At 37.1% G+C, this 144179-nt stretch overlaps 12 protein-coding genes and 1 non-coding gene across 17 annotated transcripts in view; 6 read left to right on the top strand and 7 right to left on the bottom strand.

Annotated features, from left to right (window-relative positions):
* Positions 1-7935: 7935 nt before the first annotated feature.
* Positions 7936-13086, bottom strand: LOC106709163. Its single transcript, XM_014500876.2, has one exon. The coding sequence runs from the start codon at positions 13084-13086 to the stop codon at positions 7936-7938; it is 5151 nt and encodes a 1716-aa protein (XP_014356362.2).
* A 10567-nt stretch (positions 13087-23653) lies between these two features.
* On the top strand, positions 23654-26419 carry LOC106709907 (pro-resilin). Its single transcript, XM_045679506.1, has 4 exons — positions 23654-23686; positions 23902-23995; positions 24302-24728; positions 24783-26419. Exons 1-4 carry the CDS (start codon positions 23654-23656, stop codon positions 25963-25965), a joined length of 1737 nt encoding a protein of 578 aa, XP_045535462.1. The 3' UTR covers positions 25966-26419.
* Positions 26420-28456: 2037 nt separating this feature from the next.
* On the bottom strand, positions 28457-38229 carry LOC106709934 (high-affinity choline transporter 1). 2 transcript variants are annotated; one of them, XM_045679234.1, is made up of 10 exons: positions 37601-38229; positions 37122-37313; positions 36463-36570; positions 35726-35881; positions 33591-33889; positions 33349-33478; positions 33019-33217; positions 32644-32778; positions 31173-31445; positions 28457-29143 (listed from the first exon to the last, which is right to left on the bottom strand). In XM_045679234.1, the coding sequence occupies exons 2-10, from the start codon at positions 37285-37287 to the stop codon at positions 28828-28830; spliced, it is 1782 nt and encodes a 593-aa protein (XP_045535190.1). In that variant the 5' UTR covers positions 37288-37313; positions 37601-38229; the 3' UTR covers positions 28457-28827. The 2 variants fall into 2 exon arrangements, with proteins under 2 accessions (XP_045535190.1, XP_014357348.2); XM_014501862.2 differs by having other exon boundaries at positions 28458-29143; positions 37122-37308.
* Positions 38230-38671: 442 nt separating this feature from the next.
* On the top strand, positions 38672-43302 carry LOC106709755. Its single transcript, XM_014501633.2, has 14 exons — positions 38672-38690; positions 39196-39319; positions 39586-39732; positions 40220-40395; positions 40475-40669; positions 40763-40975; positions 41083-41263; positions 41347-41560; positions 41736-41880; positions 42038-42163; positions 42240-42388; positions 42532-42769; positions 42892-43038; positions 43183-43302. Exons 1-14 carry the CDS (start codon positions 38679-38681, stop codon positions 43249-43251), a joined length of 2136 nt encoding a protein of 711 aa, XP_014357119.2. The 5' UTR covers positions 38672-38678; the 3' UTR covers positions 43252-43302.
* An 11050-nt stretch (positions 43303-54352) lies between these two features.
* On the bottom strand, positions 54353-61536 carry LOC106709863 (RNA-binding protein squid). Of its 2 annotated transcripts, XM_014501761.2 has the most exons (8): positions 61303-61536; positions 60257-60297; positions 59737-60011; positions 59406-59537; positions 58550-58817; positions 56666-56728; positions 55755-55867; positions 54353-54974 (listed from the first exon to the last, which is right to left on the bottom strand). In XM_014501761.2, exons 1-7 carry the CDS (start codon positions 61419-61421, stop codon positions 55797-55799), a joined length of 969 nt encoding a protein of 322 aa, XP_014357247.1. In that variant the 5' UTR covers positions 61422-61536; the 3' UTR covers positions 54353-54974; positions 55755-55796. The 2 variants fall into 2 exon arrangements, with proteins under 2 accessions (XP_014357247.1, XP_014357256.1); XM_014501770.2 differs by lacking the exon at positions 56666-56728 and having other exon boundaries at positions 61303-61535.
* Positions 60079-60148, bottom strand: LOC123721276. Its single transcript, XR_006756195.1, has one exon. It is a non-coding gene; the product is annotated as a small nucleolar RNA snR61/Z1/Z11 (small nucleolar RNA).
* Positions 61537-63819: 2283 nt separating the features above from the next.
* On the top strand, positions 63820-68506 carry LOC106709621 (ras GTPase-activating protein-binding protein 2). The gene is made up of 9 exons (XM_045679505.1): positions 63820-63937; positions 65792-65951; positions 66397-66538; positions 66623-66781; positions 66864-67167; positions 67301-67435; positions 67825-67890; positions 68001-68230; positions 68356-68506. The coding sequence occupies exons 2-9, from the start codon at positions 65854-65856 to the stop codon at positions 68494-68496; spliced, it is 1275 nt and encodes a 424-aa protein (XP_045535461.1). The 5' UTR covers positions 63820-63937; positions 65792-65853; the 3' UTR covers positions 68497-68506.
* A 4304-nt stretch (positions 68507-72810) lies between these two features.
* LOC106709895 (SPARC) lies at positions 72811-82599 on the top strand. The gene is made up of 9 exons (XM_045679204.1): positions 72811-72907; positions 79721-79795; positions 79879-80016; positions 80435-80516; positions 80602-80717; positions 80822-80968; positions 81074-81276; positions 81736-81883; positions 82120-82599. The coding sequence occupies exons 2-9, from the start codon at positions 79733-79735 to the stop codon at positions 82165-82167; spliced, it is 945 nt and encodes a 314-aa protein (XP_045535160.1). The 5' UTR covers positions 72811-72907; positions 79721-79732; the 3' UTR covers positions 82168-82599.
* Positions 82600-84524: 1925 nt separating this feature from the next.
* On the top strand, positions 84525-86924 carry LOC106709775 (histone H2A.V). Its single transcript, XM_014501656.2, has 5 exons — positions 84525-84654; positions 84798-84875; positions 85060-85173; positions 85775-85974; positions 86580-86924. Exons 1-4 carry the CDS (start codon positions 84652-84654, stop codon positions 85967-85969), a joined length of 390 nt encoding a protein of 129 aa, XP_014357142.1. The 5' UTR covers positions 84525-84651; the 3' UTR covers positions 85970-85974; positions 86580-86924.
* A 1173-nt stretch (positions 86925-88097) lies between these two features.
* On the top strand, positions 88098-95202 carry LOC106709876 (splicing factor 1). Of its 2 annotated transcripts, none has more exons than XM_014501791.2 (16): positions 88098-88474; positions 88634-88747; positions 88858-88990; positions 90004-90190; positions 90369-90515; positions 91505-91580; positions 92645-92797; positions 92984-93090; positions 93334-93500; positions 93632-93790; positions 93994-94119; positions 94210-94354; positions 94544-94636; positions 94720-94826; positions 94908-94965; positions 95058-95202. In XM_014501791.2, exons 1-16 carry the CDS (start codon positions 88275-88277, stop codon positions 95162-95164), a joined length of 2079 nt encoding a protein of 692 aa, XP_014357277.2. In that variant the 5' UTR covers positions 88098-88274; the 3' UTR covers positions 95165-95202. The 2 variants fall into 2 exon arrangements, with proteins under 2 accessions (XP_014357277.2, XP_014357269.2); XM_014501783.2 differs by having other exon boundaries at positions 89989-90190.
* A 2313-nt stretch (positions 95203-97515) lies between these two features.
* Positions 97516-108035, bottom strand: LOC106709611 (lysosome membrane protein 2). 2 transcript variants are annotated; one of them, XM_045679387.1, is made up of 12 exons: positions 107959-108035; positions 106404-106526; positions 101391-101484; positions 101079-101173; positions 100511-100674; positions 100100-100247; positions 99727-99927; positions 99415-99539; positions 98898-99166; positions 98526-98644; positions 98189-98314; positions 97516-98041 (listed from the first exon to the last, which is right to left on the bottom strand). In XM_045679387.1, the coding sequence occupies exons 3-12, from the start codon at positions 101434-101436 to the stop codon at positions 97796-97798; spliced, it is 1539 nt and encodes a 512-aa protein (XP_045535343.1). In that variant the 5' UTR covers positions 101437-101484; positions 106404-106526; positions 107959-108035; the 3' UTR covers positions 97516-97795. The 2 variants fall into 2 exon arrangements, with proteins under 2 accessions (XP_045535343.1, XP_045535344.1); XM_045679388.1 differs by lacking the exon at positions 106404-106526 and having other exon boundaries at positions 107959-108005.
* A 3601-nt stretch (positions 108036-111636) lies between these two features.
* LOC106709784 (synaptic vesicle 2-related protein-like) lies at positions 111637-124802 on the bottom strand. The gene is made up of 11 exons (XM_045679274.1): positions 124431-124802; positions 120575-120736; positions 119332-119494; positions 115821-115942; positions 115200-115435; positions 114856-115007; positions 114371-114530; positions 113999-114115; positions 113688-113854; positions 112874-113001; positions 111637-111692 (listed from the first exon to the last, which is right to left on the bottom strand). Exons 1-11 carry the CDS (start codon positions 124564-124566, stop codon positions 111649-111651), a joined length of 1587 nt encoding a protein of 528 aa, XP_045535230.1. The 5' UTR covers positions 124567-124802; the 3' UTR covers positions 111637-111648.
* A 2413-nt stretch (positions 124803-127215) lies between these two features.
* Positions 127216-144179, bottom strand: part of LOC106709600 (synaptic vesicle glycoprotein 2C) — a 20847-nt gene continuing 3883 nt past the window's right edge. The window contains exons 2-12 of the mRNA XM_045679266.1: positions 139254-139307; positions 131674-131835; positions 129849-129993; positions 129537-129676; positions 129096-129343; positions 128628-128830; positions 128293-128419; positions 128084-128216; positions 127811-127970; positions 127551-127678; positions 127216-127345 (exon numbers count right to left, since the gene is read on the bottom strand). Of these exons, the coding sequence (XP_045535222.1) occupies positions 127287-127345; positions 127551-127678; positions 127811-127970; positions 128084-128216; positions 128293-128419; positions 128628-128830; positions 129096-129343; positions 129537-129676; positions 129849-129993; positions 131674-131835; positions 139254-139307 (1559 nt within the window). The 3' untranslated portion in view covers positions 127216-127286. The remainder of the gene's footprint in view (positions 127346-127550; positions 127679-127810; positions 127971-128083; positions 128217-128292; positions 128420-128627; positions 128831-129095; positions 129344-129536; positions 129677-129848; positions 129994-131673; positions 131836-139253; positions 139308-144179) is intronic.

Genomic DNA, 144179 nt, shown 5'->3' with positions numbered 1-144179 from the left:
GTTCAATGCCACCGACTTACTCTAAATGTTCACACATTTGAACACACACACAGTATTTGAACATCTTAGTTGCATTCAACGTGTTAGGACATCATCATCATCAGCTCAATATACGTCGCCACTGAGGGGCTCGGAGCCTACCCCAAGTTAGGGATGACTAGGCCGTAGTCAACCACGCTGGCCTAGTGCGGGTTGGTTGACTTCACACATATCATTGAAGTTCTTCTAAGATATGTGCAAGTTGCATCAGATGCAGATAAATGTACATATGTAAATCTAAATTCTAAAAATACATTGGTACATGGCGGGATTTGAACCCAGGACCTGCAGATTGTAAGTCAAGTGTATAACGCCTGAGCCACCGACGCACCGTGTTAGAACATATTACGTTTCAGTTTCAGATTAAGCTAACAAAATTTTAATCGTTTTACATTCTTGTTTAAGGTCTAATCATATTATGCTAAAGTCCTGTAGTACTTAGCAACAAGGAAGCAAGTAGACGGTGAGCAATCGGCAGTACGGCTTACAGGTCACAGTGACAGGGCACAGGTTCGATCAGTATGCCGGTCACAGCGGACCTTGGCTACTCGTTTATTGTTGATGCGTGACCACGTAACATTCTGACGCGCAGAAACAGAGTTACAAGAATATGTATTATTACGAGACACTAGAAATCAATGTGATTGACATCAATTACTGTCAATATTTTGCCCTCAATTTGACATCAATTAGTGTATGAGCCTAATCTTAGTCGCCTTTTCCTTCCCACCCTTTTCTTACAAGGAAAGAATGGGAAGGAAAATTGGATTTGATAGAGGAAGAGATGCATAGGAAGGAGAAATATTTCTCTTTATATGCGTCTCCTCTTCCGTCGAATAAAGGTAGGTAACGCATCTGCAATTGCAGATGTCTAGTAGCTTCGTCATTTCGGCGATATCAGGTGGCCGCTTACTTGTTTTCCACCTTACAATACGAAAAAATAATTAAATATTATAATAACATTTATTAAGTGAATGTGTCCCGTTATAATTAAGTTTTGTAGTTGACGTCGAGTGCGGAAGTTGTTGCGATGGCGAAACACTATAACAATAAATGTCACTATATACAACTTTTAATTTGTCACAAGGAATGGACAAGTTTATCGATGACACTTACAAATATTTCACCATATAATATTTAAAAAAATAATAACTTTGTAAAACTGCGACAGTTTCCACAACAAGAGGTCAAATGTATTTGTCATGTCAGAGATATTTGACTCTTGAAAACATATAAAGCATTTAAAGTTACAAAAAATAAATTAAATTTATAAAATGTAGACATAATCAATCAAAATCAATGCGCATTTAAATTGTTTTAATTATTTTATTTAGTTGATATTATTGACACTTAGATTGTTCATATAACCATGTGTTGTAATGATGTACAAAGCAAGTAATTGGAGGCTCTATTCGTAATTTAAGGCATGAGTTTCGACAACGCTGCGGATAATCTCTAACGTCCGGCGGTCACAATGTCACATAGCACCTTTCTCTCCAGTTTCGCATCAATAGACGAGGCCGAATGACCCGCGACCTTTGCCTATTCAATTGCCAGATAAAGCAAAGATTAACGTATGAAAAAAACATCACACAAAGAAAATATACATAAACATGTCCTATAATCTGACAACATTTCATAACTTTAGAATTTTCAATGCTACGGAATGTAAATTAAAATTACAATAAATTTTGTGTAATAAAATTTCTGATATGTATCAACCATAATTAATTTTAACACTAAGTTATATATTTCCCATTATTTTATCACAAAGAGCTTATAGCTGTTGTCGTGAACCGTAAAAAAACAAGGCAATATTCTGTGACATTGTACGGCAACTGATGTATTATCAAATAGTTAAAGAAGACTGTTACAAATAAAATCACTTACACAACTTGCAATTTAGTTGCGATGAAAATAATAACGCATCTATTAACCTCAATGCAATCTACAAATGATTAAAGATGATGAGTGAAATAACTCAATTCATGTCACAAATGTGAGTTTTATGGTCCATTACAATTGGCAGACTAAACGTTGCAAGCTAAATGTCTCTTCGGCAGAATTAGCTTCTCAATTCACTCGTACCTCGCGCCTTTTTAGGCGTTCTACTTTTGTTTAATGCGACTGTTACGTTAGTTATAGGTTTCTAAATGCATTTTTAACCTCATTAACTACTAGCTGTCGCCCTCAACTCCGTTCTATGTGTTCTTCCAGACAATGCTCTACATGCCAAATTTTATCAAGTTCCGTTTAGCCGTTCAGGAGATACCTTCAAACAAACATCCATCCATCTAAACATCGACATTTGTAAAAGTATAGTAAGATAACAAAAAACCTCTTTTGCATAATTCATAAAATTTTTATTTTCTTTCCGAACACAACTTAGTTAAGTAAGTTATACTATGTAAACTGATATCGTACTATTTTCAAAGTATTTTCAGCATCAAATCCTGTGGGAAAGTTAGCATTTTATGTGAGGGCGCACGCAGATGGCCGTTATCTCACCGACAAATTGCCAGCTTGAGTGGCTGAGCCTCGTGGGGACCGGGGGCTAGGCACGGCGGTGGGGGCCGGGGGGGGGAGTGACGGATGGCTTTGAAACTGATAGTGTACAAATAAGTTTGAGATATACATGTAACAGAATGCAGAATAAAACTTTATTTCTTAAATATAGGTATATACATCAAATAAACGGTTACCTGGAAATATAAATTTTACAAGGAAAAATAGAATATCTTTTAAGATTTTTTAGAGTATTGGATAGTATCGCTTTCGATGTTAGGGAAAAATTTAATGGGTAAGCCAGTATACTTAGTGTGCAGCAGTGTACGAGGGCAGGCCACCAGGAGTATAATGTAGAGTCATGTGTCTGGTGTCCACTGAACGTATCATTGTTTCATCTTCAACTCATTATACTACACGTAAGTTTGGTTGCGTGTGACGTAACGTTCCACACAATACATTCTCTCAGTTTCCTTTAGCTATTTTTTTTATAGAAACTGATATCTTACGAAGAATGGCAATAAGCATGACTATCAGAAACGTTTAGTAAATCTTACTAATATTATAAATGCTAATGTTTAGATGAATGGATGGATGGATGTTTGAAGGTATCTCCGAAACGGTTCAACGGATCTTGATGAAACTTAGCAAAGATGTAGGAAATGTTCTGGAAGAACACATAGGCTGTTTTGGCATAGGCTGCTGTTTTTTTAATTCCGCGTGGACGGAGTCGCGGGCTAAAGCTAGTATAAATGTGTAGCAATTTCCTGCTAATACTTTTTGGAAAGAAAATTATGTTTTTTTTTTTGTAAATGCTATTTGACACAAATACATTTATAAATATGTATAAACACTTATTAACGAAGAAAAGAATTAAAAAGAATAACGAGGAAACATAATCAGACTTGTGTTCCGGTCCGTTAATGTTGACAATTACACACGGCGGTGGCGCTGACGTCGCGTCGGCGTTACACAATGTTACAACGTTACCCTTCAAATGTAATATGTTACGATCAATAAAATTAAGCTTTAGATTAACTAAACTGCCTCATTTTTAAAGAAGAAATATTAATTTTTAATGAAGTCTAGTAATTATGTTTTACTTTTTTTTATACACACAAAGAACACTTTTATTAACACTTTTATTAGGGCAAGAAAAAAACGACCGTAAAAATTTAGCCAAAACACTAAGGTTTAATTGCGCCGAACCCACGTGAGTGGAATAAGGCCAGGGATGATGATTTTTTTAAAACAGCATACAAGATGTCAGATTTGTCGGTTTTGGATAATCTGACCATTCCATTAATTTCTTTCTTTGTCCTTCATGTTTAATTCTAATCAGACCATTGTCCTATTTATAACAGAATTAATTCTAAAGATAGTACCCACATAGTTTTATGTAATCAATGACTTTAAAAGAAATGATCAGTACGTTTTATTGCAGTAAGCGTCTTTTAGAGTTGTCGGTATATCTTAAACGTACATTCGTAAGGTGGACACGGGGCGCGTGCAAGTTTCTCCGACATTAATAAAGTCCAATGAGTTCTCTAGGGGACGTGCTAAGTGATTAATGGAAATTGAAACTATTTCCTCCCCCGGGCACACGATACATTGTCTACTAAAACATAAATGACCGAATTTTTGGAAAGTAAAAAAAAACAGTTCCTCTAGTGTTGTAAATATTTCAACTTTAGATCATCGTGCATCGATAATCTTTTGCATGCATCCTTTGTTATTATTTGTCATCTGTTAGGGCACAGACTATAGATGCAGACACGCGGCATGATGTCAGACGTAGTACAGCGTGGTCTGCAGTATGCAAACTGTGAAGTAATAGACATTTTAATGTCTCCGTCATTACGACATTCACCATGCTACATGTGTAGTAGAGTTCAGCTAAAACTCTGTACAATGGACATGCATAATCTCTGCGTAACTCTCTAACCTAAGACAAATCTCTGTATAAAAAATATCGTCATCCCAGTCATTATCTATATAAATCTATCTAAAAGTGAGATAAGAATATGTTTAAAACGGAGATTTTGGTCTCAGAAATCGTCGGTCACTGTCATACTAAGATGTTAAGTGGTCCTCCTTAATGTAGATTTGTATCTGACTGATTAACTGTCACAATGCCTTTCAATTAACACTAGAAAATATTAACACAGTTTAGTATTAAATTGTGTAAATGTTAAAAGATAAGTGTGAAATGATGTACATAAGTAAATATCATATTGAAAATGTTAATATTGTAGGAAGGTTAGAGATTGTATTTAAATGTTACAAATTTGCAATTTGAATCGCTAAGAGTTTTGTAAACTTTTTTATAATTGTTTCTTAATTCGGACAATGTAATATACTTTTTATTTGGTCTAAGAATAAAAATAAACAAAGGATTTAATTTCATTAGGTTTGATTTTTTACTTTCTTGGTTATCAAGTTTAACTAGAGTTATCTAGGACAGAACTACTATTAGATAAGGACCCACTGTCATTTTAATACTTCAACTGTGACTCTCGTAACCTCAAATAACCGAAAAACTTTATAGAAGACATAAAATGTTCTCAACACACACTGCAATGTAGTCCAGATTACAAGACAAAGTTGTACGCTTTACACAACACAACACCAGGAACGGTGAGCGCTTTCGATCGCTGTAAGCTGCTTTGTGTCGACACCAGGCTTAGCTGTAGTGCACGGTGCCCTCCACCCGCCGTCCGTCGCTCGCTGTATTGTCATCCCGGATTACAAACACAGCGCAACGCATACACGCGGTTAAACATAACAGCTATAATAAGTTAAGTAGTTGAAACTAAACATGGGCACTACTTGTTGTAATAAATACATCGTTTCTTCGCTGCTTTGAAAAAATAAAACATTTTTTTATTATTTAAAAGTGATTCATAAAAAGACAAGATTGAGTGAAGAAGTCTACATAATTTTACTAAATCCCTTATATGTCGTTTACGCGTGTATTAAGAATTTAAAAGTTTCAGTTAAAAATGCAAGAATCAAGTTCCGTTTAGCCGTTCAGGAGATACCTTCAAACAAACATCCATCCATCTAAACATCGACATTTGTAAAAGTATAGTAAGATAACAAAAAACCTCTTTTGCATAATTCATAAAATTTTTATTTTCTTTCCGAACACAACTTAGTTAAGTAAGTTATACTATGTAAACTGATATCGTACTATTTTCAAAGTATTTTCAGCATCAAATCCTGTGGGAAAGTTAGCATTTTATGTGAGGGCGCACGCAGATGGCCGTTATCTCACCGACAAATTGCCAGCTTGAGTGGCTGAGCCTCGTGGGGACCGGGGGCTAGGCACGGCGGTGGGGGCCGGGGGGGGGAGTGACGGATGGCTTTGAAACTGATAGTGTACAAATAAGTTTGAGATATACATGTAACAGAATGCAGAATAAAACTTTATTTCTTAAATATAGGTATATACATCAAATAAACGGTTACCTGGAAATATAAATTTTACAAGGAAAAATAGAATATCTTTTAAGATTTTTTAGAGTATTGGATAGTATCGCTTTCGATGTTAGGGAAAAATTTAATGGGTAAGCCAGTATACTTAGTGTGCAGCAGTGTACGAGGGCAGGCCACCAGGAGTATAATGTAGAGTCATGTGTCTGGTGTCCACTGAACGTATCATTGTTTCATCTTCAACTCATTATACTACACGTAAGTTTGGTTGCGTGTGACGTAACGTTCCACACAATACATTCTCTCAGTTTCCTTTAGCTATTTTTTTTATAGAAACTGATATCTTACGAAGAATGGCAATAAGCATGACTATCAGAAACGTTTAGTAAATCTTACTAATATTATAAATGCTAATGTTTAGATGAATGGATGGATGGATGTTTGAAGGTATCTCCGAAACGGTTCAACGGATCTTGATGAAACTTAGCAAAGATGTAGGAAATGTTCTGGAAGAACACATAGGCTGTTTTGGCATAGGCTGCTGTTTTTTTAATTCCGCGTGGACGGAGTCGCGGGCTAAAGCTAGTATAAATGTGTAGCAATTTCCTGCTAATACTTTTTGGAAAGAAAATTATGTTTTTTTTTTTGTAAATGCTATTTGACACAAATACATTTATAAATATGTATAAACACTTATTAACGAAGAAAAGAATTAAAAAGAATAACGAGGAAACATAATCAGACTTGTGTTCCGGTCCGTTAATGTTGACAATTACACACGGCGGTGGCGCTGACGTCGCGTCGGCGGTACACAATGTTACAACGTTACCCTTCAAATGTAATATGTTACGATCAATAAAATTAAGCTTTAGATTAACTAAACTGCCTCATTTTTAAAGAAGAAATATTAATTTTTAATGAAGTCTAGTAATTATGTTTTACTTTTTTTTATACACACAAAGAACACTTTTATTAACACTTTTATTAGGGCAAGAAAAAAACGACCGTAAAAATTTAGCCAAAACACTAAGGTTTAATTGCGCCGAACCCACGTGAGTGGAATAAGGCCAGGGATGATGATTTTTTTAAAACAGCATACAAGATGTCAGATTTGTCGGTTTTGGATAATCTGACCATTCCATTAATTTCTTTCTTTGTCCTTCATGTTTAATTCTAATCAGACCATTGTCCTATTTATAACAGAATTAATTCTAAAGATAGTACCCACATAGTTTTATGTAATCAATGACTTTAAAAGAAATGATCAGTACGTTTTATTGCAGTAAGCGTCTTTTAGAGTTGTCGGTATATCTTAAACGTACATTCGTAAGGTGGACACGGGGCGCGTGCAAGTTTCTCCGACATTAATAAAGTCCAATGAGTTCTCTAGGGGACGTGCTAAGTGATTAATGGAAATTGAAACTATTTCCTCCCCCGGGCACACGATACATTGTCTACTAAAACATAAATGACCGAATTTTTGGAAAGTAAAAAAAAACAGTTCCTCTAGTGTTGTAAATATTTCAACTTTAGATCATCGTGCATCGATAATCTTTTGCATGCATCCTTTGTTATTATTTGTCATCTGTTAGGGCACAGACTATAGATGCAGACACGCGGCATGATGTCAGACGTAGTACAGCGTGGTCTGCAGTATGCAAACTGTGAAGTTGTTTAATTCGGAGAGCGGGACCACAAAAATAAAACTCTTGATAGAACTTCACTACTATATTTAAATTTTAATCTAAACATCTTATCAGTGACATTTTCAAATAAAACACCACCGTGATTTAAAAGATTAGTAACTCCATCTATTGATTAGCTTTAACATAAACCGCCCACCAAGGACACACTTTGTCCTTCATTTTATTATAACTAAACACCAAATTAAATAACACTAACTTAACATAAACAAAAATATAAACATTAAAGATAAACCGCCCACCATGCCACAAGCTATTTGGTCAGGACACAAACTTTACTCATTGGTCTTTTTTTTGTACCATTGATTGTCCTGATCGAAACTACTCTGGTGATATTATCTTTTCCAGTATATTTTTCTACTATAGTGCCTAGCTGCCACTTGGCTGGTGGTACGTTGTCATTTTTGATTAACACTACTTCGCCAAGTTCAGGTTCTTTACCTTTGTGATACCATTTGTATCTTTGGCTTATATTTGAAAGGTACTCCCGACTCCATCTTTTCCAAAAAATGGAGACCATTTTTTGTACCATTCTCCATCTATCAATTCCTACGACCTCACTTTGATCTTGATCTTGATCAGAAATGCTGATCAAGGGTTCGCCAACCAAAAAATGGCCGGGTGTCAATGGGAGTGGATCATTCGGATCACTACTAAGCACTGAAAGTGGCCGCGAGTTCAAACATGCTTCGATTTGAGTCAAAACCGTACTTAGCTCCTCAAATATCAGCGCACTGTCACCAATCGTTTTTCGTAAATGATTTTTAACACTACGCACGCCAGCCTCCCACAATCCACCAAAATTAGGTGCGTGTGGAGGGTTAAAATGCCAAGTAGTTGATTCTGATGTTAACAATTGGGCAATTTCTTCTGGCCAAGACCTTTGGGCCGCCTTAAGCATATCGAATAACAACTTATTTGATCCTACAAAGTTCGTGGCATTATCACTATATAGATCTTTGCAATGGCCTCTTCTAGCTATGAATCGTCTAAACGCAGCGATAAACCCTTTAGCAGTTAAATCCGAGACAACTTCAAGATGCACTGCGCGTGTGACCATACATACAAATAAACATATGTAGCCTTTGTACGCTTTAGATCCTCTTCCAGGTGAGAAACGAACATTTATAGGACCGGCGTAATCAACGCCCGATGATTTAAATGGTTTACTTGGCTTGAGTCTTACATCTGGAATTTGTCCCATCAATTGAGATCTGTTAGCGGACGAATATCTTCGACACTTGACACAGTTTCGATAATACTTCTTGACTTGAACTCGAGCATTGATGATGAAGTACGTATATCTAATGTAATTTAGCATAAGCTGTGGTCCGCCGTGGAGAGTCTTAAAATGAGCATCTTGAATAACCAACCACGTAAGATGATTCTTAGCAGGCAGTATGATTGGATGTTTTCTCTCATATGTAAGTTCAGATCTCTCCAATCTTCCACCGACTCTTAACGTCCCCTTAGAATCTAATATCGGACAAAGAGTATGTAATGTACTCCGTTTTAGAACACAACCACGTGATTTGATAGAATCGATCTCTTCTTTAAAAGATATAGCTTGTACTACACCCACCAATGTCAACAATGTGTCGTTCATCTCTTGAACTGATATGGAACCCGTATTTGTCATTTGATTACCTTGAGACGTTCTATAATGTGACCAACGTCTACAATATGATAAAACCCTAAGCATTCTTGTTAGAGATGAAAATCTTCCTATCAATCCTTCTGAATCATTTTCTTCCATTACATTCGCTAATAGACATATCTTCTTACTCGCTTTTTCTTCTAAACTTGTGTTCTTAAAAATTCCTTTACTGTATTTGATTTCTTTGTCACTTAACCACTTTGGACCTTTTTTCCATAGTTCTAAACCTATTAACTCCTTTGCTTTAATACCTTTCGATGCACAATCAGCAGGATTCTCTTCGGATGGTACATGTGACCACTGATTACTATCCATCTTCGTGAGTATCTCTGACACACGGTTGGCGACGAAAGTCTTCCATTTACTTGGATGACTGCTTAACCAAGCGATGACAACCGATGAGTCCGTCCACGCGTGTATATTCTCTTTTGGTACCTGTAACACCTGTGATACATCAGATAGAAGTTTGGCCAGTAATACGGCACCACATAGCTCCAGGCGGGGAATCGATACCTGCTTAACAGGCGCAACCTTTGTTCTGGAACGGAGAAGGTTGACAATTACCTCTCCTTGATGATCGATTACTCGCGCATACACAACTGCAGCATAAGCAATGTTGGAAGCGTCGCAGAAGCCTTGAAGCTCCAGTCGTTTGTTACTTATACTACTTCCAATCCACCGAGGAATGCGAAATTCTGCAAGTGTATAAAGATCTTGCCGATATGTGATCCATTCCTTCAGCATGTTTTCTGGCAGTTCTTGATCCCATTCGATTCCAGCCAGCCACAATTTCTGTATGAAAGCCTTGGCTGTGATGATTGTAGGAGCCACCCACCCTAACGGATCAAACAGCATTGCAATGTCCGAAAGCACCTTGCGTTTGGTAACCGGAGTAGATAATGGAGGTAACTTGACAACATATTCAAACCTGTCCTCACATCTATTCCAAGTCATTCCTAATATTTTTAGCGTTTCATCCAATTTGATAGGTATAGATTGGTTATCTGTCATTCCGTCTTGTCCAATGAGTTCCAACAATGTATTAGAATTACTACTCCACTTTTGAAATTGAAACCCTCCTAACTTCATAAGATTGCTCAACTCTTCAAAAATAATAATTGCTTCAGACTCCGTCTCACAACCTGTCATTAAGTCATCCATATACAGATCGTTTTTAGTGATTTCTGCTCCAATTGGATATAACAGTTTCTCATCTTCTGCAAGTTGATGTAATGCTTTTACTGCTAGATACGGTGCGCAATCTGTCCCAAATGTCAATGTTAACAACTGATAATGTTCAATTGATTCTGTCCTATTAGGTCTCCATAAAATCCGTTGATAATTCACATCTTCTTCATGAACACGAACCTGTCTATACATTTTGATCAGATCGGCTATAATAGCGATTCTGTGAATACGCCATCGTAACAGGAGATGTTGTAAATCTTGCTGTAACTTGGGCCCAACAAGAAGGTTGTCGTTGAGCGACACATCATTTACGCCTTTGCAGGAAGCATCAAATACTACACGGACCTTTGTCGTGTCTCTATCTTCTTTTACCACTGCATGATGTGGAAGGTATACAGCCTTGGGATTGTCGATGTCGTCTTTAGGAACAGGTTTCATGTGATTTAATGTCTTATATTCTTCTATAACTTTAGCATATTCTTCACTTAATTTTGGATTTCTGGCGAGTTTATTCTCTAAAGACATAAATCTGTTTTGTGCTATCTTCAGCATGTTACCATATTGACATTCTGGGTCAACCGAGTTGAAGGGTAGTCTGACGACGTATCTACCATCTTCATTTCTCGTTGTTGTCGAAGCAAAGATCTCTTCACATTTCTTCTCCTCTTCTGGCAATATCTTCTGATTTATTTCTGTTTCTTGCTCCAACTCCCAAAACCTTTTTAATAAATCCTCTGCTCGGATTTGTGTGTGCATACTTATGACTCTTTCTGATGAGCCTGATTCTGACATCTTTCCTGAAACAATCCAACCAAGAATTGTGTTCTGTGCGATTAATCTTCTTGTTGGATTCTTGATTACGTCGCCTTTTAAAATCTCACAGTAGACTTCAGCTCCGAGTAAAACGTCGATCTTACTCGGTGATAAATATGATGGGTCAGCTAGAGGTAACATTTCTAGCTCGAGCCAGTCAGGTGAATGAATAACCTTTGAAGGAAGCATAGTTGTTAGGGAACTTAATACATAAGCGTTAACTTTGATAGAATTGTAAGGAGGATGGCGTGATGTGATATGCAATGATACCATATATTTTACTCTAGTATGACCATCTCCCACTCCAGACACCAAACCATTGATTGGCTGGCGTTTGAGCCCTAACAACTGGACAGTTTCTTCCGTGATAAAAGACGCTTGCGACCCTTGATCAATAAGCGCTCTGATTACATGACTAACACCATTAACTGACATAGCCCTAACGATTGCGGTTGCTAATAATACTTCACAGGGTGATGATTGTTTCGCAAACGTTGATACGATAGTAGTGCTCTCCTTAGATTGAGTTTTTATATTTTCTGTGGTTTCCTGCGCTTTCTCCTTCTCTTGTTCTCGTTCTAGATGTAGTAAAGAGTGATGACGTCGGCCGCATCTACGACAGCTGGTTGATTGGTGACATTTATTTACAGAATGATTTGGTGCCAGACAGTTAAAACAAAGACCTTTTTCTTTGACAAGCTCCGATCTTTCTTTAGGTGTTAAGTTTGAAAACTTCTTGCATTGATATAAGTAATGTTCACTGTGGCACATCCCGCAACTTATTGTTTTCTTATTTTCTATTGCGTGAAATGTCTTTGCTTTCCAAGTCGTCGGCGTTTGTTTTACTCCTTCTAACATCTCCATTGTTCTATATCTTGTCTCCAAAAAGTCCTTTAGTTGGTTCCATGATGGTAGCTCATCCATACTAATCTGGCTTAAATGAAGTTCCCACTGCTTACGGCTTTCCTGATCTAACTTAGTAACAACAACATAGTTGATAATAGTATCCCACGATGTAATATCTATTTTCAAATTATTTAACGACTTCAGACAAGCTGATGTTGTATCCAATAATCGTTTGACAGCTGTAGATGACTCTGTGATAGTTTTTTGTGAAAACATTGTCTTTAGCACCTCATTCGTATTGAAGCGTCTATTATTATATCTTCGTGTTAACTGAAGCCAGGCTTCATGGTAGTTGGCTTCAGTGATTGTAAGATTTTTTAACACTTGTTCAGCTTCTCCACGAAGGCAGCTCTTAAGATAATGCATCTTCTGAACCGATGTTAGTTTTTCATTATTGTGGATTAATGATACAAACAAATCATGAAAAGACTGCCACTCCTCGTATCCAGACGTAAATGTCGGCAAATTTATTTGCGGTAGCCTTACATCACAACTGGGTGAACTTGCAATGACATTTGTGCTAGTGGCTGATGTTGATGACTGAGAGAAACTCTTTAAATCTTCCTTCATTTTCGAATGATAGTCTGTATATAATTCTTCCACTTGATCGTATAAGTCTTCCGTAAAATACTCCAATTTCGCTTGTTCACTTTTATCTATGCTTCTTGTAATATTGTCGTGATTATCTTGAAATTTTGCCCAATATGTTTTTAAAGATTCTAAACGTGTTTCAATGTACGATGAAGTTATTCGCGCCTTCGGAGACTTAGAATAGTTGTTGATTGCTTTCTTTATTAATTTTGATAGCTCTTCTTGATTACTAATAAGTGACTTTGCCATTTTTAATTTTTTTTTTTTTTTTTTAAGTTACAGTCAATTCTGAATTATTCTATGTATTTTATGTATGGCAAAATTCACAAACTATACGTAACACATGAAATTGTCCAAAGTCCAACACTTACTGCAACATATTCTAAGTCTATGACCACTCACGTGAAATAGTCCGGAGTCCAGATATAAACACACTGTTTTTCAGAGTCACAATCACTCACTGAAACTGTTTCTAAGCAACTGTTCACTTCACTGATCACAATTCACTTGGAACTAACTGAAGCACTGCACTGATTCACTCAATCGTCCCGGGTTTCGGCACCATGTTTAATTCGGAGAGCGGGACCACAAAAATAAAACTCTTGATAGAACTTCACTACTATATTTAAATTTTAATCTAAACATCTTATCAGTGACATTTTCAAATAAAACACCACCGTGATTTAAAAGATTAGTAACTCCATCTATTGATTAGCTTTAACAGAAGTAATAGACATTTTAATGTCTCCGTCATTACGACATTCACCATGCTACATGTGTAGTAGAGTTCAGCTAAAACTCTGTACAATGGACATGCATAATCTCTGCGTAACTCTCTAACCTAAGACAAATCTCTGTATAAAAAATATCGTCATCCCAGTCATTATCTATATAAATCTATCTAAAAGTGAGATAAGAATATGTTTAAAACGGAGATTTTGGTCTCAGAAATCGTCGGTCACTGTCATACTAAGATGTTAAGTGGTCCTCCTTAATGTAGATTTGTATCTGACTGATTAACTGTCACAATGCCTTTCAATTAACACTAGAAAATATTAACACAGTTTAGTATTAAATTGTGTAAATGTTAAAAGATAAGTGTGAAATGATGTACATAAGTAAATATCATATTGAAAATGTTAATATTGTAGGAAGGTTAGAGATTGTATTTAAATGTTACAAATTTGCAATTTGAATCGCTAAGAGTTTTGTAAACTTTTTTATAATTGTTTCTTAATTCGGACAATGTAATATACTTTTTATTTGGTCTAAGAATAAAAATAAACAAAGGATTTAATTTCATTAGGTTTGATTTTTTACTTTCTTGGTTATCAAGTTTAACTAGAGTTATCTAGGACAGAACTACTATTAGATAAGGACCCACTGTCATTTTAATACTTCAACTGTGACTCTCGTAACCTCAAATAACCGAAAAACTTTATAGAAGACATAAAATGTTCTCAACACACACTGCAATGTAGTCCAGATTACAAGACAAAGTTGTACGCTTTACACAACACAACACCAGGAACGGTGAGCGCTTTCGATCGCTGTAAGCTGCTTTGTGTCGACACCAGGCTTAGCTGTAGTGCACGGTGCCCTCCACCCGCCGTCCGTCGCTCGCTGTATTGTCATCCCGGATTACAAACACAGCGCAACGCATACACGCGGTTAAACATAACAGCTATAATAAGTTAAGTAGTTGAAACTAAACATGGGCACTACTTGTTGTAATAAATACATCGTTTCTTCGCTGCTTTGAAAAAATAAAACATTTTTTTATTATTTAAAAGTGATTCATAAAAAGACAAGATTGAGTGAAGAAGTCTACATAATTTTACTAAATCCCTTATATGTCGTTTACGCGTGTATTAAGAATTTAAAAGTTTCAGTTAAAAATGCAAGGATTTTTATACAATGTATAAACAAATTATTTCTTGGTAACTTCAGTATTTATTATAAATAATTGTGTTTCTATTTTTAAATAACCTAGTAATAGAGATGTAATGCGAGATGTGGTCACATATCAAATGCGTTTGGTATCGCGTAACAATGCGTGACACGCACAGTGGCCAGTGATAGTTAGTAGCAGCATTTCATTGCCATCTCAGTCAATGAAAATAAAAAGCAAGGGGACAATCCTAAGATTCATATTTAAACTTTGATTTCTGAGACCAAAACCTCTGCTTATAACATATCGTCATTCCTGTAATTTGACAAAACAGAGATGTTTAGATATGTTTTTAACGGAGATGTTTCAGAACCCCACGGTATAATTTCAAACTCAATTAAATTGATAATGTAATAATCTTAGTAAGATGAAACAATACCTTACTATTAAATAACTTATTTAATTAAAATCTTCTAGTTAATTAATTACGTTTACGGCGTTGTCTCGGTTAATATCATACTAATGTTCCTCGCTAATGAAAGAAATACAAACTTGTTATTACTAAATAATTCAACTATCAAATTAAATTAAAACAGATACAAATATATAAACAAATGTTTCTACAAATAATAAGATACATAGGAACTTAGACGTAATGATATAAAATTGAGGAGTCTGTCCCCGCAGCGGGCAGCGCGGCACACAACAAGACGCCATAAAACATTATGTCACATGTGAAAATCTTTCTCACTCATGGTGATACTTTGACATTCAACATAACAGTTTTACCATAATACAATCCTATCCAAGTACACTTTTGAGTAAATATTATTTCGCACGCACCTTTGTGCAATAAACACAAATCTAACATAATTATGTTTTGTGCAACACAAGATATTTCAGATATCATTATATTTAGGCAAGATGTGTTCGCGTTTACCTACTCCTTGTTGGGTTGCTAAATTAATCTTCTATTTTGTCTTTGTAATTTGACATAGTGTTAGGTCGGCAATATCGTGTGCGAATGCTTTCTGAGGGGCCACGAAAAAAGATATTAATCATTAATTAATAAAATCCATCAAGAGTTTAATAAAAAATATCTAAAATAAGTTAGAAATGCAAAGGCAAAAGGTCTTATAATAATCAAACCTTGACTCTAGGGTTTTCAAAAGGGTTTTCCAGCCAAACAAGTTTAATAACAGCTGGCCTACAAGCAAACATAGTAACTATTGTGTCGTAAACTTTAACCGAGAAAAATTCTACGAAAAATACTGAAATATTGAAGTTTTGCGCTGAGGATAAATAATCTACTCGCGACGTTACGAAAGTTTTACTCTCTTTTAGCATTTACAACAAATGCGGAAACCAAAAATGAACAATTAAACATTTTTAATACAAAGGGAAAACTTTACACAACCGCTTAATTGAAAAATAAAGTTGAAATGGAATCTAAAAGCAAATTGAAGTCTTAGAAGCTTTTCGGAATTGTATTACAACTTCGTAATCATTTAGATAGTGTCGCTTGTTTCACACTTTTTGAGGTTTAAACAGTCTTATTTGATATCAAACATAAATTAACAACAATTAAACATTCTATTCTGTTATATCACATGAGTTCTGTTTGTATGAACTCCAGCGTTTACGTAAATTTCGAAGTTTTTATTAATTCTTTGCCAATACAATTCGCTCCGAAAATAATGGGCTATTACAATTACGTGCTTCGTAAATTAGCCTCTTTTAATAGAATAACTAATGTACAATACAATAAAAAATTAAATAATGTATCTAAGATGTATGGAGATGGTGCGGGAGGGGGCGAGAGAAGGGGGGACATATATAGAGAAGATGTCAGCGGCTGTCGGCAGTGCGCCGGCGCAGACGCCGCTGTGACATTTTCCGCGCAAAGTTTGACAGTTTGTGTATTTACTCTGTGCGTATTTAAACACGATATACGGACTCTGTTTGATTTTTTGGTAAGTCTATGGTTTTTTGACTCATTATTAAGACGTAATTAAAAATATATTACAGTTACTGGCTTTAGTATTTAAATTAATTAATTATTCTGAACATTAAATTCAATTTCATTTATCTGAAAAAATTAAATAATGACATCGGTGAATATTATTTTTAATTAAATTCATTAATTCAATGTTTAACGGTTTTCTTTAATTTAATGTAATAATTTCTTACAGATCTAAGCCGAGAAAGATTTTCCGAGAAAAATGACTTTTATAAAGTTGCTGGTAAGTTTCCTAAGCATTTAATACCAAATATTTATATTTTATATACAGAATGAGACGCCGAGATTTTCCAGGAAAGCGTTTTTCTTACACATATTATCATAAAGTCTCTTATCATTTCAAGCATTTAATTTTGAACGTAAAGAAATAAACGTCTTACAATACTTTTCCTGCGCTTTTTGTTACCTGTTCCGCACATCGGTATCTCGAATTTTAGTCCAATGATAAAAAAATCAAATCTGCATCTGATCTGCAACAAAGTAGTCCTTTAAGAAAGATTCTATTACTAGATGTTTTATAACATATCTAGATTTTTTCAACGATTTATTAGAATTTTTTTATTTAATATTTTCAAATATATATTTTTTTCCCAAACGTGATAAAATAGGCTCTCTTTATATAGTTTTAGTGAGTAGTAGGAAAATGAAAGAAAAGACCGCAAGTAATTTTAGTATTAGTTCATAACTGCAAACTCAGTTTAGCATTCTGCAAAATGTAACTTGAAGATAGGTAACAAAAATACTTTTATAGTTATCTTGAGGATGCCAAAGATGCTGTTCAAGTCTAATATGTTTTGATGAAACCACCTTAATTTTTAGAATCTACGAGCTATTTTGGTTTTCACTTTATATTTAAATTTCCCAACACCTAATCTAAAATTATTAAGCATCAAACCTGAAAATAGTGAATTTTTCTTGCATACAATGGAAATGTCAATTTAAAAAATATTAGATAAAAGAAAAGCTTTCAGACAAGTTCAAAGCCAGACGTAGATATAAATAAAACGCACATGCATCGAACGTTTGAAAACGGGAGAATTCGCCGAATATGTCGTTATTGCACGTAGAAAATGCAAGCATTGTGCGCAGTATAAGGGTAACCAGAGCGGAGCGCACTCTGCGCCGGCGCCGACGCCGCGCGTCTTTATTTATCACTTATGCAACTTACATAACCGCAAATAACGAGCTTCGCATTATATTAACTAATACATCTTTTATACTCTGCTAAAACAACTCCAACAACAGTTGAAAACCTGACATTTGAAGATTTTGAACATTTACAAAATTCTTACCGTAGTAGTTATTAGAAATTTTAGAACTATGGCGTCTTTTTCGATCTAGCAATTTCTAGCTCCCTTTCTTGTTCCATTCTCTTTACCTCGTGATATGACACACCGTAGTAATGACACACATTAAATACGATTTTAAATTCTTATGATTAGGTACGATAATTTCCATACGCATACTTGTTTGTCCTATTGTTTCCATAAAATATTGTCCTAACCTCAAATCGTATACGTTGTCGTCTATATCTTGAGCTTAAAGCTTGTTCTCAGTCTCTAGTACTAACTTAGAGCATGAATGCAATAGATATTCTCTTATATACTGCATCGAGCGTGAAATATATTTGATGACATCATCTGAATACTAAATGTACAAGTTCTAGGTTACTCGCCTTTAGCTGACACCGCGCCGACGTGAGATGTGTCCTGAGTCTAGAAAGTCTGCGGAACTGGCCAACTGCCATGATTTGTAAATATTTGCACATTTAGCGACAATTTATATTCCAAAATCCGTTTTGTACGACACAATTGTCTTTAAAGTGCATTCAACGAAAAACTTACGTTAGTTTAAATAGTTGAAATTATAAAAAAAAACATAACAATATCGACTTCAGTTATATAAAATTTTAATGATTTTTTCATATATTGTGCCTTATGTATTTTATACCTAAATGCATTTTTTTAAACTAGATCTCAATAAGGTCAGCACACACTGATTACATTATTTCTGATCTATTAATGCTCTAGGTTGCTATTTGCCTTCAGCTTGTTTATTGCTTAACTTGCAAACAGATCATTTTAGAGGCGTCTGCAGCTTAGCAGCGTCAGCGTCAAAGCCTCTCTCTCCTCGTTAGTTCGACACAATGCAACTTGCGTCACAGCGCATCACAATGTGTTACGTCACACGCCAACCCGCCATAGCACGCGACGCGTGCACCATAAACATGCGCTATATGCTTTATGACCTGTGCTTTCTTCTCTTTGTCTACCAACACATTAATTTTTTAAATTAAAAAAAACAGTTTTAAATACAGTCGTTCATTACATAAACTAATTATTTTAAATTAAGCAGTTATTAGAAAAAATTATAAGAAGTATTTGATGCAATAAATAAATATTTGATTTCTTATGTTACTACGTAGCAGAATTCCATTGCCAAATAAGGTAAACATATGTCATAGAAAGTGAATATCTCACTACACTGTGAGCTGCGACCAGTAAAGGTTGAACAAACACACAGTACAAAATATGAGACACATCTCGTTATTGTAATAGTACTCAAAGATATAATATAGAGATAAATAGTGTACTTTATCATTTTAGTTTGCAAATTAGTTAAATAAAAATAGTCTAATTAAACGTGCATAGATAATATATATGAAAATCACAATTTTTTAATTAAATCTCAACCTTTCACCTTTTTAAGAATGCGCTAGATTTAGAGAAAAATACGGTGTTCCGTTTTATGATTTTCACTTAGCTGCAGTAAGTAGAAAGCGCTAAGAATGTCAAGGTCTCGGGATTTGTTTCCGCTAGTTGTGTAACTCTCACACAACACAGCACATCGCCGGCACGAAGACATACAGACACACTCTTATTACTTCATTATCATAATTGCCGAACTGTTGAAACTATTTAAGTATTTCTGTTTTTGCATTTCGCCTCTTAAATAATAATAGCGTAATAGTTTCGAGTATGTTACATACATATCTATGAATATTTAATATATATTTATGTAGCTATTTTAATATATTTCCGTATGTTTATAACGGGAAACATAAGTTATATGTTTCTGTATACATTTCTTAGGCCTTATTTACGTTTTGTGCAAATGAAAATTCTATAACTTACTTTACAATGTTCTATAGAGTTGTTAGTCGAGGCCAGTTCCCAAACATTTGCACAAGCGATTAAGATTACATCTAAACAAAGAGTTGTCCAGAATATCTAATGTCCTAGGTAATGCAGCGTGCGAACCCATCGACACCCATTCAATGAGAGTGATTTATGGCGCGAACCGATGTGCGCACAATGACATCGCCACGCACATTCGTTTTTCACAAACAATTAAAAGTGACATTTCAAACATGTGATAATTGTTAAAAAAAGGCAATAGAATCTGGCTTTTTCGGTAAAAAAAATATTTTCCTCATGTCTGATAACTATTTTTTGTAATTATTTCCTGTTGGTTCTCTTCTGGCCGACGAAACTATTTGCTTAGTTCCTACTTGACTAGTCAACAATGTCTTAAGTGTGTCGTCGTGTGAAATAAATCCGAGTTTTTATCACAAACAGTTCTTATATCAACGTAAATCATACGATATCTCCACAAAACAATCACAATCGCTTTTAATCAGAACTCTCTCAATATTTCCTACTACCGTTTTTATAATCTAAAATAAGAAAGAATAATTTCTGATCCAAAGCCACATTTTAAACACACGCTTCGGAGTAAAATACGTGGGGTTCGGTCCCAAATTAATGATGACATAACTTTTCATTTAATGAAAATATCACGTCGTAGTTCTGTCATCTATATAAGTAAAAGCTTTTAGGGCAACATAACTTCTCTTTAAACTTACAACGTAGGTTAAAATGTTTTGTTAGTTAAACTGTGAAGTAAAGTAAGTACAAAGAGAAGCTTTCCTCATAGGAAACGTTGGAGCGATAATCACTTAGCTCATTAAGTTTTTGCTGTATGTAGGAGAAACGACCTTTGCGATTACATCTAAATGTAACGCTTTCGAGTAAATAAATGAATATGAATTTGTACTTTATACAAGAGTTACAACGGATTGTCAACACACATTAGTAGAGAGTCGCAGTACAAGCTTCCTATAGAATCAAATCTAAGCTAAAGTTAAATGTTTAACTTCTGCATAAAACAGATTTAAGTCAAATATGCGAAGTGTTTCCCAACGTGATCCATTACTGCAATACATATGAGATGCGAAAATAATTGCACACGTGTTGAAGTATTAGAATTTGCACAATTTTCGGAACAATTGTGATTACGCAGTCCATTGTCAACGTCTGAAACACAGGTGCACGTCGACCGCGCAACTCTGAGTGAATTACCAGTTTATAACATTAAATGGACCTTATTTATCATATTGATCATTATATGTTTAGAATGTTAAACGTTATAACCTCACAATAAACAGCACGTGTGAATATGTTTCCTGAAGGGCCACGAGGAAGTGTCGGGTTGTGGTCGGCGCGCCGTGTCCCGACCTGACCTATGTATGTACTCACATGACATGTGATGAGTGAGAGAGTGTGACGCAAGACCTATCACGACTGTTACTCTAACGGAGAAGACAGTTGTAGATACATATAAATAGATGTTTACTTATTTTAGTCACGATTTTTTTTTTCTGTTCAAGTAGAGCTAAAAAATGACTATAGCTTCATAGTAATTGAAATGTAAATATAAAAGCAAGGGTACACAATACGACCTCCATACTTTGAGTTGTCCGAATGAGTGTTTTCCCGCGATTTAGATGACCGCGGGAAGCGAGCCGGCGCGACAGCATATTTAAATATGTTTTTAAGTCCTAGCGGCCGAGGCTACATTGTTCTTTAATGACCGCTGTGTTGCTCTGACATCGCCGCCGTCGCCGCTGACAACCCGACACTTTATATTGTTAGTTCTATATTAACTTCGATAACAAAAAATTGTTAGATTAATAAAATAACAACAATAGATAACATTTATCCGAATTAATCACTTTTTGGCCGCGGACGAGCAGATAACATTGCCACCTTCCCATCCCAGTCCGCAACCACTGGGCTTATGTACAAACCCTCGCAATAACAAAATAATATCAAAACAAATCGCTTCGCTTTGCTAATTACTCTGTACAAACAAGCTCAGAACAACACATCGCACGACGAGCGCTGAAATTAATTTTAAAATTAATTCATTAATTTTGTACAACGCCAAAGACTAATTAAATAATAATTAAATTGGTGTATACAACAAATAAATGTACGATTTTGAATATTCAATTTGCATACAACTCTGTGTTTTATCAATTTGCTCTATAATTGATTGACTAGTAACAGAACGGAACAAAGCAAACTTACTACCACAATGTACCAAAAAAAAACGAAATAGAAAGCGCGTGAGACCGACGAGAGATCACCGAGCTCGAGCGCGTGCGCATGCGTTAGTTAGTACCGCGATCACAGCGACAGTTTATCCTCGAGCAGATAAAGATCAAGTTTAGAGATTGTTGAAAGCGGTATGATTTGAATTCGGCTTGCGACCGCCGCGAAGGAAAACCTGATCACTGTACGTGATCCGTTTGTAAACACCTCGCATATTCACAAATAGTAATTTAATTTGTTGCCACAGGAATTGAAAATTTAGATCGCTCTCAAAGATGTTTTAAAAAGCGAAATTAAACAATGACTGTGTTACTCCAAAAATACTGTTACCGTTAATATAGATACCGTTTTTCAACTCTCTGTTTAACTTAGTAACAAGTGGTTGACCGTCGCTGATTGATATTATTGACATCAACGTGGTGATATCTTTATAACATAAATATGTATCATCACAATGCATTCAGTATAGTTAATTCAATAACCATGATTTGTAAAAAAAATCTGCGTCGCGCGCTAGTCACAGTATAAAGTGGTTGCCGTATGTTTAAGCTAAAATGTATTTGAAACAGTGTCAAATTTTTTTATAGTGAGGACTTAGGTTCTCTCTTGAAATAATAACTACCAACATGGTACACAAACTTTTGATGAGATCACAGCGCAGTTAAAATCTATACATTATATGAGACGCGCGGCATTAAAAAAAAACTTTATAAGTACCCTATGTGTTTTCCAGTCTATGTTCTACAACCGTGCCAAATTTCATCAAGATCCATTGAGCCGTTCTGGAAATACCTTCAAAGAAACATCCATCCATCCATCTAAACATTCGCATTTATAATATTAGTAAGTTTACAATCAAATACATTTCAAAGCAAACTGATCGTGTCACATCAAATATTCGATTAGAAAAATTATATAATACACATAAATAAACATCAAAAATGTAGAAATCTTAATAAAGAAAAAAATCTACTTGAATCTAAATTATATTTATATTAATAAACAACGTGCATCATGACTTCCCAGGTCCGCTTCCGCAGATCACACGCTGCTTGTATTTACAGTGGTAGCTGATGTAAACGGAAGATGGCACGAAACTATTGCTGTTTAGTTTACACAAACGATTTCCTTTCTTACATTTCCTCACAATTTGTTTTGTAAACTATATTTCAACTATATCGTGTGAATATTTCACGGTGAGGAAGTGACAATTAAAAACCAAAAACGTTTATAATAGCAAAAAATTTTTATATATTCTTCCTAACATATCATTATATTTTCTAGGAGCGATCTCCTTGATAAACCACTAACCATTAGTTTCTAAGACCAATATCTCTCTATAAAAGATATCGTCATCCCTGTCAAAACAGAGATAAAATAAAGTTTTAAGCGGAGATTTTGATCTCACAAACCCACGGTAAATCAATTTGTAATGGATACGATCAAATCATTTGTTTTGAAACTTTTCTCGTAGTTTCCCAAGTGATATATAATCTCATGTCGTCCCAGATGCCGCACGATTTTTGCACATCGTGTTCTCCCGTACCCGTGTGAATGTAACTCGCGGCTTGCGCAAAACACATTGCATGCAGTACTGCTACAGAATTATTCTAGTCAAAATGTTTACTGAATTAATGAAATAGACAATCTTTTCTTCGCGTAGGTACATTGTCTCATATTTTTTATTTGCTTGCATTATTATCATTTTACAGAAAATTTACTTTTGTAACCTATGCAATATTTTACAACATGTTTAGTTAAATATTTGCCTATTATGTTTGCAGTTGTTCGCTTTACTCCTGGCGGCTGCGGTGAGCTCCGGCGTGACTCGGAAACACTACAAGCGAGAAGGTTAGTACATCTTAATTACCTTTAACTATCTATTATCTACCGCAAGTGCGCCAATTGTTCATGACTTTATCTGGTAGTAAAATATTATTTTAGTTCTTATTGAAGTCTATTACTAGTTTAACGATGTCTTAAGTGAAAGTTGAGTAAAACAAAATAAGTGTAAGATTAAACGTAAGTGGTTGTGGTCATTACAACGTTTAGTATGATGCGAGTGTATTACTTGTTTATGAGCAGTAATTTCAATTAAAAAAGAAAATTCAATTCATATAATAAAAAATGTAAAAAAATACAATCGTTTGCCTTCAGCACCGCTGAGTTCATCATACCTACCGCCGTCAAGCAGCGGCGGCAGACCATCCTCTTCCTACGGCGCCCCTAGGCCTTCAAGCAGCTATGGGCCTCCCAAGCCATCTTCGAGCTACGGACCACCGAAGCCGTCGTCAAGTTATGGGCCACCTAGACCTTCCTCTAGCTACGGTGCACCATCGTCGAGCCACGGGGCTGCCAGGCCATCGTCGAGCTACGGTGCCCCGGCACCTAAACCCTCATCTAGTTACGGACCTCCATCGTCGAGTTACGGAGCTCCGGCACCCAAACCATCATCTAGTTACGGACCTCCATCTTCGAGTTACGGAGCTCCGGCACCTAAACCGTCATCTAGTTACGGAGCCCCGTCGTCGAGTTACGGCGCTCCCGCGCACAAACCGTCGTCGAGTTATGGAACTCCTTCGTCGAGTTATGGGGCACCTGCATCTAAGCCATCCTCTAGTTATGGCGCCCCGTCGTCAAGTTATGGTGCACCAGCGCCTTCCAGCTCATACGGTGCTCCATCGTCAAGTTACGGGGCTCCTTCGGCATCCTCACATGGCAGCTCAGCTCCATCGAGCTCGTACGGCGCTCCCTCATCCGGTTCTCAGGGCTTCTCTGTGCCATCCAGCTCATATGGTGCTCCTTCATCTAGTTACGGAGCCCCATCATCGAGTTCTCATTCAGCGCCATCGAGCTCCTACGGAGCGCCATCTTCTAGCTACGGAGCACCTTCTTCAGGATCTCACGGCAGTTCTGCTCCATCCAGTTCGTACGGTGCACCATCTTCTAGTTACGGAGCGCCATCTTCAGGATCTCACGGTGGATTTGCACCGTCAAGCTCGTACAGTCCTCCTTCTACGAGCTACGGCACCCCCGCCAAACCTCCGGCGACTAGCTATGGTGTACCCACAGGACCCTCGACAAGCTATGGTGCGCCAAAGCCTTCCAGTTCTTACGGCACTCCATCTAGCTCGTACGGCGCACCATCCAGCTCATTTGGCGCTCCTTCTGTTGGTCACGGCGGCGGCTTCAGCAGCAGCGGTGGCAGTGCCTTCGGAAGTAGTGGCTTCGGCGGCAGTAGTTTCGGCAACAGTGGCCCGTCCTCCAGCTACGGCGCCCCGTCCGTTTCGGCACCTTCTTCAAGCTATGGTCCTCCTTCCACTTCCTACGGCACTCCATCGAGCAGCTACAGTACTTCTAACTCCGGCCACTCTTCTGGAGGTCACGGCTCCGGCGGATACTCAACTAGTGGATCGGGCGGATTTTCCGCCAGCGGATCCAGTTCCGGTGGTCACTCTTCTAGCGGGCACGGATCCGGGGGCTATTCTTACAGCGGCGCCGGCGGATTCTCGTCGGACGGAGCTGGAAGTTATTCTTCCAGTGGTGCAGGTAGCTTCTCATCTGGCGGATCGGGCGGTTACGCCTCGTCTGGCGCGGGCAGCTACTCGGCGAGCGGCGCAGGTGGCTACTCGTCCGGCGGGGCTAGTGGTGGCTACGCTTCCGCGGGTTCCGGCGGTTACTCTTCGGGAGGTTCCTCGAACGGCGGCGGCTACAGTACTGGCGGGGCGGGCCACGGGGGCGCAACAGGCGGCGGATATTCCAGCGGCGTGCCGGCCACCATCAACCAAAGCTACGACTCTAACGGCGGTTACGTGTATTAAGCATACATTAAAGTATTTTTAAACTATAAAAGGAACAGTCAACTATTTATCATGTACTTTTGGACATAGATTGCCATTTAAAGCAATACATTTTTTAATACTAAGGCTTATTGAAACCTTACATATTAAAAGTGATATTTAAGCAGTATATGTGTAAGAGTACAACATCGTAAACAAGTATGATCATTGTTCAAGATAGATATGTTAACATGTAGCGCGGCCATGTTGCCACTGTGTGTGTGTATCCAGTGTCTCAGCCTCTCTGTAAGCCGCGCTCCTGACGCTATGCTTTAGTTTGTAGTGAAAAGTATTAATTTAATCATTACGAATAAAATGTACAAAATCTAGATTAAGTACGACGAAACTTTACATAAATATATGATTTGTAAATACATTTGTTTTTAATAACTCCATGGTGCTAACATCTTATATAAGCCGTCACGTTTTTGAATTCAGGTGCAATATTAATCCATAAAAAAATAAGGATAATATTTCGGGATTGCATGGTAAATAAATGCATTCAACATGCTATAAGTTTTATTTAGTTCGCAGAAGTGACTGCAGAATTCACAACATTACACAGGTTTACATTTCCAAATATTCAACAAGGACTAGGAATAGGTCAATATTAAGTATAACTACTAACTAACAGTGGACAGGTCGCTTCCCAATGACAGCGCCGTTACTCCTCGTACTCCTAACAATGAGGATCAATACATCTAGCATACATTAAAAATATAAGTATTATAGAACAGACTTGGCTTTTACAAAAATATTTTTTACAAATTTTATGTCTTCCTACATTGGTATACATTTTAAATATGTCTAGTCTTATAATGGAGATAATTTGATAATTTATATGAAGAAAATTAACAAACTAGAATAAAATCTTTCACAAAACTAAACCGCAGAAGTAGTAGTAGTGTTAGTAGCTATTATCTTCGTATAACGATAGGCAATGATATCGTCCCCCTCTCTACAGCTGGTCCATTAGGAAGCGACGTCTAAGAACAACAACGATGTCTAACTCTACACTTAGTTATATATCTGATATGTATTCGTTCCACACTATATTAATTTGATATGTATAAGTTACACATTTACATATAACTCGTACGTAGAAGCTTTGCCGATGACCTCATGACGTCAGGCGTTAAATTACGGTAATGAACAGACGAGCGCGGTGTTAGTTGGGGGAGTCATTTGCAAAGCTTCTGCTCGCGGCTAATATACATATATATATATATAGATAATAAATATATAAGTCACATTGATATGATATGTATCGTGGTTGTCTTAGCGACAGTAACAGGAAGGTGACTTATCACAAACATTGATAGACGTACTGCAAGATAGGTATGTAGACTCTAACATATATATAATAATAATATAGTTATCTATATTCCTATTCGTTAATAGCGATATAAATCTCTCATAAAAATAATTCAAAAGCTTGATTACATCGTTCAATAATGCCTTCATATAAAGAGATATAATGACAAACACTTTACAAATATGTTTAACGACGAAAGCGTACTCACACCGAGGGTCGGGTTGGTCGAGGGAAGGGCGAACACTTACATATACATTGATATTATTTTGAACACCGATACATTTAAACTACATTAAAACAGGCAATGGACGCTATCAGTGATCAATTCTTATCTCAACAAAATTCTAAATGATTTCGTAATAACCCTTTTTCATAACAGAAGTAGGCTATTATCATTTTACCTTTCATATGTTCATACTATCAGTTGTAAATACTTTCGTATTCTATCTTCCATAAATATCCAAGTTGAATTCACTCTCAGAATAGTGCTGAGAACTTGCTAATAATCACTGATAACATCCTAATGCCTGACAAGATCATAACCGTCCCTAAACTAGTCTGATGACAAGCGCAGACAAAAGATTTATAAACAACAACAAAACATCACATATAAATTCGTAATCGAAAGTGACCGCACTAACATCAAACTAAACTTGTGCAGAGCTTTATGTGTAGCAAATACAACAACCTCTCTATAATATATAAATATCAAAATATACGGAGCTAAATAATAAATTTTTCTAAATAGGTATTTTTCACCTAAATAATAATAGATGCTTTAGAAGCGTTTGTTTATTTTATACGTATATTATAATGTAGTAAGGAATGACTTTACTAAATTCTGATCGGAGTCGCGTCGTGTGATGTCTGTTACTGAAACTGTTTGTTCAGTGAATGTCTACTGAGTATGGTGTGACGTTCGTACCTGAACAGTGCGTTCAGTGACTGTCTGTGACTGCGCGTTCCGACTCACTAAGTTAATTGACTTAAATAAGGAATCCTCTTCAATATAAACAATTTTATAAATAATTACATCTCATCTACAATAATATTTATAAGTTCACATATTGATATGTATGAGTTTCATTATATAATAATTAATAATAACATCAAATCTTTTTTTTTTTAACTACAAAATAAGTTTCTCTTAAACACACAACAAATATAACACATTCATTATTAATACATCTATTGCTCCATCATTTTACTGCCTACAGTTCGTTAGAGATATATGATATGTTTAGAAACAACCATTTTGGTTTATTTAGTTTTGATTTATAACTTTAGCACACGAAAAGATCGCCTTTTGGAAGATATGAAAGATACATTTGTAAGTTTGAGCAGCGACATCGACACCAACGTTAGCAGGTACTACTTACGTACATTGAGGTCCTGGGCTTCGCGTACATAAACAATATGACCGTTTAAAAATATACTGTTTGTCGGTGCGCCTACTGGAGTGCAAATAGACAGAGCGGGGAGAGTCTTCGCCGTGTAGTCTATTCGTAGTAATAGATGCGGCGGTCGTCTCAGAAGGCCGTCTGTTTACCGAAGGGCTGGACGGGCGGGGGGGCGCTGCTGTTGCCGAAGAGGGGAGTGGGGCCGTCGTTGGGGTCGTCCAGGTCGTCGTCGGGTTCGAGGGCAGGGTTAACGCGACCAGAGCGCTCGTCGGGCCCGACCAGCGTGGATGCGGCGCCGTACAGCCGACCCGGCACGCCACCTAGTACCGACATCTGCTCGCCAGCCTCCGAGGGCTCGTCTACGCGCCGGATGTCCTCAGGGATGTTAACCACGCAGTTGAAGTAGTCAGACTCCGGACTCAGGTAGCCGCCGTTGAATAGGAATCTAAACCACATCATACCATCAATAATTAATACTTTTACATCGATTTGGAACTGTGTTTATTTCTCATATCCTATGTACTCCTACGTACATCTTACTAATATTATAAATGCGAATCTTTAACCAATCCATCGTAATCTTTGTTACTACGTATCTCCAGAACGGTTGAAGGAATTTCGATGAAATTCGGTACAGTTGTAGAACAAAGTCTGGAAGAACATACACTACTAATAAATTCCGCGCGGACGGATTCGCGTACGACAGCTTGTTTCAATTAAAATTAAGCAATGTTATAGTTGAACCACTTACATAGTGCAATATTAGAAATCGAAAGTGAATCTCAAATGTTATCTGCAATCTTGTGAGCAATTAGAATTTTAATGTGCGCGTCGCCGAAACAAAGAAATAACTTTAAAACTATATTTATGTTATGTAAGACCAAAGATTACACAATGACCAAGATTATGTTTTTCTTTGTTTGAAAAACCTTACAAAAGTACAAAAAAAACTACAACATAGAAATAAAGCTCCTATGACAAAATATTCCAAAAGCTTTTTTTAAAAGCTAAAAATAAGTTGAAGGCATTAGTGCCTCGTGAATAATTCTGCACTAATATATATAAAATGCGTCGCGTGATCAAATGTACCTATACACTATCGGGGAAATTGTCGTGACAAGAAACGAGAGACGCTGCAAATTTAAACAAATGCGCTAATTCGAACGCCGTTGTCAGTTTAACACCAAAAATATGGGCACAGAAATTAACTGAATATTCATTTATGCAACAAAGAATCGAGTTCAACGCGATATTTAACATAAATTGTAGTATCTAACGTACTGTAACGTATTGTATTTAAACTAAATTAAGACCAAAACTTTGTATAATTATCCAAAATTGATATACTTTTTGTTATTCATTACAACATTTTATGGACTAACAACCAAACAGTGATTGTAATTTCTCTAATTATTAGATCTAGGTTTGTTTTTAACTGATAATACTGTCCGAAATCTCGAAAAACACACCTAAGTATAAATTATTTTAACTAGTATAAGAGAAAGTGAGAGAACGTAGTATACAATTTAAAAATATAACGATGTAGGAGAGATGTACTTAGAGATAGAGGTGGCGCGAGATGAGATCAATACGAGATACAGGTCACACAGAGGTCGTCACTTTGTTACATATCAAATAATACAACATTTCTTCTTCTTTATATTTAAAAAAAATAGTTTTAAATTTCTATAGAAATCTTTATATATAAAAGAAAGTCGTGTTACACTATTTATAACTCAAGATAGGTGGAACTGATTTAGCTGAAAATTGATGGGGAGGTAGCTTAGAACTAGGAGAAGGGCATAGGAACTTTTTTATCTTGTGTGCATTTTTTTTATTCCACGCGGACGGAGTCGCGGGTAAAAGTAAGTTATTGATAAAATTGTAACTGTGAGAAAATAGATGCATTTACTTTTAGTATAATTATCAGAAATAAAAGAAAAATTAAGTAACTCAATGTGACGTTTTGAAAAGTTCCTTTGTACGCTTATTTTTATGAATTACTAGCTGTAGCCCGCAACTCCGTCCGCGCGGAATTAAATAAAACTTAATAAGTAGTCTATGTGTTCTTCCAGACTATGTTCTACATCTGTAACAAATTTCATCAAGATCCGTTCTGGAGATACCTTATAACAAAGAACCATCCATCAATCTAAACTTTCGTATTTATAATATTAGTAAGGTTCTTAGATAAGAAAATTAAATTGACAAAAGACAGTCGTGTTGTGCGACACGACACGATACGACAAGTGAGGAAATTAATTTGTTTGTGCCGCGGAAATGTTTGTTCCTTAATTTGCTATTCAAATCAATTGGACTCTACACTCTTTCAGCAAATTTCATTATCATATCAAAAAGGAATCCAGATTTTATTCATCATTTTAAAAGTATATTATTATTGTTATTTGTCGTCTTACTATTTAATGAATGGTTTTTCAGTGCTTATGAAATAAAGATAGTACAAATTGACTTACACTGACAGCCAGGAGATGAACGCGAGCGTGAAGAGCGAAAGTACCATGGCCATGGTGCGGAAGGGAAAGAGCTGCACCTCGTTGTCGGGGTCCCAACCAGGGTAATGGATGAGGGCGGGCAGGCCGAGCAGCTTCTCACCGCCCGACAGACGCACCAGCAGCGCCACAATGTAAGCCGCCAGAGAGCCATAAGTGTTACAGTGCCGTTTGAAATGCACCACCATCAGCAGCTGCGGGAACAGTATCACGTACACCAAGTCCGAACACATCGACCTGTCGACAAACAAACACACAGTTAGCATTCCGCGCTAGCTGCAAACAGCGATAATTGTTTCTCGTAACATGGTACGGGTACAGAAAGATATGTTAACCCTTCCAATGCTATGCCGTAATAATTAATTATAAAATAGAATGTCATTCTTCAGGTATTTTTAGACTAGTATTGCAATGAAGTTTTGCGTGTATAACGCAGGAGAAATTCAATCATTTAGCCGATGGATTTCCTATTAAATCATGCAAGCCACCTCCTCCAGTGCTCACACCAGTGCCGGACACCCCCTTTGCCCCTCACGCTCATTCCCCACACTCACACACCCCACATGTCACCTGGTCGGGTGGCGGGCGTGCACCGGGTGGGCGCTGGTTCATTTCATTCAGTCGCCTCGTATTTGCCTACGACTGTTTGATTAATTCACGTTGGTTTTTAATTTGAATTGTTGATTTCAGTTTGCCGAAGTAAACCTTTTACTTCTTTACGATATCGATAGAACCGATCCTTTGTCTATATTGGACAATTATATCACACATCTTTGTTCCACTTTTTGTCTTTTGCTTGCTGATAGTTTTGTCGATAGTCGTTTTCACGATCCAATAAATTATATACTTTTCAAGTGACCAACAAAATATTAATTTTCATGACTGTATTGAAAACCAATCTAAATAAAAATCATTTCTATACAGATAATCTCGAAATACCGATAGTCAATTCTCTTAATAAAGCGAGTCAAACAATATTATCGCAACTTATGATTTTATAACAACAATTTTATCATCAACAATGAGTCGTTTCAAGTAAATGTAACGATAATTCAGTCTAATTACTCTTTATATTTGTTATTAGATGAGAATAATCGAAGTTCCGCCGTCGGCGAGCTGCGGCAACTTTTAATTAATAATTATACTAACAAGTGGTGCTAATCCAAACTCTACAGTTTCACTCCAATAAGTAATATAACAATATCTTTAGATCAATACCTTTCACACAAAGACATACTTTATATTTAACATAGAATGAAGATAGCTGCAAATTTAATTTACTACAATGAAAAAACTTTAAAATAAGACGCGCTATATTCCAATGTAGGGTAGATACGCATCATGTGTACAGCGTTATCATTTGTGTTTAGTTTATTTTAAAATTTAACAACCATCAATTTCAATGGGAAGACAGTAGCGTATCTCCTGAACTCACCACAAGCCGTATATAGAAGGAATGGTGAGCGCCATCACAGTTGACAGTACGCCAACAATCAAGATGGAAACGCGCATCACCCAGATGATCTCCATCTCCGATGCGTTCTGTCTGAAGATCAACTTGTACACGTTCCTGAGCACACAAACATACTACGTTATTTACTAACTATTTTTACAATTATATTTAGGCAGGCAATGTTACTTAGTATTTCTTATCGTAATGGACAAAATAAGTACTAAACATACCTTTGTAAGGTAAATAGAATCTCATTTATTCATTGCGTAACAGTGATTATAAAATTTGTAAGATCGCAAGTCTCAGCTCCAGCACCTACAATCTTAATTCTTAAAATATTGAGGAATGTCAAGGCACCTGGCAAACATGGAAGAGGCGCTGAGCACGCTGGAGTCGGCGGAGGACATGACAGCGGCGGAGACGGCGCCCAGCCCGAAAAAGCTGACGAAGTCCGGCGTCAGGTGCTGCAGCACTAGCGGTAGGATCATCGACGTCTGGTCCGACGTTAGCTCGCCCTCCGGGGTCAGCTCGCCGTGGAAGTTCGTCTCGTTCCATGCTGATACAAAACGATTCATTTATAGTTCGCATCGGAGACAATAATGACGTCAATTTAATATTGATAAAATTTTTCAAACGTGAACGTATGAATACGTTTTAAGAGGTTAATAATGCTAAGTAAAGTGTTACCGGTGGCTTTGGCGATGGCACCGATGAGTACGGGTGGGATGGCCATAAAGATGCATCCGACGGCCGCCACGTAGGAGAGGATCTGCGCGCGTCCCGCCGTCTTGCTGCTTAGCACACGTTGGAAGTACACCTGGACACACAGACAAACAATGCAATACATACTAAATGTTAGTAATACTACAAATTATTGATGCTTCTATTGTTTAAAAATGATAAAATAAATAATTATAATGGTGTTTTACCTGCCACGGTATTCCTCCAAAGATGAGCAGGAGTCCATAGTCGGCATAGAACCAGTAGTAGTTGGGGTCGATGCTGCCGATCCAGTCGATCTCCATGGAGCCGAGTGGCTTGACGTGATCGTTAGCCCACGCGAACGGGATGCACATCCACAGCCCAATGAAAATGCAGAACAGCTGGATGACATCGGTGTAGGCCACCGAGTACAGCCCGCCGAACAACGTGTAGAAGACCGCCACGCACGCGCTGAAGATCACCGATGTGCGGTGGTCCATGTCGATAATCACGGCCAAAGTCGCGCCTGCGTGACAGAGATTGTGAAACAAACAGTGAAAAGACAGTACAAGACATTAAAGGAATCTTTTATTGACAATACAGGCCTTATGGATACATTACCCGTTTAGGAAGTTAGGGGTGGCAACACATCCCCTTCATTAAACACACGTCAAAGACACAAAGTTGTGTTACGTGTTATTAGAGAAGGAACCGCCGACGCCCCGAGTTGATTAAAACGATTACTCAGTTAAATTAAATTTTGAACGCGGTTTGTACATGAAGGTACGCTTTTACTTCTCAAACTTGCTGAGTCTTTAATATATCATTCAATAATTATTTTAGTAGTAAAAGAAGAATGAAGAAGACAATAAAAAAACATTCATTATTCATTTGTTCCGTCATTTCTAAATACGTGATTACAGACATTTATATAGTTGAAAATATTGAAAAAAAAAATCTCCCTATCAGTCATATTTTCTAAGCATGTAAGATAACACGAAATGTCTCGGGAGCGCAATTTACCTGGCAATATTGGTAAAGGTGAGTTGCCTCGTCGTGCGACTACATTTGCGACCCGGGGGACGACCCTAATTCTCACACGGATAGGGAGCGACCCCACTTTGTTTGCGTAAGAATTACAATTTTTTTTTTTGTTATCAAGAAACAAAACAAACGCTTGTATTAGCTTCAATAATATATATACATACGTCTGAATACATCGTATCTTATTTTCTGTACTATTTATTTTAACAAAAAGGTATCATCTTAAGTAATGCAAGTAACTATATCAAGAAAAATATTTTTTTCACTAATTCTTCTGAGATACATCCAATTTGCTAGAAGAATAGACACTTAGATATTGTTGAAAAGTTACAAGAAGCAATTCTATATACACATATATAAACTACTGGTTATATGTTCTTTATAGATTTGATGTTGAAGTTGGTACTGGGAAGGGCTGTGGCTGGCCGACCGCCAATTCACGTAGAGTGGATACGAACCTTTATGTCTCACGGGGTTTTTTTCAGACAAGTGAATTTTTGTCTTTTTTCCTATTTACATTTTTACATAAATGTTTTTTCTAATTCTCTTCTTAAAATATCGTCAATGAGAATATCAGTTTGTTTGTTATTCAATCGGTAGTAAACAAGCTGTAAAGTGGGGGGATTTTTGTTGTAAAATTAGGTATGCCATTCCCGCGGTCGTGTACTTTATAACTTGGGAAAATCTTTTTTCGGATCATTTTGTTGACTAAATTGTTTTTTATTGAAATAAATACTTTAGCTTTTGAAACAATTTTCTCTATAAATATCAGTTCGCTCGTTATGAATATTACATTAGTTTTTGTAAGCACCCCGCGACTATGAAACACAACCGATCCTAAACCCTTTGCATAATAAACGGCGTGAGTTCTAACCGACGACACCTACCCCGGTCGGTACTTACTAAAAGATTTAAATCTTTATTTCCTAATTCTAATATTAGGGCGCAGTTTCATTAGTAGTTAGCGCCCGCATGCATTGGGCAATAGTCCTAACTTTTCCTTACTAACGCATTGTACTCGTCAACTGAGTCGTTGGCCCGTAAGTGGGGACTCCCCGCATACTCTAAAACGAACGAGGATTCGACTAATGAAACTGGGCCCTTACATGTTACAAACGAGATCAATAAAAGAGAGTTATATTGAGTAATAATAATAATAATCATTACTGATAAAAGACATCTAATACTGAACTCATTCTTAAAGCACTACCGTAACGTATCCTTATCCATTTACTTCGCAAAACCTAGTACATGAGTCCATCTTGCCGGAGTCCTACTTACGCTGGTCATCAAGGTGTAACACAAACAATATTCTCACCGAGCGCCGCCAGGATGCCGGCCGCCCAGAAGACCTCCCCGCAGAGCGCTGGTAGGAAGAGCAGGCCTCCCATACGGCTGCCGAAAGAGTCCTGCAGGGGGTCCAGCATCGTCACATAGCCCTGCTTGCGCATCGGGTTCGCGAAGAATATGCCCCCTAACGACAACACGACAAAATTACAACGAGAGAACATAAGAACGGTACCTTCTTATACTTACTGTCTTATACTATATTTTGACGATTTTAAAGCATAGTATGCAATTTGCGCAAACTTGTGGCAGCTGCCTCATACGATAATCTGTACATTTACTTATCTTCTACATTATGCAATTGTTACTATACGAAATTTTTGCTAATTTTAGAAATCATTCTACAACCATTATTATTAAAAATGTTATTTAGTTAAATCAAATCAATGTAGTAGAGGAGCGAAAGTGGCGTGTTTGTTTCCGGAAATAGAAAAGTACCGCTCCGACAGTATTGATTCAGCAGTGGCTATACGAGTATGTGCGCTGGTCGGTTGTATTTTTACTAATATGATCACTTAAAACAGACTGCTTTTGAATCCCACAAGAAGATGGGTTCGTTATTTCTAACCCTAAACCCGATATATTAATGGCAGCTTATCCATTAGGTACTTACTACTAAATTCATCAAGTAAGTCCATACTTCTTCTTATGTATCAAAAACGCACTGGACTGATGAGTACTAGAACGAACAAACGGTAGAAAACTCACCGAAGACGAGTGAGAGAGCGTATCCGAAGGGCGCCTGGCACCAAACCAGCCCCGAGGTGTAGATGGCCTCCGCCGTGCCGTTGATGTATCCGCCGCCCACCCACGTCGCTGCACCGACCATACACACACATACGTGTACATATATTACTATATACCATCCTGAGAGCGTTCCGCAAATTCATAACGACTAAGGTAGTCTGTATTTTACGATATAAGCTGCTGCAAATAACAGTCCATAAGTGGACTTATTAGATGAACCTGCGTACTAGTATAGTAACGTATATTCTGTACTGCATAGATACTCATGATAAAAGAAGTTTCTTTTGTTATCGATTTGAGACAAAGAAAAGTAAGATTGCCTCAAAATAATCTTGAATATTTGATTTAGGACAGCGACAGCGCTCTGGCAATCGATAGCCGCGATTGTACTAAATATAAAATATTTGCGACTACTCATTTTGAAGCTGGTCAGTTTACATCTTTACCAAGACCAATCCACTATAATCTTCAATGCAACTTGGAAAAAATCTGAAATCTTATCCTATCGTCCAGAAGTAATAGTTGTACATCTATCAGACGACTTAAGTTTGTCCTATAGTTATTTGCATTCTGATTCGATTCTGCATAAAGACCTGCAACAGAAAGTCAAGTATACTGACCGGTCATGGTGAATATACCGACGAAAAGACCGATGGATCTGCCGGCCAGCATAACCTCCTCCTCGGAGTCGTTGCCCGGTGGCTTCTTGCGGCCCGCCCATATGCCCACCGCTAAGATCAGCACGTAGAACAGGATGATGGAGATCACCCCCGCGATGTTGATCATCTTGATTGCTTTGTGTGCGCCCTGCTCTACCACACAAACATATGCTATACGACTTACAATTACATTCTCAAATATAATGTTATCACAAAATCTAGCTTTTAGGAACCGTGTGTCAATAAATTCCATTGATAAAGACCAATTACATAAAAGGTCCTCATCCCGCCGTATTATCTTATCCTTACTGTCATTATACCTACACAAAGTAGTCTTTTATTCCGATAATTAGAGAAAGATTCCTACAAAAACAGACGCCATTCATATTCTACAGCATCTACATCTGTAATCTACATTAAAAAAAACTCCAGCAACGGACCTTTTGGTAAAAGTTCCTCTGGTTCTCAGGCTGCGGGGTCCGCGAGCTCAGCACCTCACAGCACGGTACACTTCAGGTCATAGGTTCCCCAAAACACTCTCATTCAAATCTCACGAGCACTGGTCATATGCACTCTATGCGCTCGAGGGGAGCGGACGGGCAGCGCTAAACGCGCAGCTGTCGCCCCATCGGAGTGACGTCTTCTGCGAAGGGCTGTTCCTGGTCCTGAAGCTTAGCCCGCACATGAGGTGCCAGCCGCCTACGTCCCGAGCCGCGTTACATAAGTCACGGAGGCACGTGCGCCCGACTGACAGCGGCCGGGCCTGGCTGCGCCGCCACCCGATCGATCCCCTGACGTCATTGGCCATCGCGCGCCCGCCCTGCGCATGCCCCGCGCCTCCTACCCGACCTGCGTCTCTGGCTCCCGGCTGCTTCTATTATGCTACCTATACATTGCTCTTTTACAGCTCACGCTAAAGCTCTCCAGTTGCAGAGAAAAAGATGCAAGTTATGAGGCAGGCGATCGAAACAAATTCTAAAAATGTTAACGTGGACCTCGTGAGAGAATGGTACGGTCTCGTTTTCCCATTGACAAATTGATTCAATACGAAGAAGCGAAGCAGCCTTGGAGTCACCATCGGAAACTCCGATCCCTGAATGTTACATTTTAGTTATTACATAAAAAATAATCTCTATGTCTTAAATTGTATTGAAATTAAATAAATGTATAATTATTGATTTCATACACTTATCTCAAGATATAAGATGCGCTTGTCCCTAATCACAAAAATTTCAGGTTGAGCGTAAAAGTGCCTATAGCACAATATTTATTATTACCAAATTAACCTAAACCTTCGAAATACAAACTTATAATTACATGTTTCAGCGGCCATCTTGATTTAACTGTCAACTTTATTGACTGTTAAAATGAAAACGTCAGCTCTTTTGAGCGTTGACATTTTGTTATATTAGAAATTTGTATCAAAATTTTACGCAAAAGTATATATTATTCATCTATTTTTATAATGATTTAAAATTGTGAAAATTCAAGAAGCGAGGAAAACAGAAAAAAATCAAAATGCATGATAAGGTTTGCACGACTATTTTATATACAAGTTACATTTATTTTATCGACATCGGAACACCATAAATATGGAGAGTAAGCAAAACTTAAATAATGAAGGATTCACCAAATATTGTAAACGGAGTCAACCGTGTGCATACAAAAAGAGTATACATTTAATTTAGCATCAGACACCCTTGTTTGCTTTTATGCACAGAATTAAAAAATTATCTAGGAATGATTAAGAAAGAGTTAAATCGTTATTTATTGTAAGTATATTATTAAGTAGACTACTGTTCGACCTCGACTTCGTAGTTCTAAAAAAGTAGGCTGCCGTGAAAATCTACCCAGCCTATTTGAATTCTAAGATTACCTGGTACAAAAACGGACTTGCGGAATGATAGACAAAAAATTGGTTTTTCGTTATAAGCATCGCAAATACATCGATTTCGAAATATTGTATTAATTGTTTAGATATTTAAATAGTTTATTTAAATAGTTGAGTTGAATTGATTATGTGTTTCTCCATCAGATCCTGCGGCTGGCGGATGTGTGGAAGACGTGCAACAAAATCCGCGCGGCCAGCTTCCGCGTCGGCCTTAACCTGTGGGACTGGTACCGCCCCCTCGACCCCGATGGCAACTGCTTGCTCTCAGGTGCACTGCTACTAAAACTGTAATGTACTTATCTCAGTACTCTTTTTAAGTGACCTCTATTTGGTACACTCGTCCTGAACTTACACTGAGCCGAGTATCCGCAACGGAAGACAACATACTATTATGTTAGATGTTTCTACATCCCGCCTCAGAGTTGTGCCAAATGCAAATACGTTAATGTTGGTGTGTGAAAGTTAACTTACTCTTATTAAGAAGATTTCAGTCTCCTAAATGTGTAACGAGAATTTATTTGTGTTGTCTGACAGAGTCAAAGTTCGTGTCGATCCTGGCAGGCCCGCTGCGACCGGTGGTGGGCCTGTCGGATGCAGAGATCTCGCAGCTGGCAGACTACTTCCGCGCGCAGGACGGCCGCGTGCACTACCACCAGCTCTGCCAGATCATACACGGCGAGGGTGAGCCCCGCCGCGCCTTCTGAATACCATATGATCTTGAACTGTCTGCATCACACTACAAAGTTGCCTTCGACCATAACTATAATAGTATAATACGCCTGTCATCTATATATATAAAAGAAAGTTGTGTTAGTTACACCATTTATAACTCAAGAACGGCTCAATCGATTTGACTGAAAATTGGTGGGCGGGTAGCTTAGAACCAGGAAAAGGACATAGGATAATTTTTAACCCATTTTCAATTTTTTATTCCGCGCGGACGGAGTCGCGGGTAAAAGCTAGTAGTTTATATATTATTGATTTTCATTTTCTGCTGCGGTTGTATGAGGAAACTAAATAAACTTGTTATATAATTAAGTTACTATGGCTTTTTTATACAAAACAAATAATTAATGATCTTTTCGCAGACCAAACGGAAAACGATAAAGAGTTCAAGAATATTTTTTTCCATAAAATTATATATGAAGCAAATTGAGTTGTGGTGTAGATGCAAGCGACCGCAGCCGCACGTCGGCGGACTGCATCTTGGAGGCGTGTCCGCCACCGCCGGAACCGCGCTGCCATACGCTGGACATGTGGCAGACGCGTCGACTGTGCTGCCTTCTCGCCACCATCGCCGCCCGAGATCTACCGCTCAGACCCTACTTCCAGGACTATGAACTTGTCAGTAATACGTGTCTATTTTAAAATAAGCGATTTGCTTCCCGTAGATAATGATTCTCTTTATAACGACCGTAAACAGGTGGCTAAAAATGACGGCCGCATCACGTTCGCTCACTTCGCTCGGATCCTGCACTTCGTGGGCGTGATCCTATCCCCCGAGGACTTCAACCTGATTGTGCGCCGGTTCATCAAGGACTCCTACACCATAGACTATGTCGAGTTTCTTAAAGCCGTCGAGGCCGTCAAGAAAGAAGGAATACAAGGATTGGGGCCGGTGATTTCTTTTTATCTATTTTATTTGTATTATGGAACATTGACGTTTTTAAATCGATATGAATAAATGAATATGGTTTTCATGTATGACCAGGCTTATCAGCACCCGGGAGCCGTGCTGGACACGACGTTGCCGAAGCTATCACGGCCGGAGGTGGAGGCGGGGCGACCGGGCTCGCTGCTGGGTACCGAGGTGTTCCACCCCGCGCTCCAGCCGCCGCGCCCCCCGCGCGCACTTCTAGACGTCATGCTCAGGGTGCAGGAGTTTGTGCTTCAGCGACGCATTAGGGTTTCTGAGTATTTTAGAGTTAGTATTTCCTTAATAATACATATTGATGTCTAATGAATACAACATTCAATATAATATAATTCTTTTGGGAAGCATTCGCACTTACCGCTATAATTTTTTGGCAGGATTACGATGCTCTGAATAGCGGCCGCATAATGCCGCAGCAGTTCCGGCGCGCTTTGGACGCAATGGGACTGGGCAGCGTGATATCAGAGCAAGAAGCCGCCTGTATCGTGCGCCACTACCTCGACCCTAACGACAAGGAGCGTGTCTGCTGGCGAACTTTCGAAGATGATTGCGATCAGGGTATGTGGTTCTTTTAGCCTAGTGGCCAGCTGGAATCTATGGCGTTTCTTGTAGTTACTAATTGGGCTTACTTCCTCGTCTAGTATTTACGGTGAAGGAACTGGAGAAGCACCCCGAGGTGGATCCCGGCGCCATGGCCGCCGTCATCGCCGAGCTTCCGGCGTCGGGCTCGGCGGCGGAGAAGCACCAGCTGACGGACGAGGACCTGGATCAAGCCGAAGCAGCACTGTTGCGCATCAGAGCTGCTTGCAAGGAGAGAAGTATCGACTTAAGGCCTATTTTCGGTGACTATGACAAGTAAGTTTGTGAAGTATTTTTTTCAAGACTCATCCCTTAATTGTCAACCTTGTTTTAGATTTCTATTTTTTCTTTTCGTTCAATATGTTTTGTTGTCTATTTAAAAATATAACTTATGACACGTTAACGTTCTCTGAGCCTAGTCACTCATTGTACCTATATATTATGTCGTAAGGCTGCGTTGCGGGCATGTGTCACGCAGCGTGGTGCGCAGCGCGCTGTCGCGAGGCGGCGTGCTGCCGGCGCCGGCGCACATGCGCGCCCTCGAGGCGCGCTACCTGGACGACTGCGGTTTCAACTTCATCGCCCTACTCAATGACGTACGTTTTACGCCTATCTTTTATCCCTAAACTAGATATTGCAAATTCAATACCAAAAGTAAGACTCGAGAATATTACAATGTATGTATGTATAAAGTTTTCTAATAAAGATGATAGCGCTGAAAAACTGGTAGATGATGAAAATGATATGCTTCAGCTGGAGGAGCGGCCGGTGGAGAGCGCGACGGCGGCGCGCGCACTTCCCGCGGTGGGCACGCCGCACGCCGCACATGACCCCGCTCAGACCGACATCGTACAGATACTCGCCAAGATCAAGGGCAGGGTATGTCGCTAAATTATTACTGATATTGACATAGACATCAAGAAAAAATACTTTATATGCGCAATACGATGCGCAGATGGTACGAGAAGGTCTTCGGCCGCGCGACTACCTGCGGCAGTTCGACAAGCACAACGAGCTGGTGATCCCGCGGCCGGACTTCTACCGCGGCATGGCCTCCGCCGGCTTCGTGCTCACGCCGTTGGAGATGGACACCGTTATGGACGTGTGAGTACAAACATTTTACAACTATCACCGCTGTATTGATGTATAGTTTTTAAATGTAACGATATAACGTGCCATGTTTCGGAATGAATTTGAGCAAAGCTGCGTTAAGTTTTGATGTTTTAAAACGATGAGGGTGGTTGCAGGTTCTGCGCACCGACGCGGCGACGTTACATCGACTACGACCGCTTCTGCCGCACGGTGGGCGAGGCCCTGGCGCAGGAGGGATTAGAGCGCGCTCCGCTGCTGCAGCCGGTGCCCCACGCGCCACCGCCGCCCACCAACAACTTCCTCAACTTCGAGGAGCGCAGTATCGTTTCCAAGGCGCTCGACAAGCTCTCCAAGCACCACGACCAAGTGTCGAACATATTCGAAATCTTCAAGGTATCGTCTTATATTCGTTTTAAAGATTTGTTGCCGAAAAAGTAGACGATACTAGCAGAATAGTCGTAATGTACACTGAGTTAATGGTATCGAGCGGCATGACATAAGAGATGTTGTGGCAGGATGCGGACCGCGAGCAATGCGGTAGCGTGCCGCCGGTGGCGGTGCAGCGCGCGCTCAGCCGACGCGGCGTGCTGGCGCTGCTCTCGGCGCGCGAGCTGCAGCTAATCTGCAAGTGCTTCGGCTACCGGCGTGGCTGTGGCGACGAGGTCTGACCTTCGCACTCATATACATGGCGTTATACTCACGCACACACATCTATACCTATATATAAAAGAAAGTCGTGCTAGTTAAAGCTAGTATATATATGTAACCAACAGGCCGATATGTCAATAATCCCCTTTGGTGTGCAGGTGGACTACCGTGCGCTGTGCACAGCGCTAGAGCTGGTGCACGCCACCACGCGCGCGCAACCCTGCTGACAGCCCCGCTGATAGGCCATGTCTACCGTCCATTGTTAATGTGATTACAAAATTTAAACTACACAGATATTTTTTTTTGCTAATAAAAAAAAAAAAAGTTCGTCTGTAGAAAAGAAGACAGTTTTTACCCTGGATCTTTTTCGTTTATTAAATATTGTTGTATGTACTTACATAAAAATACAAAAACTTCCACTAAAAATACCGCAAAAATTGGTCCAGCTGTTTCAAAAATTACCCGGAACAAACGCAGACTTGCAGACAAAAATTTAAAATTGTTTTTTCATTATAAGCTAAGCAAATACATCCTGTACGAGAAATGTGATTTTTTGATATTACTTAGGTAAACTCCAATTTTAATATTGTATGAATAGATGTATTTTAGTGCAATTTAATATAAGTTGTCAAAGATTCACTTGCAGTTGACTCTCTGGGTGCTGACGTGGTGGTGGTGACTTCACTTAGGGTGGTCGAAGATGAATTGTCTACGGACGTACTCGACGGCAGAGTAGTGGTATTGTTTGCTGATGCACTTGATGGACTGGTGATAGATGAAGTGGAGGTGTCATCGGATGTTGTTACAGAGGGCTCCGTGTCGTGACTAGGTGGCGGTGCGCAGCCGGCGTCTTGCTGTCTGTCGCATACGTGTGTGGTGGGGCTGAAGTGCAGGCCGGCGGGACACTGCCGACAAATAGCTACTCTTCCCACGCAGTAGTAGAACAGCTCACAGTCGTCAGGGTGCGGGAGCAGGCGATCCTCTCCGACGTCGGCGCACGTCACGTTGGTCACTGATTTCTGGAGGCAGCGCCGCCAGACGGCATCGCCATCAAACCGCCACGAAGTCAGACTGTAAAGTAAAAAAAAATTGAATATGCCAAAAAAAAATTGGTAAACGAATAAAAATAAAAAAAAAAATAAATAAACTCCTGTCGCAAGAAAATAAAATGACAATTTTTGTCAAGAGATATCAATTTTTTTTTTTATTTCATTATCAATCTGTCTTATTCTCTGAAACTCTGTAATTAAACTAAGACAAACATACTTTTGTAAATCAAAAATTTTAGCCTTGTTTAAGTATAAAAATGTATGTAATAAACTGACGCATGGTGTCCAGGGTCTGCAAGGAATGCGCCTTGGGTGGAGAGCCAGGGCTCCAGCAGCAGCAGCAGGCACACTGCTAGCTCCGGGTACTCCATGCTGGGCACATTTCACGTTCAATGACTAATTACCGCAAACGATACCTTATAAATGAGCTGACAAGTCGATTTCCATGAAACTCGATAACGATGGAGTACTTCAAATACTTGTTGTGGTTCTCGAGTACCAGATTAGTTCACCGTCACTATTGCGCTATATGTTTAACAGTTAATGATGACAGCACGTTATCTGGTGGTAGTGCATTTGATTTTCAAACATCTGAAGATAATTTTTTTTATACAATGATTTGTTTTAGGAAAGTCTTTTATTTTAACGAAAAAATACCTTTCTGGGATAGGTATAATATTAGGACAAAAGGACGTTTTTCGTTTGTAGTTCTCCCCGCATACTACGGCATGCTACGCCGGCGCTAAGAATAATTTCAGGAATAACTAGATGGACTAAATGACTGCGTCAAAGCTTACCTATCTCACTATAGTAATTGAATCCTTGCTTGTATTCTTAATAATTAAATAATAGGAAGAAAAAAAATGGTATTGAATCAATAATTTGTAGCTTGTGTGAACAGCGCCCTGCGTTCGTCATCACTTGCGAGTTAGTCATTTGATTATTGTAGTGGATTTACTGGCTCATTATTGTTATAAACCTATGGCTTACCTTTATGTACAATATTGAGTAATTAATTTATAACAAAATGGACAAATTATTGTGTATTAGAATCACCGTAAGAGTTAAAAGCCGGACTTGAAACAGAAAGAAGACGTTTTCTAAGTAATTAACACATGATAAAACTTCTAAGACACTTATAAAGAAAAAACCTAGAGAACAACTATGTGTTCTACTTATCAACATTGTCACCTAACTAAAAGCTGGTCAACGAAAGTAAATAAAAAACGTATTCCATCAAACCTAATTTATTTAATATTAATAGAGTTTATGCCTTTGTCAAATTTGTAGCCGTTGAATCGATCCGAATAATTGGTGAGCCTTGTTGCCGGTGTTAGAACTATTGCCTGCAGCCAGCGCGATTCGCGTAGTCACACACGTGCTTGGTGGGGTTGAAGTGCAAGCCGGCGGGGCATTGCCGGCAGATGGCGACATCTCCCACACAGTAGTAGAACAGCTCGCAGTCAGCGGGGTGCGGCAGAAGCTGATCCTCGCCAACGCCGGCACAGGACACGTCCGCTACGTAGCTGGCCACGCAGCGAGCAGGAATGTTGTTCCGGTACAGGAGCGGCTGTACGTGCGGCAGCGGCAATACGCTAAGAGATGAAAGATTATTCAAGTGTAGGCAGAAATATGGGAAACGTAAATAATACCAGGATTACAAATATTACGAATTAAATGACATTGTCGTACTCAGATTAGTAAATTGGTCACTAAAGGAGACCATTACATTTCTCATACTCAAACTACATCAAAACAACTTTGTGTCTGTTTACGAAGTCGGCGATCATCGTCTGTCGGCCGAATGACTTCTCGGAAAGGTTTTAAACGTAAATACTAGGGATAATATTAAGACTGTACTTACGGGTGTCCGTTGTCAGCGTGCAGATCGTCAGCGAGACATCCCCACAGGCCGAGAAGCAGGAGAGAGAAGAGCATCGTGTGTGTTGCCATGGTGACTTATGCTTGTCGATTCTTAATTGTAATACCTCACCTAAGCTCGCCTTATAAAGCAACGGATAAGTATGGATAAGTAGATTAGACGCACTCGAGAACTGAGATTATCCTCGACGACACGCTTAAACCCTTGTCCTACTCAAGTAACTGATAAAATGAACAATAATTATACTTAAAGACACGATTTACAGAATTAAATCTCGCTTTGTAGTCACCGACTATATTGCAGTCTACATTTTAATTAAAAGAACACTTGAAGATTCGAAGAACCAGTCGCAAATCGTGAATTTATTATTAATTTCATTAGCGGCGGTATTTTGTCATGAGCACTGTTCGTCTCATCAGGTTTGCAGTCTGGCTGGTAATTTATTGTATAATTCAATAATTTTTCATCTATAAAATGATTTAAGTACGTATGTGTAGATTATGGAGGTCCGTGGTCTGCCTACCTCTCTGGGTTACGGGCGTGAGTTATATTATTGTGTATATACCTGCGAAACGTGGGTAAATAAGTACCATTTTTATTTAAAGTAACTTAAAAGTTCATTGAGTGTAGATTTTTCACAGTCAATCAGGTACGCACTAAGGGTTTACGTTAGTGGCCACTCAACGTATCAAAGTGTTGCAGTGTATGTATGTCCTAAGAAGAGGAGCTTTTTAAAGCAACGTCTATTTCAATTTTACATTGTTATATCGGTAATGCTATAAGCGTAGACTTAAAATATGCTAGCTGTCGCCCGCGACTTCGCCCGCGCGGTATGAAAAATAAAATTAGTAGCCTATGTGTTCTTCCAGACAAATTTCATCGAGATCCGTTGAACCGCTCTGAAGATATCATCAAACAAACATCCATCCATCCATCCATCTAAACATTCGCATTTATAATGTGAGTAAGATGGCTGTACTTTAATTATCATACATATATTATTGTTTCTTATTAGCGGTAAGTCTTCCATGTTAAAAAAATAAATAAATAAATTTTCATTAACAGACACCTCAAAGTTTGTGAACGTAATCGAAACGATTTTCTAATATAATATTGAGGCCACAATTGTCTAAACAATGAGAAGTATAGTTAATATTAAAATAAACGGATTTGTGTAAGATTTGCAAAGGGACGTCCGCAGCCATTCTGATTTGGTTAGTCCATCTTATGGGCGTGCGCTACCCCGTGATCTGATGCCATCCACTTTCCCCTGCATTATCAAGAGCTCGATAAGCTAATAGTCTTGAAAGATTTTGATATTTATTATTATTATTTACTTAACGGATAGCTATAAGTTAAATTAAGTACAATAGTCGTTCGGCGGTTTCAAGACGACTATGTCAATATTGATATTCTGTATCCTTACCTTCTTAACCCTTAAGACTATTAAGTGATTCTATATAATTTCTCCTCACAAGGCAAGATGGCTTTTTATCATTATTAGTATGTGAAGCAAAACCTTTGATTTTTTAAGGAAATTGCGCGAACTAATAAACGTGAAATTTGTCGTAAACATAAAGCTAATCTTACTAATATTATAAATGCGAAAGTTTAGATGGATGGATAGATTTTATTAGATTAGAAGGTATCTTCATGGATCTCGCTGAAATTTGGCATAGATGTAGATGCCTGGAAGAGCACATAGGCTACTAATTAGGTATTGTTTAATACAGCGCGGGCGACAGATAGTTTTGATAAAAAAAAATGATTATCAATTATGGTAGAATTTCTATCAATGGGCATACATTAAATTAAAGTCTACTAAACTTTCGCATTTATAACATTAGTAAGATTATTGGAACGCACTTATTTATCATTTTTAATTCATATTTAACCGAGACCTCTTTGTAGTACTCGACTAAACAAATAAATTATACAAATGTGGGTTGAAGTAAAAAACTGTCGTGATTGAAACTAACTTTATTTTTTTAGTTATCGCTGTTTGATTGTATTCATTGTGATATAATATGGCGGCGGTTTACTCCTGGTCGAGCGGTAGGGCGAGAGCGCTGTCGCAGCCGGCGCGCGCTGCCCGCTCGCACACGTGCTGGGTGGGGCTGAAGTGCAGGCCGGAGGGGCATTGCCGGCAGATGGCGACGTCGCCCACGCAGTAGTAGAACAGCTCGCAGTCATCAGGATGCGGCAAAAGGCGGTCCTCGCCGACGCCGACGCACGGCAATTCACTCGTAGACATTTCTAAGCAGCGCCGCGGAATATCGTTGCTACTAGAGCTGTCAATTCTCCTATGTAAATGATGTATTTGGTGAATTAACAAAAATCTCTCTGCAAAATATCAAGTCGTCAGTTTCTTATTTTACAACAAATACTGACATGTCTCCCGATCGAATGACCCTCAGTCCCAAAGCGTCGCAATCCCAGATTGCGAGAAGGCACAGCAAAATTTCCCGGTGCGACATGATCCTAGCACAATATCACCTCAAAACACCGCGTAGCTCCTGCCAACTCGTTATATAGCTACCAAGCGCCGCTCACTTCCATCAGATTACATCCTGTCGGTCTGCGCCAAAAGATATCGCTCTAAGTACCTGATAACTTAACACATTTCGCAGATATCATTTGTTTTATGCTCCAAGTCTCAATAAATATAATAATAATAAATCATAATGTCCGTTTGATATCTATTTACATTTATGCAATATATTTATATTTGATGGTGCATATTCAAACTACGGGTGGCCTTTTTTATCCACTTTAGTCATTAGTCGCCAAACCTACTAGCCGGACCAGCCAGTTTGGCCGGACATTTGGTTAGAAAGGTGGGACACCCTGTATTATTTAGAATTTTGTCTCAGTATTAATTTTTTGTCTCAGTCATCGTCTATGCGTCATTGCGAACGCACGTATCAACGATGTCCGAGCCGGTGAGGTCAATGACCCCGACAGTGTTAAAGTGCGCTAGTTGCAATATTGTGATTAACGAACTATTAAGTTTTATCCAAAACAAATGTGACGTAATGGATGAAGAGGGCATAATTCGTCTATGTGTAACGACGTTTAAGCCAGAGGATATTTCTTCTGCAAAGAACTTATTGTTTGGCTCCATGAAGCCTATTAAGAGAAAGACTGCTCGTAAGGGAGATGGTAAAAGTCGGCGAGAACTGGAAGACATCATTAGCACATTTAAAGAAGTTGATCCAGAAGAATTGCCGATGTTCGTGGCCCGAGATTTGCAGAAACTGCCGCCGATAACGTTCGACCACATCGACGTTACTCGACTGCTTAAAGATTTACTGTTACTAAGAAACGACGTTGAGACTCTAAAGAACAATTTTGTCGATAAAATTACATTTCACAAATTACAAAACGAAGTCTCAAACGTAAAAGAGATTGTGAGTACAAATGATTTTGAGTGTTGTAATTATGTAAATACAAAACGAGGTTGTGCCAAACGACAAGAAAGTTTTAATAGTTGTGAAAGCGGTCCGATAGGTATGATTAATATGCCTCGAGAGTCGCCAAATCCAAAGTCGCCAAATAAATGTAATAATACGTTAGAGCCGAGATGTTTGAATTTAAATTACAGTACGGGCGCCAGTGCAAGTGCATCGCAACCGGTTCTGGCGGAGCGCGGGCGCGGGAGTGGGCGTGATAGCGTGCCGTCCTTTACGCTCTCGTGCAGCGATGCACCCCCCGCTCCTATCTTGTCTGCACCAACGCAGCGCGTGGAGGCCGTCACTGAGGTTTTTAACACCGAAACCACGGTGCGCTCCTCACCGATAGCAAACAACGTAAACACAGAGAAGTTGAGCATGGCTGATGTGGTACGTAAAAAAGGCAAAAGGTGGGAAGACAAAGAAAAGGATGAAGGATGGGAGGTCGTCCAGAGAAAAAGATATCGAAACCGTTTTATAGGTGAAAAAGGTACATGCATAGATTCGGAGTTTAAGTTTCGCGCCGCCGATCTGAAAGCTCCCCTGTTTATTAATAATGTTCATATAGATACGTGCGAAATGGATATTATTGAATACATAAAAAGAAAAACGAATATAGATGTAACATTACAAAAAATAAAAGCTAAACAACAGAAAGAGTACAACTCATATAAGATTTTTGTTCCTAAGCATAAGCTAAATATGTTTTTAAATCGTGATTTGTGGCCCGACGGGATATCGTTCCGTCGCTTTGTTGACTTTCGAAAAAGGGATGCAGACAAAGAAATAAGTTCCAACTGAGGCTTAATTAAATCATAAATATCATGAATAATACAACCTTAATACGTTTTAATTGCCGATCAATGAAGAGATCAATTGACTGCATAAGGTCGCTCTGCAAAAAAGCTGACGTTATTGCTTTACAAGAAACGTGGCTATTACCACAAGAAATTCAAGAGCTAGGTACCATTAATAGATCGTTTCGCTACGCGGGTAAGTCCGCCGTCGACACCTCCGCGGGACTTCTGCGGGGTAGACCTTACGGTGGTGTGGCACTTCTATGGAACAGTTCCAGTTTTGAGAGTGTGTCAGTTATCCCCTGTGAGAGTAATCGCATCGTCGCAATCAAAGTGAATGTCATGGGGCGTTCTATGTTGGTATTCTCTGTCTACATGCCAACGGATTCGTCAGATAACTTTTTAGAATATGTTGAATGTTTAAGTGAAATAGTTGCTGTTGTAGAAAATAATAGTACTGAATCTGTATTTGTGTTGGGAGATTTCAATGCACATCCAGGTGAGCCTTTTTATAACGAACTGGTACATTTTTGTAAAGACCAAACCTGGGTGTGCATTGATTTAAAAATACTAGGCTTAAATTCTAATACTTACACTTTTGTCAGTGACACAAACGGTAGTCATCGTTGGCTTGACCACTGTTTGGTCACCGAGGCCGCGAGTGGCTCCGTTACTCAAGCACGGGTCCTCTATGATGTCTACTGGTCGGATCACTATCCACTACTAATTCAGTGTGATATAGATACGCTGCAGGAGACAACGGAGCCACCGCGCACCTCCATCAATAGAGTCTTATGGGGGGTGCGAAATAGGGAACAAATTGCTAAATACACTGAACTTTGTAATGAAAAATTAAAATCAATTGACTTTCCAAATGAACTCCATCGATGCTGTGACTCGATTTGTTCAAATAACGATTCGTACCATACCAAGATTATTGATGACTTGTACATGAAAACAATATCATCATTACAAGATGCAGCAGTGAAAAGCTCACGGCCTATTCGGCGTGGTGGGGGTCCAGTCGTTGCTGGGTGGAACCAGTATGTTCGCGATGCTCACCGGGACGCCAGGCATAAGTTTTTAAATTGGGTAGGTCACGGACGACCCAAACTGGGACGTTTGTATGATGAAATGAGGTCATCGAGAAAAATATTCAAAGAAAAATTAAAGTATTGCCAAAAAAATCGGGAACAAATCAAAATTAATAATTTAGTATCTTGCCACAAAAATAAAGACTTCCGAGGATTTTGGAATCACACAAAAAGGATGAGTCCCAAGCCTTGCGTCCCGGCCAGCATCGAGGGCATACACGATCCCAAGGCTATAGCCAATCTGTTTTGCTCACATTTTCAGGTGCGATCGCCGTTAAGAGAACAAGGTCGTGATGTTGAGGTCGTTGTGTCTAGGGTGCCGAAGCGTATCACTGCTAAAGAAGTTGAGTTATTAATTAAAGGAATGACGAGAGGCAAGTCGCCCGGACATGACGGCCTTAGCATCGAGCATTTCTCGAATGCGGGCCCGCACCTTCCGAGACTGCTTGGTTTGTTATTTACCATATGTATTAGGCACTCTTACTTGCCGGCGGAGCTAATGAGGTCTGTTGTTGTCCCTATTGTTAAGAATAAGACTGGTGACATAGGGAACAAAAATAATTACCGGCCGATCACATTAGCTACTACTGCAGCAAAGATACTTGACGGTCTGATTGAGAGACAACTCAAGCATCATTTAGTACTGCATGATGGACAGTTTGGCTTCAGGCCCCATTTATCAACAGAGTGTGCCATTTTGTCTCTCAAGCACATTGTCAAGTATTACACTGATAGGAGGACAGCTGTCTATGCGGCTTTCCTGGACCTTACTAAGGCGTTTGACCTGGTAAGGTATGATATTCTTTGGTCCAAATTAGTAGATTCCCATGTTCCGGGTGAATATATTAATATTTTAAAATATTGGTATGGACATCAAACCAATCAGGTCAAATGGTAAGATCAGTTTTCTCGGGCGTACAGGTTGGAATGCGGGGTGAGGCAGGGTGGTCTGTCCTCGCCTTTGCTTTTCAACCTGTATATAAATCAGTTAATCGTCGAGCTCGGCAGCACCGGTGTCGGGTGCTCCATCGATGGCAGCACAGTGAACAGCATCAGCTATGCGGACGATATGGTGCTGCTGAGTCCTTCAGCCGCCGCTCTGAGACGACTGATCTTGATATGTGAGGAATATGCCAGTGCTCATGGCCTCATCTACAATGTCCGCAAGAGCGAGCTAATGGTATTCCAAGCCAGGGGTCGCAAGATAGAACATGTTCCTCCTATCAAATTAAATGATGTTGCCTTACTAAAGGTGTCGTCTTTCAAATATCTCGGACATGTCGTAACTGAGGACATGAAGGACGACAATGACATTGAAAGGGAGCGAAGGGCGATGGCTGTCCGCTGTAACATGCTGGCCCGCAGATTTTCGCGATGTAGTACAGATGTTAAAATCATGCTTTTTAAGACGTATTGCCAAACTTTGTACACGTGCAATCTGTGGGTTAGCTACACGCAGCGGGCTCTCAGCGCCCTTCGTGTACAATACAATAATAGCCTTAGGATGCTGCTGGGGCTTCCCCGCCACTGTAGCGCATCCGAGATGTTTGCGCATGCGCACACTGACGGCTTTAACGCTGTGCTGCGCAAACGGATAGCGTCGCTTTTACGCAGAGTGCGGGACAGCCCCAACACAATACTAAGAGGCCTTGGAGACAGGTTTGACTGCCCGATTGTGCGACACTGGGTACGTGCACACGTCCACAAGACCGGCGACAGACTGTCTTCATTATGAGTGTCTTCTTAGTATTAGTATTTGTGCGGGTGTAATGTTTTTTTTCCTAAAATTTATGTAATATTTTTATTTTTATTTTTTTTCCAATATGTGTTGACCAATGTTGCACGAAATAAATAAATAAATAAATAAATAAAAAAAAAATTAATAGGTACACTCTCGTTTGGGAAATGTAAAAAGCCTAACGAAAGCCGGACAAACGTTTATTTTGGCCGGACACGAAATCAAAAAGCCTACTTATGTCCGGCTTTATCCGGACGCCTGGCAACGCTACATCCGCAAATGCAGACGCGTTTGCCTACCTTTAATAACGGTAACGGGGACACACAGAAAGGGAATTTTTCGCCTTCCTTTTCTTTTCTTTCTTGAGGAACCTTAACAAAAAGCGTTCCACTTTCCCTTCCCATCATTTTCTTAGAAGGAAAGGGTGACTTCTCACCCTTTCCTTCTAAGAAAATGATGGGAGCATGGAGCAAAATAGGCCTCCAGCACGCACACTCATTAGACAAAACGCGTAATTGCTTCCACTTGATGTCTTGTGTGGTTGAACTGGCCCATACATGCAAATTACTTTGTTGGCGTCTTCCACTGTCGTTTTTTGTTGTAGTTATTGACAAAGATTGACAATGTTTGAATACTTCAGCACGAGCTCAAAGAGTTATGTAGCTCGATCTTGTTAGACGTATTTTATTACCTTAATTTTACATCTCAGCTCTCACTCGCTTAAAACATTCAACCACTTATCTCTTAGTTGTTGAACGCTTATACTTTAAAGGCTTTAGAGGGCTTTAACCTTAATGCTTTAGGCAATTAATCATTATACCAATCAAGTCACACATTCATCAGTTATACATTCATGCCCAAATTGATATTTCACTGCACCTGCCAAAACAAAATAGCAATCTTTCCGATGCACGTCCGGCACTAGGTTTTGAGTTCTGTTACCACTGTCGGAGCATCCTCTATAACATGACATCATACCTAATGTTATTTACACTGAAGGGTGACATCATGAACATGTGTTCCGGCAGTAGAAAAACTTTGAATGAGTTTAGTTTGTAATTGTTTAGACTAGTACTAAATTATACTTCTATGGTCTTTGGCAGACCCTCACTCATGTGGCCAACAGTGACTGTATTAGAACTTTTAGTCATGTTAAGTAAAGCTATGTTAACTTTTTCTTATTTGACAACACAGCCAGATAAGTTTGTGACTTATGTTTGATGTGCCTATAAATTTACTTAATAAAGGGTTTTTGATCATTTACACTTTTCGGTTAAGGTTTTTCGGTTAAGATGAAGCAACAACACAATATAATAAACAAAGACAAAAAGTCAAATTTTATTTACAATTTGTTTATTTTCGACATACAATTGTATATCCCAAAAGTTTGTTCATGTCCGATCACTTATGCTAATTTCATTCCTACGCACGGAAGAAACATCAAGGTCGTACAAAATACATGATTCTGATTCCTTGTTTAATAAACCAAATAAAATTACAAATCTACAACATATCTGCAATGAGATCCAGAACAAATGACCTTCACTTCAGGAGAGAGAGGGGCTGGACACCGCATACAACCACACACACAAACGACGCTCGACGACAGGACGACAGATTATTCTAATTTAAGCTCTGTATCGTAGAATATTACTAAAAATCAGTTAAAATGGTTCATAATTTCCATACTATTCAAGTCAAATCGATCTATTCAGCAATAATACTCCAAGTGAATCTATAAATCAATACTATATTATAATAAATTTATGCAAAGGTCGCGCCGCCCGGGTCTCAGGCAACGCGATATTTATTCGCGACTTCATTTTTAATCCTTATCAAAAATCTTAATATTGTTTTCTTAAATTAATATGTGGAATGGAATGACGCGCCCCCGCGCGGTGAGAGGGGCGCGGGGACGCTCATGACCGGTGACTTAACCTGCAACAAGACAACATACAATTATTGCTTGGCTTATTTCCCTCCAAACGTGCTTCAAGCAGCCACTCGGGCAGACTTAAGCTGAGATCACAAGGTGAGGGTCAAAGCTGAACTGAGGACTGACATGCAAGGATATGCACATACATTACTAATACTTTGATGCATCATGTAACCTACAACTAAACATAAAAACAATTTCTGTAGTTCTTACTTTTAGTTACGTCTATTTTTTTCTACAAAATTAACCATTACTCCGTCAATAAGTGACGTAGTGACAAGTTCGTCTTTTACAAATTTCATGACGAAGATCAACTTTTATTATTTTCAAACATTTTACATCGGAAATTAATGATTCAATAAATTACATAAGTACAGAAATTTTAAGCCATTTTCTTTCACTTATATTTTATCTGCGTCGTATCCAAGACAACAAATAAAGAGGAAGCACATTTAAGTCATTAAAGCTCATCAAGAAAGCAAACAAGATATGATTCTAAAAAAGACAGGATGCATACTGCCATACAGACTAGCCACACTTACTAAAATAATTATACATTCCACATAATAATTTGTAACAAAAGAGAAATGTTGAAAATTCTGAATCAATGACATCTGAATTCGTTTCACGCGTGTAGTCTATCCCCAGAAACCATTGTATTAGTACGTATATTGTAGTTTTCTGAAGTTAATCTTTACTTAAGTTAACCTTTTGCAACTGACATTATGGCAAACTGTGACCTGTTTCAGATCAGAATTTTCAAAGGGCTTTTAAGAGCTTACCTTATTATTGGACTGAGATGACTATGGGCAGGTACAGAGAGTTTAGTAGGGCTGGTGCCTCTGGTTGGTGCGGCCGCCACCGCCGCCCCGCTGCTTGCCGCCCTGGTAGCCCGCTGCAAATCATTGCATACACTGCCTAAATGTCGCTGGGTCCTATGCTTACAAAATACTAACAGATGATACTGTTCTAAATCCATGATCCAATACTAGCAAAAATGAAAGCTCGTCGCGGTACAACGCTGCCATATGCCGAATCGATTTTGATAATTTAGTAAAATGTGGATGCTTTTTCTAACGAAATTGTGCATATAGCCATTTACAACTAAGACTTCATAACCATATGTATTAAACCTCAATTTGGTCTTAAGTTTCCCAAAAATATGTCTGAACCCAATTGAATCTACCTAAATCTAGACTTAGTTATAAATGAAACCGCATTGCATTTACAACATCGCAACTAGCTATGTATAAGCCTACACGTGTATGAAGAGAAAAGATAGAGAAACTATAGGACAGGCAGATCTACGAAAGCCGGCAAACTGTATGGACTAGGTGATATTATTGCTAAGACCTACGACGCTTTGACGGAAATATGTAACTTCAAAAATATTTGAAGCTAAACCAAACATTTAGTGCGATAATTAAACCTCGAAAAATGTCCATTTTAACTACATCTTTTTATAACTCATTTCTACCACAAAATCTCTTAGGTGGAGAATGAATGAGGACGAATACAGAATATGTAGTGTTTGTAACAATGCTGCAAAAATTTTATAAATCTTATTTATACTTGAACGAAAGGTGCATTATTACAGCAACAAATTCCATCAAATCATCGCAGTAGAGAGAGAGAGTGGGGGGGGGGGGTGGGGGGTGGGAGAGAAAGTGGCAGAGCAGAGGGTCGGCAGTACCTTTCCCGCGTGGAGTCGCGCGCGCGCTGTAGCCGCCCTCGTACCCTCCGTATCCGCCGTAGTCTGCCCGCAATACAAACCATTAGTCCGAGCCTACGAGCGCTTTGCTTTGCCCTGCTAGCTCTTTTGGACCTCTTAACACATCTTTCATAGTTAATGCACACTTTTCAGACTGCGTGTGGCACACAAAAGCTTTAAGCCTATACTACTAATAACCATTTATAAACTCATATCATTAAGCTAATATTTTTAAACCTATTCTATCCCTACCTGCTATACACGCATTATTGAAAACCTCTATCAAAAACAATTTTCTAGATTGTAATTCATTGTACAATCGGTTTTCAAGCAGCAAGTTCTCTTCAGCTGGCAAGAGATTTAAACTTGAACTCCAGTTTTGAAATTTGTATATTTAACTTGAATAAAATAGAATAAAAAGTATTTATGTGCTTGCAATCTTCTCAAACCAATGCGTTTTAAAAACATACAAGTTTAAAAATAAGTATGAAGCATAATCTGCTATAATGGTATCTTATTTAAATTCTGTGATATTTTTCAACTTCTAATAATTAAAACTAGTATGAAACTAGATTAGACTACTAAAGTTAGACAAAATGTTAAAAACTAAGTAGATATTAATTGAGAGCAAAATTGTTGTGTTGTATGTAGGTAGTAATGGGATTAGGAGCCGAGAGCCGATAGCCGAGAGCGTGCCTGCACCAGAGCATGCGGGTTAGTGGCGGTGGCAGCGAGGTTGCGACGCGGTTGCGACGCGGCGGGCCCGCGGCGAGCGGCGGGTGGCGAGATGACGAGGTGGCGGGATGTGGATTGGGATCAAATATATGGAAACACATTGAGATTTTTGTAACAGTGCTTTATTCAAAAGCTTCATCATATCTTTATCACTTTCACAATGTCTCTCCATATATTACCCCAATTTCCCAAATGTAGCATGTGGCGAGAGTGTTAATAGGTAAATAAAAATACCAAAAAGAAACAAAACTCGGGCGACATTGCTACATATGTCAAAAGTGGTATTACAAATAAACACTTATAAAACGTAAGGCAGATAACATATGTACAAATACAGTACCCAGTGACACAATGATAAAGAGTGATCGAGAGCTGCGGGCACGTGCTACTACGCTATAGGGCTATAGGCCATAGGGCCATAGGGCACGCGGCGATGCAAATTAGTGGAAAAAATCAAATAGCGCAAATTAAATATGATCTCTCGGAAACAAGTTAAGTAAAATGATTAAAATCTAATTACTCCAAAAATGATTAGATAGAACCGTTGGTTATATTGATATATATATATATTGTCTCCGACAACATTCACTACACATTATCTCGATAGAATATCCATGTAAATACGTAGTTATAATAGAAAAATAAATATTTTCTACACTAAATCGTACACCTAAAGTCCACGTTGCTCCGAGTGGATCAACACATACAAGGTAAATAGGCATCTCAAGGACGGAGGCTCGCCCGTCGTCGCTACTCGCTAGTGCCCGTACGCCGCCCACATCGCCGCCCACATCGCCGACTGTCTGACACTCTCCACAATCAAACCAAACATTTCATTTCAAATTGTAATCGGGTGTGGAAAATAATTATCAATTCTCTGTACTTTAACATCCACTAATATTTAGAATTTCAGGCTTGTCAGTTTTTTGCAATGCAGACTCTGCCTGTATACTTCAGTCGAGTCTTGCGACTTCAGCGACATCATGGGCAGCATCCGGGACACAACATCACGCTAACCTATCCTTACTCTACGTTTACATGCTAAAAATCAGGTAACATCAGTCGAGGTAATGTGTCGGTGAGCGGTGCTTAGCGAACCTCGCCCCTAGTAGTTCTGCTTGCCGCGTTTACCGTAATTAGGGTAGCCGGAGTAATCGTAACCGCCGTATCCGCCGTAGCCGTCGTATCCGTAGCCGCCGTATCCGTATCCATCATATCCGCCGCCGTAGCCGCCTTGGCCGTATCCGTAGCCGCCGTAGCCCTGGTTGCCCCAGGTGCCCTGGCCGCCGTAGCCGCCCCGGCCTCCGCGGCCGCCGCGCGCTCCCCGTCCGCCCCTGCCGCCGCGTACGCCCATTCCTCCGGGACCGTCGGGCTTAGGTGTAGCGCGCTTCACGTCTACCTATAAATACATTTAAACTCATTAATTACATTGCAGCAAAATATGGGAAAATCATTTTATCTACGACCAGTTGTTGTCGACTAACGCTAGTATTTCCTATGCCTACGAGTATTTTCAAAGCTCTTGAAAAAAAGAAAAAAAATAATTTGTCTCAAAAAAAATTAAAATTACATTATTATGTCAGAAGCTTATCTAAATATGACAAATCATAAAATAGCACACAAAACACTTGTGTCGCATTTTTAATAAGTTACATTACAGAAAGCATAATATGGAACAAGTAGACATTTATAATTGTCAAAATAAAACAGAAAATCTATGGAATTTAGAAAATGTAAATTGTTAAATATTAAATTCATTGACATTAATTCATAAGTAAAACATTCATTGTTGTATTTTTGTTTTGCAATAGTGTAAATATGTAATCATCAGCTCAAAATACTTCCCCACCAAGGGGCTCGGAGTCTACTCTAAGTTAGGGGTGAATAAGTAACAGTCACAAAAGAAAATTTGCTCAAAACACATTCAAACACTTATCACAGTGAAATATCTACTAAATCTAGAACTCATTGTATAATGAAATCTTACCTCCTTGCCGGCAATAGTCTGCTTAGGAGTCTTGAGGAGTTCATTGACAACTTGCTCAGATTCAAATGTAATGAAGCAGAATCCTTTTCTTTGGTTCTTTGTCTTATCAAATGGCATTTCAACTTCAATGATCTGAAAGTAAAATTTAATATGTACTACTAACTCCCAAACTATTCAATCTTTGCAAATTTGAACAAATATTGGTCAGTGGCCCGGATTCCTCTTCAGGTAGTCTAGAACTTAATTATCTCACCAAAACCGGAATTGTCATCATAAAAAATCAAGTTATTTGCTTTAATTATGACAATTACTTATTATTAATTATACTCACTGTGCCAAAATTGCTGAAGAAGTTCTTTATTTCATCATCTGAGATTTCACTGCTTAAACCTCCAACAAATATCTTCCCATGCCTCGCTTTTGCTTTTTTTGGATCAACTTTCTTATTGTTGATTGTGTGGTCTCCTGCTGCCATCACTTTATCAATTGAATCTGGTGCTTTGAAAACAATGAAGGCAAAACCACGTGACCGTCCTGTGTTGGGATCTGTCTTCACATTGATGCTCTCAATCTCACCGTATGCACTGAAGTGATCACGCAACTCCTCTGTGGAAGTACAAACTTACATTAGCATTTATTAACTACTAACATATTAAGTATATCAAATATTGCATCCTCAGTATTGTGGGTAAAGCTTTCTTCAATTTATATCAGAAGCAGAACTGAAATATTCATCATTAAATAATATATAGAAATTAAACTATAGACAAGTGGACATTACATCTTTAAATATTAACCAATTAAAGGTAGTTAAATTAGAATTTACAAGAAATGGATTAGAGGTAACTTACTGTCTGTAGTTTCCCAGCTCAAGCCTCCCACAAAGAGTTTTCTGTAAGTTCATGTAAAAAGAAATTAAAAATGGTGAATTTACAAATAGTAACTATCGCGAATCAGAGAAAGTTTCAACTTAAAAATATTACAATTTAACATTAAACAACTATGCAGTACTTGTTTACAGTACTTTACAGCTACTTATTGTTCAAAAACAAAACTCCAAGCACTGCAGCAAAACAAATTCACAACCTGTAAGTTACAAAAAGGAAAACTGGAAACTTTATAATTAAATTACAGACAACGAGATATAAACAAAGAATGTTACAGTAATATCGCAAGATTTGAAATTGGCAAGTGTGAACGGGGCCCAAAATTAAGTGGCCGAACCAATGAGTGGTCTTTGGTGGTAGCTTTACTTTAGTGTGAGCCCAGCGGATATATACCATGACGTCCTCCGGCGGCAGCTTCGGCGGCGGCGCAGGCTCACACCTGCAGAGAGACAGCCAGTTAGTAGCGCTCCACAGATGCGCGGGGCGAGCGCCCCAAAGCCCCGAGCCACAATCATACCCACTACCACCGATTTAAAATCTTGCAAATACGCAAAACGGCAAACGGCCCACGCCCGCTCAGTGACCGTAACAACAATTCTAACATAACGGATCCGAAGCGAAAAATCAATAACGGGACCGGTGCCGGGTGCGAGAGACGCGCGTAAGACGCCATTTTAACTTCATGCGGCTACGAACTATTTCGGAAAATTTATGTGGAAGATAACGTCTGAAATGAAAACTATCACATCCAAGAATGATATCTAATCGCGAAGAACCAACTGCAAAAGTGAAAACATTGAATTTTGAAAAAACCTTAAGGATTAAAATAGATTATGATGCCGATAATAATAATGCCGGACCGCCGACGCCATTGCGGGTGGATAATGATGGTACTGCAAAAGCACATTTACCAAGCTAACATTTCTTATTACATTTAACAAAAAGTAAAATTTCAAATCAAAACATTAGTTTTTAAGTAGCTTTGGTGTAATAAACGAAAATAGCTTTACCTGTCGTCATCGCGTCCCGACGCTTCTCCATTATTATCTTGAATATCGCCGCCACCATTTTCTATGTTTCCATTTAATTGTTCTGTAACATCTTGCGCGAAATTGTCGTTATTGGCCATGATTGACTTAAGTATAGGCTTATTAATAATAAACTAATAACTAAGGTCCGCACACGACCTTCAACAATGAATGCCAAACGCAGAAGGATGAACGGAAGCCGGTGATGAGTCGGCGCGAAATAGTCTAAAATGTTGGCAACACACACACTGACGCCACTTTTTAGCAAGCGTTCTATCCCTTCCACTTATTTAACCAATGAGCGATAAGGCGTTTGCAGAGGTCAATGGCATTCTTTTTGTGTCGACAAGGATAAAAGATGTCTTCAAGCCTTACACAAAAGAGATAGCAATAACAGAAACCGATCAATACTGGTGCCAACAAAACGTCGTTAGTTTGCCGCCAAGCCGCCCAAAACGTAATATATTTTTAGTCGCGTTCAAAGCTATCTTTTTTTAAGTGATATGAAGTTGCTCTCTGAAATTATTAGATTCGGAAGCTTCATTTATACATGTATAACTTATATTGGCTAAAAAAGCTGAATAACAATTTCGATACTTTTAACGGAATGAAAATTTTAAAATATATTCCTCTGTGCAATTACGCTTTACACAATATTCAAAAACCGGATAAGAATAACGTCATAAAATTATAAGCCGGTCCGATCACTCATATGCTCCTTTGTCATATTGTCCCAAAAAATACTTAATTTGCTTCTGAAAGTACTAAAATTCTATCAAGAAAATTTTTCTCAAAAGGAAAGAAGAAACAATTCAAAAATATTGAATAAGCCTAGTATTAAATATTTTAGTTTTCAGAAGTTTGAGAACAACTTGTAGCAAATTGTGTAACCAAACTTAACTAAAATACTTAACGATTTCTTATTCTTATAACCACAGGTGGGCACAGTTAATCGAAAAGTTAACTTCGTTAATCGTTAATTCGTTAATTAAAAAATTAACTTCGTTAATCGTTAAAGCGTTAAATTTTCGAAAATTTAACGCAAGTTAAAGTTAATCGTTAACAGTTAACCATACCAAAATTGTACATACTAATTTCACATTTATTGTGGCGACACTTGTTTAAAATAGTAATTTGACTATACATTCTATAACACATTAGTATTAGAGACAAGTATGAATGCATTATAGTATATTTCATTACGAGTGCGGAAACCCTGTCATTGCAAAGAGTTCCGACAAATGTCTACCCGAGCCGAGGCGCAGCCGAAGGTGAGGGTTGACAGTTGGAATAAGTTGTAATGACAATTCCGCACGTGTACTAAACAACTATTTTTAATATAGTTGCGAAAAATGAAACAATTTAATAGAATATTAAAAACACAATAAACTCAAGTAACTAAAATGTTTGAAAAATGGCGCCAACCGTAAAAGAATACAGAGATTTTTTTTTTGTTTTCTTCACCCATTCTGGGAAGGCAAAGGGAACTATGCCCAAACGGTCAAGTCTTCAGTAGATTATTTTTATCAATATGAAATGAAAATGAAATTTAATGAGATTAAATATAAAATGAAACCTAACCTAATTCATTGAATCAAATCATTAAATCTGATATTGTAACAAATTAGGAGCTTCTTTTTTTAAAATATTTGCATGAATCATAAAAACTTCAATGATTTTTTTTTTTGTAAAAACTTCGCGGTTGTTTTTTCTTTTAATAGACATTATTTTGACAGTTGGGAAAGAGAACGCACGAGTTTGGAAAAGCTAAAGAAAAAGCACGAGTAAAAAGTGTTTTAATACAGTTGCTCAAAGAGTGGCGTATTGCAGGGACGAAGAGCGTTCGGAATGTGGGCTATTACATACTCGTGCTTTTATATACTCGTAATGAAATATACTATTTCGAACCTTCTTTTTCTGTTGGTCACGTCTTTCCCGAACGCTCTGATGCATCACACTTGCACGCGAACTTCACATATATCAATTATCAATTCGTTCGTTTACCATTCGAGTCGCCGACAGTTGCCCAACATAGCTGAACTTACGAGCGTGGCGTGGCGCGTAATTTAAACAAAATGACAGCACGTCTCCAAGTTTCTAATTTAACGATTAACGGACTTTTATTAACGGAAGTTGAGTTTAACGGAAGTTAACAAAAGCGTTAACACTTTTTGAAGTTAACTTAAAAGTTAATCCGTTAAGCAAAATGTTAACTTCGTTAATTAACGATTAACGGATTAACGAGTTAATGCCCAGCTCTGCTTATAACGAAAACTATACTTAACGATTTCTGTCACTGAGAAATATTTTACAACCAGAACACAATAATTACGTTTTTCTTAAAATCTTTAACCTGTAAATTCATTAGGCCTGTCTAAAAAATTGGACTTGTTCAATAAAAAAAACGCGAAAATTTTCGTTTTAATATACTAGAGCTTCATTGTACAATTGATTTAATTTAATGAAATCTGGCAACACTTTTTTAGAAATTGACTTGACACTAAACGGTGAGGTAGGCTCTTTTTCTGTTTTCAGTCCCTATTTATTGTAAAAATTAAACGAATTTCGAGACGATTTGTTGCTGAATATACCATTTTGATGCCTAAAATTTACTAAGGTAAGTTTTTAAATGTTTTGGAAGTTTTTATAACTTGAGAATACTAATATTATGATTGTCGGCTGATACATATAATTCTATAGGTTAAAGACCTACTGTTTCGGTGTTACGCCAATACATTGATTGCAAGATGTATATTATGCTTTTATAAGTTTTTTTCTGTATGTTCCACTCAAAATTTATCCAGTGTGGTAATATTTTTGATAACGAAATTATGAGAAGTCGGGGTATCAGAGTTTGAGGCGCCATGCGTACTTTGACAAATCGCGTTACTCCTTTTTAGATCTTGCTTTGTTAGTTAGCTTTTAATTACAGAATAAGGTGCCTTAGTTTCTTGGTGTCATAGAATGTACTGAATTTATGTAGGCCAGACAAAAATATGTAATTTTTAAATGCTCTGTGAAAAAATATATCACAAACCTTTTCTTTCGATTCGCAAAATGATAATTCCTAAAAATATCTTATGGTGATTTTTGTTACAAACATAACTGAACTATTCATAATAATGTACATATTAATGTTATACTTGTTCTGTTTACATTGTAAAATATGTAACTGTAACTGATTTGAAAAAAAAAAACAAATGTCCATGTAACAAGTTGGTCTACAAACCATAATTGTAACCCACTGTAAAATTATTGCTTAATAATATTATAATAATAATAAGAAAGCCTTGTTTATTTACATTTACAATTGTATATCCTACTTTATTTGTTAGTATTGTTAGTTTTGACTTATGTTTAATATGTACAAGTTTAAGTGTTAGTATGGTTAGTTGCACAGCTTCAGATATGGATCCTGCTTTGGGTAAAGGACTCCTCCTCCCATTTCCAAGTTTTTTGGTCCGTGCCAAGTACCATCCAATTTGTCCCTATTCTTTCAGTAATGTCATCAGCCCACCGTTTGTTTGGTCTACCAACACTTCTTTTGTCTGCCCATCCTTTCCATCACATAGCTTCTATGGTCCATCGCAAATCAGTGACACAACTTATGTGCCCAGCCCATTGAAATTTTAATTTTAGCGCTTTTCTTAGGGCATCAGATATTTTTGTTTTTTGTTTAATTCTTTTGCTACATATTTTCTGTATTTTCCTGATATTTAGTATGCTTCTTTCAATTGCGCATTGTGTCGACACTATCTTTTGCTTGGCTTTATTTGTAAAGATCCAGGTTTAACAACCATTATTGCTTAAACAATATTATTAACAGTAACTATATAATAGTTAAGGACAGTCCAATTTTAGTATAATTTTAAACCATTTCTGATTGCTTATGTGGAAGTATTATTGGCTATGACCTTGATCTCCTACAAAATAATGTTTTTTTTTTCCTAAATATAAAGTCAATTCCTAATTTGCAGAGTACAGGAGAGTTGTATGAACATGCATATAAAGTCTGCAAAGTGAATTAGTTTTTTCCATTTAATTGTTGTCTTTGTAAACTTACCTTCAAAAATCTAATATATAAAATTCTTGTGTCACAGTTTTCGTTGCCATACTCCTCCGAAACGGCTTGACCGATTTTGGTGAAATTTTTTGTGCTTATCCGGTATCTATGAGAATCGGCCAACATCTATTTTTCATACCCCCCCCCCCATTTTTTTTTAACTGCGCGCGGACGGAGTCGCGGGCGGCAGCTAGTAAAAGTAATTAATTTTATTCCAGCTTATATAAAATAGTTGTTGTTTAGACTTTAATTTTACTTTTAGATTTTAAATTCTGTCCAAATGTTGTAAATTGGTGATTTAAACATAGCAAAATCAAAAGAATGGTACATGATTTTGTTTAAATGCAAAGTATGATGTCCTGTTATGAAAACGTAACTGTATATATGTACTATGTTATGTATGTGCAGGAGTTGCAGAGCGTCAAGCGGTGGGCAGCGAGCAGAATTAGCGCGCATTGTCGACAACAGCGATGGTAATGGAGGCGTCCCCGTCCCCGCAGAGCGTCGGCCGCGAGTTCGTCCGCCAGTACTACACGCTGCTCAACAAGGCGCCTGCCTATCTGCACAGGTTTACTATTTGTTAACTTTGTTATGTTTGAATTTGTACAATTAGAGTTGCAATAATTAGGAACTTTGGAACAGTTTGTCCTCTAACATGGAATGCATGAGTCAAATGAGAATGTATAATACCATACAATAAATATATTTGTCCACAATAAGCCATTCTTTTAAGATGATAACACATATGAAACTTGTGCTTCTCTGATTTATTCACTATTGTTTTATTATTGTTACTTTTACATATAAATAACAAATTTTGTGTTATTGCAGTTTCTATTCATTATGATAACTAGCTTTTGCTGCGATTCCGTCCGCGCGGCATTTAAAAAAACATGTGCGGTACAAAGCCAGTGACTCTGTATAAACAAATAAGTTGGATTTATTGTTCAGATCACAGTTTGAGTTTTAAATGTTGTTTTAAGATGAAAAACAAATTATGAGGTATGTCGCAGGTTCTACAACAACTACTCGTCGTTTGTGCACGGAGGACTGGACGCGCCCAACCGCGAGACACTGCCCGTCGTCGGTCAGAAGCAGATACATAACCGTATACAGCAGCTCAACTTCCGCGACTGTCATGCCAAGATCAGCCAGGTAATGATTTATGACCTCACCGCTGCAATTATGCGTATAAAATTATTAGCCGTCTAGGAAAAGCTAAATATATTTTTGGTGCAGGTGGACTCGCAGGCGACGCTGGGCAACGGCGTTGTGGTGCAGGTGACGGGCGAGCTGTCCAACGGCGGAGCGCCCATGCGCCGCTTCACCCAGACCTTCGTGCTGGCCGCGCAGTCGCCCAAGAAGTATTACGTGCACAACGACATCTTCCGATACCAGGTACGGTGTTTTAATTCATCCAACAAGTTAGCCGCTCCCCATTTCTGTGATATCGATGTGATAATGTCATTGCGTCGGACAGGACATAGTATTCTCCGACGAGGAGGGCGAAGGCTCCGGGCGCTCGGACGGCGAGGAGGAGGAGGCGGGGCCGGGCGCGGTGGCGGGCGGGTACTTCCCTCAGCCCGCCTTCCCACCCGCCTTCCCCGCGCCGCCCATGCCGCCCATGTTGTCGCCGCCCGCCTCCGCGCCCGCGCCCGCCCCCGAGCCCGCGTCCGCCCCGGCGCCCGCCCCCGCCCCCGCCCCAGCGCCCGCCCCGCCGCCGCACCTCAACGGACACCCGCCGCAGATGGACGAGGCGCGACATTTAGTCGCCGCATTGCAAGGTACGCACTCTCTGAAATAAAAAAAATACGATGTTACTCAAATAAAAAAATTGGCGTCATCTGTCTTTACTTCTATTGTCTTTTCACTCCAGAAGCGTGACGATATATATTTATGTTTATACGATATTTGCAGCGAGCTCTATATCGGGAGGTGTAGAGCACGAGCCGGAGCCGGAGGTGGAGGTGGAGGCGCCGCCCGCGCCGCAGCCCGAGCCCGAACGCGAACCCACACCGCCGCCGCCGCAGCCCGCGCAGCCTCCGCAACCTGGTACACGATCCATCTTGAGACATAATATACAACTTAATTTTTGAAATATAAATATTATAATAAAATTAATATTTTGTACCAGCTGTCGCCCACGACTTTGTCCACGCGGAAGTAAAAAAAACTTATTTAGAAGCCTATGTGTTCTTCAAGACTATGTTTTACATCTCTGGCAAATTTCATCAAGATCCATTGAGTTGTTCACAATTATATTAGTAAGATTGTTATAAAAAATGTAATGCAATGTATTGTTACAGCGGTGCCGGAGCCAAAAACTTACGCGAACCTGCTTAAGTCGGGGTCGGGGGGTGCGGTGACCCGCAGCTCGCCCCCCGCGCCCGCCCCGCTCGCCGCCGCGCCCGCACCCGCACCCACCGCCGCGCCCCCCGCCGGGCCCGCGCCCCCGCCCGCCCCGCACGACCAGCGCCCGCGTCCCCCGCGCGCCCCCCAGCCGCCCGGTCAGCACGCATTTCATACTTATCACTTACCGCCTTCCATGAGGAGGAGGAGGTTCTCTGAACGTAGACAATAAGCCCGCCGTTTATGATCTACGCTTTTATATATCTAGTTGAGGGCGGCGGCGGCCGACGGTACTCGGACTCGCAGCAGCTGTTTCTGGGCAACCTGCCTCACTCCGCCACCGAGGAGGAGCTGCGAGCGCTGTTCGCTCGCTTCGGGCCCGTCGCCGAGCTGCGCGTGCACAGCAAGCCCGCAGCCCCCGGAGCACCCCGACACCCCAACTACGGCTTCATCACCTACGAGACCGCGCAGGCCGCGCACGACTGTCTCAACGCAGCTGTGAGTTATTACAATTATCATATCTTTTTATAAGTCTACATCGGTTTAGTACTTTCCTAACATTTACATAGATTTTAAAATGTATGTCGACAATTAGGTGTAACAAAGTGTAATGTATTGCACAGCCGCTGTACTTCCCCGCGGACAGCCCCGAGGGCGTGAAGCTGAACGTGGAGGAGAAGAAGGCGCGCGGGCGCGAGCCGCCGCGTCGTCGTCCGCTCTCCTCGCACCGCGCCGCCTTCCAGCGCCAGCCCTTCCGCCGCTAGCAGCGCCCGCGTGAGTGTCCGCCCCCGCCCCCGCCCCCGCCCTCGGCCCCAGACACACCCCCAGCCACGCCCACCATCTACTGCAACGTCGTCTGTCGTGTCCACAGCGCGGCCGGCGCTGCTCGGTGCTCCCGCCGGCTTCCTGCTGCTCTACTAGACGTCCCCGCAGCGCCCGCAGCGCCCGCAGCGCCCCGCAGCGCCCGCAGCGCCTTCTGTTACAAATCACGTCCCCCCCCAGGTTCAATTTCGATGTTAATTTGTAATTATTTGTATAAGTTACTTTGCGTAATTTTATAGATTTTATTTAGGTTACTTCTATACTCGGACTTATTGTAATAACGCGACGTTTACCTTTGGTTTGTTTAACGTTATGTTGTGCTAATGCTGCCTCGCGTCTCCTGCGTGCGGCGGCCGGCGACGTGACGCAGCGTGACACTCCGCGTGTCACGTCGCGACACTCGGAGTGTCACGCCGCCGTGACTGGTGACGTGACGCGCGCACACTAACGCTTCGCAGATCGCTTCTCACATTCGTTTTCTTAAGTAGTTAGATAGTAAATTAATGTTTGATGTGGACGTTCCCCCGTCATATTGTAAACACATCGAACACCAACACGTACTTGTCTTACTAACAATTACTTAATGTATCGTGTCTGTCTCACGTAATGACGTCTGTCCGATGAAAATAGTTATATCTCTTGTGACATATCATAAGAGATGTAACTATTTTCATCGGATTTGTCTAACAGTGTATGAAATTGGAAGTCGGACTCTTCCATCTTAATATATTAAAATCAAGTAGTCGTTTGAGAACTTCTTACAGAATATAAAAAAACTTAATAATATATTCTGTAATTTATCAAATGGATATTGTATTTTGGTTACACAAATTCCTCTGTATACGTGTAACAATTTACTTTATTTTGAAACTATCAGATATTTTATAATGGTGGTATTGGATAATTTTTTTTTTTAACAAATTAGTTGTTATATTTTTCAATTCTAAACAATCTAAATGAAACATAATGAGATTGAAAATCAACGCACAATCAGACGAAACATTTATCCACATGTGTATTTTAATATTGTATTTTCCATTCATTTAATCAACGCTAAAGTATTTCAGATTTTATTTAAATAATAAAATTTTATCTAATGATATAAAAACAATAGTAAAACTACTCATTATACAATATCTGATCGTTTCGAGATGTCAATTTCAAATATGAAAACATGTTTTGTAAACTTTTTTTGTAAACTTGTTCATTTCACGGCTATTGTGTGTCGAGTCGATGTCCTAATTCTAGGGCCGTATGTCCCATACAGTACCTAAGCTATAGGACTATTAGACCTAGGACATGTGCGTCTTAGAGACCTTCCCTATCCTGTTGAGAGTGGTAGGGAATTTGTAAAAATTGGAAAATTATGTCTAAAAATTCATTGTGAACAACAAAAGGTAAAATTTTTGAATTTTGGGTTATTTTTAAATCTCCAATGTGTGTGTAGAGCGGCGGCCATTTTGTCACGGATAGTGTTGTACCGTCTGGTTGTGATTGACTCACAGCTGATTGTCTAAATTTAATTTTTGATATTTCATATGAATTTGTTATATAAATACTGTATGTGAATGTATAGATCTTTTCAAATATCTTGGCTGTTCTTGTTGCGAATCGAAACATAGAATATAATGTGTTGTGTAACGAGATGCTGGAGCTGCAAAGATATTTGAATAGACTTATAAAAGTGTAAATTCTATCTGTAAGTGGTTGTTTTAGCCGCCAGCCATCGTCAGCTCGGTCGACAAACAGATTTGGTCGTATGTTTGTTTGTCTGCATCCCATTTGTATGGAGGCGGTTGATCTTCGCTTATTGTAGATTGTATGGAACTTTTAGACTTTCTCTTATTTAAATCTACCCGTCTGTAATAATTAATGTTGGTACATGAAAAATGTCAGCTTTGTTTCGATGTTATTTGATCGAAACGACTTTTTTTTTTGCTAAAACTAGTAATATTTAGTTCCCAGACGTATTTTATCCGTCATTAAAATTACAAACGGGTCTCATTTTTATTATCCTAATAATAATAATATAAATAGTAAAAAAAAAAAGTTTGTCTCGATTGTAAATATTGAATTTGTTACATTTGAATGTAGAGTAGCTCCGGTATATCTCAAAATAGAATATTTTTTAATTGGAGCAATGTACTGTGACTAGAACTAACAGGTTGAATGTACCGCGTCGTTACCGCGTCGTAACCGCGCACCCACCTCGTACACAAGTTTTTTCTTCGCAATATTAAGTTTGTTACATTTTTTTTGTTAATTTCCTATTAAGACGAATAAAATCTTTCTCTAACGTCTTCTAACGTTAAAAATAAATTCTTGCCAATATCCATATTGTGTAATTAAACATCTAGTCAAAAATAACACGTCTATGGATTCAATTACTAGAAAACTGACTTCACCATTTGCAAATTAAGTGTAGTTTATGTGAAGGTGGTGTGCGCTGGTCATCCATTGCTGGATACTTCATTATACCTGAGTGAGGAATAACGCGGTACGATACTTGTAATTATATACACGTAACAATGGATACTTTATGGATTCCTAGCTTGTGTACGGAGCGTTGTTGCATCACACCGGCTACTGTTGTATCCATCTTACCTCTCATCATATGAAATATCCTCCACATTCTAGAAAAAAAACATAGATCTTTCGTTAAAACCATTAAATGATAGTTTATTGAGATGTAACATTGCGCCGCAGCCGAGCTCTCGTACGTTCAAAATTATCTGTACTTATTTATTGTATATACATTGTGAGTATCTTCTCACCTGGCCTCGGGCGGACATCGGTTATATCACTAAATTAAATTATTTCCTTCAAATTATTACACAAATAATTAAGAAATTAATAGACTCACTGATCAATTTTTTTTTTCGTTAGAATTATTTTAAATTATGTACACTTTGTATTATTTGTTTATGTTATTTATAATGAGAAATAAAAGAGCTTATTTTTCGTTAAAGTTAGTACATATTATAAAACTGAAAGACATTTTTTTTCAATCATTGTTATAAATAAAAAGAAATTAAATCCACAAGACAATACAAATAAAAACTGTGACATTAATTGACTAATGTAATAGTTTAAAATTACACTGGTGTCCGTCCCCGCAGCCATCACAGCAGAGTTGAGACCCCATACCGTGACCTCAAACAACACATTTTAATTTATCAGAGATATAATTTTTGTACCGACCTCGTCTCAATTCCCGTGGGGTCTGAACTTTGTTCCGATAACATTTGGTTTTTGGACAAATATTTGACGAGCAGCGAGTCGTGTGCTCGCTGCTGCCCTCTATAATAGAGATGTACTTTTTGTAACAGACGATGTGTTTTATTTCAACTACCCTCACACCTCACACTCACATTTGACAAATATAAAGAATCGATTACCTTTGCATCTGACATTAAAATCTATATAAATGTTATAGGTGTGACCTACTTGCTAAAGTTCGGTCTTTTGTCGATAAGCAATCTCGAATTGTGAAATAGGAAGAAGCAATTATGTATATCTGCTTTGCATTGAGACCTTGTATGAAGTATTTTCTTGGGATAAGCAAAAATTACGTGATATCAACCACTCTAAGTCAAGACATTGATGGATGCCACAGTGTGGTCAGTTGATATATGTCTCCACAGAAGGGCACAGCCTACTCAAGTTAGGGGTGACTAGGCCGTAGTCAACCACGCTAACCGAGTGCGTGTTAGTTGACTTCATACATATCTTTGAATATCTTCACAGATATATGCATCACGATGTTTTCCTTCAGCGTAAGTACGTCGGTTGAATTTATGAATTAAAATCAATAAGAGATCGAACCTGGAGGAATAGATTCCGGTCCGGTGTTGTCAAGCACTTCACAACTGCGCCACTGACCACTGTTTAAGTTGCAACTGTTAGAGTACAGATGGCGCTTAATTTGATAGAAAAAACAGTTGTAGCATCAATTTAAAAATTTGTAGATTTTCCTATATTTATTTATTTTACCTTATTATTAACCTTCACTTAGCAGTTTAATTTGGACAATGTATCATTGTCAGTTAAGTTCATATAAAAATTCTGGCTCTGCTCGATTTTGTGGCATTATGCAAGAGGTCTTAGATTGAAAACTTGACGTAAGCACAAGAAAAGTGCAGTACATCAATGAAATAAATAAATACTAAATTTTAACACATAGTTACAAGTAGGGCGTCTAATATATCGCGTACAATGTTATGACATAAATAACAAAACTGATGAGTGCGCGTGCGCCGGCGCGTCGGGTGCGGTGCGCGGAGTAGTGCCCAGTCGGCGGCGCGCGCTCGGGTCGCAGCCACCACTTGCACTTGTACGGGAGCTTATCTATTGGTAAGTGCTGATGTTTCACATCTTGTCACTTATTTTTTTTTTTATCTAAATATACAATTTTATATTCTTTATATACAATATTTTGGTTACAAAGTATAGGCAGTGTAACCCTTTAACGGATATACAAATTCATTTTATTTTATCTTTATTATTTTAATTTTTGTTTATTAAATTAAATTTATAATAATGAAACACGACTGATACATTAAAAATAAGGGCAACAGGAAGAAACGGTACGGGCCAAACAGGTTTCTGGACCTTATCTGGAGTAAGGTTAAAGGTTTTTTAAAAAAGATTTTGATCTGTATATTGAAAAATATTTATTACTTGGATAAGTTATATTTTAAATTCCTAATGATTAACTTTTCCAATTATATACTACATATATATGACTATAACACATATAATAACAGTGCAGAAGCTTTTATGAAATGCTAGTTCTAAAGAAGTTCTAGTTTCAACGTTGTTTGAACTTAAAATTGTTCTGTCTTTGTTTTAAATCATTAAAAGGCAATATTGCTTTGCGATAATTTTGTTCTTTCAAATAATAATTTTTCGCGGCGATAAATTGCGTGAAGCAAAACATTGCTTGAAACAAAAACTTAACACAACTTTTAGCCAAAGTTCTTTGAAAAGTTTTAAGAAATCCACTAATTTTCTTACAACTTCGGCATCGGAAATAAAACCTCTGAATGTCCTATGAAGGTAATGCTTATTTTGAAACCATTAACCGCTTCATATCTCGAAAGCTTAATTTTGAAAAGTCATTTGTAAAAGATGGGAGAATCGATGATTATTATTGACAACAAGTGACAACCGCTAATCCTGTCATCTGTAATTATTATAAATTACTCAAACATATAGCCCAGTTTAAACATAAGTCTCGAATTACATTTTCAGTTAATTAACTTGATAAAGCTTCATAAAAATTGTGTAATCTTATCGCTTATTAAATTGTATCAAGTTTGTGTTAACCTTTGTGAACCCTGACCTAAATATATTTAAATTTAGGCAACTGAAGATAAATTAATATATTAAAAACAAATAGTAACATATATCCGCATACAGTATTTATTTAATAGTAAATATGATATCAATAAAGACATATTTATCAATAAAACTATTCTTAAAATCATACAGAATTAACATATCTAAGTTATATTTTAGTTTAACAAGATAAAAACTTTGTTGAAATACACCAAAGCTATCTACAAACCGGATACGAATTGTTTCAAAATTGAAATAGTTTGACAGGACAAGCCTTCATTTTAGTCAAAATTTTTGACTATTCTATTATTTATAAACAATGGAATACTTATATTCTATATTTTTATGACTAGGTTTCAATTTTTTCTGTTATACCTGAGGGTCTAGCACGAATATTTGCGACACGCGCCTTAGTATCGATATCGACTAAATATATCAAATTTTGTATAAGATTTGTTGGTGTACTTTACGTCCAGTAGGAGCGCTGCAAAAATTTTGTCGATGGCGTTACGAAAACGTTCCAAAGAATATTCGTGCTAGGATCTCTGTATTTTTTAATTATGTCCGTGGTGTAATGGAGAGATTTCATTTCCAAAACATCTATACACAAACATCTCTATTTTTTTTGATGTTTGAGCATTGGAAAACCACGGCTATATCAGAGGATCTATCACAAATATTTGCGATATTCATTGTACAAATCCGATATGTAATTTTGTCGATATCGTTACGATTACTTTCTTGCAAATTTTCGTACTAGGCCCTCAATATACAAGTTTGTGTATCGCGTTCGTCTTTGTTTTTTGTTTACGTGTGATGTTCGCTCGCATTGTTGTCCAATGCCCACACATTCGACACACTGTTTGTTGATCATTTTTGACTAATTATTTTGATTCATCACCATCTTGTCGACGATTAAGATCTAGCACAACTTTATTTATACGTTTATTAATTAATATTTTATTGTTGTGTATAAATGTTTTTATCATTTGTAACGACGTTTTATCTATTCGTCAAAATTCCTTTTCGTCATTCTCTAAAACTGTTTATTTTAACTACGTAACTTGTAACATGATCGTTGCCCGATCATGTTACACTCTACAAAACAACTTAACGTATTGAAGAAAACCTTACGATAGAGCTTCGTCGATGAAGTATACATATGTGTCATATTATTTGTTCGCATAGTACTTTAACGTATCTCCATCATAAAACCTCATTTTAGTACTTTGACTGCTTATACAACTATTTCCGCGAATATTTGCAGTTGTAACCGCAATAAAAATGGCTATAAAAGATGTATTTTTTCATGTTTATCAAAGCGGGGTCGCGCGGCTATCTGCAGCGGTGATAAGCAGGCTTCCGCCGCCGCTCAGCCTCCCCCGCCGCGCGAAGTCCCCCGCAGCCTACCGCCTGAGCTTTAACATGACCTAGTTAAGCTTTTAACACTTGATCATTGTACACTTTGTCTTGCCCTATCAGTAGATTTTTAAATAAAGCGTTTATAATAGTTATGAATCTAAGCCAAAAAGTGGTATCAAATATGTAAGCTTTTAAATTTAATTTAACGAATTAATACAGGCTTCAATTACGAATATGTGTTGTGATAAGATGCTTCCTAATTGGTCAATGCTAATGGTAACAAATTAACGATTCCTTTACATGTGTTGAACCACAAATCCTGCTTTTATAGTTTTCAGTTTCTTTCAGCCGGCAAATGTTGAGATTATCTGCGACACAAGAATTGAACTAATGTGTTATTTCTAACAATTAATATATATAAATGTTATCACATGTTATTTTCGCAATGAATCAGAGTTGATATCGCTGTAGGAAGCGGGTGGCAGGGCGCGAAGCGCGGGGGCGACGGCCATGTTGCCAAATCACACATGTTACGTCACATCCCTTAACATGAACTGTCGTATTACTTCGTTACTCGTACTCAGAGTCACTTCATGGTTATTAAAACACTATTTTAGTACAGATTTCGCTTCACTTAATGTAATTTATTGTATTTTCTACAACCTCGTTCATATTTATTTAGGTACTTTTTAGTTATAAAAATATAACAAAATCCAATGGATGATAATTTTTAAGTATTAACGCGACATAGATACGCAGATTCGGTCAGCAGGACGGGCGCGGGTCAGCGGGTTATCAAATGTTTAAAAATATATCTGACATCCGTCATCTTGTGCTCCCAATCTGCTGTACGAAAGAGGCTATGTTACGGTCAATAAAACAATTATTATGTACCTATTTCGGATTAATGTCATTTGCTTTACGGTTTTTGGTCATAACTTTACACCCATAACTATATGAGGACAATTCTTTTCTATTCCTTAGTTTTTATATTAATTTATTTGCCACCTAATGCATACATAGTGCCAATAATAGTAAATCAGTCTTGCGACCAATTGTACCTCGTATAACTAAACGTGTCCATCGAGGCAGAGGTCTTGTGTTAAACGACGAGTGTCACCAACCAATTGAAATGTGAGGTAGCTGTGTATGTTATTTGGGTCAATAGAAAAATATGTTCGCGCTGCTCCCGTTTGTGGTCGGACAATCACTGTGTCCTTCTGTAATCAGAGCAGTTATAAATCAAATGCTTACAAATTAAAACAACAACACGAGAAACAGATTTCAATTACAGCGCACATTTATTGCAGTTTAAATTATAACGTAAATGAACAACTAAAACTTTTATTAATTCGTAAGCAAAAACTCAATGTGAAACTTCTTCGTAACAAGTTCCATGAACGTCAGCTAATTGTGTGGGGGCGCTGGTGTCGTTACATTTTGTTATCGAGCATGTTTCGGTTGCAGATATAAGGGGTACAGAAGTTAAATTGAATTAAACTTGCTTATGCTTTAGTTAAATATATTAATAAACGTCTATTTCGAATATTTTGATTACTCGGCCTGGACTTTGTGAAAAAAATATTGTAGAATGCGCTTTGCGTTCCATAATCACAATGATTTTGTTCAAAAAGTAACGCCATCTGTGCAAGTCCCAAAGAAACGAGCAAAAGAAAGTATAAAACTTATTTGGCACCAAATGACATTTGAATAATTTGCATTTTTAACTAGGAAATATCTTGCTAATGCTATAAAAGCGAAATTTTAGACATTTTAGACATAGAAATTTTAGATGTTATGATTACATTTGGCACTGATGAAGAATGTAGTAGGTTGAAAGAACAAATAAACCACTTATTAAGTTTTTTTTTAATTCGGCTCGGACACAGTCTCGGCCGACAGATACTACTAAAGTATTTATTTATGTATGGATTGTGATGACATCATACTTCTGTCGTCCGATATATTAAATTCGCCATGTAGTTACATCAGCGCGCGTCTGCGAAATTCATCAGCCACATGACATTTATGTTTTCAGCAAAAATTAAAATATAACGTCAATTGTATGACCATAACATCTGTCAAACTGAAGTCAGAGTTAGTCCACTCATTAGGGATGCATTCCCATAGCGAAGTTAGGTATATTAATGCTTTGGATTTGCTTACGCAAGACATACTTCTATATACAAATATTAGGTACTGTAATTTGATGCGACTGTTGCGAGACTTTTCGAGGAATTTTACTAGCGCGTTGTCTTCGTTACAAGTTATCATATTACATATATTTTGTAATATAATTTTGATGCCTGTATTAATATCAGGTATGTTTCAGAACATACTCTAATATCATTCGATTTATATAAGAGACTTGAGTAGGGAAGGAATGAAAATGTGTTTTTTTTTCATCCGGCAGAGGTCGCTTTACGTCGTAGTGCACTGTAACCTTATAGTGCAACGTCCTAAAAGGGCGACGCACGCACAATATCAGCCGTCACAACTAAACACTGTTAATATAAACAAATTTCTAAAATACGCTAATTAAATTAAAGTCTAGCGGTTGTCAGATGGGAGAGGAGAATGTCTTTTGCCCCCTAATTTAATAGATGAAAATATTATGATTTTAAAACAACACATTGGTTCGCTAAGTGTTTCTACATATGAAAATATTATCTATTCTCTCAAAGCAAACCGTTGGCTTACCAATCGTGTGTACATATGCTTCCAAAACAATCTTACGTAATCGTAAACTCTATCCGTGTAACTTTCCTCTTTGTTTATGACAATAAACACTGGTTACATTTATCATTGTTTCAAAACCAAAATCTCTGTATTAAACATATCGTCATTCCTCTCATTATGTTTAGCAAAAGAAAGCTAACAGTATATAAAATATACTGTTAGCTTTCTTTCTTTTTCTTTAAACAGAGTTTTTTGTATCAGAAACCAACGATTAGTCACAGACAAAAAAGAGGAGTATTGCAGAGACATAATATCTCTATGGTTTAATTTAACTGTTAGTTACTGTACATAAGGAACTCTCTCTTATCTCTGTTTTTTTTTTTACAAGAAAGGATTTTTGCAAGAAAAGGATGGCAATATTGTTGTTATACAGGTAAAAGGTCAACGTCAATGTAGAATTACTGTTACAATTACTCAACAACTTTACACTGCAAAATATCTTTACGAGTTAGTTTCTTGGAATTTAACGTTCAATATATATTTAGGTTACCTAGATTTTAATAACAAAACGACCATTGCACTGTATTCGTGCCTCTGTCTACTTGACTGAAATAGAAGCACCTTTACGAGTCTGTGGCCGCCGCAGCGCCGCGCCATGGCCGAGCGCTCATCTTGAGCAAGTTTCCACGAAGTCGCGGTCGATGCGCGGATGTTTACGGTTTGCGCATGCGCCGGTACGATAACGTACCTACTAGAACCTACCTATGCCGCCCGTCTGGTCTGCATTACTAAACTGAAAACTATTTAATTTAGAATAAAGATGATGAAACACTGAGCGCAATATGTAAAAGGTTTGTTAGGGTCCCGCAAAATACAGATTCGAAAAATTCAAATATTCCATATGAATTAATCGAAACAATTTGACACTTACTCAAAAAACCATAGTTAAAAAATAAAAAAGGAACTCATATCAGGAATAGCGAATAGCGTCACTGTAGTTTGTGTGTATTTGTTTTTTTTTTCTTTTATTAGCCGACTTCAAAAAGAAGGAGGTTATCAATTCGACTGTATTTTTTTATGTGTGTTACCGCGAAACTCCGCCCCTGGTGGTCAGATTTTGATAAAAAATATTTTAATCAAAAGGAAGTGCTTGCAGATGGGTCCCATTTTTTTGTATTACTAATATAAACTAACATTGTTGTTAGAAGCGAGTGACTTTATAATTTTGTTTGTAAACTGGTCTCAGCAACAACAAACATCAGGCTCGAGCAGTTTGTTGAGTCATTGTTGATTTATTTTAAAGCATATCAACTATGATTTTGTCAGTATTTACTAATACAAATTGCTATGCTGTGAAGATCTTACCATTGAATATGATTCAGTCACGTGTGTTTTGTCTGTCTGTCATAATCAACATAGATGACATCATTATTGCTTTATTTATTAGGTCACAGGCTATAAAATCCGGCAGCATACGGTTTACAATTGCTGTTCTTAAGAAAACAGTTTGTACTAATTTAAACACAACTCGTTTGCAATACTTTTGCGTCTATGGAGATATTTTTCTACAGAGCGGTGCTATGCAATAGTTTTAACCCGTTCATCCGAGTATAGTAACTAACAAAAATATGCCAATTCACATAAATTAAGCTTAAATCAAAAATTCTACATCGTAACAAGTTTTGGGTTTTTACGTGACACCAACCCGGCTCGATTTTTGTTTAAAGATTGATTTGATACTTTATGGTTTTACCTCGTTACTTTATAACTTATGTTTTGTTGCAGAATTAAGATAAAATGAGGGGACGTTTGGTGCTGCTGGCACTGCTGGTGGCAGTCGTCTGCACCGCCGATGCAGAGGTAAATCCTCCACTAACTACTATCTCATATAATCTATGATTATCGACTGTAATGATACTGAACGTATTGAATGTCGTGGACAGAGACACCGTCGTCGCCACCGACGGCTGCGCACCACCACCACGGAGATGCCGCAGCGGCCGATGCCGCCGCGCGAGGAGGCCGAGGCGGAACACCTCGAGCTGGGCATGGCGGAGCGCCTCGACGAGCGTCGCTTCCAGGTATCACACTACGTCACGTATACAACCATACATTTTTAAATTTCCTGAAATTTTACATGATTACTGATGTAACTTGACATATACACAATCAGACGAACAGTTGAAGTATTGCCGGTCTTTAAGGAAAGTGTGTCCTCTCTTTATGAAAGCTCTTAATCCTTTAATTCTTTTGCAAATATTGTTTTAGTAGATCAGCACCTGGATGATATTTTTATTTCACAGTAAATATATTCTTATTCTTAAAGTAACACCTTCTTACGAAGGTCGGCAATCATGAAGGCAATCTGCACTCTCGAAACCACGGTGCAGGTTTTTAGTCAGGATATCCTTCTTCGTCCCACACTTCTGCTACTAAGTTCTATACTTCTACACTTCTACTAATAACTAAGCAATGTCACTTAAATAACTTTACTTTCAGGAATCTGAGAAAGCCCGCGTCAATGAAATTCTAAATGAAAACTCAAACGAAGGAAATTCTGACAACGAAGTTTTTATTGATGGTGAGTACCAATATTGGCAAAAACAATGAAATTATGATCGATTAATCAAATCCAGAGTAAATAAGTTTGTTCGTCCTCTGTGTAGACCCGTGTCTGAAGGTGCACTGCAGCGCGGGCCGCGTCTGCGAAATCGACGAGCACGGGGACGCCGTCTGCAACTGCATCAAGGAGTGCCCCTATGAAACAGACTCCCGCCGCAAGGTAAACACCATGCTTGACATCGTGAGCAGTACTAGACCCACTGATAGTTCGATGAGCTACTGTTTCTGCTATATGAATTTTACATTTGCATGTGTGTTGTTCAGGTGTGCACGCACCACAACGAGACGTGGTCATCAGACTGCGAGGTGTACCGGCAGCGCTGTCTCTGCCTCGACAACTCGGAGCTGTGCCGCGGCCCGCAGTACCACCACGTGCAGATCGACTACTACGGCGCCTGTCGCGAGATGCCCGTACGTACTCACGACGAGGACACAAGCCACCGCGTCATCTACGCTCTTAGTCTGAAAGTGATTCCCTTCTCCTCAGCTTATGTAACGTATGTGTTGTGTGTGCAGGCGTGCACGGAGAGCGAGATGTCCGACTTCCCGCGGCGCATGCGCGACTGGCTGTTCAACATAATGCGGGACATGGCGGAGCGCCGCGAGCTGACGCCGCACTACCTGCAGATGGAGCGCGAGGCGGAGTCCAACCTCACGCGCCGCTGGACCAACGCCGCCATATGGAAGTGGTGCGACCTCGACGCGCACGATAACGACAGGTTCATACAATCATTAAATATTGCGAAAAACGAACCTATGTGCGTATAGAAGATGTAAGAGATAAATAGAAAGGATCGAAGGAGAATATGGCGGTTTAAAGCAGAAAATGTTGCCATTATGTTTAAATTGTTATTATTAATGTCCTCAGCTGAGCAACTATTTTGTTATTTAGTCAGGTTATATGACAAAAAATAAGTTCAAAGGTTATTAAAAGATAATATTATATATCGGATGTATATGTGACATTGACCAAGGTGCCCTTTACATGTTGCACATCAATAAATCTTATCAATTTTTTTTACATTTCAGTAATTTTGTGAATATTAATATAATAATAATATAGTATAATATTTCGTACAATTATAACTTTATGATATGAAAGACCGAAACGATATAAATATTTTTCAATTGTGTTCTCCCTCTTAACTTTTTTTATCTAAAAGTAAATGTTGTTATAGGTTCGTGTCCCGGCACGAGCTGTTCCCGATCCGTGCACCGCTGATGGCGCTGGAACACTGCATTGGGCCCTTCCTGGACCTCTGCGACGAGGACAACGATCACCGCATCACGCTCGCCGAGTGGGGCAAGTGCCTGCAGCTCGACGAGGTAATACCCACTCCTAGTCTACCTTCATCCCTATATTAGCTAATGAGCAGGTGGCTTTCATTTTTAGAAAACCTTCAATCAAATTTTATTAAATCCTAACTCGCCTTTATTATAAAAATGTTGTAATAAGTTATAATTATAGTCATTTTTAAATATACTTATTTATTAAATATTTTATTAAAAACGTAATACGCTACGTTTTACGCAGCATAATAATAAACCGATGTTGTTCGCAGTACGAGCTGGAGGACCGCTGCGACGAGCTCACCGACGAAGCTTCCTAAACATTTTTATGTACAAAAATCTTTTATAATAAAAATAATTGAATACTTTTAATAACAAACATTTGTCATTCATAATAAAAAATCTGAGATTTTAGTAATAATGTAGATGTATTATAAGGTTCTTTATTAGCTAAGTAATGTCATAAGGTCTAAAAAGAGAGCGCAGTGTTCTAAGCCTTTTAAAAATTATATTAAAAAATACTGAAACACTGTATTATATTCAAAATTGAATAATTACACTGTTATATGTTTCACTGCCAGGATTTGTAATCATAGTATATTTAAAATAAAATACCATTTTTCTACTAAATAAAGTATCTAAACCTGTAAAGTTATATTTAATGTGTTATTGATAATCACTATAAATACTTGAATACTTCTACCGCAACATGCATTTATTATAAATGGCAACACTGTGATCGTACAACCAAAAACTCTTGTAATTAATTTGGATAATTTTAATATTTTTAAATAAAGTATTCATTTTCTAATAAATTATCTTTTACTTATACATAGCTATATTTATTTCATAATGCATGCAAATGAACTAAAAACTTAATGTCGCAAACAACATCTTCATCGTTGAAGAAAAATCAGCTCGCGGACCGCGTGCCCGTGTTTACAAGATTTTTAAAACCGGAACGTCACCAAAAAGCGTACTACTGATATGACAGAAAAGAAGTCGGGTCGGGTCGCTAGTTTTTTTTACATTACTCTAACCGATTAGCCTATGGTTTAGAAACAAGCTATTAATAAGTATTATTAATGTACGTATTATTCATGTATGAATGACCTACTTGATATTGAAAACCGTACCCAAAGCATGGTAAAAAAGTTAACGTTGTAGAAATTTCACCCAGGGCGACACTGCAAGACAATTTTGAATTATATTTGCCACGTAAGCATTTCATATTCGTTCGAGATACCGCAGCGCCGGTGTTGAACAAGCAATTCTGTTTGACTTTGGGATGCTCACATTCGACTTGCAAGTGTTAAGAATATGAGGTCTCGTAATAAATATTTAGAAACAATTAAATAAATGTTACATATAAAGAATAACTAATATTTAAAACAAATTTCAAATTGTCATAAGTTTCCCAGGTCATTATCTATTTATTATGGTTTTTAATTAAAAATACCATTACTTAGATTATCGACAGCCAAACAATCTTACACAAACATTTCTTTATTATTTTAAGTGGTCAGTACTTGATGTTTAGCATGCCTCTGATATGGCTAAACTTATTTAACTATTTCCTGACTATTTATTATTACCATATTGACAAAGATGGAAATGCTTTTCGCGCATATGTAAGTTTGTTTATCTGGGTTTATATGTATGTATATTCTATTGTGACATTCATCATTCTTCGTATCGTCAACGTAAATGGCAAAATTACTATGAGATTTTTGGTGTACTTTACCGGCGATAGGGGGCGCTGCACAACTTTTAATACAAATTTTGTCGGTAACCATACGACGGTGTTTATCACATACTAGCTTTTACCCGCGACTCCGTCCGCGCGGAATAAATAATAGAAAACGGGGTAAAAATTATCCTATAACCGTTTCCTGGTTCTAAGCTACCTGCCCACCAATTTTCAGTCAAATCGATTCAGCCGTTCTTGAGTTATATATAGTGTAACTAACACGACTTTCTTTTATATATATAGATTTGTGCTAGGTCCACTCTGAACTGATTTTGAGAAGTGAGGTGTTAATCGATTTGCCTTCTTCCCCGGAGTGTTATAGCAGGTAGTGACATAGCACAAAAAGCGCATAGTGGACGTGGGAGATGAAATTCCAAAAAAAAAATAGTGAAAAGATGGAGTTCAAATCTCAGTCTCTATAACTTTGTTTCGTTGCAAAATATTTTTTTTCGATGTTTTCGAGTATATCATAAAATAAGAAAGTGTTACGTAAAACATTACAGTTTATTTAATATAAATTTAAAATTCTAAAATCCTTGTTGTGAAAAGCAGGCAATAGATGGCGCTATTTAATCTGTTAAGTCTTTTTTTTAGATTCCGTTATTTACTTTATATTAAACTTAGCAAAAAAAATTACATGTATTGCAATAAAGAAAATCCGTACTTTTCAGTACATTTCAGAATATTTTTTATTGGATTACGTTTAAAAAATCAAATAAATCATTTGCATAGCCAATATTACACTAGTATGCTATACTAGTATAGTAACTATGGTGAAATGGAACGTTATTAAGAAATGGTTTCTAGATTCTCCACTGCTTGGCTTGGCAGCTCTGCGCACGCCCGCCATTTTAACGTTCACCGATTGGTTAGCGCTTGAACAGTTGTTTGTTTTTACGACACTTCCGCCCGCACGCAATTGGCCAACCTCCTTGTTGCCGCCAGTGGCGCGGCGCGACGCTGCCATCTTTGTATCAATCTTGTCGATTTAGCTTGGCGCCTTTCCTGTATAGGTTGTTCACTGTAGTGGTAATAGTGTGTTACACGTTTCAAAATGGTGAGTTTTACAAGATTTTGTGAAAGCTGGTTATTGTGATTGTGATTTTACTATGTATTTCGAAGGATCATCATGTGATTTACATCCTGGCAAAGTTTCAGCTTCGTAGGACAAAAATTAATAGGTTTTTTCACGATTTTTAGGCTGGTGGTAAAGCGGGTAAAGATTCAGGCAAAGCCAAGGCTAAAGCAGTATCTCGATCGGCTAGGGCAGGACTGCAGGTATGTTAATATGTCTTCTTTAATTATTTCATGATTTTTCATGGGTATAAATACATTTATGTCATTCTAAATCGGAATTTCATAAAATTGAATAATACGTATGACCTCTTCAGTATGGCGGCGGCCAAGATTGTCAAAGGGAAATAATCAATGAATGTTTAGAAATAAATGACTCATTTTTCAGTTCCCTGTGGGAAGAATACATAGACATCTTAAAAATAGGACAACAAGCCACGGCCGTGTTGGTGCTACGGCCGCAGTATATTCAGCGGCTATTCTGGAATATCTAACTGCCGAGGTAAGCAAGCGACGCCTTGTCAATATGGCGTCGGTCCGTAGGGCAATTAGAATATAAAATTACTAGCGATTTCTAGAATATCTTTTATCTATTTACATTTTTCTGGCTTCAGATATTTAATTTCTATTATAATATTTACATCATTTGTTTACTAGTGTGGATGACAGCTACTATTGAAGTATACAGGTTTTGGCGGGAAAATAATTATTAATTATTTTGCATTTTAGCACAAAAATAATGAATTTAATAATTCGGTAAATCATTTTAAAGAAATAATATGTGCAATATGTATAATTTTATATGAAAATAGAAATCAAAACATAGTTAAAATTTCTTATTCATACGAATTGGCGTTAGAAACAGTTATTACAGTTATTAGAAATAATAAACGGCTTGTAAGTTTACTGATAAATTTGCGGTGCGTTGGAATCGTACTACTTTTATAATTTTGCTTGAAGTTGAAATTTAAGTTTGAAGTTACAATTTAAATGGTAGTTACTTTTTTGTTCTGCATCAATGTTAATTTCTACAAGGATATTTTCTTCAAATAGATTTCTTAAGTACATACATAATATTTTAAATCCACATTATGCTTTTTCAGGTACTGGAATTAGCAGGAAATGCATCAAAAGATCTCAAAGTAAAACGTATCACACCCCGGCATTTGCAGTTAGCTATTAGAGGAGATGAAGAACTGGACAGTCTAATCAAAGCCACCATTGCGGGAGGCGGTGTCATACCTCACATACACAAATCCCTTATTGGCAAAAAAGGTGGCCCTGGCGCTCCAGTTTAACTGAAGTAAGTCACCTTGATCATTTATGTTGGCCTGTATTGATTGAATCAAATCTTTAAAAAATTATTATTAGAAGAATATTGCTGTCAATTTTAGAACTTTTGTATAAAGCCTCATGTAAAAATATCATGATTCAAATATTTGTGTAAGTGTAAATCAAAACAGTTTTTATTGTAGGTATGTATTTGTTTGCCTTATATCAAACTCTGCCTTAGATTTTGGATTTATTTATTATTGTCTGATTGTTACTTAAAAAGTTAATACCCTTTTCTGTCTTATTTGCAAAAAGTTTCTTAAATTTAATTTTTGTTTCAATATACTATATTTATTTAATATATATATATTTAATTTCTAATTACTCCTTAATGCTGTAATTTTTTTGGTATTGATACAAGTACATATTTATAAATACTGCTAATGAATTAACGATTCCATTAAACAGACTAGAATTAATAATTAAAATACTTATTTTACATTTGTGGTTAAAATAAGTGTCTGTAAACTTTATTATAGTTTTTTATATGAGTATTTACATAATTGTACAAAAATTGTCCACATATAAATTGGTGTATTCCATTTTTGTTTGTATAATATGATTTTCTGTTTGTAGGTACGTGTGAAGATCAGAGTTGCATTTGACCGTGGATAAGTTTTCAGCATTGTATAATTCATCGCCCATCAGTAAACATAGTTTTCTATAAAGGTAGTGATGTGGACAAGTGGAGTGACATCATAAAACTGTCTGTCAGGACTAAACATAGATAGTAAGACCTAGGAAATATTTTAATGTTAAGGAGATTTAAAAATATAAATGTATTAGAATAAGTTTTTAAATTTTTGGTTCAACAATAAGATATGTTTATTTTGCTGGAACATTTGAGGCGGTACAACAAGCATTAACACTGCTCGTCCTCCGCAGCCCAATGCTGCAGCAATATGAGTAAATTTACTACTATATAAATACTGATAGCAATTGTATTAAGTTTGTATGCTGTTACATTTAGTATTTTGTATTTTGATTTGTAATTGACAAATTGCTAAATGCAATTTCTTTTTTTTTTTTTTCATTATATTGTTCAAAATTGTAATTTTGGTATGATTGAACTGTTATAAGGTTTAAGAAGTGTATTTTGATCTTTAAAATATATTGAAGAAGCACTGATGTTTGTTTATTCATACTATTTGTTTCATTTTAACCTCTTTATCAGCTATTAGCTTTTAGAATCAGCTATTAGAAAACCAAAAATGTTAGAAATAAACAGCTTATTTATAGATCCGAGCGTCTCCAGGGCAATACAATGCAGAAAAGCGAGGGTTAGTTGTACAATTAAACTACGCGCTACTTCAATAGTTCGAAAAAAGTCTAATCTTTTTACTTTAACTTGCTTTATTTATTTGGGTCAAAATTAGTAATTTCAATTACACTCGCTTCCTATTCATACATTGATCTGATACAATGTTATGGAGGAAAAACACTGATGTTTATCTTACTAATATTATATGCAAATGTTTAGATGGATGTTGGAAGGTATCTCCGGAACGGCATAATGGATCTTGATGAAATTTGGCACAGATGTAGAACATAGTCTGAAATAACACATGAGCTATTATGATTTAATTCCGCACGGACGGAGTCGCGAGAGACAGTTGTATATAACGTTAAAGTAATTTATCCACGTTGTATTAAATTCGATTCAGTCTAGCTATGTGTGTAGTTATGAAAAATATAAGTTAAATTTTACATAAGCATGCGTTGTTGGTAAACAACAGTGGGACGAAAATTTTCAAGGAGTATTTGCAATTACCCTCAATGGGTATTTTAGTTTAATATTCAACAGGTAAATAAAATTATAAGTATATTCTAGGTCTTAGGTAATTATGTACATACTAGACAAGTATATAATCAAAGGAACATTATCGGAATTCGACAAGTAACATATGCCATAAAATAAAAAAACGTAATAAATAGATTGTTTTGTTTTTCATTCATAATCATACTATAATAGTTCAGTTGATTTTGTCTAACTTTTGAAATATTACATTTTTAAATTAAAAAAAAATTATTGTGTATCTGTGGAGGTTACTTTCGTTCGATTATTGTATTATCTGTGCTTAATCTCCATTTTGTTGATATCGCAAGCGTGTCGTTTTGTGGCTTTAAAAACTTAATATTGTCTAAATAGTTAGTTGGCTGTTTGTCGTAGTAATTCTATAGACATTTATATCACTGATGAGAGCTTAGCTTCTAAATTTTTAACAAAACTTTCGTGTACCGTGTAAATAAGTGCTCAATATTAGTAACAAAATGAGTTCAAGACATCGGGACCGCAGTCGGTCTCGGGATCGGGATCGCCATAAGGATCGTGAAAAGAATAGGGATCGGGACCGGAATAGGGAGCGTGACCGCGACCGCGAACGTGACAAGGATCGCGATCGTGACAGGGACCGCAACCGCGACCGTGACAGAGATCGTGACAGGGATAGAGACCGACACAGATCGAAAAGGTAAAATCTTGGTCACAGTTTCCACTTTTTACTATATTTCTATTTTGAGGGGATGCTACTGCAGTCCAGAAGACTCATCTCAGATTTAATATTCATCTTAATTGTGGTATAAATCAATTTCCATTATGGCAATATTATCAATGAAATAAAATGTTTTAGGGACAAAGAGAGGGAGCGCAGTCGCAGCAGGGAGCGTCACAAGGAGAAGAGGCGCTCAAGCCGCAGCGGCTCACGGTCCAGGAGTCGCAGCCGTGGCAGGAAGTCCAAAGACAGGTATACCCCACAATACAATTTATACTTTTACAGTGTTATTATGTTAGCTGTTGTTCTAAACAAAGTAAATGTTACAATATGTCATTACAACATTGTAACATATTGTTTAGGGATGGCACAATAGCTCTGCTAGACCAGATGGTGGGCACAACCACAAAGGCAACCTCACGGCAGGTGACCACCAATGGCTCCATCAACCCTGCCACACAGGCTGCCATACTCGCAGCCGCTGCTGTTGCACAGGTATAACTAATTTGTTAATTTAATTTATTTACTAATAATTTCTAGCATCTATTGATTATGTGGTGGGATTGATTAAGATACTTTAATTGAGTTGAAATAAGAGATAAACTGTTGCCTGTTAAATGATTGCCGACACACATTACTGCAACAAAATTGTTAAAAAAATAATAGGTTTTAAGAAAGTGGTGCTAAAGAAAGAATGTTGCCATGAATGGACATACCTTTCTTATACTTATATAAAAATACTGATAAGATAATATGATTGAATGTAAATGTTTTGTCAGTGTGAACACGGTTATGTGATGATAGTTATAACAAGTGCTATTTAAATAGTAAGTATTTATTCAGTTATTTTAGTACTTAACAGAATCAATGTTGCCATCAAATAATAAATCAACAATTGATAATTGAGCTCTGGAATTATTTTTTAGTTTTAAACAAATTATTTCAAATTATGGTTCAATTGTTGGTTACATTTTTAGTTATCAACATCATCATTTAGTCATTTAGCCTAGTTGAAAATGCTAAATATAATGTTTTATAGCTTTTAAACTATTATATACTAAATTGCTATGTAGTATTCATCATCTTCCTGACCTTATCCCAATTACATGGTTCAGTTGTCACTTCCTTCTTGATCATGTCACATTTTACATGATCCATGCTTCTCTTCCTAGGCCTACCCTATCGGTGTACCCCTCCACACTTATGTAGTATTCATTTTAAACTGTCATAAAAACTATCACATTTTGTTTAAATAATAACTTTCATGTGAAATATGTTAGTCAATGTTGCTTGCCACATTTTATGTTTTTAAATGGGTCACCACTTTAAGTTTTTGCTACAGTTGCAACTGTTATAGTCAAAGATGAAGCAATTGCTAAAAGATTTGATAAGTAAATGTGAAGACAATGTGAAGCTGTAAGTGGTGGCCCTACATGAGATCAGATAAGATCAGTAGTGACGTGTGCGCGTGTGCGCGGCGCTTGGGTTAACAGACATTTGTGGCGCAGCGGCGCATGGCGGCGCCCGTGCAGCCCGCCGCCGCCGCCGCCGCCGCGCTCTCCGCAGCCTCCGCCATCCCGCCGCCCACCTCGGTGCAGCAGAAGCTGGAGCAGCTGCAGGCGCGCACCGAGTCCAGATACCGCAGCGACAAGCGCGACGACTACCACCCCGATGACGACAAGGACGACGGACAGGGTCAGCACATCACATCAAAAATGCTCAGTTGTTACTTTTTTGATCAAACTTTTATTTTTTTCGTAACACAATTTATATGGCTGGTTATTTATTTTCTTTAAAACATTTTATTTTGACAGATATATGTCACTTCAGACTATATGAATATAATTATTATATTTTTGATGTTTGTATGTAGGCCCGCCCGGGGAGACGGCGGCGGAGAGACGCGCGCGGCGGCGGCGCACGCGCTGGATGGGCTCGGAGCATGACAAGACGTTCATCCCCGGTCTGCCCACAGTGCTGCCCTCCACACTGACACGCGAGCAGGAGGAGCAGTACCTACGTGAGTACACTTCATGCCACCTCTCTGACACCCACCCACAAGAACCCCAAATGAAGATAACCTCATACCTACTCGAAGGTATAAATGGATTTGGAAAACCCCCACATCTGTTTATACTTTCATGTTTAAAAAATATTGCTCTTTTCTATTAATTGATGTATTTTGATAAAGTATGTCAAATAATAGAAATATATGTAAATAATACGAGATGTACAAAATATGTTTCAAAGTAATAAACTCTTTGAAACAGTATTTTAATATATCTGTATTGTTAAACAAATTCTACTTCAATATTATTTCTAAATTACAGTTTTTTTTTTAATTATAACTGTGTATTATTTTGTGTAATGAAATAATCTCTTTATTTAGGTTATGTTTATTTATCATCAGCAAATTATTTATTAGTTATTATGTTGTGAGGAATTTTTAATAGTTATAATTATAATAATTAATATTTTAATGTTTTTAATGAAGTTTAATAATTTGTTTTTATCATTTCATTTGATCATAATAATTAATAAATTTCAGGTTTAATTAAACAATACTTACAGAGTTTTAATTACGATTATTATGTTCGAGATCAGCTCAATCCAAGCAACCGAACGTTTCGTCTTCGCAAATTGATTTCTTCTATTATAAAAGCTTTAGTAATATTTGAATTCGAAAAAAAATATAATGGCATCTGTAGATTTATTTGACTATTTCTTTGTCACATCTGAGTTTTTTAGTCTCCTTAATTGGTCAATTCTGAAGAAACAAATTTGTGAAAAGAATTAAAATTAATCTGATTAGTGTTAGGTTAAATTTGACTTACCTCATTTTATTTCAGCTTTAATATGAATATGATATATTTATTATGTATATATGTATTAGGTAAGTTTTGTTGTAGGACATGTAGGGTACATAGAGATAGTGTTAGGGGTGTAGTGTTGTGCGGCGACGTATCTAATGTGTGTGTGTGGCCGCGCGGCTAACCGGTTGCCTTGCAGTGCAGCTGCAGATCGAGGAGGTGTCCCGCAAGCTGCGCTCCGGCGACCTCGGCATCCCCGCAAACGTCGAAGAGAGGTTCGCCCCTTGCACCTATACCACCCACCACCCGCTACCACCCACCAACAACCACCAACAACCACCAACAACCACAGAAACACCACTGAACATCCACTGAGTATAGACAATTATCATTTTATATTTTACCTATACGATTCAAATCAACTGCAGATTGATTTAGATTTTTTTTTTACCTTAATTTACCATAATTTTTGATAGTAATAATATTGAATCCGTAGTTGCAGGATCGACGGCCGTCGTTGATTTAATATACAAAAAAATCAATTAATTAAATAATTCAATTGAATTGCCTACTAATGAATGTGCAGTTTTCATTTTGCAGGTAATACATTGACCGCCATTTTATGAAATATATACAAATCGGTCTAATCAGTAATAATATGTAATTAAAAACTTTTTTCAGCTGAACAAGTTTAATCTATTATTTTCAGCGCTAATAAATATTCAAATTTCAGGTTAATAATAATAATAATGATAATTTTTTTCTCAGGGCTTTATTATATACGCTTAGTTAGGTCTATCTTAGGTTTATCGGTGCACTCTATCATTATTTTTTAATGGCTTTTACGTTTCATTAATTTTTTAATGATTATAATAAAGTTTGATAGTCGTGAGTATGTAATGTTACAGTGGAGTGGTTTACTATTCGAATTTAATTTTATTTTTGGCAGAATAATTTTTACTTTTGGTCCAAACTTATTTCAATATTCTAAAAAATATTAAGTATAATTATTTTTCTTTGATCTCAATTATATTAAAATTGCAGTAAATTCACAAAAGCATAATATATAACGTTTGCAATCACAAACTTAGTGGACATTTTTAAAATGTTCTTTGTTTGTCATAGGATTAGCTAATAGAGTTTTGCCATTAATTTGACTGGAACTAGCATATATTTTATTTATAGTATTAGTATAGACATATTGAAGACATTCAACTCGATTTATTTCAAGAAATATAACACATTTATGACATAAGAAAATGAGTCGAGTTGTATGTGGTCAATTTGGGAATAGATGTGTGATGCTGTGGATGTATGGTGAAGATGTGTCGTGTTGCAGGTCACCGTCTCCGGAGCCGATCTACTCGACTGACGGCAAGCGGCTGAACACCCGCGAGTACCGCACTCGCCGCAAGCTGGAGGAGGAGCGCCACCGGCTTGTGCAGCGCATGCACCAGATCAACCCCGAGTTCAAACCCCCGCCAGATTACAAGTAAGTCACCTTACAAATTGTTATTATAAGTTATTCAATCTTAAAATGACAATTTCATAGTCAATGTATGTATGAATTTTGTATAGATTTTTATCGTAGAATTTATAACAGGAATGTTAATATAGTTATAACGAATAGCTGTTCTTATTGTCTTCTGTGTTGTATAAATGTGATCATATGTCTCAGGCCGCCCATCATCCGTGTGCATGACAAGGTGATGATCCCGCAGGAGGAGCACCCCGACATCAACTTCGTCGGTCTGCTCATTGGACCTCGCGGGAACACGCTTAAAGGTACAACATTTTATTATAAACTAGCTTTTACCTGCGACTCCGTCCGCGCGGAATAAAAAATAGAAAACGGGGTAAAAATTATTATATGTCCTTTTCCTGGTTCTAAGCTACCTGCCCACCAATTTTCAGTCAAATCAGATCGACCGATCTTGAGTTATAAATAGTGTAACTAACACGACTTTCTTTTATATATATAGATATAGATGTTGATTAGCTTTGTGTAACTTTTAATTAATATTTCAGCAATGGAGAAGGAGACGGGCGCCAAGATAATAATCCGCGGCAAGGGGTCGGTGAAGGAGGGCAAAGTGGGTCGCAAGGACGGGCAGCCGTTGCCCGGCGAGGACGAGCCGCTGCACGCCTACATCACCGCAACCAACGCCGACTGCGTCAAGAAGGCCGTCGAGAAGGTACGTCTCATATTGTTACTTTTGTGGTATATATTCCATTAAAAAAATCACAAAACGTTCTTGTTGTAGTAAGTAGATAAGGAATTAATAAAAATATTTGAAATGATGAGTACAGTGTATGTGTGTTGCAGATAAAGGAGGTGATCCGTCAGGGTGTGGAGGTGCCGGAGGGTCAGAACGACCTGCGGCGCATGCAGCTGCGCGAGCTGGCCCAGCTCAACGGCACGCTGCGGGAGAACGACGGCCCGCGCTGCGCCAACTGCACCGCCACCGATCACAAGACATGGATGGTAACTGCACTTACAGCAACTATATTTTTTTACTATTTTTATTCCATTAATGTTTTTTTTCTACTGCGCGCGGCGTCGCTTAACCGGCCAGTTTGACATTCTTGGCAGTTTACAAACTCTTCCGTGCAACCATGGAGGTTCGATGACTGTCAATACTGGTTACATGAATTTGTGTTTAAATGTGCTGCATGTTGCGTTCGCAGTGTCCGGACAAGCCTAACGTGACGAACAGTATCGTGTGCTCGTCGTGCGGCGGCGCCGGACACATCGCGCGCGACTGCCGCGCCAAGCGTCCCGGACAGGGCCAGCTGCTGCACCACGCCAACAAGGTACATATTATTTATACTTCTACTTACACGCTGAATTACATTATGATTAATTTGAGAGAAATCTGATTGTTTTTGTGACATTTTGTTCAGGCTAAGATCGACGAGGAGTACATGTCGCTAATGGCTGAGCTGGGCGAGGCGCCGCCAGGAGGCGCAGGCAGCGGTCTGGGCGCCCCGAGACGTGGCGGACTCGGACTCTTCCAGAACTCGCAGGCGCCCAGAGCCATCATGCCCGGTCAGATATTTTACATCGTATAGTGTCCTGAATATCTTCGTAGTTAGTATGTTTTGATAACTATGCTGAAGAATTAATTCCTTCAGGAACACTTGAGCGAGTTAAAAAAATGGAACACTTGAGCGAGTTAAAAAAATAAATTTCTTATTTGTAGTATTGCTTACCCATTGCTTCTTTATTTTGTTGCAGCGAATTTACCCGCTTCTCTGCCCCCGCCGCCCGGCGCCTTCCCCCCACCGCCTCCTCCGCATGTGCAACCCGGACAGCCCGCACCCTGGCTAGGTAAGGAAAAAAAAAACAAAAACGTACAAGCCTTTTAAGATTCTGGTTATAATTGGTTATTTATAACTGTTGTGTGATTGCAGCGGGTGTTGCCAACAACCAGCCGCCGCCGCCGGGCAGTGCGCCGCTGCCGGCATTCCCCCCACCGCCGCCGCCCACACCACGACATCCTCACCAGATGCAGATGCAGGTATGCACAACTACACAACACCTTATTGTACAAAACTTAATTGCAGGCAATTGTAAATATAATTTGTTTTTGTATTTGCAGGGCGACAACCAGATGGGTGGACCCAACATGCCGGGCGGACCTATGCCCCCGCCCCCAGGTAATTAGTACAGTTTTTATGTTCTCAAATTTAATGGTAAAACTATAAATAGAATATTGAATTGTATTAAAGTGTGTATGGTTGTGTTGCAGGTATGATGGGTATGGCGTGGCGCGGTCCTTTCGGCCCGCCCTGGGCGCCCCCGCCGCCCGCCTTCCTGGCGCCACCGCCTCCACCTCCGCCCGCCTCCTCCTGCTAGCCCCCCACCCTCCGCACCCTCCGCACCCTCCGCACCCTCCGCACCCTCCGCACCCCCCGCACCCTCCGCCGCGGACACAACGTTAAATGATGTAACTATTTGTCTTGTATGAAGACGAAAGAACGGATATATAATTATTATGAATTTCAGATTTCAGACTATGATTATGTTTTACAAATTAAGTGGAATGTGAATTTTGGGTTTGCTATATTTATAAGGTGGAAATTTGAGTGTTTTTATAATTTCTCGTATTATATGGACGTTATTGTAATGTCCATTTGGTTAGTTGTCCAGAATAAGTAAAGGTAACATTTTTATAAAGGTAAATTGGACGGAGATAAATAAATTTATACATTCAGTGTGTATTAGAAATAAAAACAAATTTAGTATAAAAATAATTTAATACATCACATATTTTGTAATTCGATATTTAAAATAAAAATGGCGTGTTGTCAGGAAAGCAATAATTGCAACGAATGGTGTTTTAATGTGCTGTAGTTATTGTAGTATATCATTAGAATATACTGGAATTAAGTAACAAATATCTTTGTTTACTATGTGAATGAAATCCTACCATTTTGGTAGTTTATAATATTGTATTTCATAATATGTAAGGTCAGTAATAGGTTAATAGACTAAAGAATACAAAATGACCATAGAATTGTTAATAAAATAAATAAAACCTTGATTTTTTATTAAATTAGATAAAAGAACGGGAATTTAATTATCTTTGCTGTGACTAAAAAATAGAAGATTGACTTTTCTTACACAATAGGGAATTTAAACTTAATAATTTTGCACAATTTATCAATTTAAATATACAAGTATGTATTACATGATTTCCTTGTGTTTTACTGATAAATGGCTGTGTGTTTCAGTGGACCTAGCACGAATATCTGTGACACATCATCGTATCGTTATAGATAAAATTAGTAATCGGACGTAAAGTACATCAAAAATATCGTAAAAATTTTGACATAATTGAAGATGTAAATACGAAGGCGATTGTCACAAATATTCGTGCTAAGTACTAAGTACGGACTTAAAAAAATGTCACATTTGTATAAATGATAAACATGTTATAATTTTTGTTTTAATATATTTTGAAATTCATTCTTTGTTGTTTTATTTATTATCACCTGCAAAATCCTTACTAATATTATAAATGCGAAAGTAACTCTGTCTGTCTGTCTCGCTTTCACGCCAAAACTACTGAACCGATTTAAATAAAATTTGATACACAGATAGTCTAGAGCCCGAGGAAGGACATAGGCTACATTGTAACGCGAAAAAAGGGTTGTAAGGGGTTGAAAGTACCCCCACTGGTGGTAATTTGTATGGAAGTATCGTCATTTTAACAGTTAGAAGCTTGAAATTTCTTTCTAAGTCTGCTCATTTGATATAAATAAATATGAAAATCAATTTTTGTAAAAATTTTACCCTTAAATTTGTTTAGGAGTATATGATGATTGCGTAAATATTTTGTAAGTTTAATATGTTTTGTTGTAATTTTTATAAGTTTAAGTAAAATACCTTAACAACAACAACTAAATTCACGCCCATAACCCAGAGGGGTAGGCAGAGATCAAGCACCTACATTTGGCGCAGTCCTGGTACACCTCTCTCTATGTCTACATCCATACATCAACGCATAGCACTTCGGTTAAGTTAAAAGTAATAAGCCTTAAAAATGCTATCCGAAAACAGCATTTTACGCAGACGAAGTCGCGGGCACAGCTAGTAGTATATAATAAAAGAACTCACCTACAGTTGTTTTTCTTAGGTCGGATTCGATTAAAATGGAGTAAGCGAGATACAAATTCTGTTCTAAGTTTGAAGCTAATTTTTAATTTTGTACCAACAACTAACCTATACATTCACATTGACATTTCACTGTATTATCCTACAAATTTGAATTGTTACAGCATTTCATGTCACGTTAGAATAAACAATTGCATATGGATTTTTGTAGGTTTATACATTCGTTCATTCTTCGTTCTTTTTTAAGCTATGGGATAAAAATACAGAGACAGCTTATTCCGCAAGTACGTTATTCCGTAAATTTAATACGGAAATGAAAATATTCAATGACTAAAATTATCGTAAAACTATTATCGTATCGTACTGTAACAATCGTGTTTGGTAGAATCCACAGTTAAGTACTTGGACCAAACAAGAACATACTTTGCTGTCTCAAGTAAAAACAAAATTTCTTACACAAACCGAGATAAAATAAATAGGTCTTTGTATAGTTTGGAGTTTGAATGAAATGAGTTCAACAAAAATAAACATTTTCTTGTTATTTTTTTGTAATCTATCATTCACGTTCTTACATTAATCATCACCCTGTTTGAAAATACTAATAATAAAAAAATACTACACTTAATGATATATAAAGTACCGTTCAATTATCAGGACGGAATCGCGACATGCAATGGATTTCTTCTAAAAATAGTTTTCTTTTTAAATATATGATTTTTATAGCAAAAGATCGCGTGGAAGGCAACTGCACAATTTGTGAATAAGACCAGGCTATAGCTTTGGTAAAATATTAGAATACACAATAAAACAACCTTATATTTAAAGCGTCAATTATCACTATTCACGGAGCCTGGTTTCCACGTGGTCACATTATCTCACGCGGTCACTGAGGATTGTCTGTTTGTGTGCGTGTTTGATGAGTGGCAGCTCGCAGTGCACGTGTGCTATGGCCTGCTTGGTGAGCGGCAGCGGGGCGCTCAGCAGGCGCGCGGCGGCCGCCAGCAAGCCCAGCCCCGCCGCGCCCAGCATCGCCGCCAGCGCATACACCGCATACGGGCCCACCACGTACACCAGCCAGAACATTGTCTTCACGTGCTCCGGCACCTCGGGTTGCGTCTGACAAAAATATTTGGTTAATGAAAGTATTTATGAATTTTTAGACTTTTGCAAAAGTAGTACATTTTTTTGTCAATAGAATTTAGAAAATAATATTTGTGCCTCCCTAGGCCCGTATATTACTTTTTTAAATTTGTAACTGATTACCACTTTAAAGTAGGCGATTGGCACGGTAATGTTTGCGAAGGGGCGCGCCTCCTTATTGTATGCGACATTCGCGACGGGCACGTTCAGCTGGAACGTCATCGACGTCTGCAGCGCGGAACCCAGCTTCTGCAAGTTCATGTGTTACTTCAAAAAAAGTTAACGTCCAAAAGGTAAAGGTCTACTTTCTACTGCCATTCTTATCGATTCTACAAATATGTATCGTTTATTGCGGTTTAACGCTACATAAAAAAATGATAACAATTATTTTTACGAAATAATTCAAAAAATTTTTGTTAGGCCCAGTTTACATTAAATTAAACATCCGTATATGACTGACCTGGTCGATGGCGAAGACGCCGCCATGTTTGTGCTCGTCGGGCGCGATGCCGTCGATGCGCGCGTACAGCGAGGCCGGCGCGCCGTAGAAGTGCGCGTTAGACATCATCACCGGCAGACCTTTCGGAAAATTAAACTTTAGAAAGCCACTTATCAGATATATGGAATTGGTTAAAGAAGCTAGACAAAATGCTATGTGATTTTTATTAGACTTGAGAACAACTTTTTTAAATCTTCACTTCATATTTTCCTAGGGTTTTCTTCATTAATAAGTTCGAGAAGTGTTTAAATTACAGACAAGAGTTTTAACTCATGTCTGTAAAAATCCTTTAGGATTTGAGAATCGATATTGTAATTATAAAGAATACATTACTATAAAAGCACGGTGAGAGGTCTGACAGTCCGTCTTTGCAGCCGACGGCACTGCAGAGGCACTCCGTGTCCGGATTCTTAGTGAAGGAGCGATTGCTGAGCTTGTAGATGTAGACCTCGGGCCCGTAGTCAAGGGTCTTGGAGCCCGAGAAGTCGACCTCCAGCATGCGGCAGAAGACGTTGCGGTACAGCCGGATGGGCCGCTCCCGGGTCAGACCCGCCGGGTACGAGAATCCTTCGTACGCATCCTCGAAAGTGTTGCATCGAGAACTGTACATAATAATGATGTTTGCGTTTTCAGAGTATAAATATTTTAATTAAATGTAATAGCTATTGACTTATTACTAAATTATTTTGATAATGAATATACGAGTCGTTGAACAAGTAAAAAATTCTAAAACCCTGCAATGCTTAAAACATAGTGTGTTTTGAAGATTGCATCCATTCTAGATGTAGGTGGATATTTCTATCACTGTAGACAACGACGTTGACATGTAGCGTAGTGAGGGGAGCGTTACCGTTTGTTGGGGTCGTTGTAGCTCCAAGCGGTGAGTCCGGCGCGGCCGTTGACTCGCCGCACCTGGAACTTTGTCTGATCTTCTAGGCTCAGCTCGAGCTGGTAGTCACGCGTGTTGTCGTATAGCTGCAAACAGTACATGCTATATTACCAAAACATATCCAGAGCAAAAGAGCACTAAATACATTAAGAAAAAACAATTCAAAAAATTGCCTCATTGCTTTAAGTTTAAGATAATAGCTATTATACTCTAGTCGTTATTTATACATATTTACTAGTTTACGTAAGTATTTAGTAAAATAAGTAGTCGTACCCTGTCGAGGAGGCCTAGTCGTTCGAAGTTAATCCAGCCGGGCATGAGTGTGTGCCCGAAGGCGAGCAGAGGCTCGTGGTGGCCCCACAGCAGGTCGTGTACCGAGAGGGTCACCACTGCACTTGAATTATATCGCCGCGTCAGCAGGTTCAGCGCGAGTTGGCTCCAGAATGGATGCGTTGACATCGCTGTTGCTATCGCCTGCGAAATAAATTTTATTTCTCATTGCGAATTACTTCAATTAAAAATGAATAAGTAAACTGCTTTAAATTACAAAGTCTTACGTTTTGTCTTATGAGTACCACGAAAGTACCAGGAGTTCATAGGAATAAGGTAGACTTTGGATTTGTCATTGTCGTGTACAATTATTTACCAGCAGTGCTGTGTTGCCGACAGTGACGTTGACGTCTGCGGGATCAGCCACCGACATCTCCGGCACGAAGGTGACGTTGATAAAGGGCCGGTAGCGCAGCACCTGGCCCTCGCTGTCCACCTCGAAGTGCGTGTTGTAGCGCTTCTCTCTACAAACAACATGACTTCAATTAATTCTACGAAGATAATTAAACAATAGTTAACGATAAAGGTTACGTTACTAAACTTAATTTTTATATGACGCGATTCACATAATTTATGCTATTATGACTTTTATACAAAAAATAACAGAATAATTTTCATGTAAGTAGCGTTTTTTGCAGCGCGAGTTCTTCTATTTTTATTTTTAACCTCACAAATATATTATACAAGAGATTTTTATTCAGCAGACCCCTTGTTTGTTGTAACTCACTGGTAGGTGAAGGGTCCGACCTCGTTCACCCTGAGGCGGCTGTCGGCGCCGCTGAGGAAGGCATCCGCGTTGCTTATGTTAAACAGATAAGCCGAAACGTATGCGCCCGCTATCTCCGATGTCAGCATCCGATACATCTCCGTGCCGGGCGTCACTCTTAATTGCTGCATGGATTATAATAATAAAAACCCGATCTCATCAGTTTGATTTATTTAATAAGCGCTTATATGTAGAGTACAAGAACAACAATAAAAACTTTAAAATAAAAAACGTAGCCACCAATACCGTAATAGTATGCACTACTGAGATACGTATGTCTCTAGTTTTAAATTCACTAATGTCGTGAATATATTGGATGGATAACACGAATTAATGCGAATCACTGTTCATTAGCACATTTATATCAATAAGTCAATAAGTATCGAATCAAAGTATTGTACAATTATGTTTGAATCTTAACATTCTTGAATGTTACTAATATTATAAATGCGAATGTTTGGATGTTTGTTATAAGGTAGATTTTTTTAATATTGCGCGAACGGGGTCGCAGGAGAAAGCTAGTACTTACATATTTAGCGATGAGTACTACGGGGTCGATGACAAGCGCGGTGACGGCGAGCACAACCAGGGCGACACCTAGCGTTGCCCGCGTCACCAGCTTCTCTGCAAAGTCACTTTTACATTTAACATTAAACGACGATGCAAAAGAACAGTTTGCATTATTGGCGAACTTTCTTAATGAGGCTACGTCGGAACATAACTTAATTTAAACTTAATTATTTAAACTTTATGAGGTACTAATGACAGAGAAAGTAGTTGGTAAAAATATAAAAATGAGTGTCAAAAAAGAAGACAATTAGTTTTTAAAATAGGTACTGACTTCTGTTAGCTTTCGATAAGGTGTTGCATTTCTGTGTGGGTTTCATTTTTGTGTAGCGGCCGGTGTGTCACTGGCTGACAGGCATGCTCTGAGTCTGTAACAACGTGCAATGTAGTCAAAACATAACTACTTAAGTGAAAATATTTGTTACTAGCTGTGCCCGCGACTTTGTCCGCCTGGAACCCTGTCTTTTGGTAGCCTTTTTTAATATTTAAGTTAATTATTTTACTTAAACTTATAAAACATTACTACCAAACATACAAAACATTCATAAACTTTACATATTCCCATACAAACTTTCATCCCATATTGTTGTTTTACATCCTTGAAGATGAAACTTTTACAAGCTTTGAATGTCATATTTTTATATCAAATTGAAAGCCTAAATAATAATTTTAACCTTTAACATTAGAAATGGCAATACTTTCAAACACCCCTTACAATCCTTTTTCGCTTTAATAAGTAGCCTATGTCCTTTCTCAGGCTCTAGACTATCTGTGTTTTCCAAATTTTATTTAAATCAGTTCATTTAATTTCGTTTTAGTTCAGTCATTTTGGCGTGAAAGCGAGACAGATCGACAAGCAGAGTTACTTTCGCATTCATAATATTAGTAAGGACTAGCTGTAGAAGTAAGGATTATAAAACCTTCTGAAATTAAAAAAAAAAGATAATCGAGATGGAGACATCCCTCAAACAAATGAAAGACATCTCAAGTTCTCAAGTCACGTAATATTACAATATAAAACCAAACGTTATCATCGCATTGAATATCAAGTATCGAAAAACATTTTCTGTTGTTCGTATCTAACAATTTTATTCGTACATAAATGTCACTGATGCGACGAATTCGTTAATTTAGTTACCGTTACGAAATACTGATGTCAATAAAAAATAAAGATCCTTTCTAATTTGTTGAAACTAGCGCTCTCACCAGACGCACTTGCAAACTTTTAGTCACTTCTTGTTCAGTTTACTTTATAATTATATTTTATCCATTTTATTGATGGTCACCAAGTTATAGAATACAAGGCTAGTTGGTAGAATATAACTAATTGGAAAAAGGAATATAATCGTACCAATAAGTCGTAGTCAACATTTCTTAAATCCTTAATCCTTACATAAAATTATAAATGCGAAAGTAACTCTGTCTGTCTAATTGTCTATCTTCACGTCAAAAATAGTGGACGGATAAACACTGATAGTCTAGAGTCTGAGAAAGGACATAGGCTACTTTTTAATGAGTAAAAAAAGGTTGTAAGGGGTAGAAAGGGGAGATGGATAGTTGTATGGAAGCCATTTTTTCAGTTAGAAGCTTGGAACTTATTTTTTAGGCTGTTAATTTTAAAAATTAAAAATAAATATGACACTTTTACACTCTAGGGTGCAAAATAACAATAGGTATATGTAAGTTTTATGTGATTGTTTTGTAATTTTAATATGTTTTATTAGTTAAATAATTAGCGTAAATAATTAAAATGCTACCCGAAGACAGTATTTCACGAGGACTAAGTCGCGATAATAGCTAGTAATTAATAAGTAATGTCTTTTATTAATCAATAACGTTGAGAACCAGCATAAACATTATACATTATGTATGCAGTATAAACCAGTAGTTATGACCTCCTTGGTAAGTAGTTGCAACCTATTATTGTTTTTACTATCGTTAACACATTATTCGATCAAGAAACACTGGTATCTATAATCGTCATATTCAGCCGGTATCAGTCCGGCTGTGGCATAAATATCGTTTGTCAGTATTTGTGTGGAACATTTAGTGGTCATCATTTAACTGTAGCGATCGTTTTCCAACCTCCAACATTGTCATTCAATTGGTAAACATTCGATAAATCTCCTGCGAATTGGCAACAACGACAACACTGCGAATAATTTAAACCAGCTATACACCTACGGTTTTTATTGAAGAGAAGGACTGTCCAGTTAAGATTGTGCGGTTAAAACTAACCGTCTTTAGTTGGCTTTATACGCAAGATCTCACTGTAATCAAGGGTATGACAAGATTCAAACAATATGATGGATATTGTGAAATTACTGCAAGACAGAGAAACGAATGAATACTATTTCTCAATGTTAAAGATAAGCAGTGGCGATCCGTAGCCGTTGTAATAGTAACATCCTTAACAAAACAGTGTACTGAATTACTTTGGCTCTAACTAGGTCTAATGTAGGAGATCTTTGTTACTATTGGTATTAATGCAGCCAGCACCTTACATAACAGGTTAACACGTCCACTGCCACATGAATTTTATCGTAGTAAAGAGAACTCTTAAGGTGATGAGGATGGCGGTGAGCGTGTTAATGTGACATACATTGACCCTCAGTTGCCAGTTATTAATTGTCTGTGTTTAATAATTCAATTAAGATAATTGTTATAATTAGCGATGACTTCTTCCAGTTTTCGGCCAATGACCTCGCAATGCGAAATTGGCAAGATTGGTTTTTTATATCTTACCCTTTTCTGTACGCACACCGATTAGTGTGGTATGTTTTATTAAACAGTCCTCAGTTAGCGTTTTTGTCTTCTGACATGTTGTTTTATTTTTAAATACAGCATAATTTGTGTTGCCTTAATGTGTCATTAAAATAAAATAACTGAAAGGGTAAATTAGGTATACCTCGAATACGAAGAAACATGAAAAGAGGAACGTAATCAGTTACAAAAAAATTTTTTGCGATAGTTATAATTTCCAATTTGTTTTTGTTTTATACCTATAACTTGAATGATATAAACAAACTCTACATGAAGTTAATATTATTGCTTTAGATGAGTATAGGACGATTCTATTAGAGTTATGAGTAGAGTTCTTCGTTCGAGTCGAGTCGAATTTCTCACGTGCTACTGCGATAAACCGATTTGATACATATATAACTTCAAACTTTCGTGATTTTTACTAATATACTGTTCGTAAGAAACGGGATTCTTACCACGATTAGGCTGATTTGATACATGCAATGAGAGACGATGGTATTTGGAACTTACTACTTTACTGACTTACGACATCGGAAATGAGTTCGGATTTTAATTATTCAGTAGACGATGGACGACCTTAACATTGTGAAAATGCAATTACGTTCTGCAACTGGTTGGGTAGGTTAAAATTATTCCGTACAACATAAAAAATAAAGGAAGTGAAGTCATCAATTAAATTGCTTCCTTTTCGGAAAATTTCACTCAGCAGTTTTAGTTGGCTTTTTGAAATTATTTTTTAAGAATAATCAAGGAAATTTATTCCATCAATTGAGTTGTTTTAATGAACGTGTATGATGTTGCTTGCAAACGTAACCTGAAATCGTTTAGTTGTTATTGTATGTTGAGTTTATGTATATTTGAATGGCCTTCTTAGGTTATATTGTATGAGCTGTCTACCGCGACTTCGTCAGCGCAGATTAAAAAAAACTTGATGTAGCCTATGTGTTCCTCAAACTTTGTTTATATATTACGATATAAGTATTTTAACTAAAATATTACGTAGTCTCCTTTATATTTGACAACATAGTATAATCCAAAATCATTATTTTGCAATCTTTTAAAGTCGGACATAAGATAAAAAAATAATAATTTACTTTTAAATATAACTAAAAGAACATAAAATATATGTATGTCAGTTGATAACCTTCTGTTCAACATCAAAGGCGCCGATAAATAGTTTACCTTACATATAAACATTCTTTCTGTACCTAACAATTATCGCTTTCCTCTTGACATTAGGTCTATCTAGGTCACAAGTTTACTTATCAATTGACCTTTTTCCTCATGCGCCATAAATGGATAGACCTATCTGTTACTCTACAGTCTACGTAATTAACCAATTATAAATATAAAAAAGCGACATACGATACGCACTTGTCATGCTTGTTCACAAGAGGCTTCTAGCATCTGTAATATATGAAGGAAGGTCTCTATATTTTTAACATACTGAGAGTTTGATGTTTACTTAAATCACCACATACTAAATTTACACTAAGGGTCTCTCTTAGTAACCATTAAACGACGTAGTATGGCAGTAAGAGCTTTATAAGATGATGGTAGCAATTTATGTCGATAATTTTATACTCAAAGTTACGCATTATCTGCTTCTTTCGCTAAAACCGCTAAGCTTAATTGTTTATCCTAAAGCCGGTTATACACGTCGGCAGAGGCTTGCCGAGCGAAGGCCAATTAATACAAGTCAAGTGCTACTGTCTAAACGTTTGTCAAGTCTATCAAACACCAATGAAAGTGACCAATTTAGACAAGTGATGTAATTTCTACTGGTGCAAAGAAAAACGAGTTTACATTATTGTCCAAGCGCGCACGGGCGCCTTTGATTTGTGCAGAAAAACCGACGCTGTTCCGAAGTGAGGCAAGTGGTCAAGAGCACCTGTTAGTCTTGAAAAACTACGCCAAATGAATACTATACACGTTTGCGAGCATTAGCAAGCAATGCAAATGTAATGACTATACGTTGGTATTCGCCTTCAATGGGCAAACCTCGGCTAACGTGTATAGCGGGCTTTAGTTATATTTATACATGGAAGTTGGAATGTTTTACTTATTGACTTGAAAGCAGTTAAATTAAGAATCTAGATACGATAAAAATAAACTTTTTCTTTAGCCATAATACCTAAACTTATTTCTGGATATAATTCTAACCAACACACGTTTTGTCTTTCAAAAGACAGAGATAATAATGTTTAAAATATTAGATTAAATATAATACATAAAAACTAAAATATATCATTAAAAGGTGTCCCTTTAGGCAAGGTTCCGAAGATACTGGCAGCGTTCCCCCTTTGAATGGCTAGACTAATTCTTTGTCCGAGGTAGCTGCCAGCTTTTCGGTCTCCTGTGATGTCGACTAACCTTTTTGCTGTTTCCTTAAAAAGCCTTCTAGCGCTAGGACCCCACGGACCAAGGGTCTCGACACCGAATGGGACAAATTAACCTAAATAGTCTGTGATTATTTGTTTTTGTTGATTTTCCCTGACAAGTTACTTTAAGGTTCGATACTAACTTGTGAGCCCACGCGGTCATCCGCGTTTCCTCGCAGTACCCAGCAAAGTGGTATCGTCAGCACGTCAACACGTCAAATAAAATTGTGACAGTGTTTTTTGTGCAAAAACATTATTATGAAACACTGAAATAAAAAATTTAAGAGTGTTTAGTTTTTAAAGTTATCGCATAGAATCTGTTGCTATTAGCAAAAAATATTTCTATAGGTTATAAGTTACGTTGGCACAAGATTTCCATTACTTGACTTGTTTTTGTTTAGTTTAGTTGGGGGTTATATAGCATAGGTCGAGGTCATGATATTTGGTAATTTTGCCAAGTATAAGTTTTGGTTATTGCCAATAATGTTACGTCATATGTGTTTCCACAGCGGTGAAACTTGTATCGACACATATCGTCAACAGAAACAACAATATTGCAATATACATGTCACTGCAGTAAAAGCTACAGTAGTATAAGATGTTTGCCAAAAAGCAAAAAAGCATTTTGAATAATTGTACGAATTAATAAAATAATAATTTTAATATAACACTCAGAGTTTACACGAAGAAATATACACTAAGGAATTGCTTTAGTAACGCTATAATGACAGTGAGATTAGCAGTATTTATTAAATTAAATATTGAGTAAAACTAAAAATATATTGCATATATATTAAAAATGGGTGATTAGGGAGAAGTTACATGTTGTCATTACTTCTCCCTTATTTAACTGGTTAGCATTTAAATGATTAAAGGTTCGGAATACCGATCACTCGGTCGTAGGTTCGATTAACATACGACTTTACCATTGTAATGAACCATGTGCAAGCTTTGAGCTTTTCAAAATAGCTACAGAAATATTAGTAAATATATTTAAATAGAAAATAGTAATTTAAAGAAACGTAAAAAACGAATTTAATTTATTGCTTATTCCTTTTATTTATTTTGCAAATAGTACGAAATATTTTGCTAACGAATTCTTCTGTTACTTTAAAAGTGTTAAATAATATCATATTATGTAAGTGAGTATTCTAGATAATGTACAAGTAAGTTTTTATATTAGTCATGATCGTATTTTTTCTATACAATTATAAGTTAATTTGTAATGACTATGAGAGGCGAAGCAGCCGGCATTGGACATGCAATTAAACAAGTATTTATGTCAGTGCTTCTGTGCAACTTTGAATCGGAATTTTTATCATATTATGTATTTATCATATTTTGTTTAAATACATAAATATAATGTTTACATTTACAATTAAAACATGGATTATAGATTAATAATTCTTAGATATGTAAAAAAAAAAAAATTATATGTTTAATGCAGCGTGTGATTTACACCTAGTTTCAATTATTTTACTTATTTGTAATTTAACACTTTAATTTTTTATTATAAAATAAAATAAAAAACTCAGCTTAAATTAAAATGCTATCGATCCGCCCCGGCTTCGCCCAAATGGCAAAGGATCTGATCTCTTTTCTGTCATCCCAACACCCTTCCGGCTAATATCCCGTCTATTAACAAAGATATTTAATAAAGCTTTATATTATTTATGAATCTCTTTGTATATTACGTACCTTGCGCTCGCCCGCTCCGCGGTTTCGGTTTTTGGCGGCGAATTTTCGGTTTCGGTTTTTGTTAGTGATTTCATATCTTCTAAACTATTTGTCAGAATAATTTATAATAATATATACTGTAATAGCCAATTTTAATCTATATTAAATTCTCATAACAATTAAATAATAACAGGAATAATAACGCAGCTAATTATGTGCGTATTTTAATTGCTTGTTCTAAACAAAAAAGTGGTTATTGTGAGAAAATCATAAAAGACTGAGATAAACCATTGTTCACTTTTTTGTGAAACTTTTTGAGATCTAAATTTCTCTCATCATATTCTTATATTCATCATTTTTATATAACTCTAACGGTTTAGCTTCATTAGTCAAAAAAGGCTAATTTTAAGGGATTCAGAAATACGCTGTTTATTCATATATACTTCACTTTTAATTATATTGTAATATACGCAAACCATCGGGAATAAATGATCTACTTGATAGTGAAAACTGTATTTTAATCCGTTTCGTGGCTTAGCAGAACTTAGAAGCCAAACAAAATTAAAAAAATGACTTTCATTTATAACATTTAGTATGACAAATATAGAAAAATATGACTTACCACACTTTATTAAATTAATCTTTGTTTATCGTACAACACTTGGTTGAAGAATAATTTAACAACTGAACTTAATAATTATTTGTCTGAATTTAAATCTGTTGTGTAGCAGTAGACGTCACATCCCTTGTGGCAGTCAATACTACACTGCCGCCCGGCAGCGCCTGTCCGCTGACAGCCACCGGCGCGCCGAGGTTGCTCATGTTGATGTTGTTGCCAGATCAACAAATTAGCCACTTGTCAGTGATCGGTCAGTTCAGGCGGTGATTTCGATAAAGTAACTTAATTATAATGTAACAACTTGAGTTAATACTTACCTTTAAAATACTTCAACGTTTCAAACACGACAACTTTAGATGACCAATTCATGAAATCGTTGCATCACAAAGTGGCCAATTCAAGATCTGACCACAACATCATCAGCTACCATTAATATGGTTTCAATCGAAGCAGTTTTTATATCAGCAGACTCCCTTCGTTAAGCTACGCCCATGTCGTCACCAAATATGTCTCCACCGAGTGGTTCGGAGCCTACCCAAGATAAGTAACCCACGTGTTCTCTTAAGAACACAAGGGGCGACTGGGCCACAGTGGATCACACAAACATATTGTTGAACGAAACTTGTGACTGACAGATGACATAATACGACAACTGACAGATGACATTAGCACATTTTTAAGGTAACGCAATTGCAACTTTTTTTCCCTTCTTATTGCAACCATTGTAAAACGTGATTGAAAATTATACATCTTACACATTATAGAAGCATTTTATTCAAAAAGTTCAAGAACCACATTGCAACCCCAACACATATCTTTCAATTTTTTCGTGGATATGTACAGTTTGCAATGCGATCTTTTTCGTCATCGTAAGCACGTCGGTTAAATGTAAGCAAAGATTTCAATTCGTATTTCAGTAATTTAGAATTATATATTTTATGTCCACTGTATGTGTTGTCTGTTTGTAATACTACTATGTACTATATTACTACTATACTTACGATAAGTTTTAGGTTATATATTTTCACGCTATCAACCTTGGGGGGTGAGTAAATTGAAATTAAAAAAATTTATAGGAGAAAGAGACCAATAGCAGCAAAGACCATCCAAAACCGTCTGTACCGAAACCATTCATGGTTTTCGTGGTAACATTAATTCTCAGCAAATGGCAAAGACCTTCGTTGTCATTTGAGCATTTGAATTTTGACATTAACAACTGAAAGTTTTACACAATATAAACAATAAAATAAAACAAAGTTTTTTTCCTGTGTAACAAAAATTAACAAATTTCATGCGGATGAAGTCGCAAGGAAATAACTTAAATAATAAACAAACAAACATACGCACAAAGAACATTACCCTCTTATCAGTCGGGTACAAAAAATTGATTGAACTCGGACCTGTAGATTGCAGGTTCTTAACCTCTGAGCTAATATGACGCAGTTATAAGGCCACGAAAATATTTCATTAACAAAGTTTGCAGGGGCCAATGCATTAACACTTACCGCAGGACGGCCTCACTAATTATCCTTGTAACAAAAATGTTCAATAAATTTTTTATTGCGGATGCGTCATCAATCGTAAAAAACTTCCAAATTCGTTACCTTTTACTTTTTGTTATTTTTAAAAGCCCCGGTTCTCTCAGCTCTTTTTTCCTGATTTTTTTGAATGGTACAATACGGACGTAATGTAGACATCGAGGTAAAGGGAAAATATTTCTAATTGATGCGTGGCGGCGCGAAGTGTCCATGATGGCCACATGTTTACGAACACAAGCTGTTCAAGCGGTCCACTTATGTACCTCTGCAATTGTTGGAGCACTAGTCCTGTGGATCTAACATGTCAGTCTAGTTAATTATGTCAAAATTTGTAAGAGATTTTTTCTGCACTTTATTTCCGGTATTTTGTAATAGTTCCGAAAGTTTAGTAATTACAGCAGCGGATTAAAAATGAAATTAGTAAAATCTCCATAATTTAATTAACCACCTCAGCAAATGTTGCTGGGATTTCCCTGGTATTAGAGGTCAATTATATCGTTTTGTAGACCTTTAAAATAAGTATGTTGAACAACTCAGAGCATTGGTATTTTCCTTTTTTCTGAGCTTGTTACAAAGAAATAAACTTTCAAGGGGAATTTCAATAAAATATTGACGTAAGTACTATTTTAATTGAACCTTAAGCACTAACCGTGGGTTTCGGAGACCAATATCTCAGAATATCGTCATTCCTGTCATTATCTTTGACAAAACAGAGATTATGTTTTAAATGGAGATTTTACTCTCAGAAACCCACGGTAACATGTGAGACCTAACAAACTCTACTTACATAAACTTTACACAAAATTAAATAACGTAAAATTTCCATCGCGTTCTGGTTCTATGCTTAACAGTACAAAAAACAGTATATTCATATAATTCACCATTTAATCCAACTTCTAAAAATAAAGACAATAATTGTAAAGATTGTTGCAATTTAGATATTACTGTGGTAATTGTGTTTTTGAGCACACAGTTATTTTTTTTATATCATAACATAACGAGCAAGCGACCACCTGAAATAAGCGACCGTTGCCCATAGACATCTGCAATTGCAGATGCGTTGTCTACCTTCAACGGAGAAGGGGATGTACAGAAAGAGAGTATTTCCCCTTCCTATGTGACCCCTACTCCGACAAATCCCCATCCCATTCTCTCCTTTATAAGAAAAGGGTGTGAGGGAAGTGAAAATTAGGCCTACGACACGCACACACATCAGACTGTACGCGGAATTGCTTCCATTTGATGACTGTCTTCTGTGTGGTCGTGGTATTGCAGAGGGTGAGCACATTCGTACAACTGATGTTGTTGTTGCTGCCATCTTATTTTGATGCCCTTTACTACTCAAACTTTGCATAGATGTAAGTTAGGTTAGGTTAGTCAAATAGGAATCTAGGAAAATAGGAATCTGTGGTATACCTTTGTATACAACTTTTCCGGACACCATGCACATGTATGTGCAATATAAAATCAGGAATAATTAAAACTTATATTTTAAACATTTATTTATATTTTACAAATACAAGATAATTATAACTAAAATATGTATAAATGCCGCTAGAGGGCGCCGACTGGCAACAGCGCTGCGGCTACAGCGCCACCTGCATTACAACAGTTACAAACCTTACTTCTTACTAATATTATAAATGCGAATGTTTAGATGGATGTTTGTTTGAAGGTATCTCCAGAACGGTTGAACGGATCTTGATGAAATTTGTTACAGATGTAGAACATAGTCTGGAAGAACACATAGGCTACTTATTAAGTTTTTTTTTTAATTCCGCGTGAACAGAGTCGCGGGAAAAACCTAGTCTAACATAAATTGTGAATTGCTCTTGATAACTTTACACTGCGCTACATGTTTACTTTGAATTTGCTAATAAAAACTAAAATTACAGAATCATTATTTAAACTGGAATTAAAAACATTAAACACGAAGTTCTCTAATTATTAAGTACAGATAAGATCGTGAGATAAAGAATTTTTGTTTATTGCTTTTTGTTACGATTCCTCGTTGTCTGCGCTAATGTTTTACCTACTTAACTTTATTAAGGAGAGAATAACATTATAAAAATGAACGTAAAATAATACAGTTCTGCGTTTCCATTGTTGTAGTGCTTGTAACAAGACATGTTTTAAAACTGCATCAGGCATTTGTTAGAACATAAATATTATAAATGTGAAAATTTAAATGGATGGATGTTTATTTGAAGGTATCTCTAGAACGGCTCAACGGATCTTGATGAAATTTGACATAGATGTAGAAAATAGTCTATAAGAACACATAGACTACTACTTATTATGTTTTTTTAATTACGTGCGGATGGAGTCGTGGGTAAAAGCTAGTTAAAAATAATTTTGCATGTTGAAGTTCTTTGAACTATCTTTAAATATACTGAAAGATATTTTATAACTTTATGATATAGTATATAAGAGTACGTAATGATGTTATATTTTAAATTGTTTATACCTAATTAACTACAAAAGAACAATGTTATATTTTTCCCAGGTTTCTGTTTAGCATATGTACTTTAGGAATTAAAGTTTTTTTTAAATGATACTTAATTCAATTTTTTAATAATTACGTACTTTAATTTTTTTTAACTCGAAATGATTATGATTACGTTATTATACATACTTTTTTTTACAAACAAAATAATTTCGTTTCCGTTCGTAAAAATAAAATGAATCTGTTTTGTTAAAGATTTCTCGAAGGTTAAATATCCATATTGTGTTCAGTAATCCTAGGTGTTGTAGCGAGTGATCAATGTTCAGTACTCACTGATAACGAGCCCCGCGATGCTGTATATAGCGACTGAGCAGTGTTCAGTCATGTTGCTGCTTATGAGGTTGGTGCCGGCGAAGGCGCTCAGCCGAGCCACCATCATGCCCAGGCAGGCCACCATGCCTCTGTGTTTAGAATTACTTACGATGAAGGAAAACATCGTGATGTAAACTGAACATATTTGAAAAGATATTCAAAGATATATGAAATGAACCCGTACTTGATCTGCGTAATTGACTATGACCTAGTCATCTCTAACTTTGGGTACACTTCGAACTCCTCAGTGGGGACGTAAAGAGATCTGATGATGATAGGATTTTGGTCGAGAATGAGTAATTGTAGACATAGTGCTCTTTACTAATGCCTATGTTGAAAGCATTCTACGACTTCATAGTGGCACTGTCGTGCCCACAGATTTTACAGAACCAGAGGCAGACCTAAGTATCGCTGGATGGATGAAGTGGATAAAGATCTGCGGGACTGGGTCAGGACGGGGCGGGATCGGAGAAAATGGAGATTTTTGTTGTCGGACGCCAAGGTCCACTTCGGGTCACTGCGTCACTCCAAGTTAGTTATGGTGCAAGTATTGTTGGTATAGTTAAATTAGGAAGAAGTTTAATACTATCAATAATTACTATTTAGTAATTAACAAAGAAAAAAAATAACCGACTGCAATCTATGACACTCAGGGAAAGAATACTTAATTAGTCAAAATCGCTCAGCAGTTTGACTATAGCTGGTCACAATGGAAATGGAATTGAAATAAGTGTACATACAAACGCAAATATTTTGTCCGTGGTATAAATATTACCTGTATGATGTAGGATAAAGGTCAACAAAGTATGAGGAGACGACGCCGAAGACCATGGCCGTGGTGAGGAAGATGTAGAAGAAGATCAGTCCCGAGATGGCCTCGCCCGTGTTGTCAATGACGAAGGCCGCCGCAGCCGCCACCAGCAAGATGCTGATTGACAGCACCTGATTGTTACAGTGTTAACACATTCAATGCCACCACTGTTATTAAGTACTTCAGTTATTTAATTAGCTGATAATTAGAGAATAGTTTCACTTAAGTTTCATTTAAATTTAATTTATTCAATAAAGGAAAATTTGTGCAGTAACCTTCCGTCTGCCGGCGCATTGCGAGATTAGTGCGTTGAGTAGGAAGAAGGAGAGGCCATGTGCACAACCAGCCCAGATTGTGTTATCCTCAATACTGCCTGAACATTTTGAACCCTCCTGGAAACAAATAGTTATTGTTAACGGACAAAAAAACAAACTCTCAGGTAGTCTAATCTATATATGTATATAAAAGAAAGTCGTGTTAGTTACACTATTTATAACTCAAGAACGGCTGAATCGATTTGACTGAAAATTAGTGGGCAGGTAGCTTAGAACCAGGAAACGGACATAGGATAATTTTTACCCCGTTTTCTATTTTTTATTCCGCGCGGACAGAGTCGCGGGTAAAAGCTAGTTTGATATAAAGGTAACCTTTGCAATGCTAATTCTGTCATGTCCTGCGAGCACTGTGGTGTTATCATCACCGGCCATGCGGAAGAGGTCGCAGAATCCTGCGCCCGCGCTACTGCTCGCGTATGAGGTGAAGAATACGTTCAGTATCGTCGGCAAGATGATCGCGAAACTGTTGTTCCTGAAGTAAATAATGCTGGTTGTTAGACATTAGCATATGATGAAAGGAAACAGGAATATAAAGTAGACAATATTTAAAGTCGCTAGATTCCTCGTATCCCCAACTTTTATCACTTTCATCTAAGGAAAAGTTGTTTTATGTTGTATTATAATGTCACACTTTATCGTACTCAGATATACTCCAGGCGTAACTTAATAATTTAATAATAAGTTAAATAAAATATAAGTTAATAAGTTAAGTCATCATTGCAAAAATAAATGTGAGCTGAAATAAAATCTCGTCAAAATTTTAGGTAATGAACGTGTTAAAAAAGTAGCAGACATACGCGATGTAAATGACGAATGTGAGATAATAGAGGAGCAAGGTCCGCCATAACAGCGGCGGTTGGAAGAGAGGCGCGATCTGCGCCCACAGCGAGTGCAGCGAGAACTCTGGCACTGCTTCCCTGCTGCCCTCCTCCAGGTAGATCTCCTTCACCTGCACCACAGCACTGTTACAGTCCATGGCAACAGAAAACCAGCAAACGGACAATTAACATTACTATATCTAACAATATCATGTGACGGCTAGCTCATTTGCCAATTTTTCCTATACAAAAAAAAAACTCACATGATGTCTTTTCATCGAATTTGTTACAATTAGTCTTTTGGTTAATATTGGGATACTTACTGGGAAATTTTCTGGTTTGCCGCCATTGCCTACGTATATCCTCTTCAGCGCGTCAACAGCCTCCTGGCTGCGACCTACGTTTGCCAGGAATTTGGGGCTCTCGCTGAAGAAGTATAGCAGGAGAGCACCGATGCCCAGAGGCAGGGCCATCACCAGGGTCAGCAGCCTCCAAGGACGGTAGACTATGCCCAGCAGTGGGATAGAGAAGTCCAACTTGGTGATGAAGTAGCCCCATACTAAAATAAATTATCTATAACAATTAGTAGCAAATAGAATTAGTGCATTAGCAGAAACTATTGTTAGTACTACAAACATGACGATTTCTTTTCCATTTTTAACTGTGTCCTTTTCCAGTCTCTGTTAAATTTCAATAATAATAATAATAATGGACGGTATTAAGAGCAACAGACACAGAATCGCATACATTAGTAAATATATGAATGTGAATAAGACGGATAGACATGTACCAGGAACGCACCAGGTGGAAATCCGCAAATACTGGGATATGGGTGTGAGTTTTGTTGATGTTTATTTCTTCAAGGGTTTCTTAACCAATTAATATCATGATGAACTTAAAGAGATTAAAGGGCTTGATAAATAAATAGCTGTAGTAGTACGTACTATAGTATAGTGTGGGCGTGAGCATAAGAGCGCTAGTCATGAGCAGCATGTAACGTGCGCGAGACCGCGAGTTGCAGCACTCGCCCAGCAGCGCGTACGTCGCTGACTCCGCCGCGCTCGACCTGCGCCCACAATAATACCTATTATATACTATTACTAGATGTCACGTCGTCATTTGTATCATTAAAATCTTTTTAAAAGTTAATCAAAATAAGTACAATGATTATAAACAATTCAAGCATTTATTAATAACGTGATTTTGAATTTATCTAAATAGCACACCCTAATATCTAGGATAAAAACAATGAAGATATAATCGCATGTCGATGAGATAGACAACGAGACGTGTCTGTGTCAAGACTAGTTTAATCTTATCGGAAATAACCAGAGAGAATGTCGCGCTTGAGAAGTTAAAGGTACACGAACCGAGGATTTACAATGCCGAAATATGGAATAAAAATGTAAACTAGTGCCATAAGTATGTTTATCTTCTTCTTTATTTCGTTCGTTTTCAATTTACAATAAATTACATGAGCACAATTAATTTCGTCGTTACTTCTTGCGTATTACATCTTACATTCTTTTCGCGCCTAAATCTATCGTTGTTACTTTTTATGTATCTTTTTTATTTGATTAGGTAAAGGTGTTCTCGGTAGCCAGTTATTAAATTAAAGATATTAAATACTTAAATAATTATCTTTTTTATATATTTTGTCATTATAAATGATTTTTTTTCTAAATAAATTATCTCATTAATTTAAAATATTTTATAACATTTGCGCCTATTTTGCCAGCGCCATCTATTGATCGTATTTTTAACTCACCAAAATACTTGTACAATAAAAAAACAATTTCAAACAAAATGCACTCAAAAGTAACGTAAAAAAACAATTTCACACAAAATTCACTCAAAAGTAACATAAAAAAACAATTTCAAACAAAATGCATTCAAAAGTACCATAAAAAACAATCTCAAACAAAATACACTAAAAAGAAACAAAATAATGTCATGAAAACTTCTTTCTTTCTTTCTTCTCTCTTTCAAAAACCCTCTAAACTCTAAAGAAAGTTCTCTTCTTTCTTGTAACATGTCTATATTGTATAATTATTGTTATTTCGCAGTCGGTGTCGGCCGAAGTAAATAGGTGACATTTTATATTTGAGATGTATTAGACATACTTACGTTTATGTCCCTACTTAGGCCGAAACCGACTCCAAAATAACAATAATTATACAATATAGACATGTTACAAGAAAGAAGAGAACTTTCTTTAGAGTTTAGAGGGTTTTTGAAAGAGAGAAGAAAGAAAGAAAGAAGTTTTCATGACATTATTTTGTTTCTTTTTAGTGTATTTTGTTTGAGATTGTTTTTTATGGTACTTTTGAATGCATTTTGTTTGAAATTGTTTTTTTATGTTACTTTTGAGTGAATTTTGTGTGAAATTGTTTTTTTACGTTACTTTTGAGTGCATTTTGTTTGAAATTGTTTTTTTACGTTACTTTTGAGTGCATTTTGTTTGAAATTGTTTTTTTTAAGTTACTTTTAAGCGCATTTTGTTTGAGATAGTTTTTTTTGTTTTGAAGTCGGCTATTTTTTTTTCTTAAAATGTTTGTTTTATTTCTCAATTTTTAGTGAATTTGAAGTTTAATTACAAATTTCCTTAATACGTATAAGGACATAAATAAGACAAATAAAGAAAAGGACTTTCCTATTTAATATGTGTGTACTTCAATTCAAAAACTAATTTAGAATACACCAGATAACCACTTATCCTTTAAACAATGAAATAATTATCAAAATCGGTATACAAATTGAAAATTAACGAACTAATACATCGTAGCGTGCCTTTAATTTTGTCCAGCCGCGCGCCGCAGTAGCATTTTTCGAATGCGCGTAGTTTTTAATAATTTAATATCTTCCAAACTATTGATCAGAATTACATAGTTTAAAGGCTAATGTAATCTGCATTTAATACTCTAGCCATCAAACATATTTATTTGGATAAGGATTCATATCGAATATAATATAATAGCGCCGTAAGCTTACGACGCTGTTTTTCGTGTGCAATTTAATCGAAGTTTGTTCATAATAACATGGTTTTTGTGAGACTTCCATAGATGATAGATATATGCCACCTGAGACTCTTATTTAGCAAATTTAAGGATCTATAATTACTCGATACATCATTTTAATGTAGGTCATATAGTTTGACCTACGTAAGCCCAGAAAGCAAATTTGTGCTATTCATTGTAACGCGATGTAGCATTTTTCGTTTCCGCGTAATTTTATTCTTACGATATCTCCTAAACTATTAGACAGAATGATATAGTTTCAATTGCAAATATAATCTACATTAAATTCTCTTGATAATGAACATATTTATTTACATAAGGGTTAATACTGAACTTGAATAATAGCGTCGTAAATAGGGCATGAATTTAATTAATGTTTCTAAAGAAAAAAATGGTTATTGTGAGAAAACTATAAAAGATAGATATATGCTATCACGGACTTTTATTTAGCACATTTAAAGAGCTACAATTCGCCATACATCATTTTTATGTAGGTCCTATAGTTTAGCCTACGTAAGCGCTGAAAGCAAAAATGTCCCTAATTTCCGCAACAAATTTTGAAGCTATATTCAAAATCTACTAGTCTTCTAGTTATTTTAAAAAAAAAACAAAAAAATGGGACCCACCTGCAAGCACTTCCTTTCGATTAAAATATTTTTTATCAAAATCGGACCACCAGGGGCCGAGTTTCGCGGTAACACACATAAAAAAAAAAAAAAAAAAAAAAAATACAGTCGAATTGATAACCTCCTTCTTTTTGAAGTCGGCTAAAAAGATAACGCTTTGTTTTTTTTTCATAGATAATGAAAGGGATGGCAATATTCCGTAGTAGATTAGTAATTGTTCAGATCAGTATCGGTAGTTGAAACTCGCTGTAATATTGTTGAATTAAACAAAGAACCGGTTTAGTAAATTGAAACTGCATTATTATAATCTGATAATGATACAGTTTCAACTCTATAATATTGTGAGACTTTATTTTTTAGTTATAAAATTAACGTTTAACTAGAAACAAAAACACACTTATTAGAATAGTTTCAGGTCTAACAATGTGATAATTTGTTATTTACTAGACGCCTTTTCTATAATTTACTTCGCTATCCGCGTACACTGCACGCTTCACATGCGTGAAATTTCTTAATGTCTTCATTATTTTAACAATTTGTTATTGAAATAAATGAAGAAGATTTTGTTACATTTATATAAAAAATAAGAATTTCAATAGGCCTTTTACTTGGAGACATGTTCTTATAAAAACCTTTACGATTGTCAGATTTATACTACAAAAATCTTTGCTATTTTAGCGCTATAGCAAAACTAATTTCATTGCTAATCTTAAAGGTGCTATTTTTATTTATAAATACATAATGGTGAAGCTATGCCAAGTGAGCTGACGGTACAGTAGTTCCAGGCGAGTCAGTTATTTAGCAGCACTCACATTGCCGCGCTGATGAACCGCAACGCGGCGAGCACCTGCCAGCTGGGCGCCAGACTACTGAGCGCGGCACTCACGAAGCTGCCACACATCGCGTACATGAGCACCAGCTTACGCCCGCGCGTATCTGACAGGTAGCCCCACGGGTACGACATCACTATTATACCTTAAAAAAACAAATTAATACATTACTGGCGTGTAAATAGTAACTATTTACAGCTGTAACTAGTAACTATTGTCTGAAAATCAATTATTAATTCACTGATCACTGAATAATCGCTCCCGCAATCATTTATTTATTTTCACTTATTTTTATTTTTATTTACACTTTCCCACAGTCAATTATTTTAAACTAACAAAACGCTATAAACATTACACAGGATGCAAACCGGTAATAATAACGAAGTAACAGCCCTAGCCGAGGTTCCTGAGGGAGTCCTCGAGTCTAGTTACTCATAAACGAGGTTTAGGCTAAGCGCCATCTGCGACTGGCCAAGGCAAACAGTGACTACTCAGTCACCAAAAAAAAATTACACACGATTTGGCGTAGTTAAGTCTAGTTTATTTTTAAAATATTTTGCTAAAATAATTATGGTATTGATTTTTAAAGGACATTGTACAATACGCGTATGTTAATTAGCAGACACGTGCACGTGTCTTTCGTGTGGCACGTGTCCTGTTATCTGACACAACATCAGCGACAACATAACAAACTTACGAAACAACTTTATCACGTTTTTGCATTTCTTTTCTAAGCATGGATTGCTTCGCCTACTTATAAACTTTGACCGGATCTAACTTTCGATAAATATATAAGTACTTACATACTTGTAAAATTATATAAATGTGAGTATGACTAAGTTATGTATGTGAAATATATAATTCGTATATTTAATATCTGGGAAAAATTAGCGCCAGTAAAAAAAACTATCGATTCTATCTCACGCAAAAAAGCCTACATCACGTTATCTCACAGCAAATCGACTTTAAAATGTCAGCACAAACTGATAACGGATCGTAGAACGTTATCGGCCGCCATGTCCGATCACTTGTCGATCTTAAAATCTCATTTTAAAATGCAACACATTGATATATGATCTCTTATTCAAATCTGCCTTGCATTATGTTAGTTCACTATCATCCATAATTGTCTACGTCTGCCATTATAATGTTTAAATCGTAGAATAATCAAGATTTTGTTGATTATACAATATTAAATAAAACTGTAAAAATAATTGTAATTAACCTGCGAAAGGCATAGAGGACAATATGCCGATCTCCTTGATGGTCATCTGCAGGTCGCATGTCGCGGCGGTGGCGATGATGCCCAGCCCGAAGATATCGATGCCCATCGCTATGATGATCATGAAGCAAGCAAACAACAGGCCGTAGTTGTACCGCCCGTGACCTGAAACACATTGTTCAAAGTTATTGTCATAGATTGAGAAGTGTCATAGAGGTTTGGAAGTGGTAGATCCCGAAACAACAATATTTATTGGGTGCACGAATGGGCCGGATCTACCGGTGAAATACCACACAGACGACAGGCGTGAAGTGGAAGCAATTCCGCGTTTCGTCTGATGAATGTGGTGCCGGAGCCCTAATTTTAGTCCTTTTTCCCTTCCCACCCTTTTCTTATTAGGAAAGAATGGGAAGGGGAAGCGGATTTAGCGGAAGAGGGGACGCATAGGAAGGGCAAAAAATATCTTCTTTCTCCGTTGGTTTAAGGTCGGACGCATCTGCATTTGCGGATGTCTATGGGCTATGGTCGCTTCGCTGTTTCGGCGAATTTAGGTGGTCGTTTACTCGTTTGCCACCTTTGGAAATTTAAAAAAAAAGATTTAATTTTAAATTGGTAAATAAAGACCAATAAAGCGGCAATTAAAAAATTTACCTTACTAAAAAAGTACGAACTATCAATATCACGCGAGTTTCACGTGTCTCAGGAAGATGTGAATTTTAAAAGGCATAGAATTAACATCATAAAGCAATTTATTTGTTATATAAACAGTTTGTTCCGACGACTATCTTTTGAGGCTTAAAGCGAAGCCGTCAATGATCTAAGCCAAGGCTAAAATTTAAATTATAATAAAAACCGACACTACTAGAGATTAGTAACAAAGGTTAGCATAATGGGTGTCCTAGATTTTGTAAAATAAATATACAAACGACAATGATGTATATGTCAGCAGGCCTTTTTATAATAATTTTTATACAAATAAGTTTCCTCAAATCATCCTTCAGTGATCAGGTTGACTTCAAATTCACATCATTACCGTTTAAGAGTTACGAGGCCGTACATTTTTTTACGTATTTTAGTTTTCCTCAATTTCATAAATATGTGTTTGAATATTTGTCTCGAGAAATACCACACTTATAATATCAAATTTAACTAAAAAAAGAAAACAACTTTAGCGTTACATTACGAAACATACAAAATAAATGCTTAGTTTAACACTTTGTTATACTTCATTATGTTACAATTTATCACTCTAGCTGTCGCCTGCGACACATTAAAGATAAACTTAGTATGTAGTTTATAAGTTCTTCCAGACTTTATTCTACAACTGTGCCTAATTTCATTAAGATCCGTTTAACCGTTGTGGAGATACCTTCTTTTATAGATCCATCCATCCATCCAAACTTTCGCATTTATAATATTAGTAAGATTATAGAAAGTGTATGAACACAGAATCAATTTTTAGCCGACTTCAAAAAGAAGGAGGTTATCAATTCGACTGTATTTTTTTTTTTTTTTTTTTTTTTTATGTGTGTTACCGCGAAACTCGGCCCCTGGTGGTCCGATTTTGATGAAAATTATTTTAATCGAAAGGAAGTGCTTGCAGGTGGGTCCCATTTTTTTTTTTTTTTTTTAAATAACTAGAAGACTAGTAGATTTTGAATATAGCTTCAAAATTTGTTGCGGAAATTAGGGACATTTTTGCTTTCAGCGCTTACGTAGGCTAAACTATAGGACCTACATAAAAATGATGTATGGCGAATTGTAGCTCTTTAAATGTGCTAAATAAAAGTCCGCGATAGCATATATCTATCTTTTATAGTTTTCTCACAATAACCATTTTTTTCTTTAGAAACATTAATTAAATTCATGCCCTATTTCCGACGCTATTATTCAAGTTCAGTATTAACCCTTATGTAAATAAATATGTTCATTATCAAGAGAATTTAATGTAGATTATATTTGCAATTGAAACTATATCATTCTGTCTAATAGTTTAGGAGATATCGTAAGAATAAAATTACGCGGAAACGTAAAATGCTACATCGCGTTACAATGAATAGCACAAATTTGCTTTCTGGGCTTACGTAGGTCAAACTATATGACCTACATTAAAATGATGTATCGAGTAATTATAGATCCTTAAATTTGCTAAATAAAAGTCTCAGGTGGCATATATCTATCATCTATGGATGTCTCACAAAAACCATGTTATTATGAACAAACTTCGATTAAATTGCACACGAAAACAGCGTCGTAAGCTTACGGCGCTATTATATTATATTCGATATGAATCCTTATCCAAATAAATATGTTTGATGGCTAGAGTATTAAATGCAGATTACATTAGTCTTTAAACTATGTAATTCTGATCAATAGTTTGGAAGATATTAAATTATTAAAAACTACGCGCATTCGAAAAATGCTACTGCGGCGCGCGGCTGGACAAAATTAAAGGCACGCTACGATGTATTAGTTTGTTAATTTTCAATTTGTATACCGATTTTGATAATTATTTCATTGTTTAAAGGATAAGTGGTTATCTGGTGTATTCTAAATTAGTTTTTGAATTGAAGTACACACATATTAAATAGGAAAGTCCTTTTCTTTATTTGTCTTATTTATGTCCTTATACGTATTAAGGAAATTTGTAATTAAACTTCAAATTCACTAAAAATTGAGAAATAAAACAAACATTTTAAGAAAAAAAAATAGCCGACTTCAAAACAAAAAAAGCTATCTCAAACAAAATGCGCTCAAAAGTAACTTAAAAAAAAACAATTTCAAACAAAATGCACTCAAAAGTAACGTAAAAAAACAATTTCAAACAAAATGCACTCAAAAGTAACGTAAAAAAACAATTTCAAACAAAATTCACTCAAAAGTAACATAAAAAAACAATTTCAAACAAAGTGCATTCAAAAGTACCATAAAAAACAATCTCAAACAAAATACACTAAAAAGAAACAAAATAATGTCATGAAAACTTCTTTCTTTCTTTCTTCTCTCTTTCAAAAACCCTCTAAACTCTAAAGAAAGTTCTCTTCTTTCTTGTAACATGTCTATATTGTATAATTATTGTTATTTTGGAGTCGGTTTCGGCCTAAGTAGGGACATAAACGTAAGTATGTCTAATACATCTCAAATATAAAATGTCACCTATTTACTTCGGCCGACACCGACTGCGAAATAACAATAATTATACAATATAGACATGTTACAAGAAAGAAGAGAACTTTCTTTAGAGTTTAGAGGGTTTTTGAAAGAGAGAAGAAAGAAAGAAAGAAGTTTTCATGACATTATTTTGTTTCTTTTTAGTGTATTTTGTTTGAGATTGTTTTTTATGGTACTTTTGAATGCACTTTGTTTGAAATTGTTTTTTTATGTTACTTTTGAGTGAATTTTGTTTGAAATTGTTTTTTTACGTTACTTTTGAGTGCATTTTGTTTGAAATTGTTTTTTTACGTTACTTTTGAGTGCATTTTGTTTGAAATTGTTTTTTTTTAAGTTACTTTTGAGCGCATTTTGTTTGAGATAGCTTTTTTTGTTTTGAAGTCGGCTATTTTTTAATGTATGCAGAACAAAAAAGCAAGCGAACCGCGCGCGCAAAAATTAGAAAACGAGTTTGTAATGTAAACATTACTATGCGTCCATTTTGTTTAATAACAAACTGTTTATTTATTCTATCATTCAATGCGGATTTCGCGACGCGTGGATGTTTTTTTTTGTCTGGAAAAAATTATAGAATAAGTTTTCACTTAACTTTCTTTTTGTCATAATTCTTTGATAACTTACTTAAATAACTAGTTACAGATAATATTTTTCAAAGTAGGATAATAAATTAAACATGAATATAACTCACCTGTTAAATCCAAAGCCTCTTCATAGCTGAACTTGTCGACCGACTTGCTGACATGACCCTTGTTGTTCATCTCTACATCCTCAGATTTCACATAACTCTTATTGTCTATACCCATGTTTTCGGTTTTCGTAAACATTTTTAAATCAACACTGGCCAAAATTAAACAAAAAAATAATTTCGAATTGATTTAGACTTTGTTTTTATTTTTAAGAATTTGTCATTTTCAAGTAATTCGTATATACGGCCAGTCCGTCACGACACGGTGGCTGTACTGATTTAGTATCGTGTTTGGTTTGTTGTGTTGATACCAACAGATGTATGGTGAGGCTCGAAGCCGCCGCTATCACGCGACATGTGCTCAATGATTTTTCTTTGTCACAGTTTTTGTAATAAATTGATAACAATTCTTGTTACAATAAGTGTGTCACTCGAAGGTTGTTAAGTTTTTGCGTCCGTCTATATTTACAAAAGTAGGTTTAATTTTTTTATTAATGACCACTGATTTGCTGCTGTCCTTGAGATTGGTTATTTAGTATTTTGCGAATTGGATAAAGGTCTTCAATAAATAATGCATATTTTTGCACATATATGTAAGTCTCGAATAACCTTATTTCCAACAGGTTTACGGATACGAAATTAATTAAAATGTTGACGTAATAATTTTGATGCCTTAAGGTGAATGGCCCACTAAGTAGGTACGTTACGCTGCATTCCGATAACTGACAGTCCAGGTCGGTAACAAGCGTGACTAGGTTCGTATTCGAACTGCGGAAGGATTTTCGCATATAGTAGAACGTAATCAATGTTCCTTACTACTGCACTGCCGGATGGGAGCCGCGCGAGGGTCTTTCGGACATTGCCCGTCGCACTACACCCTTCAGTTGCACTTCTGTTCTTGGAGAGCCGACATATCAAACATCTTTACCTATAGTGTGTTCCGATTAATTTTTATATTCCAAGTCTCCGAGAATCGCCTTTAATTCCAATATACCGTAAAAAAACAGAGAAATTGACAGTATTCTGGATCAATATATATTTTTAATTTATCCGAATTTCACTCGAAAATCTGCCGCCCACAGTGATAGTGTAAATTACGTTTATTTCAAAACACAAAGGCGATGCTTCTTCACAAGTGATCCCTATCATTTCTGTGTTAACTATGTTTAAAAATTCCCAAGGTTTAATTAAAAGTTTCGTCAACATTTCGCAAGGACACGTGTCTCGCCACGTGTAAACTGAATGCCGAATGACGAGCGAAGCCTGTCTCATATGTTAATGAGAGTTGGATTTTGCTTATATTTATATAATATAGCTGTACCGCGACTCCGTGCGCGTGGAATTAAAAAAAAACTTAGTAGCCTATTCATATTCTTCCAGACTATGTTCTACATCTGTGCCAAATTTCAGCGAGATTTCAACATCCAAACATTCGCATTTGTAATGTTATATTAGTAAGGTTTATACCTTACCTGTATCTATAAACTAAAACGATTCTGTAAAATTTAAGAAAAAACGAGAACATTCCATTACATTATTCAGTTGCCACCGTGCTGCATAGTTGAGACCTGGAGATACCTTCTAATTAACATCCATCCATCCATCCATCCATCCCAACATTCGCATCTATATATATAAAAGAAAGTCGTGTTAGTTACACTATTTATAACTCAAGAACGGCTGAATCTATTTGACTGAAAATTGGTGGGCAGGTAGCTTAGAACCAGGAAACGGACATAGGATAATTTTTGCCCCGTTTTCTATTTTTTATTCCGCGCGGACGGAGTCGCGGGTAAAAGCTAGTTTTAAATAAATAAATAACTGCTTTATTGTAACACTAATATACACAATTATGTGGGAGCCTTGGTTCCTGAACTAGGACAGAGAACTGTGTTTCAGGAGTCAATCCCTTCCCCCTATCATCAAATTGATTTTACATTTAGTGACAAAAGAAAAAAAAATAATTATTTATAATTTTGAACATGAAATTGAAATAATAAATAAAAAAATAACTAACTTTTTTTTACAATTCGCTTTTTTTTCTAATATCTTGAAATCTTAAAAACGGATCTAAAATCGACTGGTTTGCTTTTTACCATGCATTGCAATCTGTTAGAGCGCGTGTCTGTAGTTAATCCAAATGTAAGAACTGTAAATAATCTTGTCAGTAAGTCATAAAAAAAAGTCCGCTTGTGGATATAATAAAAATCTTTGTCTGATATACAACAGTACTAAGCCTACAAAAGCGAGTCTCGTTTAGATATAGGATGTTGGATTAAATGATCCCTGTCATGTGTAATGTAAATAAAATATAAAATATATGTTTTTTTCTTATTTGTAAATGATTAAATCCTGTGTAGCTCGAATGAGCCGCATTTAAAGTTACTTTCACACCTTTAGATCACTGGTTACCATAGCAACCGGTTTAGTAAAAAAAAAATCCTTCCTTCTTAATATAAAAATCAATTATTCATCATAAATATATAAAGCTATAAAAGAAATAAGTAAATCGTTGTTTATTTTTTCAAAAGACTTCTAATGGTCACTTATGGAGTGCCACCCTTAGTGTTGATTAAGTATGTTAAATCTTTACTAAGGAACATTTTACATTAACTTACCTACTTTCTATTGATACAATTCTATTCGTCAAGTTATACGAAAAATATTATTTAATATTAAACACAGCCTGCGTTAAAAAGATCACCAAAAAAAAAAAAACAATTGCGCAAGAGTAAGAGTGACTCAGTCTTACACCAACATGAGACAGGTGTTAAATAAAACAATCAAGTGATACTTATACATTGTAAGACTATATTAATTATATTAATATTAAGTATTGATATAAAAATAGATAAATTTTCACTGCGGCCGCTCCGGTCGCGTGCTCTTCGGAAGGATTATACACAGCATCCCGCTCGCTGCAACATAACAAACTCGCTCAGACGTAGGTTCATCAACTTTCAGCATTCTTTAAGTTAAAATACGGGAAGAGAAGAGTTGACTTGGAACAATGTAGATAGGTAAAATTTACACTTTGTCAACTGCATTGTCATCCAATGCCAAAGGATTCATTTATTCGGATCATTGAATTAGTTACACGAATAGTTGTGAGGTTGTACTTACAGATGAGTAGAGAGCCGAACATGTAAATGGGCACAATGCAGTGCTGGTCGACGAGAGCGCCGAACACCACGTTGCCCACGATGGCGCCCACGCGCCCGCTCATCACCGTCACCGCCATCGCCGTCGCGCTGCAATACCAACAGATCACATACAAACGCATCGATTTGTGCCACAGCCACGATGGCAAATGAGCAATGTTTCCAGAATTATTTAAGTTCATTCATATATACACATAAAGAAGACAGAATAAGACTACTCACGCGACTTTTGTAGGAAATATTTCACAAATAACACAGAAGAGTACGGCCTCAGTGCAGCTGACGATGGCCTCAAAGACGCACGACAGTAACAGGTTCTCTAGCGAGGAGCGCACCAGGTTCAGCCCCAGTGCCGCCAGACCAGAGCTGATCAGCATCATAACTACACAAATACAACTTCATTATTATCAAAGTGCAACGTTGTGACTTTCAACATGTATGTTCCATTGTGTTTAATTTAATTTGTAAAAAAGTATACGGAGGGAGAGTCCTGACCTAGCATGAGCTTCTTGCCGACCATGTTGATGGTGAGGCCGACCCAGAGCGCCGTGGGCAGGCAGCTCAGCGCCACGATCAGTGTGTGGATGTACACCTTGTCGTCGATAACCTGTGGGCAGTCCGGCCGACCCTGCAATAAACACACGTTAGTAAAGCTGATGATAGTTAATCAAAGTTGAATCGAAAGATTCTGTATTGCAACTCACGTCGATCTCGCTGCGGGAGACGTTGGCGGAGACCTCGCAGACGCCGGCGGACACGCCCGGGTACAGCGAAGAGAACTGACTGAAGCGCTCGAACAGGTCCGGGAACCACATCATCAGCGTGTAGTAACTAAAGACAACAAAAACTTCAATATACCACAACAGTTATAGCAATCAGAATGTGGGTATGTTCATAAACTATTGCCACAGATGGTAAAAAATGCCAAACCCCGTCACCATGACTACCACTGTATGAATATACTGAATAAGCTGGGGATTGAGACATCATAGAAGACTAGTGTAACGTGTTAATTTACAGCTTTCTTAATGTAACTTACCTAAACATGAGGCCGAAATCGACGAAGCAGCAGAGCACGAGCAGGCCGATGTACGGCGGCGTGACTAGTAGCTTCTTGCGCAGCCAAAAGGCGTGCCAGCGCGCGGACCAAGTCAGCGGCGCTTTGGTCTCATTGCCGTTCGTGTCCGCGGACACCACCTCCTCCTCCTCGCCCTCTTCGCTCGCGCACATCATCGACTCCACCTGAAGAAAAATGTTAACTTTAAGAGAATGAACCAAGTCACAATATTATATCAGACTACTGCTGATCATGAAAAAACAAATGTTTTGACGCACTCCTCGTTAGTTCTTAAAAACTGAAAGCATCAGTAGGCTACAAGTGTACTGAACTTATTCAGTGGTATATAAGGTTCCATACTTCTGTCGTCTGATCGAACTCGTAGGCCTAGTAGCATATTGCTACGGCGCGCTGTAGCGATATCCAATAGTATACCGAAGTGTTACTTACGGGGAAATCTTTCTCTTCCAGCTTAGTGTTCACCCTGAATATCCGCTGCAGCACGACCAGCGCCTGCTCCGGCTTGTTGGAGTGCAGCAGGTAGCGTGGGCTCTCGGGGAAGGGCATCAGCAGCAACACGACCAGCAGGCTGGGCAGGCCGCACGCCGCCACGAATACGCGCCATGACTTGTACTGGAAATCCGCGTCCATTGCCGTCAGGTTGAAGCGCGGGTCCTGGATGATCAGCCATGCTATGCCTGCAATGCAATTAATTCTTTAAGCTGATGGATGAGATGTAAATTGCGTAGGCTTACTCTAACTACTCTCCCGTATGAACAGCCACTGCAAGTGCTCCTGGGTTCTTCTCGATCAAGTCTTACTTACCTCTAGTCAAATCTACGTCCACCTTAATGTTTCGTACCAATGACATGTTATTTTTTTTTACCTCACCTGGCAACAATATAGTTCCGATGGTCCAGAAGACCTCGAGCCTGCACAGCATGACGTCTCGGTGCCGCAGCGAAAGAAAGTCCCCGAAGTACGGGAAGATCAGACCCGTTGCGCCGATTATACCAAACCCGGAGAAAAACCTACAAACATAAAATAACTAGTCAGAAAATAAGTTTTTTTAACCTATGCTTGACCACGGATCCCCTCAGTGTTAAGTGATGATGTGGTCGAAAGATGGTTCGCAGTGATGCCTATCAACCTATTCTGCTCTTGAGACATCTGCTTATCGTGTTTCAAAATGTTGTACTTTACCTGCAGGCTAGGAAGGCGGGAAAGGACTGCACAACGCTGGAGAGGAATGCTGCGCAGGCGTCGAGAAGCAGAGCGCCGACGATGGCCTTCTTGCGGCCGCGCGCGTCTGCCAAGTTGCCCCAGAAGTACGAGCCCACACACATGCCTGTAAACAACACATGTATGCTGTAAGTTTCCACTGCAGCGACAGTTTTTTTAAATATATACTGTCATCCCTGTTATACTCATTAAAAAAAAAAAACAACAATACGTTTTAGTACAAGTATTAGGGCGAGGGAATTCCTCAGTAACAATCATTGCCCTACGATATGGACTGTGAAATGTAATTTAACGTAATCGTAACCTTTGTTTAATCGGTTTAAAAAATATTGAAAGTCGAACTAAAATATTAAGCTCTACAATCTATGTACGCATGGATGCAAGGAGCGGATCTAATTGTGTTATCTCTAGAATGTGGACAACTACCTATTGTTATAAAATACGCAGCCCATTACGTCACCTCGCATTGCGTCTAGACACGCCGCTGGATGCCATCCTCGCCCCTAGGACATCCGGCGCATTGTAATTGATAGCAAAGTGATAATACTCTTGGTGGATAAGGATTTATAATTATGTTTAGTAGGGGTTAGTGTGTAAAGTACTCAATGGGTCCCTTTGTATGTGTGATCCTAATTTAGGAAATAAAAGATCTATTACTTTGAAATGACTTTCATGACCTGGAATAAATCTCTGTAAAAAATATGTTAAGTTTTCTAAATCTGCATAAATTGTTAAGTTTGTTTTCATCGTTTGAAAAAAAATTAACTAATAACTATACACACGATACGTTTATGACTTTACTGTGAAATTATTTTTACTCGTACGTATATACACATATTTATTGTTTCTGTTTTCGACAAAGAATGAAAGAGGATGACTATATGTTTTTCAACAAGTGATTTAATAGTCGAAACCCACAATAATGTCATAGCAGTTGAGTGTGTAACGCAGTGATTCTCAACCACTGTGCCGCGGCACTTTTGTGTGCCGCCAAATTTCAAAAGTGTGCCGTTAAATTTGCAAATAAATAAAAATATTTTTAACATGAATATATATTTAAATCCACAAAAAATAAATTATTTTATTATTTGCTTTGCAACGCGGTTTTTCTTAGTGCCAAATTATGATGAAGCGGCGTGCATAGCAATAGGAATATGTGTCAAGTCGGCGCACACTTGCTACTTCTGCGTACAAAACGTGTTGTTTTAGTGATAGTTGGGATTCACAAGGTGTTGCATAGTAGTTACTGCACCTTTTCTTTCGTTAAAATTGGCAAATGTATGTGATTCGGTTTAATATTAATTTAATTGCATGTAGTGTCAATTTATAAATTTGTAAACTTATTAACTTTGCAGTACACATATCCAATGATTTACACGGTACTTGTTTTACACGTTTTCGCTTTTACACGGTTTTCCGAATAAGTTTATTTTTGTTTTTATCGCACTCTACTAAATGCTACTGTGATTGAACACGTGCGCTGTGTACACATCTCACGGGGAATCCCGAGCTTATGTGCTTACTTGCACATGCACACTGTGTCTGTATTTCTTCGCATAAAAGAACCATGGAGGAAAACAAGTTGAAAAAAAAACAATTAGCGTCTAGAAATGTTATATAGATACAATAAATTTTATACAGTTGATAAACTATTTATGCAGTGTGTTGTAGTAAGTAAATAATTTTTATCTTTTTTTTTTTGTGTGCCGCCAAATTTTGAAATCGTTAAATATGTGCCGCAACAAAAAAAAAAAGGTTGAGAATCACTGGTGTAACGTGTACTGACCAATGAGCGGTGTGGCGGTTAGGCGTCCCTTGTCGGAGGAGGAGAGCATGAAGTCGCACTCGGCGGCGGGCAACACGAAGCTGAGCGTGGTGGTGCTGAGCGCGCACACCGCGTACACCGCACCGCACGACCCCAGCAGCAACCATTGGAACCAGCCGTAGCCTGCGCACGAATAACACAAATAAAGTTAATACTGATCTTGTACCTGTTCAGTACCATTTTTTTTTTTAAGTAGGTACTAAAGTAAACTCACAAAATGAGTATGTGGTTATAAAAGTTAAGTAACAAATAATTATTGTGTTGTCAGTACACAGAAGTGTGTGTGACCTTCACGTCCAGTAAGGCCTCGCGTGTTCCGGGTGATCGATAGCCTGGCTGAACTGGCACTAATGAGATTTGCCGTCCTAACTTCACACTGCAACATCCTATTAATCGTGAGCACGGCGTTGACAGACCGCGCCCAAATTTACACTGACTATACCTACATATCGACGCTAGAACGCGTAAACGCTGTAACCCCGAAAGTATGAACTTTACAGGAGAGCCAAAAAATGATAACTCGTGAGCTGATACGTCTACAAGCATGCGGTATTTAGCAATGTTGTGTAGTTCGTGCTAACCTATAATAAAATCATTATCGTTTAATAATGGTTGAAATTATTAACGTGTGAAAAACATATTCGCGATTTCAAGGGTTACAGCGTTTATGCTTTCCAGCGTCGATAAATTGTCTAGAGAAATGTTATTCCTACGAAAGAATTACAAAATAACGTAAAACCTTTTCCGGACTCGTTAAGTACATGTTTCTGACTTTTTTTCAATTTTATCCCGTTAAAGTCAAAATAGGGAGTGAAAGTTTATTTGGACTTTAGAACTTAACGCGGACGAAGTCGCGGGCTACAGCTAGTATGTTAAAATATGTCAATGTCTTATATATTCTATGAATGTAGGGACTTCTTTTATAAGTTGTGCAATTTTTGGCAAGAACATATTTAAAAATGGGCAATGTGAACACGTGCAGGGCTAGGGTTCTATGTTGCATTCTGTAATAAGAGATGGCGCCACACAATTAGTAAAACATTAGCACAACATTGTAACCTTTAAGCCTCAGTTGTGTCGGAATTATTAGTTCGCTATTATTTATTGTTAGAATATTATTGGCACGTCGACTGCGACGCGACTTTTAAGTTTTATTTTTAAATTGTATTCATTGAATCGATATTGAGAGCACTTGAGCTCAATCAGCGTAGTGCATCGCTCGCTGCTTCCGAGTGAACTCACCTTCGAAATGACAAATATACAAATCAGAACAACTAAATAACAGTACATGTATTTATTACACATTTGTTTTGTTTCTTATGAACAGTATTATTACATGTGCAAGTAAAACTATATTTTGCAACTAGATGAAAAATATATATACACCTTTGGGAGAATGTGAGAGTTTAAAATTACGAAGTCACTAGCTAAAATGATGGTGAAATTCAGGTTGAGCATTTAGTCCTAAATTTAGCCATTGTTAAGAAATATTTAGAAAAAACAATAACAAGTCAATTACCAACAACGCGGTGTGATAATTGAACACGGGAACTATTTCCATTGCCCACGCGGCGTTCTATTTCCGTCTCCGGGACTTCGCCCCCACCCCCGGCCCGCACCTCCCGCCTCACATAGCGACGACAAAGTCCGGGTTGAATCCGCAATGGTTACGTCAAATATAACATGGCAGAAGAATTATTATAACTTACAAAGTACGGAAACAGTTGCAAGGGTTTGTACTATGTTATCGTAGTCAGAGGTTTGTTTGTATGTTCTATTATCCTGGTATACTCACAAACTTATATCATTCGATTCTGAAGTCTATATCAATTTATGAAGTTCCTTTCTTTTACAACAAAAGCATCGCTCTGTCTGGTTATTTTGTACCGAATCCTACGTAATTTAGTATATTCTGTATCCCGGACATTATCCGGAACAAGGGTACGGCTCCATTGTCTATATCTATTTGCGCACGTCCGGCGTTCGGTCGGATCGCACAGTCTCAGTATTTACAAACAACTTCGTAATTCTTGGCAAATGTATGTCAAAGGCGCCAGCGGAAAAAATATATTTAACTGTTTATTTTCCATTTACAAATGTTACTGCAAAAGAACGTACTCCGGTCAATCCTACCATTTACCGGTAAAAACTAAAATTAATGTGATTTATGTATATTTGAAGTACTTACCTAAATCTTAAAATTTATATACTTTAAATAACTACACGATAAATGTCAATAAACAGCTGTTTAAAGTTAGTTTTGAGATTCGATTTATGCAACTTTTTTTTAAAAGAATTGATTTTTATTTCCAAAAGTTAAATTTATACGTGAAAAGTAATTCGCAATCGATGTATGTTTTGTGCTCAAATTAATGAGCCGCGAGAGATTTGTTTGTCGTCCGCTATTGCTTGTGAACTGGCCGCACACGTGACCTAACAACAAAAGTTCCATCAGAAACCAATGGGTGTTAATTAAAAAATTGCTGAATAAAATTTAATAGAACTAAAAAGTATTGCAAAAGAGTCTACGAAGCAGATTAAAAACGTAAAGAAATCTAATGAGTATGAAACAAAACGCAATAAATTCAGAAAAGACCTATGTTAAGAGGAATGATTTGATTGTTTGTATTGCTCCGAAATTACTGAAATGATTTGATAAATTCTTTCACTATTAGCAAGCCACACTATTAACACACATAGACTATATTCATTACTTCTTTTTTATCACACGCGGACGAAGTCGATGGTAACCGCTACTTTTAACAAAACTCCCTTCCTGATCTTAACCGATGTGTCTCGAATGCAAGTTGTAAATCTCGTCTATTAATAACGCTTGGCTTTATATGACTGTTTGGTAGGAAATTTCCTAAATCATCTAGCAATGATCACTGGCTTTGTTTATCTGTTCCCTCACATTAAACCGATGAGTTTATTGCCGACACTTTATGAAGGCGGCCATCAAGTGATGTTACATCTAATATAAATTGAACTTCTCATATGGTTCCATTCAAAAGGAACTCGAATATACATTTCAGGCATCATATGTATATTTTGATAAAATTTCTAAATAAGTTCTTTTTTGTAATTATCTTTAACCCTTTTCTATCTTAGTTGGATATTCGAAACATTTAATACTATTGCATTAAAATAATTCCTGCACGGAAATAAAAAATAAGAATAATGTAAAAATCTTGGTTATTACTTTTACGAGCATCACTGGCTGTAGTATGTCGATGTCGTAGTAATTTAAAAAAAAAAAAAATATTGACATAAATTTTCCCGCGTAACGAATGTCAGTGCCGCCAACATTTGCCTACTTTATTTTCTCAAAATACAACGAGGTTCAATGACCGCGATCCGGCGAGCGACAATTTCTTTGTTTTTAAATTAATTATTTGGCGACCGTCAACGAAAATAATATACGAAACCTTGCGAAATGTAACCATTAAAGTGATTTAATGAAAGTTTTTCTTCAATTCAAGTATATTATAAGGTTTAAAAGAATTATTATTTTAATATCTTCGCGATGTTGCAGTTATCTCTTTGAAACGTGCAAAAATATCAGCGCCATCTATTAGCAATACACAATATATTGTTACATTTTAAACACAAAGTTAGTGTTTCTAAATCACAGAACGCCATACAAATTAAACAAGTTACTACGGTTAGTTTCAAATTATTCTAAACAAAACTGTTCGAATTTTACATATTTTGTTCGTATCACAATTTTGAATATATTATACATATTATAATATAATATTTCATATTGAATAAATTTATAATTCTGGAAGAGTTGCAAAAAACACTACCAAAAGACTACGAACAATTTACGAAATAGCAACATTGCTAATAAAACTTGTAGGTGTTCTTATTTCTTCATCTCATCTTATCTCACTTCAATATTTTTAAAATGTTTCCAATAAATTATAGTTACCTATTAAATATGTTGCGAATAACGATGCGTTCTGTGTTCTAATAACCTTAAAATTATGTTCCCTAAATCATTAGCGACGAAACTTGTTTATCTTTTCTATTCTTTGATCCGAAAAAACAGTTTGTTCTATATATACAGTATAGTTTAAAACAGCACGACTGGCGAATGTACACAAGTCAACGTTCAATTGTCTGTGGTCGATCTATTGTTGGCAATGGAAAGGCGGGAAAAATTATTTGGTATTGATTTCTGAAAATATGTTTTCATCACAAATTAAATTTATTGTTAACTAGCGACCCGCCCCGGCTTCGCACGGGTGCAATGCAAAATATACCTACTACAGAATAAATGCACAATTTATTTAAGGTACTTAAATGGATAAGGATTAATGCTGTATTGTTTAAAATCACTTCGTAAAAGAATAAAAATGGTTATGCTGGGTTATCCCTAAGAGATAGACATATACCATCGCGGACTTTTTTGTTGAACTTTTTAAGGTGAACAATACTGTAGTACATTATTTTGGTCTATCTCGTAGGGTTCAGCCAGCGTTTGCAATATAAGCGAAAAAAAACGTGCTTATTTACGACATCACATTAGAAAACTTTAAATTTATCAGTGTTTCTCTACTATATTATGCATTTATTATACATACAAACCTTCCTTAAGAATCACTCTATCTATTAAAAAAAACCGCGTCAAAATCCGTTGCGTAGTTTTAAAGATCTAAGCATACATACGGACATACAGCGAAAGCGACTTTGTTTTATACTATGTATGAATGAATGAATGATTGATTTATTTAAGTAGAGAAATTAAAATGAAAAGGATGAAAAAGTAAAGAAAAGCTTGGTTTGAGTGATTTTTTTTGACAAATTCCTCGTTTTGTCATATTTTCGTACCTGTCAATATTACTTTTCGAAAATAGATTTTTTTATTATGTATTTTAACTTTTTCAACGGAACCCAAATTATGTTGTAAACAATGTCTTATTGATTTATAAGAGACAAAACGCAGAACATGTAATAAAGTTTTATTTTCTTAGTTTTGTTTGTGCTTGTAAATACTGGAGCTGGTATTTGCCAGTATTTGACATTGTTATTGACATTATTTAAAACCACAGTTTATCAGAAGGAATAAACAAGCAAGAAAGACAGAATGAATGACTACAAACCATGAAAATCTAAAGGTTTTTTTCCTGAAAATGATTATTGTGAAACATATAACCTACAAAAAAAAGTCGAGCGCTCGGAATAGATCCCCAGGTCTTACTATATTTTTTTAATTAAAACGTATAAGTACTTTTTACAAACAAAACAAAATACGTGATATAATTAGCAGTGGTCTCATGGCGCCAGCAGGGTGGACACGTATTGAACCCTCGCTTTGAACTGGGGAAGCCCACTGTTCGGGGAATAACCCCTAGCATGCAAAATATGCAAAGGTATATTGTTAATCGATGCATTTTATTACAAATTTATGTCACCCTATGTAAAGTTGCATTTCATATTTTTTCATTCGTAGCAAAATAGATGGTAATGTTTGTAAAAGATAGAAAAAGTTAAACTACATTGCCCATCAAATAAACATATACTCGTAGCAAAGAGAAGGAAATCATTTGTAGAAATGTTCGCTAACAATGACAATAAACTATATTTAGTAGATGCGATGGGTACGACAACGTAGCAATGTTATCGCTATGAACAGCTTATTACAATAAATAAATAATTGCAAATATTATTACATTAGCTTATTAGCGCCCTGCTATTTTTATCGAAGTGTCCCAAGATCCGTGTCGAGTCACTGTCTGGTCTAACTGCGTAACAGCGCCTCACTCACCGGGCCAGGTAGGTTTGTAGCACTATACACCCTTCATATGTTAAGTGGGTGACTGGGTGTGTTGTCAAATTTCCTAAGACGGCGAAACATAATCTATAGATCGTAACAATGTTGACACAGGCTGACACAGATCAGTGCCGAGGCCGGGCCTGTCCTGTTAGCACACCCTGTCCCCGCCTGCACCCCGTAGGCCGCCCTTCGTTAGCTAAAAGCCTACAGGGGAATAGCTCGGTAATGACATTGGATTGACCTTCGCCCAACAAGCACACCGCGCCCCGTGCCCCTCGAGCAAACAATTATAATCCATTCATTGTTCCTGAATCTATTAGTAGCTAAATAATTAATGATAAATTGATAATATTTTCAAAACAAATTATGTCAACGAAAGATTTTTGATTAATAAATAAGCGAATAATAATACCCATACACTTTCCCCTCTCGGATAGAGAAAAGAAAAATGTTCCCAAATTGCAACTCATTTACTTTCGTTGTTTAGATAGTAGATTGTACTTCAAGTTTAATAAATGTCTGGTAATTTTAATAACTATCAATAAAAGTTCAAAATTCTTTTGTTTGAGGTTGAAAAACCAATCTGCTTGTAAATTATGACGCAGGGAGATGTAAAAACAATTACACGTCTTCAGATCTTTACACGTTTGCGAACAACAAAGAATTCGCGATTCTTTACGTTTCAAATGAGAGAGCGCAGGCTGAAAGAACTTTCCATGTTGTTACATTCAACAAAAATTATAAAAAAATATAAATACGTCATTGCATAGCGTTCTAGTGCTGCACAACATGGATGGACGGCTTTATGCAATATGTATCGACAACTTCAAGTACCAACTCTTACTCAGTACTTTTCATGAAAAAAATATAAGGGGGTATTCCATATTGTACATTTTTCCCAGTTCTTTGAGTTAGGAACTTCCTACACAAGACAACGTAATTCGTTGAAACAAATATTGTATAGTTGCGTCGCGAGAATCGCGTTTCGCGTATTCCGTACACAAATGTGGAATCGTCTTCAGTCAGTAGAGACATAGCGAGTACATGTGTACGTGCGAGTAAATTGCAGCGACTTTTCTCACGGCGATTTTTGCAAACAGGTTGCGAGTGACTGTCTTTAATGATGATAGATATAGGTAGAAATGTCAGCGACGCTTGCTGTGTACGAACTTCTATGTCATTGAATTGCATAAGTTGCTTAGCGACTAAAATCTCCTGATTTCAAAGATTTACGTTGCCTTGTGTACAAAAGGGTTTAGCTTTCTAATATAATATACATATGTTGATATTAATGCTTCTTTGAAACTCATAATTTCTGTTATATTAATAATCATTTTTATGTAAATAGATATAACGTGAAAAGTGTGTTTTTAAAAGCACTGTTCCGAAACAACGAGCAAACATGTTTCTTCTAAACAAAATAACAATTGCAATTATAAAAAATTAACTTAACACTTTATTACTAAGCAGTGCATGTATAAATTATAACATGTAAGGTGGGACAAGGTTAAACATATATGTTCTTCAAAAATAATGTTTTATACTTAGTTAGTAAGTAGTTAATTCCTAACTTAAATTAATAGTCACGCATATCACGTAAGATTGTAACATAACAAGTTTTGTATTCAATTTACTTTGTTGCACGATACTGAAATGCTTAAGATATGTGTTACGTGAATGTTTCGCCAGTGTGAACTGAATTGTATTGATATATTGTATGTTAATAAAGAATATATATTATGTAATAATGTATACAAACCGGCGTGGTGAAGCGCGGTTTCGAACGGCGCCCTCTGCAGCCGCTCCTTGATCTCTGCCAACAAAAACACAAATAGATCAGTCCTTTGCCAAGAGTTGACACGCGTGTGCCGTACTACCGACACAACTTAGCCACAGTCACTATTAAATACATTCTTAATTATTAAATATTTTATAAGATAAATTTAAAAAAATACTCTATTTACTTTATACATATTTTTTTTTATTCAGTGAAAAGCTGTAATTTTTTTGGCACCGATTTAAAATTAAAACTTACTCATACATACGATCTCGATGTACACTCATTCATATAATGTTTAGTCGGACAAGTAAAATTTGAATCAGATGAATAAATAGTTGCGGAGGCGGCTGACCCGGGAAACCTTTGCTTCCTGCAGCTGACTAATGTAATCTGATGTTCATCTTAAGTCAATTGAAACACTTAGCTTATAACTATAACTTCCGGAATTACGAGTGCCTAACTAATTAATGTTGTTTTTGGTTAATACTATCCCTACAACGTTTATTCACCTGTGTGATTTTAGAAAGCTTTAAAATAACTAAATAATGTTGTGAATAAATAATTAGTAATGTCTATAGCTCAATTCAATCATACTGTATTTTAATAAAATGTTAAAAAACAGAAATAATTAAGTCGACAAACCAAAACCTCAAAAAAATTGAGATAGTACCTAAAATGTTTTTGTAAAAGTACCTCGACTGTGGAAACCGATTGTTAGTCAATAATAAACAAAATTAATCGAAAGTTCTTAGAAAGCTACGTAATATTGTAAAGTCACTCAAACGTAAGTAACACATTAAAATTGTATTTATAAATAAATAAATATGGCGCCGACAAATTTATATCGTTTAGCTTTCAAAAGTAACAAATGTGTTTACTGAAAAGCTGAAAACTAATAAATGATACCAAAAATACTTTAAGTAACTGTAATCTATATATATAGTCAGAAAGTCGTGTTAGTTACACTATTTATAACTCAAGATAGGTCGAACTGATTTAGCTGAAAATTGATGGGGAGGTAGCTTAGAACTAGGAGACGGACATGGGAACTTTTTTATCTTGTGTGCATTTTTTTTATTCCGCGCGGACGGAGTCGCGGGTAAAGGCTAGTAGTAAATAAAAATGAGTCAACAATTAACAAAGAAATTGACACATCTACATTCATTTAATCAAATTATCTATCGTGAAGTCAAACCAGAACGAAACGAGGTTGACAAACATCGAGTTAAAACTAAATATTTTCAGATAGATGTCGAACTGAATCCCGACTATAGATACATCGTACCGAAAACCGAATAACCGGTACGGATCCAACCGTACCGGAAATAACCGGTATTCCATCAGTTCGATTCGACGATCAATTGCGAAGGTAATAAAGACGAGGACGTGCGCGGTAAACATTGATAACTAATTTACACTTGTTGAACCTGATTTATTATTAGGTCTTACATACAATTGGCGTTGTCTAAATATACGTTCGATATGACTTGATTACTTACTAAGAAACTAGCTGTGGCTCGCGACTCTGTCCACGCGGAATTAAAAAAGAAACTTAATTTGTAGCCTATGTGTTCTTCCAAAGTAAGTTCTACATCTATACAAAATTTCGAGCGATATCTATGCAGCCTTTCTGGAGATATCTTGTAACAAACATGCATACATCTAAACATTCGCATTTATAATATTAGTAAGATAATAAAAAGACTAGGATAGCAATTTAACAGCAAATAAACGCTTATAGGGGTTACTTTTGAAAAGCGTTGTTTGTGGGATAGAAAAAATTCAGGTTGTTTTTGGTTTTTATGTTTTCATCTTTCTTGGTTACTATCATCTAAATTTCCTTTTGATTCATTATTAAACGGGATTTCAAGGACAGGTACCTCTTTAATATGTAACTTAAATTCTGATACATTACTAGTAAGAAATCACTGATATAAATGTTTAGTAATTAAATAGTTAAAGAGTTTTTTCAATAACTGCTGAGTTATTAAAAAAATTAAGCTATTTGATGCGAAAACACGCAATCATTGTGCATCGAATAGACAACGTTTATATAAGACAAGATTAATATGTAAGAACCAAGTTGAAAGGAATATATCAAACGGCAAGCAAAGTCCGTAGGTCTGACTGTTTGAAAACAAAGCTGAAGCAGCGGCGAAATGTTATGTCTACGCGGTGACGAGTTATTTCTAACGCTGTGCGGTGGACGGCGGGCGACGGACGGCGGGAGGCGGACGGAGATTCTGGTTGCCTCTAATGTTTGTGACCACTACATCTATAACAGATTATACTTACTTCATTAACTAAACATTGGTACTAAGTATTGAGGGTGTCATATGTAGTCGTGTGAAGTTTGGATTATACTTTATTTATTTGGTTTATCAACAAAAGTACCTACATGTGTTCATACATCAGTTTTAGACACTATTACAACAGGTTTCAGACAACATGTAATTTCACTTACAGATATTGAAAACAAAAAAAAATGTCGTAAAGATTTGATTGATGTATACATGATGATTTATTTTGTTCCATTTACCTAAGGAAAATCAATAAATAAAAAACAATCTTACTCAAATATAAATGCGGATGTATAGACGGATGGATGTTTGTTAGAAGGTATCTTCAGATCGACTGCATGGATCACGCTGAAATTTGGTCTAGATGTAGAACATCTAGACCATTGTCTCATTGTGGAAGAATACATAGGCTACTAATAAAGCTTTTTTTATTTTTAATTCAACAAGAGTGGAGTCGCGGGCAACAGCTAGTAAAAGATAAAGAAAGACATAGTGGTTCTGTAAAGACGATAAATAAGTTCAAAGGCCTCGCACAAAACAAACGCTTAACAATTATCTGCGCTGGATTCTTTGATGTTAATCTCTCTGTACATCAACACCAATCAACTTTAATTGTTGCCGATCCAACGGTTAATCATGGCTGGAGCAGCCTTCATAATGTCCGGATGAAACCGGTACGAGTCGGTTAGCGCCGGATCAGTCAGATCCGAGCTAGTTTTTTGTGATGGACAAACGTTAGCTTAATGAACGTCTGACTGCAAAGCTTCTGCGAATCTTTCATGAAAAATCTTCCTAGACTTCCAGTTAAAATAATGAAGAATATATATTTCGTTTGGGGCTAAAATGAAGTTTACGTATCTATTTGTGATCTATTTTATATAAGTCGATGTCATTGAAGAGATTTTGAGCAACCCACCCTTATTCTTGTGACCTTTGCGTGCCGTGTAGTTCAGAGGCGTGGTCCTAACGACGTCATAAGTTTTACAGTCCGCCATGTCACTATCACCACCACATAAAAGATTATGGAAAGGACTGATCGCCGCAGGGGAGGGGACTGGGGGAGAGATGACGTCATGCAGCCTTGCACTACTATCTACGACAATTAACTCGAAACTATTTCATTTATTATGATCTATAATGGCTTTGTATTCAATTTATTATCCGTAATTATGGAAAATGAACACAAATATTTAGGTTGAAATGTTATCATCAAAATCCTGCTTTATTAATCTGCTTTCTACAAATGTAAATGTCTAATATTATTAACTACTCACATTCCTGTTAGCACAACAAAACAAAGATATTTCTCGGTTTTACGTAGCCCTTTGTCGTAGGAAACAAGGTCTCTACGGCAAAAGGCTACGAAGTGCTACGTAATAAATATTGAATACAATGAATTTGTTGAGATCGAATTGTGATAAGGTCTGAGAGACGCAAGGCGCTGACATCGTGCGGCCCCGGACGGTATCTATATCCGACATCGCTTATCGCGCAATAACGACCACTCCATATCCAGTGCACCTCAGACGAAATATTAGCCGCGGGATCGATTCCGACACGTCAGCGTCGAACTACGAGTAGCACACACAATGTTTACTATAATGCCCGCTATACACGTGAACAAGCGCCAACGTTTGAAGGGCTCAATTGGCTTGTCGAGACTGGCAGGTGCTCGTGACCACTTCCCTCACTTCGGAGCGTCGTCGGTTTTTCTGCATAAACCAAAGGTGCTTCGCTTCGCCTGTAGAAGTGCCGGTAAAAATTAATCACTTTTCTTAACTGGTTACTTGCATAGACTTGACAAACGTTTAGACAGTAGCACTTGACTTGTATTAATTTGCCTACACTCGCGTTGGCCTCCACTTGGCAAGCCTTGGCCAATGTGTATAGAACAAATTGTAATATTCGATACCAACAGATTTCTCCTCCTTTCTTTCCTAACCCAATATTATTGTTTTTATACATACAGCTAAGATTATTGTCATAAGACAGGGCTGTTAAATTCATATTGTCTGTTTTAAATATGTTATATTTTATGTTAGGTGAGAAGTATACAAAAAGAGATGAATATGAAGTTCCGTAATCAGGTAAGTGATGTCGATAATTGATAGAATCAACATGTCTGCCTTTTTAGAATGCATTGGCATATTTCCAGATTATCAGTTATTCCAGTCTTGAAGGAAAGTGGAATTATCGTCTCAAAATTGGAGCCAAAAATTTTAAGAATGCGCGTAACTTGTCTGAAACACTATAGGTAACAGATTCGTTTTTTTTCTATAATATTTTAATAGTTTAATAACTAAATTTTGTTGTAAATCCAGTTGACAATGTTTCGTCTATTGCCGAACGCTGAATACTTAGTCGCGCGACATCCTTGACACCATTGTTTATTTATAAATTAATTATCAAAATAACTTCGTTACGTAAAGATCGCAGCCGATCAACAAGCGCTACGTATCATTGTTGAACAAAGAGTACACCAACAACTTCACGTGTTACTGTTTATGCGTACTGGTTACGCGGAACTGTCCGAGTATATGTTTGTGTTTCCAGAACTTTCTGCGGTCACCAACATTCAACATACATGATCTGTTTAAAAAGTGAT

This window comes from Papilio machaon, chromosome 9 (genome assembly GCF_912999745.1).
Source record: "Papilio machaon chromosome 9, ilPapMach1.1, whole genome shotgun sequence".
Lineage (NCBI taxonomy): Eukaryota > Metazoa > Arthropoda > Insecta > Lepidoptera > Papilionidae > Papilio > Papilio machaon.
The sequence above is the reverse complement of the archived record's forward strand: the minus strand, read 5'-3'. Positions and strand labels throughout refer to the sequence as shown.

Coding starts and splice junctions, on each gene's coding strand:
- LOC106709895 (XM_045679204.1), top strand. CDS start 79,733: ATGAGGGGACGTTTGGTGCTGCTGGCACTGCTGGTGGCAGTCGTCTGC. Junction 79,796..79,878: donor TCTGCACCGCCGATGCAGAG/GTAAATCCTCCA, acceptor TGTCGTGGACAG/AGACACCGTCGTCGCCACCG. Junction 80,017..80,434: donor TCGACGAGCGTCGCTTCCAG/GTATCACACTAC, acceptor CTTTACTTTCAG/GAATCTGAGAAAGCCCGCGT.
- LOC106709863 (XM_014501761.2), bottom strand. CDS start 61,421: ATGGCCAATAACGACAATTTCGCGCAAGATGTTACAGAACAATTAAAT. Junction 58,818..59,405: donor AGACTATTGCCGGCAAGGAG/GTAAGATTTCAT, acceptor ATGTATTTATAG/GTAGACGTGAAGCGCGCTAC. Junction 56,729..58,549: donor CTCCGGCTACCCTAATTACG/GTAAACGCGGCA, acceptor TATTGCGGGCAG/ACTACGGCGGATACGGAGGG.
- LOC106709611 (XM_045679387.1), bottom strand. CDS start 101,436: ATGAAACCCACACAGAAATGCAACACCTTATCGAAAGCTAACAGAA. Junction 101,174..101,390: donor CTTATCGAAAGCTAACAGAA/GTCAGTACCTAT, acceptor GTGACTTTGCAG/AGAAGCTGGTGACGCGGGCA. Junction 99,928..100,099: donor TCGGCAACACAGCACTGCTG/GTAAATAATTGT, acceptor TTTATTTCGCAG/GCGATAGCAACAGCGATGTC.
- LOC106709755 (XM_014501633.2), top strand. Junction 39,733..40,219: donor CCAGATCATACACGGCGAGG/GTGAGCCCCGCC, acceptor GTTGTGGTGTAG/ATGCAAGCGACCGCAGCCGC. Junction 40,396..40,474: donor ACTTCCAGGACTATGAACTT/GTCAGTAATACG, acceptor GACCGTAAACAG/GTGGCTAAAAATGACGGCCG.
- LOC106709784 (XM_045679274.1), bottom strand. CDS start 124,566: ATGTTTACGAAAACCGAAAACATGGGTATAGACAATAAGAGTTATGTG. Junction 113,002..113,687: donor CTTTATCCTACATCATACAG/GTAATATTTATA, acceptor TTCTAAACACAG/AGGCATGGTGGCCTGCCTGG. Junction 111,693..112,873: donor CATCGCGGGGCTCGTTATCA/GTGAGTACTGAA, acceptor GTTGTAATGCAG/GTGGCGCTGTAGCCGCAGCG.
- LOC106709775 (XM_014501656.2), top strand. Junction 84,876..85,059: donor CGGCTAGGGCAGGACTGCAG/GTATGTTAATAT, acceptor CTCATTTTTCAG/TTCCCTGTGGGAAGAATACA. Junction 85,174..85,774: donor TGGAATATCTAACTGCCGAG/GTAAGCAAGCGA, acceptor ATGCTTTTTCAG/GTACTGGAATTAGCAGGAAA.
- LOC106709907 (XM_045679506.1), top strand. CDS start 23,654: ATGCCGCACGATTTTTGCACATCGTGTTCTCCC. Junction 23,996..24,301: donor GAAACACTACAAGCGAGAAG/GTTAGTACATCT, acceptor GTTTGCCTTCAG/CACCGCTGAGTTCATCATAC. Junction 24,729..24,782: donor AGTTATGGAACTCCTTCGTC/GAGTTATGGGGC, acceptor CGCCCCGTCGTC/AAGTTATGGTGCACCAGCGC.
- LOC106709876 (XM_014501783.2), top strand. CDS start 88,275: ATGAGTTCAAGACATCGGGACCGCAGTCGGTCTCGGGATCGGGATCGC. Junction 90,516..91,504: donor GCAGGAGGAGCAGTACCTAC/GTGAGTACACTT, acceptor GTTGCCTTGCAG/TGCAGCTGCAGATCGAGGAG. Junction 94,827..94,907: donor CTCACCAGATGCAGATGCAG/GTATGCACAACT, acceptor TTGTATTTGCAG/GGCGACAACCAGATGGGTGG.
- LOC106709163 (XM_014500876.2), bottom strand. CDS start 13,086: ATGGCAAAGTCACTTATTAGTAATCAAGAAGAGCTATCAAAATTAATA.
- LOC106709934 (XM_045679234.1), bottom strand. CDS start 37,287: ATGATCAACATCGCGGGGGTGATCTCCATCATCCTGTTCTACGTGCTG. Junction 33,479..33,590: donor TTGGAGGAATACCGTGGCAG/GTAAAACACCAT, acceptor CTGTGTGTCCAG/GTGTACTTCCAACGTGTGCT. Junction 33,218..33,348: donor TGCCATCGCCAAAGCCACCG/GTAACACTTTAC, acceptor GTTTTGTATCAG/CATGGAACGAGACGAACTTC.
- LOC106709621 (XM_045679505.1), top strand. CDS start 65,854: ATGGTAATGGAGGCGTCCCCGTCCCCGCAGAGCGTCGGCCGCGAGTTC. Junction 66,539..66,622: donor GTCATGCCAAGATCAGCCAG/GTAATGATTTAT, acceptor TTTTTGGTGCAG/GTGGACTCGCAGGCGACGCT. Junction 66,782..66,863: donor ACGACATCTTCCGATACCAG/GTACGGTGTTTT, acceptor TGCGTCGGACAG/GACATAGTATTCTCCGACGA.